This window comes from Seriola aureovittata, chromosome 8 (assembly GCF_021018895.1).
Source record: "Seriola aureovittata isolate HTS-2021-v1 ecotype China chromosome 8, ASM2101889v1, whole genome shotgun sequence".
Taxonomy (NCBI): Eukaryota; Metazoa; Chordata; class Actinopteri; order Carangiformes; family Carangidae; genus Seriola; species Seriola aureovittata.
This window is the reverse complement of record NC_079371.1, coordinates 17,636,609-17,768,548: the sequence shown is the minus strand read 5'-3', so window position 1 is coordinate 17,768,548 and position 131,940 is coordinate 17,636,609. Positions and strand designations below refer to the sequence as shown.

General features: G+C 41.3%; 4 protein-coding genes and 1 long non-coding RNA gene across 6 annotated transcripts; 1 reads left to right on the top strand and 4 right to left on the bottom strand.

Moving 5' to 3' along the window:
- The first annotated feature begins 37,413 nt into the window (after positions 1 to 37,413).
- On the top strand, positions 37,414 to 44,022 carry fgf16 (fibroblast growth factor 16). Its single transcript, XM_056382103.1, has 3 exons — positions 37,414 to 38,437; positions 40,141 to 40,244; positions 42,406 to 44,022. Exons 1-3 carry the CDS (start codon positions 38,134 to 38,136, stop codon positions 42,649 to 42,651), a joined length of 654 nt encoding a protein of 217 aa, XP_056238078.1. The 5' UTR covers positions 37,414 to 38,133; the 3' UTR covers positions 42,652 to 44,022.
- Positions 44,023 to 46,107: 2,085 nt separating this feature from the next.
- Positions 46,108 to 76,599, bottom strand: atrx (ATRX chromatin remodeler). The gene is made up of 34 exons (XM_056382467.1): positions 76,015 to 76,599; positions 74,348 to 74,409; positions 74,139 to 74,188; positions 73,904 to 74,025; positions 73,725 to 73,805; positions 73,441 to 73,550; positions 73,245 to 73,312; positions 70,863 to 72,847; positions 70,513 to 70,576; positions 69,599 to 69,750; positions 69,326 to 69,496; positions 69,079 to 69,193; positions 68,872 to 68,971; positions 68,410 to 68,586; positions 66,825 to 66,966; positions 66,583 to 66,692; positions 65,770 to 65,916; positions 65,412 to 65,589; positions 65,032 to 65,169; positions 64,747 to 64,922; positions 64,533 to 64,650; positions 63,265 to 63,395; positions 62,904 to 62,998; positions 62,625 to 62,764; positions 61,713 to 61,869; positions 61,486 to 61,586; positions 60,556 to 60,664; positions 60,217 to 60,394; positions 59,528 to 59,719; positions 52,120 to 52,269; positions 50,195 to 50,308; positions 49,131 to 49,226; positions 48,823 to 48,951; positions 46,108 to 47,753 (listed from the first exon to the last, which is right to left on the bottom strand). The coding sequence occupies exons 2-34, from the start codon at positions 74,402 to 74,404 to the stop codon at positions 47,529 to 47,531; spliced, it is 6,078 nt and encodes a 2,025-aa protein (XP_056238442.1). The 5' UTR covers positions 74,405 to 74,409; positions 76,015 to 76,599; the 3' UTR covers positions 46,108 to 47,528.
- A 3,621-nt stretch (positions 76,600 to 80,220) lies between these two features.
- LOC130174091 (uncharacterized) lies at positions 80,221 to 84,030 on the bottom strand. Its single transcript, XR_008828541.1, has 4 exons — positions 83,743 to 84,030; positions 82,622 to 82,690; positions 82,398 to 82,528; positions 80,221 to 81,384 (listed from the first exon to the last, which is right to left on the bottom strand). It is a non-coding gene; the product is annotated as an uncharacterized LOC130174091 (long non-coding RNA).
- Positions 84,031 to 88,131: 4,101 nt separating this feature from the next.
- kif3a (kinesin family member 3A) lies at positions 88,132 to 101,197 on the bottom strand. 2 transcript variants are annotated; one of them, XM_056383109.1, is made up of 18 exons: positions 101,032 to 101,197; positions 100,215 to 100,497; positions 99,838 to 99,982; positions 99,373 to 99,457; positions 98,263 to 98,368; positions 97,792 to 97,931; positions 97,453 to 97,650; positions 97,078 to 97,252; positions 96,157 to 96,255; positions 95,378 to 95,461; positions 92,600 to 92,756; positions 92,223 to 92,403; positions 91,734 to 91,844; positions 91,323 to 91,448; positions 90,724 to 90,777; positions 90,533 to 90,601; positions 90,309 to 90,439; positions 88,132 to 89,295 (listed from the first exon to the last, which is right to left on the bottom strand). In XM_056383109.1, exons 1-18 carry the CDS (start codon positions 101,035 to 101,037, stop codon positions 89,247 to 89,249), a joined length of 2,199 nt encoding a protein of 732 aa, XP_056239084.1. In that variant the 5' UTR covers positions 101,038 to 101,197; the 3' UTR covers positions 88,132 to 89,246. The 2 variants fall into 2 exon arrangements, with proteins under 2 accessions (XP_056239084.1, XP_056239083.1); XM_056383108.1 differs by lacking the exon at positions 95,378 to 95,461.
- Positions 101,198 to 102,661: 1,464 nt separating this feature from the next.
- On the bottom strand, positions 102,662 to 119,160 carry sh3rf2 (SH3 domain containing ring finger 2). The gene is made up of 11 exons (XM_056383494.1): positions 118,882 to 119,160; positions 118,128 to 118,560; positions 114,886 to 115,182; positions 113,493 to 113,588; positions 111,980 to 112,381; positions 105,080 to 105,201; positions 104,736 to 104,906; positions 104,225 to 104,499; positions 103,824 to 104,128; positions 103,400 to 103,704; positions 102,662 to 103,280 (listed from the first exon to the last, which is right to left on the bottom strand). Exons 2-11 carry the CDS (start codon positions 118,557 to 118,559, stop codon positions 103,100 to 103,102), a joined length of 2,586 nt encoding a protein of 861 aa, XP_056239469.1. The 5' UTR covers position 118,560; positions 118,882 to 119,160; the 3' UTR covers positions 102,662 to 103,099.
- Positions 119,161 to 131,940: the final 12,780 nt, after the last annotated feature.

Here is a 131,940-nt window from a genome sequence, read left to right as displayed (position 1 = left end):
AGAAATATATAAAGATATATAATTTTAAAAAAGCTACATAGACGACATATTCTAAGAGAAGACACTCAATATATGAGGTATTTTCCACACGAGATTTTCGCATGTCACAGAAGATAAAGCACAAGATAAAGCACGTGCAAATCATAAGAAGATCAATAATGCTCACTACTCATTAATCTTATTTATGACTTATTACTATTCATAACTCGTAAAAGGAGACTTATTGTAAAGTGTAAAACCAATCATCATTTATTAATGAGTTACTAGTATTTATAACTGGTAAAAGGGAGTCTTATAGTGGCACACTTTACAATAGGGCTCCCTTTTAGCATTTATGAATGGTAGTAAGTCATTAGTAAGATTAATGAGTAGTAAGCATGAAACTTGATCTTGCCAAATAGTATCAATGTATGAAAACCATGTTATAACTTGTTTATAATTGTTTATTTATTATTTATAAAGTGTTAACAACTGAATTTATAACCTAATTATAAACCATTTATAAATCCTTTATAAGGGTTGTCTAATTGTTAAATTCCCAGATTAATGATGGTTGGATTCAGTTTGCTGGCACTTAAATAGAACAGAGCCATCTTTAATGTTTTTAGGAACACCAGTGCTTTTCCTTCTATGGTAAATCAAATTGAAAGTCAAATACAGTGTACTAAATTATCTACATTCTCTGTGGCTCTATTTTTTAATCATCAACATAGGGTGTGTCTTCGTTACAGGAGGCAGTTCATTGTGCTGCATCGCACTAGCATCCAGAAAAGAAACTTTACACATAGTCCCTAATCTGTGTTTGCTTCATTAGTTCTGGTATTACTTTCTTTAAACCATGAGGAAGGTTGTTGGTAGGTCTTCCATGTAAAATCCTATCAACCATTTTTTGAATGTTTGTACAATACACTTGTTGGGCTTACTCTTTTTTCCACAAAACATCTTTAATTTTATTTTCATAAATCCAAACATAGTTCACTTGGGAGCGATTATGGGTCTAGTGTCGTTTCCAGGACACTTTGCCATGTGGACAGGGAGGAGCTGGGATTGAACCACAAACCCAACCTACAATTAACCGCCAACATGCTGATGAACATGAGTCCTGCAGGGTCTAGCCCATAGGTGCACAACTGCACTACAACTGTCACCACTTAGTTTTCCATGACTTAAAGGTTTTATTTCAAGGTCTCATTAGAGCCCCACACCATGAGCTAACACATGGTTTATTCCACTACTGTAGCCCAGTATCGACATTTGACAGTCAGACAAGAATCAGACAACAATATATAATATCAAATAAGTGACCAATGCATGTACTGTACTAAGCTAAGATATTTTACAGTTGAAAAACAAACTTATAACTTCTCTCTGATGGACAAAATGCAACTCCAACAGTGTTTCTAAATCCCCATAAGCATATCTTTGGAATGTCTATACTGCAGTTTCTTGTTAATTATTCTCTGGCACGTAAAGTTACACCTATAAAATTTGTCAGGCTCTATGATATCAGAATCTCAGAGTGGGGACATTCTTTTCTTTAGGAGATAGTGGACAGTAGACAGCTGACAATAAATGAGAGCAACATGGGTTGCCAATTAGATCTGAACCAGGGATTGATTTAACTTTAACACAGTACTTTTTCAATTAAGTGCTCTTGTTTACTCCTGTGTGCTTGATTTATAGGTTACACGACCAGCTGGATTTCTCTCTGCAAAGCCTCTGCAGGCCGCACGCACAAGAAATCGCCTAATTGTTTTGACCTCCCAAGTTTCCCAAATTGGATCAGAATTCTTTGAAAGTGAGTCCCGAATTCTCCTGCAGTTAATAAGCTTTTTTAACATAAAGAATCATGTTCACCCTCTCGCTCAGTGAATTACATCATCTCGGGTTGTTTTGTATTTAAGCTTAATGTGATAATTTTGCACTGACTTTCATCGCGGCCCTCTCCAGTTTACACAGCAAGCTGGCAAAACTTTCAGATTTGAGTGGATTCAATTCAACTTTAATGATACAATGGGGTCATTATAGTGTAGGCATTGCTGCAACAAACTAATTTGATACATGAGAGGAAAATATAATGAAAGAAAGAGAAAATAATTGCTACACAATAGAAAAATCCAGTACTTGGACATGTAATGTACAGTACATTATGTGGATAATCTGTATTCCAGTAAAGATATGTAAAACAACAGCAGTAGTGTCACTGACAGCAAGATGAAGACAAATGCAGTGACATTTGTCGATTATTAAAGAAGAGTTGTTTAACACTAATGTATTGGTGAAAAGAAAAAAAAAAGGAAATGTCTGCTGCACAATATTTTACATTAATAGGTGACCAGGTGCCACACGCTGTATATGAAGGAGAGTCTTATCCTGCAGTAGATTCCAAAGCATAGGTTGCTGGCTTTGTGTCAGCGGTATCAGTATGCTGTTTCAGCTTTCCCTGGCTGCCTCAGTTTGAGGCCATTTGGTCAGAAAGTACCAAAGCTGTGATTGATATTTGCACAATGGCTTCTTATCACACCTTTGAGGTCCGAGGTGGAACCTGTAGGTGCTTCATGCATTAGCTCATTACAGGGAAGGTAACAGAATGTGTGTATTACTGTCTCCGGGGTGTCAGGTTCAGCCCTGTAACATCCAGCCTTTTCAAAAGTCTGTTTATCCTGTTGGCCTCTCGCCTGTCTTCATGCTGCCTCCTCTGAACAACAAACTTAATGATGCTCAAGGAACAATTGATGACAATGTGCTGCTGCATACTGAAAAGCCCGAGACTCACAGAGAAGAACAGTTTACTGTGTTTTCTTGCTGCTCGGTGCCTCTGTGTTAACATTTTACGTACAAGAGTGTGGTGACTCCAGATGCTCACTCAGTCAGCTCTCTCACTCTGCTGGAGATGAACAGCCTCTTCTTCTTACTGAGCTGCAGATGATTCTCCTTTCTCTAGTTGCAATTCTCTGCTGAATACTTGCAATCAGTCCAGGGCACATACTTTTATTGGTGACAGGACTTACTGTTGAAACTGAACTGGTGGGAGTGAGAAAGAAGGTGCTCACGGATGGTTTCAGGCGAGCTGGCTTGTGGTCCCTGAACTCTCATCCCACTCCACACCTCTCAAATAATAATTTTAACTCTAATAACATGACACAACATTTGATTATTTCGTTTGGATCATATAGTGACAAACTTACCTCACCTGCCATAGACTGTTTCTGTGTTCACTTAAAATGAACTATAAGGCATTTTGTATGCACTGAGCAGGAGTCACCAATGGGAGGTGCTGTGAGACTGTTTTAATACCAGTGACTTTCAGCCCTTCTACCACAGACACTTTCATCTGAGCAGCTTACAAGGGATTGCTCTCTAAACAATTTCAAATTTGAACATGAATATGGTTCAAGTAAACTTTTAGCTGTATGCCAACAAATTAGCAGTGTTCATCCCACTATGTAGGTTTGCATATCTGCATCAAAGGAAACTGAGGGTACATGGCAGTTTGTTTCAACACCATTGTATCCAATTAGACTTCTAATTAGATTTGTCTGAACATAGACTTGTGTTTTTATGGCTCACAGTTATCGTTGTAAGACATAAAAAAACTGAGAAAGCGATCTTATTCCGGGAAGACAAACATAGCTGATGTCACTATCAGCACTGATTTCTGGTTAAGAACTCTCATCTTTAATATACCACATTAATTTCTCCTCCAACCCTTCAGAGAGATGCTGCTCCCCCAGTTTACTCCTTTTGTTCTGAAGATTTATGGCATGCCGTCATCCTCTGACGTGGCCGTCCAACACAATGCGTAGAAACTAGTGTAATAGTCTCCCCATTACTGAATGCTGTGAAACTTTTCATCATGTCATGGGACCCCAGAGTCACTGGAGCATTTAACCGTGGACTCTAACAGCCCAACAGGACTGTTGATCACAGGCTGCGTAGGGAGGCTTTGTGTGCTTCATAGTACCACCTGCCCCCCACCCCCCCCCCCCCCCACCCCCCCACCCCCCCCCACCCCCCCCCACCCCCCCCCCCACCCCCTTCTCCCTCCATTTACGTAATGCAGACTCCCTATCTGCAGCGCCCTCTGGGATAGGGGTGTGAGGTGAGCTGCACCCAATACTGACCTCCTCTCTTCCATCACACATGTTCTCTCCCCTCTCTCTGTAGGCCTACTCATTTCCCTGACATCTTCTCCCACTTCCACACATTGTCTGTCACTTGCTCTCCATCCAAATCCTACTCTCTTTGCCGCCCCCCCGCCTTCCTCTCTCTTCAGGCAACAGTGTCGGCAGCCGGGTGATGACAGCTCCTCTCTCATTCAACCGCTCACTGGAGGCAGGGAGCGGCCGTCCGTCCATCAGCACGGCCGCAAACCCCTCCACTACAAAGCCATTGTGACTAGCAAAATAGTAACGGCCTTTTAATCAAAACATTTAGCCCCGTGTAAAAGTAAAACACAAACAGCCCATATCAGCAGGTTGAGGCAGACTCCTCGTCTCAGAGATGTGTGTGAGCGGAGTGTGTTGGAGGTGCATTCCATGCCGCCCTGGTGGTAGTCTACATAAACAGACAGTAGGGGCAGGAGGAGAGCCCGTTTGGGGAGAAGTCATGCGTGGCTGCAGAAAAGTGCAAAAAGGGTCTGGGCTTACAATGTACCACCATGCAAGCTTTTTCAACTGGCGAGAGGAGCACAATGGCTGACACAATCCGGCATTATTTGAGTTTGCACTTGAGCTGCTGCTCACTGTTATGCCTTGAAGATGAAGTGGCACTTTGAGTGTGCATTTCATTTGACCCCTGAGACTCTCATGTCATGCAGTTGTGCTCTGCAGTCATGGCTGATTCAGGGAATGCTGATGATGCTAAGCACTTGGGAGGGTGATTCATTTGGGAGGCGTGTGTGTGTGTGTGTGTGTGTGTGTGTGTGTGTGTGTGTGTGTGTGTGTGTGTGTGTGTATGTGAGCAACAGGGTTCATATGTGTTATGTGTGTGAGGAAGGGGAAGGTATTACTTGTTTTGCGTGTTTGTAGACTGTATGTCTGTCTCTATGTTTTTTTGTAACACTGCAAGATGATGCAGTATTGAGTTTGATAGGATTTCCATTTCATTCCCTGCATGCTTCAGTGTCTGGACAGGGAATTCATCATGTGTACATCCGTTTGAAGTCAATATGGAGCACATATTGGAAAGTCTGCATTCGTCGTAACATATTGTCATTGGTGTGTGTCCAGGTGATCAAAGAGTCACTGTACTGAGTTGCCCGCTTTTAGAGAAAAGGTATGTGTGCAAAAATCAGACATGAGCACAGCAGTAATTAGAGAGACAGACCAGCACAAGAAAACACAGCTATGACTTCACAGAACATAGTCACACACGCCATTTGCAATTTAGCTTAACACAACACAGAAAAAGACTTAATGCATTCTACCATTAACCTATTAACACCAATGCATTGCACTGAGAAATGTCTAGAAACTTGTTTTGGTGCATTATGCATGTATGAATAAGTGATGTTGGAGCCAGGGAGAATAATGCATGTCATTTCTGGATTTTTACGTCATACCGCCAAATGTTAAGCCTCGAGGTCTGGTTCTCACCCCAACGATGGACACGTCGGACTGCAGACGTCTGGAGAGCTGTTGAGTTAGTGTGACATCAGCAAACGGCACTCAGTGGAGCAGGAGAAGTCCTTAAACAAGACTATATATTTCTGCCTGGCTTCTGCTCATATTCACACTTAACAGCAGAACAAACAATGACAGGGTGGGGAGGAATTGCAGACACCTCACCCAGCATGTGTGAAAATAAATCTGCTCAAGGGTGGAGACCTGTGTGTCTTCAACAATCATGGAATTTTTTTTAATAAAGGCATTTCATTACACCGTGTGCGTGTCATGCACTTGTGGGCGATTTCTGTATCATAAGCTCCCTTGAAAACCTGCACAGAGCTACTTTCATTGCCATGATACCGACAGGATCTGAACTGAAAACGTGTTTCATCGCTATCATTGTTCTTGATCTCTGTGCTTGTCATCAAACAGATTAATTGCTTTTCGCCAAGTGATAAAGTACTACATTGTGTCTAACCGCATGATAATATTTGGTGCAGAACATCAAAGGGCAATTGTAGCAGCTTTGTCGCCTTCAAGAGCCCCTTTGAAAGCTGAAACACTGCCTGTGCTCTGTCTAAACTTAACCACCTCTCTGCCACTGAAAATACCTTATGGAAAATCGGATCTGGAGATAACCCTTTTCTAATCAGAGACAGTGAGAACAAAAAGGCAATCCTCTCACTTAAACTCATTTTCATCACCCCAGGTTAACTTTCCACAAATACGATTGGCTGTATCAATATGTTTTTTTTGACTGAGTGAAAAGGAAGTGGTTGTTAAGTGCCGCTGGTGAGACACAAACAGAGGCTGGGTAAAAGAAAGACTGGACACAGATGGCAGCTGGAAAGTCTATCATCTCTCAGGTTTAGATGCTGTTTGCTTTGTATTGTACTACAGCCCCCAGTGTCCCCCAAGGACGCTCATCTGTGGCGGTATACTCTTTCCATGAAACACAGACACAACATACATAACACCATAAACAAGGAAAATGCACCGATGAGTACAACCCCCCTGTAGGATGTTTTGCTGCAGGTTATGAATTCAAGTAGGTGAAGGAAAAGAAGTAAAAATACCCCCCCCCCCCCCCCCCCCCGCTTGTATCAAACTCTGTCAAGATAGAGAAGGCAGCGAGAACACATAACAGCAATAACCAGAGCACAAATATGTGAACATCCCTTTTTCCCATACTGCCTCAGAAAACAGAGTACTCAATGATGGCGCAGCGGGGAATAGACTGAGGTAGACAATGGAAGGCCTCATTGGGTTCTGATGATCCAGTCCTACTGACGCAACCACGTCTGCTTCACATGGGACCAAATCAGTCTTCTTCTGCTGTGGGTGTCTGTCACTCATCCTCATGAATACAAACCACTGTGCCTATATACACACACATAATGACTTCTATATATCAGTCAGTTGCTCTCAGGATTAATGATGTGAAACTATTTAAGCATAAATAAACTTTAAAGACTTATCGCCTACTGTATGAAAGGCAATAATGAAAAATCCAGGTGGCATTTGGTAATATTCAACAAATCTTATTCTCTACCTGTTCTTTAATTTGCCATGTTGCGGAGTTCACGCCCACCTGGGGACATGGCCATGGCTGGTGAGAAGACAGAGATAAACTCAAGTGTCGGCAATAAAAAACTCTGTGACCACATGTGTGTAACTCTATCAGAGCCAGATCATGCAAAGAACCAAGCTTTGACAGAGCAGTAATGTGGCATAAAGAAAATCTGGGTGACAACAGCTCATCTGTCTCCTGCTACGGCAGCTTACAGTAATTTATGAGCACCCCATTTGAACCATACACAAATGAATGCTTTCCAAGATTACATGCTCATAAATATTCTGACGAATACCTTGAGTGAAGAGGTGACACCATCAATGACAATAATTTACATTTCAAAGGTTTAAAAAACACTTTAATGGCTTGTTTTTTTCTTTCCCCCTCTGAAAATTTCAAGTTTGGGTTGACTGCTTTCCCAGTTCTGCATGGAAAGGGTCTGGAGTTATCATCGTGGAGGAGATTCCAGAGCAGGTACTTAAGGGAATCTGTTTCCATGCTCCAGTTTAACACACAGGGGCAGAGAGTCAGAGAGGCAGACTGCGAGAGTGGAATAAATAGAACAGAGAGAGATGAATGTGGGCGGGAGGAAGATGGTGAAAAAGACGAGATGGCTCATGAGAGCGAGGAGAACACAGGAGGGTAAACAAAGCATAGGTAAAGGAGATTAAGAAGATATGTGAGTGTGTGTGTGTGTGTGGGGGGGGGGGGTGCTTTGCTGACAAAGAAAGATTCAGGCTTAAGTAGTAAATTGAAAGTGTATATAAGAAAAGGGGCTTATTGAGTTAATAATACACTCAGAGCTCCCAGCACAGTGAGAGAAGGCAGCCAAAGGTGGCACAGTCACCGAGTTGTAAACCACATTAAAGAATCCCAACCTTTGCATTTAAAGCCCCCTGATGTAGGCACTAATGTGTTTTCATGCTCCGGGTTACCAAAACAAACGGGGTGACAGGGTTTCGTTCTGTTTTGCGAGGAATGTAACAGATGCAGTCTGGAGCCGCAGGGGGCTGGTTGGTAGTCATAGCACATGTTGTTGACCTTGTCTGCACCCCCAAGAAACCTGGACCGGTCGCTGTAGCTGATACATACATGCCTTTGAAGTGCAGGCAGACAGGCAGACAGGCAGGCAGGCAGGCAGGCAACCGTACAAACAGGGCACATGTGCCATTTCAAATCATTGCCTATGCCAGTAGAAGCACTTCATTAGCTGACATTGCTTATAGAAATAGAAAATGATACATAAACCATGTGTCTTGCAAGTTGTTACTTATATTGTAAAGAAATGTCATCCTAATTTGTACAATAATGCCTCGCGCCTGAGGGTTGACATGGTGTAATCAGTTGTGATAATACAAATTAATACTAACAAAAACCTGTCTGTTGCCAATGTAAACAGCAACGTGGTTAGTTTCTGAATTCTGAGACTTTTTTCTTCTCTGGAAAAAAGAGTGCACTCAGGTAGATGGGTAGGGAAAAAGTAAGAGGTGGAGAAATCAAACAAAACTAAGAGGATAAAGCCATGCTAACAGCTCTGTGAGGCTTTACTTAGACTTCAGTGCTTTGAGCTACTGTAAATGCTAACATCAACATGCTCATGCTGGTGTAATATTTACCATGTTCATGAACATGGTAAATATTAACATGCATTCCTAAACTAGCTAACATGCTAGTTAAGTGTGTTAGCATGCTAAAATTTGGTAATTTTAGGTAACACTAAACACAAAGTACAACTTAATCTGGTTTGTAGTTTTGCAGTGGTTGGTCATGATAAAAGGTTATTACAATTACAATTATTACAATTCACCCAGAGGGAAATTAATTTTGTGGTAAATCATTTGGGGGTAGTGCCTTTAGGATTCATCATCCAGGAACCTAATATCTGGACAACATTTTGTGCCATCTCATTTCCTGGATGCTCAAATGTCTCACTTGATAAGTCAAAATGTATTCGTGCTGATGGCAATGATGAAAAATCAGCGAATCAGCAAAATCAGCGAGATTCATCCTGCGCACCATGAATTACATGACAATCTATCAAATAGTTGTTGAGATATGTCAGTCAAGATGGAAGTGATGGACCAAGCTATATTGCCAGACCGCTATAGCTAAAAAATGTGTAAAGATGAAAGAGTTTCATTGTTTGTTTGATTGTTATTGTTACAATTAATTTAATGTAATTCCTAATGGAAACTTGACATTAGTTGTCTCTAATTGACTGACGTTGGCTCAGAGATGCTATAAATTAATGAGTAATTTGGTTAATCCCATTTGTGTAAGATTTTTTTTTCAAAAGCTTCTTTTATCAGTAGGGGAAAGCTGGTTTCATTGAAGGTCTTTCCACTGATGTATTTTAAACACTCCATCTTTCCATTGGCAGTGTCACGTAAACCCTGGCAGATGACTTTGTCTCCCCTGCGTTGGATCCAGTGTTACAGTCCCACTGCTGTCAGGAGCCACCGGCAAGGCTGACAGCTGCCTGGAAAGAGATCTCATGGGTCCAAACAGAACCTTAGTTGGGGTCCTTTGGGTCTCAGAATGACTGTAAATCCTCATCCAGTCTATGATATCCCAAATGTTCCCTGTGCACAAAGATACATTCACTCCCACAGACTGCAGACTACACCTGCAGACCCCAACGCCTACTATGGCATGCCTTTCCAGCGACTATTATAAATTTGACAACATAAGTAATCACTGTCGAGAGAGTGCAAACACAAATACTTCTTAATATGTGTGTGATTCATTGATGGGAAACAGCAACTGAACGGGTAGAAACATGTTTCTCTTGGATAGTCATGTAAAGTTAATATTATGAGCAACTGTTGTACGTCTGTCTTGGATTGAATTCAGGCTAATAAGAATGGTACTACTGTTGTTTTGCTTCAGTTAATCTTCAACAGATTTTTGTCATTAGTTATAGTCTTAGAGATAAGTTACCTGATGTAGAATTCATGCATTTGTGCAAAATACATGCTGCAAGAGCTTTGTGAATGTAAAATTACACCGCCAGTGGATGTTGTTCTGCAAACAGATATAGTTATGCATTGTATATATAGCAGTGTTTCTGTCTCCATGACAACAAATTCAACTTGCCCACATGTCATCAGGTGGCTGATAATGGACACGTCTTGTAGTGATGATGTCACTACCTCCATACAAAGGAGACCTCGAGCATTAAATAGAGTGTGGAAGAGACTTCTCATTCGCAAAAGAGCTCTGTGTTGAGTTAGGGATTAGAGGGGAATTAGAGTGCCAGTGTCACCTCTAAATAGTTCCTCCATCTTTTAAAGTCATATAAAACGTTAAATCTATGCACTTGGGCAGCAACAAGAACTTTGTTACATTGTATTTTCCATTTGGTTTCAATAGCCAAGAAAAATATGGCATAACCAGCAGTGCTACATCAAAGTCAGAGACTGCAAAGGGAGGAGAGGGAAAGAGAACGCGACTAAGAGGGAGGAGGGGTATAGTTCATACTGCTCCTGTGTACCTCACTCACTCTTCCCGCCCTCTGGCAAGTAACAGGCACGCACTGCCTCAGTGCACCAGTGCTGAAGCTATGAGGTGGGACTGCAGCCTAACTATTTATCCTCCGCAGCCATACACCCTTCATGCTTGACACTACTCCCTGCAGTCCCTCAACACATTAGCATAACAAACTTTCCACTTGCGGTAGTTTTCTCATAGGTCTCTTTGGTTTAGCGGGGTCTTTGAGGAACGTCTGTTTTCCAGTAAATGGATGGCCACTGATGGGACAGTCACTATGGTCCATAGAGTACGTGTCACTGGAGCCCAGGCTTTCTTTCTGGTCAGAAGGGTTCTCATAAAATCCCAACTGCTTGTGAAAGGGCCTTTCATGTTACCTGGCTCAGAGCAGTGCTCAGTGGAGCTGTCATATTCATGACTCTTGCTTTTTTCACAGCCTTGCCATGCTCTAATACAAGACCTTGTATTTCGTTATATAGAATCTTGGTTAATCAGAAATAATTATTCCCAATACAATCGATAATTGTAAAATTTAAATATATCGCATGACTTCTTGCATGTCAAAGGTATTGCTCCCAGTGACAAAACCACAGAGAATCATCGCCCTGCAGTTCCACTCAGCTCTACTTCTTAGCATCTTTCAGCTCATTGTTTTGGTTTTCCGCTCCACAACTTTACTGTTTAAGTTCACTCTCACTGCTATAATAGCATGTTTTTCACTCGCAGCGAGCAACTGTTCTCAATGAGCTCTGATGAACACATTGTTCATTAGCTTACCTGCCCAGAACCAGACAACGGACAGAGCTGGTGAACATAGTGGAAGTTTTAGCAGCTTAAATGTGAGATATTTATTTCAGGAGCTGGTCTAATGTTGCTGTGTCACTAGATGTTAAAAAAGACAACCGTCCCAGATTTGTCATCTAAATTTACAGGTGATAATATCAATGTTGTGTCTGCCCAGAAGTAGCCTGAAAATCAGCAAGTGACTAAATGTAATATTTAAAAAAAAAAAAAACATATTATAAAAGAATAAGACAACAATGATAGCTGTCCAGACATCCTTGCTCAAAGGAAGGATGACAATGCATGTTTTGAGTCTGATAGACATTCATATCGTCTGCCCTTCAAAGACAGCACTTCTGCTGTGTCTAAAGCATAAGAGGGCACATGCATACACAGACCTCGTCCTGATACATACAAAAAAATCGCATGTCATACCCGTCTGTTATGCAAGCTCCCTTACTGGTGTCCTCAGTTTTGTGGTGGCACCTGCAGGTGTGTGTTGTATCATCCACTGTAACCTTGACAGATAGAGATGAGGCTGTGTTGGTTTGTTTTTCAGAGGTGCTGTGAACTCTGCTGCACACTCCGCAGTGAACTTTTGTGTCTGGTCATGCCGAGGACAGCTGGGGTCATAGCACCGGCCAGATAATCCCCATCCCTGCGCACGTCTAACGTCTGTGTTCAGCCCCTAATAGAAAACAGACACCATTAATAGCAGATTCCTGCCCATGATTAATGATATTGATTCAGTTTTCCAAGCCTGTGTTTTTCTCCTTCTCTCCTTCTGAAATGTTTCATCAGTGTTGCCATGGCCAATTAGTCTGATTGCTCTGCGCTGGCATCAAAGACCGACTGGGAGAACGAGCCTGATGGGTCCTGGGCAGAATGTTCAACATGCACAAGAAGGACTGGAAAACAAGCCTGATGTCTCTCATTAGAACCTTTCTCACGTAATCAAACAAGACTTGTGTCAGCTATTTCAGCTATGCTTTTACGTCTGCTTGCATAAATGGTTACAAGGACTAAAATCTGCCCTAAACAGCCACCAGGGGGTTGAGATAGGCGAGATCTCCCAGATGGAGAGGTGCAGCAGTAGAAGGATGAGAGGACAGTTAATGCAGGTGTCCTCACAAATCACCTTTTATTATGCAAATTCAAATCTACTATGGTTGATTGGGAGGCATTATCACATGGCTGGAGAGATTAAAATGGAAAATGGAAATCTTTTCATAATTAAATCACTTATGAGGAAATGCCATTCAAAAAGCAAATGTCAATTCAACAGGGGATTTACAGATGCTGCATCAAAAGGCCAAGTGGAAACTGTCAGTGTCTGAACCAGGAAAAGACTGATCAACGGACCACAAACACCTAGAGCGTTCTTCTTCTTCTCTCAGTGTTCGCACTGTGCTGAGCCACTGAACCGGCTGCGCATTAGGACACCTGATACAGGTACACCGTCTCTTCCATGCATCATTTTCCCGTCACAATCAGTTCAAAGTGCATCATAGACATGAACGTTATAAGAACAATATTCCACAAGGTGGAAAGACCTAACATGATTTGATACCCCGATTCTGCCATGATAACTGTTTTTATGATCATATAGATTCTTTACCTGTTTGTGCAAAATTAGGGATCCAGCCTTTTCCCTCCTAACAGCTAATCCAATACTAACACTCACTTGTAGAAAGCGAGTACCAATCAAATATTGGTGCTCTCTTTTTTCCAAATTTGATATCTGTATACCACACACTGCATGGACGTGGGCAGCCTGCCATGACTGGATGAAAGTAAGTGCATCTCTATGAAATATGAGGCAGGTAATGGTCTGGTATGGACTTAACTAACGTCTTGTAGTGCGTTGGGGTTCTCGCAGGCCAGGGCAGCGTAGAGCAGAGCGGGTTAACAAAACAAATCAGAATTTTTTTTTCATGTACTTCAGTTAAGTCTAGGGTTACCAAATCTTTCCTACTCTGACATGATTATATTTGTCACATTTCACGGAAAAGTGCATTTCAATCTCACTGTCACTTGTTATGCTGTGACCACATATTCTTTCTTCTTTTGATCACTTCGCTTTCTTTCTCCCTTGCTAATATTTTGTTTACTGATCTCTGTTGCTTCCCATTACTTGATACGACTTCACAGAGACTCTCATCAGAGATTTTGCTTCTGTAATGTGCAACCAATTAAGCTGAATTACCTTAGCACACGAGCTGCAGCACATGGCTCATGAGCTGTTTCTATTGGCTTTGTTGAATCAGACTGGGGAACATGTTTGGTGTGTGAACACAGGGGAGGTGGGGACTAAATGAAGGGAATAGTTTCTGTGGATTTTTAAAGACGATTCAGGTTTGTGTTTTTTTGTCCATTTTTTTATTTTCACATTTTTATGTGTTAATGTACATGCACATAATAAGTAAAGGTATTAAATTAGTTTTGAATGGCAGTGAAAATCAGTCACAAACATGTAAGAGCATCCACTACGTTCAGGATATAGCGTCTCTTTCATCTCGCAGCTAGCAAAATGCTGGAGACGACCAAATCTGCTGCTTCCTGCCAGAATGATCTGTGCTTTACAGTCCGAGTAGCAACAGAGAGCACTTTAATGGTGCTGAAATTTGTGCAACATGTGGTTCACAAGTAACATACCAGAAACAGGAGCGGGGGTGGGGTGGAGGGGAGAGACTTACTAAAAGCAAAATGGTGCACCGTCATGGTACAGCGGCTCCCTCTGAACACACTGTCTGCATCCTACTGAGCCCTAGAGTCGAGTGTTTGTTGCACACCGTGAGCCCTAACATGCTAACAAGGCTTTATCGATTCAGTAATGACATTCCCGTCCACTCTATCTCCACAGGGTGCCCCACCCTAACTCAATCCAGATGAGCTCCATCATGTCATACTTGGAGGGGACCCAATCTTACATGACAGAAGTGGGTGGGTATTTCTATACTTCTGATAAAAAGGAGGAGAGTAGGAAAAACATTTCTAAGGGGACACTCTATTAAAGAAAAGGCATGAGGCCTTTTCCACAGATGTTTTGCACATTGGCCTGAGTCAAGCGGCGCGGCCGGTAATGGAGTGATAGGCAGTGTGGAGGCTCGCTCCACTGAGGGCCATTTTACGCTTTTCAGGGTGTTGAAGAAGTACACTAGCAGGACCGCACACACGCAGTTTTTTCTGTTTGTTTCTCACACAAACACAGACACCGTCCAAACTCCTAAGGAATCAAAGACGGCAAAGAACTGATGCTAGACACTTGGCATTACAAAATTCACCATTAAAGTGTAACTCAGCACCTCCTCCAGTGGATTGGTTTTTCACCTTCCTGCAGTGATGCACAGGTGTACTTTGGGGCACGCTGACATCACTGCTGGGTGTGGTTACAGGTAAGGCAATGCACAGTTCTGACCACACCCACCCATACCGGACGGTGAGGTCAGAGGTGAAACACTTTAAACTTTAAAAACTGATTTTCAGCCTGGAGTTAAGTTACTCCCATGTGGTGCTCATGGCGGTAGCGGAAAACAAGCTGTAAACACAACTTGATTTCAAACAGTTGTCTATTTACACATCCCACAGACACATATAGCAACATCAGCATTCATCTGTAGTTGTTTACGTATGTCCAATATTCTTCTTTTAGCTCTCTAGTTGCTCACTTTACTTTTTGCTGTTCAGTGCTGGGCAGGTGTTGCACTGTGACTTTTTTGGAGCTTTTTTTTTGATGAATTAGCTCCCTGCTGTGGCTGGAAATGAGGTGAAACATGGAACTGTAGAGTCAGGTGATAATTCGTTGGGGCTTCATCCCTGTGAGCAGTTCCTTTCACATGACACATAATCATACAATCCATTGTTAATGTAAAAATATTGATTGGCCTTTAAAAGAAACTTTTTCCTCCTAATGTCTGAGAGATGAACTTTTAAATTTAAAGACTACAACAAGCACAACATATTTTTATCAATTTCCAGTTGAGAATGAGGAACATCATTGTTCAGGGAACCGACGGTGCCGACAGTTATCACTGTTCAGAGATCAGTTTCTTCTCCATGACTCCTCTAGTGCCGGTCCATACAGCAGCAGTTAGGTCCGGGCAGCAGCAGTGCTCTAACAGCTCGGCCTGCAAACACCTCAGACAGCTTGATAGGCCGCGTGGACTCACTCTGTGCACCGGTTCCCACAATTTAACTGCCTGGCGTGCAAGAAAACTCATTACACAAATGTGCACTTCAAAGTTCCTTTGGATTCCTGAGCTTCACGCACGTTGGTTGCCTCACTCATACATTAGAGTCATGAGCAATACTAAAACAGGCTGTAAAATTACAATGTTACTGTGATGTTTAATGCAGTTTCTGGTGTTTGCTGTGCTGCACAAGACTTAATGTTTCCTTTCCCCACAGCCAAGCGTTATTTCAGTGCATGCTCCAGTGATCACTTTGCATTTACGCTCAGCAGTGCTTTGTTCCGAACACAGACACACATCCAGAATTATCTGTGTCATAAGGGAGTCTGTGTGCAGATGGATGCAGCAGAGGTAGACGGGGAGGAAAGCAGTGATGTGGGAAGATCATCAAGTCAACAACAACATCAAACAAAAGGACCCAGGTTAAAGCAGCAGAGAGCTGTTGGATGGCCCAAACTTTCTATCTCAAAGATGTCAACTTGTTAGGAAATACAAAAATAGTATACCACTTTCTAATAAGGAATTATAAAGGGTTTATAAATTGTTATTAATGGCTTTATTAATAGTAAATAAACCATTTACAATTTTTTTTATTACAGAGTAGAGTATTAGAGTTGTTTTAGCTATCTCCTTATTTCATAAAGAAGATGACTTACATTGACTTAATATAGTGAGTAAATAAGTTGATCTGAGGGGGCTTTCTGATGGAGTTATTAAGTGTCATGCTGAAAATTTTCCACAACCTGGCAACCCAGAAGCTGTTCTTGGATATGGATTAAAACTGATGTGTAACGCAATACTGAATGATTTATTAACCATTAATAAAGTCATTAGTTACAGTGTATAAAGCCCTTATAAAGGGTTCCCTGTTAGAAAGTGGTACTAGAAAACACTGTGGTTTTTGTTAATGGCAATACAGGTAGTAAACTATCCAAAGTTTTTTTTTAAGTGGTTGGAAATTGGTCCCGTCCCTTTGAGAGCCATGAAATCTTTCAACTAAATCTAAAGTGTGAAAACCATACCAACTAGATATACAAGGTTTTCATAGTCACACACCAATTCTTTCTTTCTGCCTGTCTTACTATCTCTGTCTTCCTTTCACGCTCACACACACACAAACCCACAAGGAAAATAGCATCATTCTGCGGTTTATTATTTTTGTCTCATTGTATTCACCTTATGATGGAGGATTTATGCAACTGTGGCTATTTCGTTTGACTTTATGGTGCCTATGGGAGCACTCAAAGTCAATTAATATACTGAACAATAAACAGCTTCACACAGGCATTTAAAAGAAGACTACGCCAGTGACCTTCATCGGTCCAGCACATAAAACACCTAAACAGTAGGATTCATAAACCACTCTGACTTCTCCTGTGTAAAAGCAAAATAACAGACAATTATCTGCTAAGGTTTGTCAAGGTCCAAGGATTCACTTCCAGTTTTCTCTGCTGCCAGACACTAAGACTCTATTAGTTCACACCTTGTAGTGCAATGAAACATGCTTGTGCTAGTTTTACGGGTTTTGGCCAATGGTGCTCTGTATCCACACTGACCAGTAAAAACCTCCGAGTGCACAGTGGAAAGTCAAGGTAGTTGGCCCCAGTGTGCAATCAGACAAAGACAGTCAGGATGGGAGAGATACAGGCCCTCGCAGCTCACCAGGCACACAATAATGTCACAGAGCAGAGAAATGAATCCATGGAAAAGACACATAATCCTCATTACAAAGGGTTTGGCCTCTCATTTTATGACACATGTGACTGGCGAACAATTATGTATTCTCTAATCCCATCAACCAGTCAGCAGCCAGTCTTCTGGAGGCTTAACCTTTACAGTTATAATGGAATCTCCCGATCAAAACAGGAACATGTCAGGTTCCTCTCCCTCTCCCGCTCACACTCTTTTCACACTCGCTGTCCTTATTACATTACATCAAACAACAGTCTGACAAATTAGCACATGCATAGACCAGTATGTGGAGAGCAATTCATGTGTCTCATCTGAATGCACTTGAACAGGATAATAGTTGGGAAATAGCTTTTGTTTGATGTTGTCTTGCAGGGTTCAATTTTTTTCACAGCCTTTTGCTTTTATTATTTTTTTTGGTTTCTATGGTCACAGATTATTCTAGACATTTCTTGTCAGAGTAATGGGGCTATCAGAGAGTGTGTTGCTTTGTTTTAAGGTGGAGTGAAGAGGACAGAAAGAAGTGGAGAAGCTGGCAGCAATGGTGGAAAGAAGACACAGTAAACAAAAAACCACTGATGAGCCTCTGCACAAGATGAAGATATGTACTGTAAGTGTGCACCATCTCATGTGTGCATCTGATAAACTGCATCAAAATGCACGCAGGAGCGCGTGCACGTGTATAAGGTGCATGTGTGTATTGTCTTCCAGAGTTGTAGAGGATGGGGTTCGCTCAGTGACCCCGTGCAGGGCTCCTCCAGCAGCTTGTCAGGGTTGGCGGCTCCTTCCCTGGGACCTCTGGCTCTCTTATCCAAATTGCAGTCAAGCTTCAAAAATAAAGAGCCCCTGAGACCCATTCGCCTGAGCAGGCGAACCCCGCACCGACAATGCGTCACAAACTCCACATTGACACTTTCATGGCCGATTCTTTTTTCTTTTTCTTCATTTTTCTCTTTTTTTATATACATTTTTTTTACCACTGCTTTGACCTTTGAAGAATTTTCACAATTGTTTCCTGCCTCACTCCCTGTTTTCTTCTTCTACATTTTCCCCCATTATAGTTTTTTTTTTTCTCCTCCTTGTCTGTTGTTTTGTTTTTCTGTTTCTTGCTCTTGATTTCTATGGTGACAGTGCATTTCCCAGGAATAATGGAGGCTGGGGGATTAGAAGGCGTGAAGGCAGATGGATGGCTTTCTCATAAATAGGTAGGAAACTCCTGGAGCTGGGTGGATGGGATCAGCAGATGTGTGACATGGACTCAGGCTCTAATTGGAGACTTTTCTATCACTCAGAGGTACAGGGAACGTTTGCACAGGAGAAACACCGACACCCACTTGTACAGACCCTCCTATCATCTCATCTGAACTGAGGGGCCACTCTGAAACACCACTTAATCCCTGTTATGACCACATTTAAGGAGTACGCACACCACATGCACATATGCAGGTGCACACACACATAAAATCACTGACATCTCCTTAGCCCCTACAGGCACTGGCATCATCCGATGCCACTTGCAGGCTCCCTCACAGCCAGGATCCACACTGACAGGATCCCATCCACTGTGGCTCCAAATGGCATGGGAACCACACACACCGCAAAAGCCTCAAGTCAAAACACATCAAAACACTCACAGGCAGCAGAGGGGAGGTCGGACAGAAACAAGCTCCGTGTGTTTATAGTCGGATTTGACTTGTTTGGAAGATAAGTTTGGGCGATTGGTGGGCTCGCAGGGATGTTTCTCTCCAGTGTGCAGTAATTCTAACACGGTGTAATGAAGGATTTGGATTTCGACAAGTGGTTTTGTCAAAGGAAATGCCAACCTCTGTGGTGCAGTGCTCCTGGCCTTTAGACAGAGTCAGAGAAAGTGTAGTTGCAGAGTGTGTATTTCTTAGAGAGCATTTGTGTGTTTGAGAGTCTAAAACATTCAGTGGCTGCTGTGCTCCATACTTGCCTGACCGCGGTAACCACAGGCGAGCCACAGCTAAGCCTCCAAAGCCAATTAAAATGTTATGAAGTGGAGTTCCCTTTATTTATTTATTTATTCCTCCAGGCGGGGAATAGCCAGACAGTTACTGTAACTACACAAAACTGGCTGCGAGCGTCAGGCCTCCTCCTCCTCCTCCTCCTCCTCATGCTGCTGCTGCTGCCTGTGGGAAACGTGTGAGTGGAGGGTCCCTCTGCGGCCTGGCGGGGCAGATCAAACCTCCAGATTTTAGAACAAGCCCTCTGACAGTCTGACAGCAGAGAGGAGAAGGCCTACGAGCCTGGCTGCCACGAAGCAGACATCAGACAGAGGCTACAGGAAAGGCCCCGCCGCTGCACTGAGACCGACCTACGCGCCACATACCGAACATATTGCGCAGTGACGCATGGTGCACTGACCACGTAACCCTGCGCCGTCAGAGCTAAAGCCTGTAAGCACCTGTGTGTGTGTATGTGTGCGCATTGTGCAGGAGGGGATCGCCTCCCTTGTAAAAACATCCTGCAGGTCCAGCTGAACACACACCGGAGTCCCCAGCAGCCCACAGCTCCACACACTGGGCTGCATGGCAAACACCCCAGGAACACACACTTCTTCAGGCCTCACACACATCCCCACCCTTGTCCCCCCAACTTCCCCAAGGGAGCCACAACCATGCTTTTCCCAGGCTTTGCTCATATCGTGTGTCACAGGTGTTTAAGTACAGAAACAGCGGCGAGGCTTCGGAAATACTCCCGCTGCCAGTCGCAGGCGTGAGGGAACATGCTTGATATTGCCTTGACAACATGTTTATTTCTTTGCTGTTTTGCCTTTGCCTCGACAAAATGCCTCTCCCCGGAGTTCGCAGCGTAAGTCCATTTACAACACCAACACCCTGCAGATGACAAGGCATCACCTGTAGTAATACCCAAGTCCTGATGTAATTCACCTGGCCTCGCTCTGAAGCACAAGTGTGTGTGTGTGAGTGTGTGAGTGTGTGTGTGTGTGTGTGCGTGTATGTGTGTGCATGGAGGGATTACTGCTGATTGTGTCCACCGTCTTGTCAGGGAAAACCTGCTGTGAAATGACTCCTTTGTCTTTCTCTACTCTCTCATACTCATACACACACACACACACACACACACAATCACACAATCCTTCAGGGCACCTCCACCTCCTGACTGAGGAATGTTTTTCTCGCTCACCCATCAACACAGGGGGAAATTGTTTGTGCACGTGTGTGTGTGTGTGTGTGTGTGTCTGTGTGTGTGTGTCTGTGTGCAGGCTCAGAAGAGACAGCTAGAATACCTGTGAGTTGGAAGACAATATCTCATGTCTTAGCAGGTTGAGGAGACAAAGTAAACAGCGAGTAAGCACAGCAGGAACAAGACAACCTGTTCCTTGATCAGACGGAAAGTTCCACCGCACACACATCGTTTTCCATCAATTAATCTAGATTTTGCTTTCAGAAAAGATCAGATTTTCAGTCATTACCACTCCCCTTGATATGGAAGATGCACAGCATGGAAAAATCGGCTGCAAGCTGAATTACAATGAATTGGAACACTTTTTTTCCACATGTAATTGCTGAAAAAATATGCAGCTTGTTTCACCTTTTCAGTCACATATCAAATTGTGTTTTCTGGTAACCACTAGAGGCCGTAGTTTGCCCTGAAGTACAATTTATCAAATACCACACGCCAAAGGACAAGGTTACGAGAGGGATGCTCTGAAAGCAATGAAGGAATTCAGATTGCACGTTCAGCGAGAGAAATCCAGCTTGAGCAAGATGCTTTGCGCTCTGCCTGGTGAGGAATGACGATGTTAACGATGCTCTTGTGGGATGATGGATGTATGAAGAGTTGTGTTTCTCCAGAGCCCAAGAGGTGTGCTTCGTCACTCTCCAAATCCTCCCCAGCCCTTTGATATCATGTCTTCCCTGCAGCATGTTCGACCCTGGCAAGAAGACCAACACTTATCCTCCCTTCTGGAAGAAGTGGGAATACTTGTATTTGTCAAAATGGTGGAAACATGGAAGCCAGAGCGCAAGAATGATTCCCACAGATCTGAGGCGCAACCTTGATGAAACACTCCTTCAACAGCTAAAACCAGAGAGGAGGACTGAGCTGTATGAACACGTGTATATTCGTGAGTCAATAAAGATACCACAGATGAAAAACAGTTAGTGTCTGAGGAAAAGTCAGAACAAATCCTGATGGATTGTAAAAGTGTCTAAGGAAGGAGGGAGTTCTTTGGGCTTTGGGAGGAATTAAAAGGGAATCATGTCCTCCAAAAACAGCTAACTGTATGATCCAGGAAATACCGCAAAGACATGACGCTGTGTGAGGAGCTGAGAGGACTTCATGTATAATTTGGTCTGCCTGTCCATGTTTCACTTTTGATTTAAAGTGCTTGGATATGTACGGAATCTGAAACAGCAAGCAGCTTCTTCTTCTTTTTTTTTATCTGAATATAGAGCTAAACCTTACGTCTGAACTTTGACTTTTTTCACAGACATAAAGACTGATAACCATGGCAAAGCAGATATAACAGCTCTTTTGTTTTTTTTTTTACAATTATCAAAGGGCGCTGCAGACTGCACCAAGGGAATGGGAGGTGTAATTTGTTTCCAAGCAGTGCATGCAGACCATCTCATATCACAAAACCTCTTTGATGTCTTGTGGTAAAAGAGGAGAGGTTTTTCCCTAGCTTGAGAAAACAAACAGTGGCATTCTTTCCAATCGAGTCTACTGTATGTGCAGGCGCATATTTGTTTTCCCTTTTCCCCCTTTTTTTCCCAATCCCAATCAATTCCTGATGGAATTACTGCATTATTCCATGGAAACTGCCTAACATGAGCAGGTGTTTCACTCTCGAGCTGATTGCCAGAGAGAGCAGGCCGGGGTGCAGCTGACTGTTAGCGCTAATGTGAAGTGACAGGGCCTCTGAAGCTCGGGGAAAGAATAGAGTATCGTTCTACTTTCCAGAGCCTCTCTAAGAGTTATCAGGTTAACCACAGGTTAAACATAAATCAGAGAAAACACTTAGATCCAACATTAATTGTTTTTCTACTTGACAAGTTCAACTGCGCTTGATTAAATGGTAGTGCTCCTTTCATTATTATTATTATATAATAGACATTAGACCTCTAAGATGAAAGCAAATCATTTTGTCTTTAATGCACAATGTCTCAGTTGTATTATATTGTTCACTTTATACAGACTTAACACTTGACGTAGTGCTAAATCTCAAGGAGATAAAAGTACAACATTCTTGGATAAGGCTGCCATAATAAAGCAACAACATCAGTGATATTTCATCTCTGAGTACACTCTTTTGAAGAAAGTATAATTTGTCAAGATAATACTTTTTATAGGGCATAAATTAATGATGAATGCCGCTCCTCCTTCAGGTATAATGTATCATCTGTGCCACATGTTTTTCTGTTTTATGAGCATTACAAAATATTCACAAACTGCATGTCAACCAAAAGAATTTTTTTCGTTTTCCATCTTTGACAGTATTTATTTTTCACTTTGGCTCTCCTTTGCACAGCAATGTTGAAGACGTGAGAGTATCAACTTTGATTTGACATCCGCCCCGGCGCAGCAGGTGTTTTGAAAGCGGAGGGACACTCCATAAATCCAATGAAGAACATGTTCACAGGCAAACAAAATGTCATCAATCCGACCATCTACCAGGTTTTCGATCGAAAGCAGAAACCAGCAGGAATCTCGCTCACATCTGTTTCTTGTGACGCCAATGGACAAAAGTCATGAAATCACTCACTAGAGAGGCGGGGAGGGATGGAGGGAGAGAGTCAAGGTGGTTCCAATTAGAGAGCTATAGATAACCCTTCATTTATTTGAGGCTTGGCCTCAAAGAACGAACGTAAAATTCACACCCATGGCTAATAGAGTCTTCCTTAATGAAAGCAGATACCTCTATCAGTCCTGGACATCATCAGCCGCTGGCTGTTTCTAGCCAGTGTACAGCCATGCTGACGGGATAAGGGGTAAACACTGAGGAGGGCACACGCTAGGCCCAAACCTGTATTCCCTGTACTGAACCTCTGACAGAGAATAACTGAACGACTGCCATGGCAGCCTGGACGAGGAACAGAGAGACGGCCACATCTGTTAGGCTCATGACTGGGCCGATCCACACCGAGTCTGTGCCCCTATACTGGAGTAGCGAAGACTGAGCAAAGCAAAAGTCAGAGCCACCTTCAGACTTCTTCCACACCTCGCCCACTCATCCCAGCCCATCCAGTTCAAATAATCCTGTATTCATCCCCCCAAAACATGATATCCCCCAATAAAGACCATGCTGTTTTTAAATCTTACTGACTGGTCGCCCTGTCCGGACAATAGCACCTAATACTCCACTAGACAGAGCAGTCTACTAAAAGACGACAGCACCACTCAGTTTAACTTTTTGTCAGCGCTTTAATATTCCAAGGCGGAGGACGTATGAGTGAAACCTTATGGGCCAGGTGCATCCGCAGAGCAGCGTCAGAGTCTCTGATTGAGACACAGAGAGAGGAGGTAGACAATAGACGGGCTTTGTGAGGACAATGAAAAAGCCATGTGTCCACGTGGGCATTTCCAGACCCCGGGGTCAAAGATGTAAAGTTTCATAATGCAGTGATCACTCGGCAAAACCTAAACAAGCCTGTGATTTTAACATCGCTGCTCTCCACCTTCTCTGGAAAATGGCTTATGTCTGGACTTCTGGAATGTGTTTATGGGCGGCTGTCCACCTGACAAAACCATCGCCAGATATATGAACTACTGTCACAAGTCACTTCAAAGGTTATGCTCATATCTTCCGAAGAAGCTGCCACTGTGTGTGTTCTGTCTCCATCATCCTAATACTGAATTCAACAGAAGGAAATGTACTTATTACCACAGAGACCACCAGGCCTATTTTCTCCATTTCCCACAACATGTTAAAGTCACCCACTATCAGTACGTCTCCTTAGTACAGTGGTTCTCTATGGCATGCACCCCCCCACCCCCACCCCCACCCCCACCCCCACCCCCACCCCCACCCCCACCCCCCATCAGTTTGAGAGCCACTGCCATAGCGCAAACTGGAACCCCTGCGCTGAACAGTGATTGTCCAATGTTAGCTTAGCAACTGCAACTGGGCACGGCAGGGCTGTCAAGCTTTATGTTTCTCCACACGCTGACACTGTGTCCGCTCATCTAAAGAGTTTGGAGGATCACAACCAGCATATCCACAGTAGTATTTCCCCACTGTGTGGATGCTGGTGGTTTAGAGTTTAGGCTAACATCCTGCTCTTTATTGGGTTTACAGATGTTTTTACTCCAGTAACCTCAGCAAATGTTACCTGAGATAGCGCTACGTTTGCCAAACACAATGGTTAGTTCAACTAAGCTAAGCAGCCAAACAGGGTTAACAAAATAAAAGTCCTATCTTAGCTTATAGTCATACTTACAATACAAGGACAAACTCTTCACTGCACGTATATCGCAGCTTCAGCCTCGGCCGTTAAAGTGATGGTTAGGGTTATTTGACGTGGGGTTGTGTGAGGTACTTGGGTTCTGCTTGGTAGAGGTGTTATGCACAATGGATATTTTAAGAGAGATAAATAAACATTAACGAAACAGGTGCATCAACAGTGAATTTGCTTTTCTTTCGCTCACTTCAGCTGAAGTGAGCTCTGATGAAATGGCAGTTTGTGAGAAACACATCACTCCGAAGCACAAAGGTCTATTTCTGTCCGTCTCTTGCCTGCAAGTCCTCTATGAAATGCAGCTGTTGCCTTTACTAGAGCTGAGAGACCATGATAATTAATAACCTCACTTGTGCCTCACACGCAAAAGCCAATAAGAGTATAAAGTCAAAATACACACAATACCATGACAAATAGTTCCATATTTCTACCATGAAGTTGCTGTTTTGGTCAGCGATGGCCAGCAGAGTCACATGTCCATTATGGTGTGGCTGGCAGCAAGTTGATGTTGTGTACGCTGTGATATTGGTTTGTTCGAACTTTTGGAAATGTAAAATGTAGTTGATGATATCAGAGGATGTTTTAAGTGGGATGTTGTCAGACTTTTAGAACATGAAAAGGGCGGCGAGAGATCAAAGCACATGAGGACTTGCGTGTCCTTTTCAAGTTTGGAAAAACAAATATGCACATACACACGCAAGCACACGAAAAGCAGAAAACTTACACATGTACCTCATCTCTATTCCTTAGATTAGAGTGTGACTGTTCAAAGAAACTGGCTGCTGTCTTTTCCCACTGACAGAACTGAACCCGCACCCCCTGAAACCACATGGGGCAGTCAGAGTGATGGTTTGACTCCAACCCTGTAAAACAGGCATCCATCACTAAACAGTCCTAGATATTTGCCCGCTAGAATCACACATCTGTGAGGTCACACTTCAATAGTTCAACATTTTGGGAAATACTGAGCATTTGCTGAGTAGATCGTACCGGTAATTAACACATGTATAGCTCGATTGTGTAATTCGTTCAAAAACGAAGTGTCAAATCTACACATCCAGCTTATACCCTGCTGTAAAACCTGCTAAGCAAGCTAAACTAAATGAATCGTCTCCTGGCTGTTCATATTTAACAGACAGATATTAAACGGGTTTCAATCAAGCAAAGCAAGCAAACAAGCGTATTTGAGAAATTTCCAAAATATGGAGTTATTCCTTTAATGCTTGACTCGATGAGTGACTGATGCCTGCTAAAGCTACACTTCAGTGGTGCACAATCTGTTGGTAGCTCAGTTTATTCATGTGAAATAATTATACTTAAGATACAAAATCTTCTCCCCAGCAGAATATACAAAAGAATAATAGAAATGTACTACTGCAATGTGAAATGTGATGCAAAAAATGGACTAAGCTAAAATTTTTAACTTCTTTTGAACTCCATTACAAGTCCTCTTGAACTATCAACCAACCTGGAGGTGCAACATAAAGACATTGTTCAAAGCAAAATGGAAAAATCGGAACATAACCAGCAGGTAACCAAAGAGCCTTTTGTTCCACCACAGTGTGTCTGATAACTACTTTTATCTTTGCCCACATTTTTCCTCCTTCTAATCCCCTGCATGTCGACTCAAACAAGGAAATTAAAACTTCTGTTTGATTCCATAAATCCATTTGGCACATAAACAAAGCCTCCTCTCAGTGTGTTATCCCAAAGAGAGGCAGCGCCTCATCAAATTACCACAGCTATTCATATCTGCCTCCCCTCTACTGGAAAGATTTAGGTAGAAACCAATCCCATCTTTCCTCAGCAATCTTCAGTCTCTCTTAATTGTCCACTGTTTAACTACTGGATTAAATAGCATCAGACATACAGCCAGCAGGAGTGAAATTAGCTTCCCTTAATGTGAACTAATTCATAAAAATAACATAAAATGCAAAATTCTAAGATCTCTTCATTTTCTTTTTACTTTTCTCTAAAGGAACAACTTCATGCTTCATACTTTTAAGTTTTGTCCCACACATTTTGTCTCTTTGTCTTAATCTCTTTATTCCCATTGCTTGTTTGGTTGTACCAGCCAGAAGGGGGGAAAACAGATTTGGACCTGAGTGCACAAAGTTTAATTGTGGATTACAAACCCCTGTTTATTGAGATAAATGTCCCTAATGGAGGTAGAAGAAAGAAGCTCTTAATGCAAACTTAATCGCAGTTGTTTCCAAACCACACAATTTTCCAACAGTTTGAACAAATTATAGATCTGCAATGCTCAACAAACTTTTACAAGATGCTGTAAACTGATGGTGGAATTGCAATTTGTATGTACTGTTATATTTTAAAACCAAACAATGTCAAATTTGGGTTCAGTTGGTTGTCAAATTGTTGAATAAAAACTGTATTTCTGGTCTCCATGAGCTGACGACGCCTATCGCCGCTCCCCAGAGAAGAAACACAATCAACCAGCGTTGCCCAAAGATAATCAATGAAATTACTTTGCATGTCATTTCTCATAACAAGTAAGAGGTAAGAGGGACAAGTAGCCATGAACCGAGCTTTACAGTGTCTCCGCAATAGCAACAAGCAAACATCATTTCAGCTTAATTTTGCTTTCTGACTCACTTTGTTTCAAGGAAAAAGAAACCTTGGTTGTGACAAAATCATTTCTGGTGAACATGGGGTCAAATGGGTCTTTTCAGCAGGAATCAGTGGGTGCTTTTCTTTTTCTTTTTTTTGACACAGGCTCGGCTTGTTCATCATGGCCTACAAGGCTTTTGGATGAGTCCTTTTCTGTAGGAGTTGCACAAATTTCCTGTGAGTTTCAGGACAGTGAGTACTAGCGGTGTCCTGCAGAGCTGAAGTTTCCTCTTGCTCAGAAAATTTATTACCTTACTAAAAGCCACCTACAGCTTAGCACTGCATTACTGTCTCATTCATGTTGCTGACTGACAGTAAATGGAAAATCAAATCTGGTTCAAACATTTTGACAACACTGCAAAGCCTGATGTTAAAAATTGTGCGTAATCAGTGTTTTGGCGTCCGGTTGCTCCAACTGGGAAAACAAAGTGCAAAACACAAACATGTACAGTTTTTTTTAAAGACATGAAACTTAACAAAACTGAATACTAGATGGCATTTGTGTTTGTTTGGCTGCAAACACCTAGATTGATTAAGCCTTTGTAAGAGAGTCGAACAACAGGTGTCTTTGTGCATGTAAGGCTGCAGCAGGCAGAGAGTGGCCAGCGCTTAGGGTTTCACTCTTTGAAACTGATATGGGTGAGCTGCTTTTCTCAGGCCTAACCCCAAATCTGCCGTTGATGGACAGACCACCCAACTCTCAGCTCTTATGGGCGCACAGTGGGGCCGCTTGCTGCAAAGGCAGCCCCCCTGTCATTCTCCTTTGGGAAAGAAATGGATCAGCCGACTGTTTGTCAAGTACACTGTCAGGGTCTCCTTCACAATCAAGCAGCCAGCATTACACTAATGGATACCACTGGAATACATGCAGTGCTTTACAAACTCTTACATCAGTCTCTCAAAATGGCTGAAAATGTGACAGCAGTAGCACTGACAGAAAAAAGTTAAACGCTTGCTCTTTGTTGAAGTACAGAAAGGTATCTTGTAGGAAAAATAGGAGTGTGATCAGTAAAAGTAGAATCCCCCAAGATAAATGACACTTTTATGGTGATCTGTCCCCTTCGCCTCTCCAGCGCAGTTCACCGTGTCTCTGTTTAACTTTATTGTGAGACTTTATAGGAGGTTTCTGCCCTGTATTCTGATCAGAATAAAGATTCCCCCAGGATCTCACAGTGCCAAAGCAGAGGATGCCAGAGCCATTGGTCAGAGGGCTGGGGGTTAGCCTTGCCGGGCCGCTCAACTGACAGTGTGTCATGGCCAAGAGTGGACTCAGACTGAGACAAAAGATTCACACCCATCCTCTTCTCTCCAGAAGGATCCCTTCCTCGAAGTCTTCCTGATCAGTCACGGGGCAAACAAAGCCACCAAGTAGACGGTCTGTGTCATGTTTATTGTGCTTACATAAAATAATCGCATATTTGGGAGCAAGAAATATTAGGATGGATGTAGGAATTTAGCTCTGATGCCCCACTCTTCGTACCCTCAATAACTAGAGGAAAAAACTCAAGAAAACCCCACATCTTGAGCTAAAACAAGCTGCTTTACCTCGTATCTTGGCACATCAGACCCACTATCTTCTCACATTTGGACACCACCCCTCCATCTACCTTTCTCCCAGATCTTTTTTGCTACAGACTCGCACTGTGCACCCAGTTAGCAAAGGGATACAAGTTGTGTTTGGTTGGTGATGGGGGCAACCCTGTGTAAGTCCAAATCCTAAACATATGTTTCCCCCTCACTGGATGAGATCTGAGATACTGATAATTGCTTTCATGGCTTTTCTGGGGAGAGCTCTTATGAGGGAACCCCTCCCCAATTAAACTGGGGCCCCATGTGTCTCTCCAATCAATAAAATGGGAACAGGATCGAATAGCTCGGCCAACAAACAACACTATGCGAGCCACACAAATTAAAACCCTCCAGAGGAAAAAAAACAATAGTTGGTCTCTAATTAATGTGGTTTATTTCAAAATAAGTATATCATCCGTATGCTTATGTAAGTGTGAAATGCTGCAAATATTTCAGAGCTTGTGTTGGTGACTTTCCTACAGTAATCCAGAATCTCTGCCCTGAAATAAATCAATCCATTGCCACATAAATCATACAGCGTATTAAACAATGGGGTTAAGAAGAAATTAAGCCCATGATTAATTTTTCTCTGGACATTTTTGTCAAAACGCTTACTTCATCCTACACTTTGTTCATTACTCGAACACATCTGGCTGACAGGTGCCCCGTCTGCTAAACGTTGAGTAATTTAATTCCAGCAAAGAGGAGCAAATGGAGAGGAGTGGAGGATAAGGTACTCTATCTTCTATCTGTGATGACATCAGGGCTCCGAGAGCTTGTTAGAGATGGAGAGTTAGAGCGGCGTTGCTCGGTTTCTACAGACAGTAATCCAGCCCACCGCTGTCAGTGCCCTTTCAAAGCACTGATTATTCCATTTCCAAGGGCCTAATCTCTGTAAACAATCTCTGTTTTCATTATCTTTTAAACTGATTAGCCCTATGAATATAACTTTCCAGCGCTGGACTAGACAGAAAAAAAAGCCCTGCCATATTGATGCCAGCTGTAGCTGCATGACCTTACAAGAGAAATAAAGCTGTGATACAAACACAGATAGAGGAGCGGACTGGGGAAGAACATATGTGACTAAGACGTGCTTGAAAAGTATGACAGACGTTGGATAAAAAAAGATTTCCTGAGGGAAAATCCTTAACCTGCTTGTGGTTTTGCACAATTTGCAGCTGGATATTATAGTCAAAACCCGGGAATAAACAAAGTCTCGACCATTTTCCCTCAGCCTAGATTGACAGTTAAAGCACAAAGTACATAAAGAGGCTTTTCTGCTTACTCTTCCTACTATATATCATCATCAACTGTAATGCTTGGACATGCAAATATTAAAAATGAATAACTCCTCTTCCTCTGTTATCTTTCTCCTTCTTTCTACCTCAATGTCTGTCGTGCCATTGGAAATTAAATTTTGCTTTCCAGCCCATCCTTTTTCTCTCCCCTCTTTCTGGACAAAGTGAGGTAACGTTTGCCAGCACATGTCTCCATCTGTTAACAAACACTTCCAATATGTTGAGAACAACATCTTGGCCCTCGGTCTCCTCCATCAGGATGTGATGAACGCGGTGCACCTGTCTCAGCCTCCAGCCTTGTTTCTGGCAGCGGAGAGACTGTCTCAACCTAACAACTATTCACCCCCATAACATCAAAGGGGGAGAAGTTGAAGACCTCAGATGAAAACAGTGGGTTTCTGTGCTTTCTTTTCCATTTTAACCTCCCACTACAAGTCATCAACAATGAACCCCCTGGCCCCATTAGTTCGTTTGGCGTTTTCTCATTTGCCAAAAATCACTGTAAGTCATTTAAAACGTCTCTGGTAGAGGAGCTGTTTAACGTCAGTGAGCACACGAAAGAGACGACTTCTGTTAATCCTATTTGGTAAACAAACTTTAAGCATTCTCATGCACAAGCCCACACAATCACCCCAAACTGTAAATCACTCTGGACAGTAAATTACCTTCACTAATATACCAGATCTGAGTGTTCACTTAAGTCAACAACAGAGGGGAGAATAACAGCAAAACTACGTCAGAAGCTGAAGCGGCCTTGATTGCAGAAACTGAGAAAGAACTCATCCAATCACGCCAGGAGAGTCAGCGAGTTGGACTCAGCTCTGCTTTTGCATCGTGACACGGTGGAATGTTTAAGAATGAAAGCAAAAAAAGGACAACCTGCGTCACCCCGCTTTGAACTCCTCACTTTAATTAACTAATGTATCTCCATTTGTCATAGCGTGACATTGCATGATTCTGAGGCAATCTGAGATGCTGGCTGGGCTCTGAAAGGGGAAAACATCAGCACCTCTACTGACGAGCCGGCCAGCTTCAGGGCCCCAGCGGACTTTGATTTCATTTCCTTTCATTTACATGAAGGTTGTTTGTCTAATTATCATCTTATGATAATGCTGCCACTGATCTGCCTGCTAATGAGGACCAGATCCATCCTCTGAGCTAGAAAACTCTCTGCTCTGTTTTGCATCATTTAACTCATTGTGACTTTTATTAAACCTTAAGAATTATGACAATGATAATAATGAAGCTAAGTGTTGGAGCCACAGAAGGGCTTCACACTGAGGAGTTGCTTCTAAATAAGTAGATTCAATAAGTCTGTCCAAACTTTCACAACAAGTTGGCTCCTGTTCTTAGGGGCTGTACAATTACTAGCTAATCACTAATTTTATCTCATCCCAGATTTATTTTTTTATCTTATTGTATTCTTTCCTTGTCAGATTCAGATTTCAAATGAAAAAGAAAAACACACATTAGTATGTTTTTATGTGTGCCACATACCATACACAGTGGGGTCTCAGACTTTTGTCCCCACTGACAACACTTCTTTCATAAATTTAGAAAGTGGAAGCTATATTGAAAAATTAAGGTTTAATCGAGTTACACCATCTTAAATTCCTAGTTATTTAAGATGCTATGTGTAAATTTTCTCTGCCACTGAACGTGGTTTCTTGCGGGGAGCAGGTAGTGGTGGTGGGGGTGATAGTGGTCACTTGCCAAGTGTGTCAGCCATCGTTGTGTTTACAAGACAGAGGTTAGAATATATCCTCTGACCAGCAGTACAATCCTCTCCTACTGAACTGAGGGCAAACTGGACGCTACATTGATTCACTATTACAAAATAGTATGACGAGATGGAGCTAGCTGGTTAGCATGCTAACTTCATTAGAAGGATAGAAAAGATAGAAACAGAAGCGAAACAAAAGTTAAAATTAGAGTTGCTTTCCACCACTTAAGACAGCTCTCGGTGAGCAAAGGAATGAAGTTTGATGCTGAACCAGCAATTTTTCCTCGAGACTAGTAAGTAAACAGCTGTTAATGTTTGGCTATGTAGCGGTAGCAAAAACTTACATATAGCACCTTTAAAGGATAAATAACTATGCCATTTTTGTGCTGTCATGTTTGCAAAGTTAGTTGCTATTTTTTTCGTACTCAAGGGAGGGTCCAAAGAAATATTTAATAACACTGGCGTGGGCTTTTCTTTTTTTAAGAGAACAACAAGATTCAGTCTCTACTCCAATAATTTGTGTACCATCCCTTAAGTGCTCTGAACTTGATGGATGCCTCGGATAAAATTAAATAACTCAATTTACAAATGACTTTACTCTTGTTATGCACCTATCAAATGCCATACTAGCTAAAATAGAAGTGCAAGGCATTTTATATCACCTCACAAGATTAGTGAGAAAGCAAATATAAACTCTGATTCCAGGAACAGTTACCATTATAAATCCTTCCCTCCCACATCTGCCTGGACTAAAGGGGACAATAAGTCAGAGTAGCAGGTAGAACTTTTCCGATAAATTTGGCTCTTCTGTGAAAGGGAATGACTAAATAAAGTGTGGGGTAAAGGTTTGCGTCAGCACAGAGATATTCTCAGTAACGGGATGCCTGGCCTTTTTCATGTCGGTGTAACTGAACCTGCATCAGTATGTCACTGTCTCCTCAGCTAAACAAATTAGTATGTTTGATTGATCAAAGTTTATATGCGAGCGGTATTTGATTTCAAACAGTGAAGGGAGAAAAGGGGGGAGGTCGAGAAAGAGAGGGAATGTAAATGTATAGATACAGGCAGAGTGAGAGGCAAAAGCAGGGGAGTGGTGAAAGAAAGAAGGAGAGGAAGAAAAAGAGAGAGACTGAGCAGCTGGATTGCCATGTAAATAGCTGTGCAGATAGGTAGGGTTGGGCTCGGTGCCAAAGGCTCTACAAAGGGCTCCTAACATCTGTTTGAGGGTAGATTCCTGCTCTGTGTTGTAGTAAGAATAATAGTCTCGCTCTGAGGGCCTGTTCCCTCATCAGACAGGATCATGATCACGCATATACACTCTCTAACGACAGACCACAGCCCTGCACAGCAAGTCGAGCTGTTATTGCTGTTATTACACTGCCCCTCAGTCATCAGCATGGATGGACAGGTGGAACATTGCTCAGATATTGAGGGCTCATTCATGAAGCAGGGGCAGATTAATGTGAGACTGCAATTAATTAGAATTATTACCCTGAAACTATCCATTCGATGATGAATCTGTGACCGTATCAATGACCAGAAGAATCACGGAAGTTTTTTTAAAAAGTTTAAGAACCCTACTTATATCATGGATAAGTAGGAAGTTTATACCATGAAATACAGCATTTAGTGCTCCAGTTTATATCTAAGTCAGCTGTCTGATGAAAACAGCAAAACCGCAAGTTTGGAGTACGGATAATTAACTGCTAAACCAAAATGTTGGAGACAAAGTTAAAATATTCCTACCAAGGTTTTCCCATTGAGTAAAAAAAAAAATAGTGGGACATCTCTGTTGGTGTGTCATGACAAGGATCTTTTTTCCTCTCCCAAGAACATATGCAAGCAATTTGTACAACAAATGTTGGTTTTAGACTGTGTTCCTTGCATACTAGTGGCTTCTCAAAACCTGGAGGGCTCCATTTGTTAGTGCTTAAAAGCAAACCAAACAAATTAATTAACACTATCTTTACATGGGGTGGCCAAAGAAAACAGGCGCTGAAATGTTACACCATTACCTAAATTCGCATGCATCTGTCTGTGTCGTCCCCCTCACCCCCCCTCTGTGTACCCTCCCACCCCTCCCCAGCGCACACAGCGCCCTTGAACAAGACCGAAGGACCACCTGCGTGAAAGAGGAGACCCTCTCTGTTATGTCTCTGCTAGGGAATGAAATAACACGGAATCCAGCTCTGCAAATAACTCACAGTGAAGATCATTTTCCACATGCTGCTTGACAAAAGGTAAAATAAGAACAGATGATATCCTTTCTCTCCTCTCTCGCTGGGAATTTGAAGCTCTGCTCTGCAGCTACACTTAACAGTCCTTAGACTTTGTTGTGCTGCTTTGCTAGCAGGCAGACGCAGGGGTTTGACCCCTTTAGTGGCCTTGTTAACCTGGTGGTATAAGATACAAGCCCTCATTGCTAATAGCCACTGATATTGAGTCAGCCATTTTTTCATGCCCTCCCTTGGCTGAGGTTAAGAGGGGTTTGAGGAACCTGATCCCAGATCTGATGATGACGTGTGAGCCATCAGGAGCAGCAGGAGGCCTCGTTCAAAACTGGGCATCCATCACAGGCGAGGAAGGCTGCAACTGGCTCCATTATAACCAGTGCTGTTACATACAGAAGATAACGCTCTTTGAGCATCTTGCTGAGTAATTTACACAAACTACATATCCAACAGCATCACAGAACATGTTCATAGGAAATGTTTGTCAAATATGAAGCTATAATAACCAAAGTAAGATGCTTTACTGCAAGACGGAGCCAGCTGCCCCCCTTGTTTCCAGCCTTTATGCAAAGCTAAGCTAACCAGCTGCTGGCTATAGCTTCTTATTTACCATGAGAGAGACATGAGAGAGAAATCTATCTTCTCGTCTAACCGTCAGCAAGAGAGCGTAAACCTCTGAAACCGAACTTTAACACCAACATTGACTCTGCAGAATACAGACAAGCACCTCTATCGTGCTCCATAATCGAATCGAACGCATCCCAGTCTGTACAACATCCCGGTTTAATTTGTCCAAGCGGACCTTTGCTCAGCCCTCTGAAAAGGACACATATGAAGCTTGTCTAATCCAAATAAACAGGTGAGGCACTTATTAGCCCCCAATTCCCACTGCAAGTGTAACTTCATTTTCAATTTCGACTCTCTCGCTGTGACTCATGGGAGAGCAACTTCAAAGCTGCAGCCATGCACTTGAGGTCATTATCTTCATTTCTATATCCTCTGCAGGTTCTCAGCATATGGGAACATTTTAACTCTGGATTTTTTTTTTTTTTTGTCTGCAGCCATAAATCTGCCATGTCAACTATAAAATATGGCTGACCAGCAACAGATGTAGCTGTAATAGCTACCAAAAAAATGAAATAAAAATTTAGCACCTTTAGATTTTTATTCTAGCACTTAATAGCCATTTAGATTGATTTGAGTTTTGAGAGGAGATGAACAGTGAGTGAAAGTCAGAACATGCTCATGAGGAGGGAAGAAAAGGGACGGTGGGTGTTTCCTTTTAATTTTCTATTACTCTGTTTCGCTTGCTCAACCTCTTTCTTTCTCCTCTTCTCTCGTTTCTTTAATCCTTCTCCTTCCACCCTTTAGCTGAGACAAATCCTCCTTTCATCCTCTTCTGCAGCGAGGGCCCTGGTGTCTGTTCGCACAAAGCCTGACCATCCCTGACTCCTCGTCAACCCCTTGCCCAATTCATCAAGCAGAGGCCCATGGGCATTCATCACCCCCACCACCTTTCATATCCCGCACCAGCTGAAAGCCACTGTCCCTCCTCTGACTTCAATGCAGCCATGACACACCCATAAGATTTATAGTGGCATAATTAGTAGCAGTGAAAAAGGCCTGCGTGCTTTGGAGGGTCACTCGTACTGTATCCCAATCAAAGCCAGTCACATCTGCTTCAAAACAGATTGCACTGTCACCACAAAAAGTTGATAAAGTAGCCAAAAAAACAAGAAGCTAAAAAATTCATCAAAGCCAGACAGTGACATCAAGACAATCATACACACTTTGGGTAATTTCAACACACTGTTTGTCACCAATCATTGGAAGCAAGTCACCGACATAAATCCCAGTTCTGTGCATGGAAGCTGCTGCTGCCTGTGATGAGCAGCTCTGAGGTGAGAACTCCCCCTCAGGACGGGGGTTTCCGAAAACAGCTTGAGGGAGGTCTAAAATAACACGCCTAATAGTTAAAGTGTGTTATTGATGTAATCGTGCCCTCCCCTCCCACTTCGCCCCGCTGTCACTGATATCTCAAGAACAGTGAACTAATTAAAACACTCCTGGAGTTTGTTTTCATTTCGATCCTCACACAGAAATAAAGTCTTCACTAAACAGCTGCATGTTGCTTTTTTTCCCCCTGCGAAGCCACAAGTTGGGACCTGTTGGCCCATTGTGCACAGAGGAGATGCAAAATCCCCATTCAATCATAAATTACACTTATTATCATTATTCCCGTTGTGGCTTTCCCTGTGTCTCTTTCATGTGCATGATGGCACAGCTCACAGTGCACCTGAAATTTCAAATGTCTGACATTGGTGGCGGTACCAATCTTTGGTGGAAACATTTACTCACATACAGTTTTGAAGAGCTTGTACTTTACTTGAACATTGTGATGTTATGCCTCTTTATACTTGTTATTGTATAAATGTTATGCCTTTTTTAACTTATTTGACAGCTATAGTTACTCAGATTTTCAGATTATGATTTTGCAAACCAAACATGTGATCATTTTAAAATCACATGAATACATCAATAATAACAATATAAAAATATAATCATATATAATATTTTGCATAATTAGAATTTTTTTCTACTTAAGTCAAATTCTAAATGCAGGACTTTTACTTAAGTAAAGGATCTTCTTCCACCACTGGTGCTAATTCAGAGAGGACCTTTTTTTATGAATGTGTGGTGCTTACTCATGTTTTATGTAGTTACATAATTACTAAGCAGCAGAACATAGCGGTGAAGCTGCAGCTTGTTTGAAACTTTTGCACAAAATTAACACTTTAGAAGATTCATATTGGAGAGGTTTTGAAAAAAAAAAAAATCTAAAACATTTTTTATCAAAGCTCTTCTGGAGTCTCCAAAAGTTCATAAGCCTCTGCACCAGTCAGATTTGATACTACACGTCATCAGCATTTGGATTTTCCTTTTTTTCTCTTCCTTGCCAGTAGTACAAGTGGTTAAGCTGCTGGTTTGCTGGAGCACATTGCAAACGTTGTGCAGAGGGGCGAGGAAGCACCTGCTTCCAACAAGGAGGTGGAGAAAATGCTCTCATGAAAACGTCCAACTGCAGTGGTTGGCACTGACACTTGTGCAGGAGGTCGGTTTGCTCTGAGATTATGCACAGGTTATTTTGATAATCTTGCTGGGGGGGGGGGGGGGGGGGGGGGGACATTTGCCTGATACTTTGCGGTTTTCCTTTTCTTTTCCAGGAGGAGAGGCTATGGTGTGACCATAAACCAGTCAGTGTAAATTATGGATCGCCTTTGTGGTGAAGTGGTTGTTACAGTTTATGATAAATGTAGCTTTTCGGCTTTGTGTCAGCTGCCATTTGCGTTTTAACAATGATGGTCCTTGCTTCTGCATCTGCGTCGCATTTTAATGCACCGCAAACTGTTGCCTGAGTTTCCTGCCCCTGGGTAGGCGATGTGGTTTTATCAGAGAGCCTCGGACCGCGATCAGGAGCGCAGGATCCATGAGAAGAGACTTCTGGACTTGGATTTATTTGGTCGCAAGACAGATACAGCTTTCTAAGAGAGCACTGACAGAGACGTAGCTCAGAGACAGCGGTACCATCAGTAGTAAAAGTTGGACTGAAAGTAGTCTACACATTCAGGAAAGGAAACTGATGCGCGTAAGAAGGGATGCCAGCCAGGCGTGGCTTGTGTTTGAATATCCAATGTGGGAATGCGTGGGGAGTATGTATATAATAGAGTCTCTCCATCTGATAAACAGAGATATCAAACTGATGATTAAAGCAAAGGACGATCAATAAACTGAAAGGACTCCGCTGATTTGGAGGAGCACGGCGCGCTGGGTAGCTACGCTTTGTGCGTGCATGGACCGGACTTGTGTAAACTTTTCTCCCACTTTGAGTCACCGAAACGTTTTTAAATGCCTTCGCTTAATGTGACAGCTGTGCACACAATGGCAGAGGTCGGGAGTTTTTTGGGGACAATCGACTTGGATTTACAAAGCTTTCCTGCACTCGGGAATATGCCCATACCGGAGTCTCCAGTGGGGTTGAATGAGCGGCTGGGGCAGATTGAAGGGAGGCTGCAGCGGGGGTCGCCGACAGATTTCGGGCACCTCAAAGGGATCCTGAGGCGGCGTCAGCTCTACTGCAGGACCGGCTTTCAGCTGGAGATATTCCCCAACGGGACTGTGCATGGGACAAGACAGGATCACAGCAGATTTGGTGAGGGTATTTCTTTAGCATTTGACTTTTTGTTGCTGCTTTAAAAAAATTCAGAATGTCATTTTGTTATATCATCTGCTTCTCAGTTGACAGTAACAGGCCTTTAGTCTGGTTCGACTCATTATAGGCCGACACAATTAGGTCTGAATGAAAAGGGGTGAACTATGGCCTCCGGTAATCCCGAGGAAAGCAATTATCGATATTACAAAATTTAATTACAGTTTTTGGTGATTTACGAGGTTGCTGTTGTGCAATATATCCAGTACTATCAATTTAGACCATCTTCACTCTGAACTCTAGAACTGGGTGAAGTGAGTTTAATTAAGACGCTGTTTCCTGCCACTCATCCCCAGTGAATACCCGTTCGTGCGTCACGGTCACCTGGCGCACAGGAAAGCAGAGCCACACACCTTTCTCTGGCAATCCCCCCTGCGCGTGGGGCGCAGGTGTCTCTCCTCAGCCGCAAACAAGCGACGCGTGCGCGTCTCGCTTTCGCAGCAAACAAACGAGCCCGCTCGCGGCTCTGAGGGTTTACCATTAATGTAAATGGAGCGAGGTGCGGCTCGCGGGAGATAAACAGATGAGGTCAGAGGGCAGACGCGCACATGTCTCGCGCCTCATATCCGTGCGGTCATCTCACAGGTGCGGACCGGCTCGAGAGCGGAATAACTCTAAATTAAAGCATGACCACCGCGGAATTCAGGGGAGGTTTAATGTTCAGACTTCAGCCAAAACAAGCCGGTTTACAGGGATGGGTGGTCCGCGTGTTTGTTTCTGGCTTCACTTAGTTTTAAAAAGCGAGGTCTTTGTCAGAGCTGCAAGGAGGACATGGCTTTGATTAGAGGGATATGAAACACACTCTTCACCCCACAAAAAATTAGAGGGATCTTCTCTGTCATCCTCTGGCATCAGATGAGGTCGAGGAGATGGGGACCAGGTGGCTGTAAGCCGGCCTCTGCCAGTCAGCGCAGCCAGCTGGATCCTCTCTGACTAACCTCTGCATCACAACAGCCAACGGCTTTTAATTTTACCGGTTGTTTCCCTGCCTTTGAAGTACATGTTCACTTTACAGTAACTTCCTGTGAGTCAGCAGTTCACCAAATAACTTTGCCCACATCTCAGCTTCATAAAAGTGACTTCTTCATCTGTATTAGTAACCAGCTGGGAAATCCCAAAGACAGGATGAACACATTTATAGAGACCACAACCCATTATGATAGAGTGGAGTGATGTATGTTACTTCAGCAAAACTAAAAAAGAAAATCAAAGAAATCTTCTACAGGTGCTGCTCTAATCCAGTCCACAGATCTGTCTTTTCTGTCAGCAGTGACAAAATAAGTTATTCAGTGGCCTTCAATCTGTAATTTTTCAATTGAAGCATGGGGTAGCAAGAACAGGTTGGGTTTTCTTTATGCTTCTTAAAAATAATACAAGATCACACAAGATGACTGAACACTTTGCAAAACAGAATCAACAGTGAAAGCAAAAATAACATGGAACATAGTCTGACTGGAAGAGGAGGCCACTTGTTGCTGTAGTACTCCTAGCTGTTTCTTTGGGGGGGGGTTTACAGTGTTTTTGTGTCCTTTATTGACTGGTTTGTGTTGTGTGTGTGTGTGTGCGCGCGCGCGCGTGTGTGTGTGTGTGTGTGTGTGTGTGTGTGTGTGTGTGTGTGTGTGTGTGTGTGTTGTGTTTGACCTCAGGTATCCTGGAGTTCATCAGCCTGGCAGTGGGTCTGGTCAGCATCAGAGGGGTGGACGCTGGACTCTACCTCGGCATGAATGAGAAAGGAGAGCTCTATGGGTCGGTGAGTCAAAAACCCCTCCTTTCATTCACAACCCCGCCTTCGCCATGCAAGCCCAGGGTCTCATTCACAACAAGTCTGGCACTTAATACACATGACATGTTTCCCAGGATGCACTATTTTCAAGCAGTTCTCTGTAAAATGGGAATATATGTCAGTACTGAGTAATCAAAAAAGACGTTTTCAGCAGTAATCGTAGGGTCCATTTGTTATCAAGGTTCCTGTAAGTGGCAGATGAGAAAACCACAGAAAGACAAAACAAGTCGTCTGTGTTTCTCTCACACCGTCTCATGCGTCCTTCTCCTGCTGCTTTCCTTCAAGATGGTGAACACAGAGGTTAATAAAGACAGTAGATTGACTTTTAGACCAAAAACAGCAGCAGCAAAAAAAAGACTTTACACTTGTTTCAAATAGGAAAAGGATTCAAGGAAAAGCGACCGGAAGAGCACAAACTGACCTCTTCATTTAGTTTTGAGATATGCAGAAATATTTACATTTTTTCCCAAAGTGGAGACAGGAACGTTTGGAGTCACTGTGGATGTGTGCTGAGGGCGAGTTTGCTGGAGATTACGTCTCCTTGCACAGCTGTGCTCGAGTTTGGACTGAAGTGTTAAAAATAGAAGAATTATTATACAAATAAATATATATATATATATATATAGTAAATGTAGTTTCTAGAGAACATCTGTTTTTTGGGGGGTTTTTTGGGAGGGGGGGGGTTCATTTTGGCTGACTTTCTCACATGTGGTTGGTATCTGGAGACAGAAAGAGGGGAAATGGAAGAGATAAAGACAATGGAGGGGAAGTATGTGTGGGTTACCTGTATCAGGTGTCCCAGGGCATTACCTGAGGGCCTCTCAGGGCACAGAACTCCGCCTGGCTCTGAACATTTCGAACAGAGGCTACTTTTAAGTACGGCCATTATGTTGAAAAGTGCAGATATTGTTACCGCGTGCTATCAGAGTCTGGCATCCTGGAGCTTTGACCGTGGGGGAGGGGCGGGTGATGGTGGGACACAGTGATTTAGGGGAGTGGGGGGTAATTGCACACCTGACTGAGTCACCTGACTGACAGAGGGAGCGATGTAGACATGTCTGTCTGAATCTGAGAGGCCAGGAGGTGGGGGGTGGGGGGTAACAGGTAGAAGGGTGCTTCCGTCCCACAACCACCAGACCTTGACAAGCTTTTGATCCGATGCAATTTGTGTGTGTGTGTGTGTGGGTGCTAGCCCAGTCATGTGCCCTCAGGGCTGTGTTTACAGACAACAGCTTCACCACACAGCCGCAGCCAAGCAGAGCCTGACAGGCAATCAACAAAATTGCTGCTGGAATAAAAAAACAGACTCTTGCACAAACACTTACAAGAACTACAAAGTGTGCGAAAGGCAGCGATTGACTGATCATGAACATTTATCTTCTTCTCAGCCAAAAAAAAAAGGTCAAGTCCAAGGGAAAGGAGGGAAACTGTTTGGGACACCGTCAGAGTGGTTCATTTTTGGCTGACGGTCCTCAGAGATACCCTTGACTCTCCTGAGGTTCGGCCCAGTTGCAGAGCAGCAGAGACTTGGACTGGACTTGGAAGGAAAGCAGCTCCAACCCTGTATTGTTCTCACACAGTCACTCAGCCAGCACACTCTCACCTGCTGAACCCGCAGCCATCGCTCATGCTGCGCCGTCAGTGAAGGCCGAGGTTTTGAGAGCTGCTGTGTGTGCGTGTGTGTGTGTGTGTGTGTGTGTGAGTGAGAGAGGGAAGACTGTACTCCTGCTTGCTGTTCTTGTTGCATCACAGGGAGGGGAAATAATTCTCCATGCACAATGAGAGGTTAACAGGTCTGAGGAGTGAGTGTGGGGCGTAAACTGAAAAGCCGCTCGTAATGACTTCCCCTCTTTTGTCATAATTAGCACCTGCCTAGATGAGCTTCCTCTGGTTCACTTCAGCTTTCAAGTGCAGTGCAAAAGAGTTAATGACATACATAAACAAGTACACCAGTAACAGTGGAGCATCTGCATGCAAAGCAGCATCATTCATCTCAGTCTCATCTGCATTTTGATGTCTCTTTAATCTTTCTGTTATTGCAAATTGTACTCATTTGTTTCCCTTCTCAGTCAGTGCCGTGCAAGCACGACTTCAGCATGTGACTAATGGGTTGTTTTCTCTCCTGCAGAAGAAGCTGACAGCAGAATGTGTGTTCAGGGAGCAGTTTGAGGAGAACTGGTACAACACCTACGCTTCAACTCTGTACAATCACACAGACACAGGACGCTTCTACTACGTGGCCTTAAACAAGGATGGCTCGCCCAGGGAGGGCGGCAGGACTAAAAAACACCAGAAACTCACCCACTTCTTACCCAGGCCGGTGGAGATTGAAAAGATCCCTCAAGCATACAGGGACTTATTCCAATACAGGTGACCAGCGCTTATACTTGGAGAGCTGGTTACATTGGGAGGAACAGAAATAAAAGAAGAGGAGAGGGGGGGTGTTGTGGATATTTTGGACCTGGTACAGAACTGTTTACCCTCAACCCCCCCTGAGGTCACTGTGTTTGCACCTCAGCCCCACTACCAAGCACGTACAGCACTGACATAAACATTGTGCATGTTCCTGGATGTTGCTTCTTTGCTTCTGTAGTGGACTTGTGACCTCGGAGAGGAGGGAAAGTTGTCTTGTAAAACCACTACGGACATGGACAAAGGAGGCCCACATGACTGCCCAGCTATGGGGTGGTCGGGACAATTACATCAGGTGCCATGTTTTCTCAATAACCACTTTTTAGAGGTAAATGTGTAGACGCTGAAGTGACATGCAACGACAAATGGAGTCGTGGCTCTTGGCAGTTTTGAGTAGCACTAAGCTGGTGGGGAGAAAAAAAGTGAATGGTTGACTATGAGAACAGAGAAGAGACTTTTAGAAGCTCCAAAAGGAAACTGAAAGCACTACAGATGTCACACGGTGCATTTGTCACGCACTATACACAGTCATGGTAACGTTAAATGTGAGAAAGGGCACATTCCACATGCACAGAGATAGATAGACAGAAGGTAAGGGTCAGAAATACACAAACTGTGTGCTACATGCAGGTTAAGTGGCAGGTTTGGATAGTCAGGTACTAAAGAGTCTGTAAGAAGAATGTCTATGAGGCAGAGAATAAACTGTTACATAGGGGAACTGGAGTTTAATTAAATTGTCTTCAAAATCAAAGATGAAAGTGGGGATATAAAATCTTTTTGATGAATATGGGATAGATGAAAGAGCACTTACTGCACACCCCCAGTCCCAACTGTAGGCTCACTTGGTCTCCCATGTAATGACAAGTCTAATGATCAAATTCATATCAAATATCAAGCAGCATCCTGTAGGAGTTGTGTGCAAAACAAGTGATTAAGTTGGGGACAAAAGCACTTCTCTGACTGAGGTTGTAAAGAATAAGGATGGTGACTTGTAATGTTCAGAGTGTCAGGAACATTATTAAAAATGCAAGCAGCTGAGGTGTACATATGGGTGATCCTATTTATGAGATGTACAATATATTTATTTTCTACATATAAAGTATAAATATAAATCTATATATTTATTTATTGCAAAGACTTTATTTTGTAATGAACTTGAAGTTATCTGGACTGTAGATTCTACTGAAATTACACCAAAAAAACAAACAAAAAAATGAAGAACTGCAATGAACATGACAATAAAATTGTCCTGCTATCGAGAACTCATTGTGACAGACTATTTTTGCTTGGATTAAAATCTGATGTACCAATTAAAACCAGATGTAGATATCTATGTGAATGTTGCATTTCTTTCCTTTTGGTTTCAGTCATGCTGGCCGTGTGGCTCTATGAATGGCAATGTGGGTGTGTCACCACTTTGGTCCAGATTGAAATAAATCAACTGTTGGATGGATTGCTAGAAAATCTTATACAGACATTCAAGGTCCCCGGAAGATGGATCCTGCTGACTTAGGTGATCCCCTGACTTTTCACCTAGCGTCACCATGATGTCAAAGTTTTTGTTTTTCACCTGATAATGAATAGACCTTTATTAAAAAGTAGCTTTTCTTAGTCGGATCAAAAACTATTTCGGCTTTGCTGATGTAAGTTAGCACTACTGAAAGACCATTATTATGCACCCTGCTCATTTTTATTAAAATACATCTTATCACATGTAATGTCTTTAAAAACAGTGCTCTTGTGGCACTTTGTCCTGCTCTCCAAAAGACTCAGAGAAAATTGGGTAAAAAGATACAGCAGACTTTTTTTCCCCGCAAAAGAGAACACCCATACAATCCCATGCCAATTTGCCCTCATAAACCCTTTACCAAGTAATGTGCACAGGCCTTCTCTGTCTCCATAAGGTCTTAGTCAGCCTACATCCACCGTACAAAATCAGATTCCTTATGCAACTGGATCCCGACTCCTAATTGGCTTTACACATCAGCATGGATTAAGGGCAGTGATTGGTTGTTCACTGCAGGGGCCTCACAGACTGCACTATAGTGTAGTCTGCAGCGGGTCTTTTCAATGGACAGAAACAGCTGCCTGCTGCACAGAGAACCAGCAGGGATGTGCTGCAAACCTGGAGTGGTGGTAATCTGGGGCTAAGAGGGGATGGGATCAACATTTCAACATCTGCAATAGTTGTAATGTTTCTCCACTGGCAGATATCTGTAAGCTGTGAGAGCAAGCTCCCCTGGGGGGAGGGAATGGAAAAGCCAAAGACATGCAGGGGAAAACCCTGGCAGACTGAGAAATGAAAACAATACCGGGAGAGGGAAAAATAGATGAAAGATTGAAGGGAGAAGAGAGTGGGACAAAAGGCACTTAGTACTGTGGGTGTGAAATAGAGGGACAGTGCATCATGATGTTATCAGTTAGCTGCTTCCTAACTGTTAAGGAGTAGTTCTGTAGATTTCTTGATGACATGGGAAGATAGATACCACTCTCATATCTGAATGGTAAATATGAAGCTGGAACCAGAAGACAGTTAGCTTAGCATAAATACTGAAAGCAGGGAGGAAAAGCTAGCCTGGCTCTGATAAAAGGCAACATAAATATACCCACCTTCATCTAAAAGCTCACTAGTTAGGACATCATAAATTATTTAACCTTGTACATAAACCCAAGTGTAAAAACATAGTGGTGCTTTAACAGGGGGTTATGTAGTTTTTGGTCAGGCTCAGTGGCTTCGCAAAGTCTCTTCAGGTTGTCTGGCAAACCAGGAAGATTTTGTTACCTTTGGACACAGCCAGGCTAGCTGTTTCCCCCTTTCTAGTCATTATGCTAAACTAGGCTAACCAGCTGCTGGCTGAAGCATTTAGCATACAGACACGAGTGGCATAAATCTTTTTATGCAACTCTTGGCAAGAAAGCAAATAAGCATATTTTAGAAAATGTCAAACTATTCCTCAATTTAACATAAACCTGCAGTTTCCCGTTTACTGACTGCATGTTTAAAGCTTGACACGTAACATAAATCGACTGCTACAATACATCAGTAATGGGATACATCCCTGGTTCAAAGCTGGCTGGGGAGCTTTGTCATTCCCCATCTGTCTCAACTGATTTTCTTCTGTCAACTGTCTAATAAAAAGGTACAAAATGCTCTAAAAAAAAAAAAAAAAAAATACTGGCCAATATTTTGTTGTTGATATGCAAGAGTCTTACAAATCGGATATCGATATAAACCTTAACCATTCACCATTAGTCAGGCTTTAGACACGTTATCATGCAGATGTGTAATAAAAAGTTTGTGGAAGACCTACAATACTAAACAAGAATTAACAAATCTCCTACCAACATTCCCCACCATAAATTCAGTCAGTGGAAAGGAATGCAGACTGCTTAACAACAAATAACTCAAACACAGGAGTTGCTCATCCTTTTGGTCACTTTATTAAATGTTATATTAAATACTTATCAAGATAATAGCAGATCAGATTCATGGCAAATCAGGTTGGTGTATTTGCTAACATAAGAACATTCTTAGAGGAGGGCAAAAAAGTTTCTATACACTTATGAAATACACCTTGTGCAAACACAGGAGCCAACTAGAGACAACAGGCGTCTCTTCATGAGAAATGTACATATTCCTCATGTTTAACAGCTACACCAGTTTAAGCATTTAGAAGCAAGAATGTGCCAAAGTAGAATACAGGTAGTCTGGGTGCCTGTCTGGTGAGACTAGTATCCAGGAGGGCAGTTTCTCACAAAGCAGACAACACAAATCAGCCAGATATAATAAAAATTTCCAGTCTTTACTTCCTCCAACCAAGTCCAAGCTGAAACACACATCTCAAACTGTGACAGACGAGTAAAGGGAAACGTTTTGGGCCCTGTGATACGTGGCTGAAGTGGTTTTGCTTTGTGAGACCCAGTCAGTCACCCCAGCTTGGGATCAACACAAGTGGAACATAAACAATGAACAGGACGCACAGTGCTATGCTAGACAACACATGACGATGAGAATGATGTTACAAAAAGGTCATAGGAACGGGCAGGCAGTTTTGAACAACACAAGCATTCCAATACCATGTTCAGTGACAACTAATGTAAACACTTAAAAGCATAATAGAAAAGGTTCTCAACAAATCTCAGAACTTTACAGAGCTTTTTTTTAGGAAACAAATATAAGGCCATAATTTTTTTATGTTTTTTTATGTTTTTGTTGACTTATCAGTTTATTCTATCTCCCAAAAAGAGCAGGACTTTGCAGAATCAACAGCTGTTGGTGATATTGGTGGAGGAATCTACTGGTGCTAATAATCTTGTAGAGCCTTACATCATAGAGTCCTGTCACCAACGACACTGGTCCCACTCAGGTTTAGTTAGGCATTTTAAAACTGTATAAAAAACTGAGTTTAAATAATAAGGAAAACCCTCTTAAGGGGAAACAATACAATGCTCAAAAGCATTGGGGGTAAAACTCGTTTGTCTTTAAATACATGAAAAATGAAGATATAGAACTTGAATAACATTAAGGCGGTATATACATTTTTTTTCCTGTTGAACTTCCTAACAGATCTTTCATACAGTCATTTATACATTATATTCCACCTTCTCTCAGTGAACTACAGAATAAAGGACTGAGAGTCTATCCCACTTGAGGCCCCAGTGGACAGCAACTAGTCTCAAAACTACTCCACCCTCTGCATGGTGCACCGGTTTGCTTTGAGCTCTCAGCGGTCTCACAGTGTGTTGTTACAGGGCCACTCTTGGACTGGGCCACTGGGAGCCAGCTAGCTGATTGGGAAGGGGGTGGGAGGGTGGGGGCTGTGGAAGAGTCCCTCTGACCTACAGGCCCTTGGAAGGCCCAGGATTCTTGCCCATGCCCTGATGGGAGCCCAGGCCGTGGAGCTGTTGGTAAAGCCCCAGCAGGTCCATCTGACTGAGCCCGCCGCCTCCCATCATGCCGTTCTGCATGGCCAGCTGGTTCAGGTAGCTGGCCTGGTTAGCCATGGCCAGCTGCTGTTCTTGCACTTTCCTGTTGGTGATCAGCTTCTGCACGAACATCATCAGCTGGGCAAACACAAACACAAAGAGACAGTTCAAGTAACTACAACTAACTATAAAATTACTACTGTAATTAAGTAACGACCAGTCAGCAGAAGACCTCACATCTCTAAGGCACATGTGAAGATAATGGACAATAAAAACAACATACATCGAAAACTGGCCATATATGACAAAATGACATCACCAAAGTAGAATGTAATGTCTTATTTAATTATCGACCTAAATGGCTATGTACATTGTGTATGCTAAACAATACTTATCTCAAGCTCTCTTCTCAAAATTGGCATCCCAAGTTGGCAAGTTGGCCTCTTTTCCCTATCCACAACCGGATCCACAATCTCCTCCTCCTCTTCTTCCTTGGATTCTTTTCCATACACATAAATTCCACTATTGCAAGAGCTGGATTCTTGCTTAGCTCCATTGTTGATCACTATACCGGCGCAGACGGATGACGCACACTGATGACGTTTTATTCTTGTATAATGACTTGCATCCTAGCCTACAATTCAGGTGTTAATCATTGTACAACATCAAGGTTGATGTATGCAAACTGTACAGTTTATTAAATCGACATTGCACAGTGTGGCCTACAATAAACTTATAAGACTGATGAAATTTCATAGTCTGTGGGCACCTCAAGAGTCTGTAAGGGGACCCGAGACAAAGACAGAAATCAGATACAAGTACTGCCTGTCCAGTTTTAAGCTTGTGCAGGTAAATATATTTAACTAGGACTGGGCAAACATCGTAGCTGATGTGCTGTGTCCTTTTTTATCTAGTAGACTGTATTACATATAGGTCAAACAACTTTCTGAACCTATTAGACTGTTCTTGAAGAGTGAATGAACAAATGCTTCTACATGCTTGGTCGTGATATTCACATTAAACTTTATGGGTACATATCTCCTTTAAGAACCATTAAAATTGTATCATCACCAAAAAGTATTGTAATGTAGAGTTTTGCCAGTATGTCACAGCTCTAAATGCTACAGTTTGTTTTCCATATTTAAATAGCGTAGTTTGCTAGTAAAATGGTGACAACACATATTGTCTTCTAGTAAGCAGTTCTTACCGTCTGCTGCCTGGTGAGAACCTCCCTGTAAATGGCTTCCCTGCGCTTGATCTCCAGCTCCACACTGGCCTGTCGTCCCAGAGCCATAGATTGGACCTGATTCTCCGTGAGTGCCGGATTCTCCTTCCACTGTGGGGGAAGACAACAGCTCACACGTTGACCTCAACCACCATAACAACTATAATCATGCTGCAGTCCAGTGACAGAAAGAGGACTTGTTTAAAATTCTTCTTTTGACAAATAAAGATTCTTGCTCCAACAATAGTTATCAAGATTATATTGACTGAAGACTGATTTAGAAGCCTCACCACTCTAGCGATTGTGTCCTCCAGTGACTCCCGTGATAAAGTCTTAAGTGCATTTGTTGCTTCAATGACTTTCTGTCGTCCCTGGTTTATAAGGTCCTGAAAACAAATGAAGGAGATGGAAAATATGAAACAAGGGACAATAATTTTCACCATAAACGATGGATACATAACTGTGGATGATAACATGGATGATTAAATTTGTATTAATCAATATTTTTGAGATTATCATTAAATCAAACGAGTGATGTCAAGACCATTATTCATAGTCACACTGACGTGTGCAGCTCTACAGAAATTCTTTTAGCTCATTGTTTTGTTTTTAGAACCCACATATTTACAAAGCTGTTCAGTCTCACTACTCCCAGCAAAAAAGCCATAATTGATTAACTCTGCATGGAACCAAATATCAGACAGTTAGCAACTAGCTGGTGGGGAAATTCTCAGGAGTTGGTGAATACAAAGCTAAAAGGGGTGTAAATATTAGATTTGCATTCATCAGGTGACTGGAAACAGGACTCCAGTAAATGCTAATCCTGCTCGGTGTGCGCTGAATGTGAAAATAGGCGACACATTAGTAATACACTGTAGTCAGTCAATATGGTGGTAGCTTTAGCTCCATCAGCATGTTTGATGATTTTAAGCTCCAAAATCTGATATGGTCTCCTTAAGAGGGGGATGCTGCATTGTTGAATCACAAGTCACAAGTTTAGAGAGTCTGTCTGCTTACAAGAAGAGAGCTGAAACAACACAATTTCTTATATATCATAATTATACACCTTTGTTTTACACACATTTGACTTCCTTAATGAAAAATATAAATCGCCTCTCAGGCTTTTTTGTCCTCTGCGTCAGTCAGATGTGACACTGTGTATAAATAGCTGCTGCCCCAGACATGGAGTATTACGAACCGGTGGGTGGAGGACCGGGGCAGAGCTGGGCTCGGTGGCTACTAGACTGTTGTCACAATTAGCAGTGGGGTCTGAGGAATGTGGGGCGCCATGCCGTGGGGGAAGGAGACAGAGGAGTGTGAGGCAGGAGAGGGGCATGTGGAGCTCATTACTTACCTCCAGCTGCTGGTTGGTCATGGAGGCCAGAGCCGCCACGTTGTAGGAGAAGTAGCTGGAGTTGCCCATGTCCATGTGGGAGTATGACTGGTAGTTGGTCCTCATGGACAGACCCTGACAGATGAAAGACAGTACACATCAATTAGGCAGGTGTTAAGAGCCACCAAGGGCATGAAGGGAGAGATTGTGTCACTGTGGTCGATCAGAGACGACAGTTCATGTCGCCTGTCAAGCTCATTCACACAGTGACTGGTAGTTTTCAACTTTTCACACATTCAACTTGTTTCACTCTGCAAAAGCAACAAGTTTCCTGATATCAGCCTGCTCCGCTTGTATTAAACGAACGTGTATGTGTGTGTGTGTGTCTAAGTGAGAGAAAAAGAGAGAGAGAGAGAGAGAGAGAGTAGTGACCTGAGGTAAACAGTCCTGTCCCAGTAAAGGCCAGCAGGATGCCGATGTTTGTGTGTAATTGAGCTGCTGCAGATGGTTTTCCTGTGCCCTGTAATCTGGCCATCCGGTGTGTGTGTGTGTGTGTGTGTGTGTGTGTGTGTGTGTGTGTGTGTGTGTGTGTGTGTGTGTGTGTGTGTGTGTTGGGGGCCAGTTGGGGTCTTTGGACTTGGTCAGAGACAGGTGTGCAGGCCTAAACAGTACAAAACCTCAAAACAACCACAGAGCCACAACACACATGAATGTCTAAGCACACACACTCACACTCTTCACTTTTGGATTTGCCATTAACAAGCAGCAACTCTTGGACTTCGCGTGCATCCTCAGATGCTCTGCAGACCTCAAACATCTTCAGACAGACAGACACAAAATCTAGACTTGACTTCATTTCCAAAACTCAAACATCTGAAATCTAAATTTATGACATGAGCCCTGCTAAGCTCTGAACCAAGCTGAAGTCATCCCAGTGAGGCAGAGTGCTCCTGGGTTCAGTTTAGTTTTGGGCACCTGATCATGTTCTTACAGTTTTTCCCATTTCCTGAGTTGCAAATCTGATATTCATACACTTAGCCTTCCCTGGCCACCATCGGCCAACCCATAAGTTGTGAAGACATTAGCAGAGGCCAGGTTACGTTCCAGTTGTTTCTCCTACAAATCTCAGAGTATACAGCGTGATACTGAACAGCCTATCATGGCTGAAAGTGACTACTTCTGCATCTTTAGTGTATGACAGATTGCAGTGATGCGAACGCAATTGAAATCCTCACATTCGACCTCAGCGCCACTGTTTTTCCTGCGACTGGGAACCCTCTGTTCTCTTGAAAAGAAGAGGAGCTTGGAGGGAAAAGCCGCTTAAGGCACACAGAGGGCAGAGGAGGGAGTGTGTGTTGGACAAATAATCATTAGAGTGAATTAGAATCTAGGATTACACAGGGGGGAGAAGAGACCTGCTCCTGCTCTCTCTTACATCAAGCCCCCCCCCCCCAACTTCTCCAAATAAACCCCACTAATTGCCCATTGATTTGTCCCACAAGAAAGGAGAGGGATGAGGAGGGGACAGTGGGGGAGGAAAAGAGAGAAAAGTAAAGAGTGTAGCACAGACAGAAGGAGTCCCTAACCCTCTGTGGACCCATGTACTTACAGAAGTAGCCCCGACACTGCTTGGACAGCCGCAGTGATTTGTACTGCGGATCACTAGCCTGATGATGGGCCAAAATGACAATCACTGAAGTAAGGGGTGGGGGCTGGGAGGACATCACACATCCTGACAAACAAAACTCGGGCCTCGCTTAGCTCACCTTGCACTTTGATGTCAATGACTTGGAGAATGATGGACACAACGGCTGTGTGTGTGTGTGTGTGTGTGTGTGTGTGTGTGTGTGTGTGTGTGTGTGTGTGTGTGTGTGTCTTTGACTTTGGAATTGGTATATATGCCACTGTGCATCTCTGTCTGTATATGTGTTTTTCTCATCGCCTACCTTTTTCTCTGCTTCATATTCAGCCCAGGCAGCCTTGCGATCCTCCTCGCTCAGGGCCTCCTCCTCCTTGTGGTCCAGCAGGGAGTCGTGTTCATGGTAACATGCAATCTGGTCCTTATTGTTCTGCAGCATCTCAGCCAGGACGGGATCCTACAGCAGGGAAGATGACAAAAAGATGGAAAGGGTCACAGTGGGTTATAAGTCATCACTGCAGCGTTGGGCGTTGGCTCTGGGGAAGCTGAGCAAGGCCTCGCTGGCCTCCTGAGTCGTGAAGGTTACTATACATTTATTCAGACTAGCAGCACAAATTCTTTCTTTTTGGCATATTCAGATTGGAATCAGATTGCTTTTATCAACAGCTATTAATTACAAGAAAAAAACAAACAAAAAAAAACAACAAAGAATGCAGCAAGAACACGGAGGGTTGAACAGAGGTAGGTTTTTTCTCTGAATTAAAACAATGTGTTTCTTAATAAAATGTTCTGAGAGCCGCAAACAGCACACAGAATCTTTTAATCAAATTTTATTTAGATCTCTCGCTCTGTTGGAAGTTTTTTTTCCAAATCATCTTACCCCTCAGACGTTCGAGAGGTCAAACAAACTTCCGAGAGGTTAAACAAACTTCCCCAAATTGAATCCAACCTAACACATTGATTTAAGAAAAAGAGAAAAACATGGATTTGCGTGTTAGAGGATTAAAATGACATGTAAAAAAACAAAATAAATAAATAATTTTTTTTTTTTTTTGGACTCAAGTTTCTATGACTACATTGTTATTGAAAACAATACCTGAGTAAAATTAAGAGAGCTGGGCCAGGCTCCACTCACACAAACATGGTTTAAATTACTCTCTCTGCAGCACGTTTGCTTTTCTTTGTCTCAACTTAGCTTTACATTAAACTGGAACTTTGTAATCTGGAAACAAACGTCATATAGAAGTTGCATCATTAACCTCCACATGGACCAATTCATAGAGGGGCACTGCACTACTCCCATGCTTTTCTCCTTTTCATTTTTAAGTGTGTCAGCGAGTGTGAAGTTGCAAACAAAATTAATCATAGAAGTCATTGGTATTAAGGAGGACAAAATACAAAACAAACAGCACACTATGAAATTAAGCAGTGATTGCAAACCTGTACTGAATGACGGAAAACTAACACCAGGCCAGACGGAGTGAAACTGGATCCCTCAAAGGGGTCGAAGTGGGCAACAAGAAGAAAACTACATAAGAACCTATATTTAGGTTCCTGCAACTCCAGAGTGACAGAAAAGGTGGCTGAAACAGGTAAATGCCAAAGAGCTTCTCACCAACATACCTATCAACCTCCAAAACTTGGGCTCTGGATCTGATTGTGCTCCTCACTGACACATGTTTATGTTTCCCAGCCACCACACTCAATCACGACAAAACCAGGCCACCCCTGAACGACCAGACATTTTGGAGCAGAGGCACAGCCAGCGATTCAGCTGGTCCTTTGCTCTCTAATTAGGACATAAAAGCACAGGAGAGCCTGTTGGCCTGACTTGGATAAAAGGCATCCATCGTGGTTTGTTCTGCCAAAGTAGGTGAGCACAAGGTCAAATAAAGGCCACAGTAGATGCCAGCACAGGCACTTCTGTTGGCACTGGTATATAGACACAACATGCATAGCATGACAAAGTCCAAATCTGACTCAGTCCTGACAATAAGGATTATCCAGTGGCCACTCAGACTTCCATCTGGGCAAGCTGATTTTTCAGTCAAAGTTCCTCATAAAATAATAATAATGTAATAAATAAAAAAAATAATAATGATCTACAAATTCCCACCACTGCTTTGCAACTGGTCTGTTGTCCTATCTGAAGGAGGAGAATGATGGCAGGTACTTCTCACTATGCCGCAAAAAACAAACAAACAAAAGTCTTTTGCATCACGGAATCAGGAATTTCCATTGTTTTAAAAAGGGACAAGTCAACTCCTGCAATACTTTGCACAGCTTGCCGTTGATTCTTAAGTAAGGCAGCTTGAACTGAATTATTTTTAAGTCAACTACAACTACAGCCAACAGGCCCAAATCCACAGAAGAGCTGGCAGCTTCTTGCCCGTTTGCTGTGTAAAAGTCATAGCCTTGTTAAAGGACAAGAGTTGTGAATTTGATTTGATTTTTGGTTAATGCTGTACTTTATTACTTTTAACTACTAAAGTTTAAGCTATGTATGGAAAAAGGTGCAACTTGTTGAGCATGTACAAAGTGTGTGCAGGTTTTATTCAACAGCATGAAAGAGGAGAGCTTCTGACTGTCGACCGGGTAACGGGTCAGTGGAGTTGCAGGTCAAATGACAGTGCAGACTCTCCCACTGTGTATTCCGGGATACCTAAGTAATCCCCATCAGTAATGGCTCTGGGGTGGTCCGGTCCATCTCCCATCCTGCTGCGCTCAGTGTGTTTGTGCGTCCCGAGCCAGCACTAATGATTGTAGGTAACCTGACCTGGGCTATTGTCATCCTTATGGAGCTCCATGGAAAAGCCTATCGCTTTACTCTGGGTGGGCAGATGCTCACAGAGAGAAAGAAGTAAATTACCCTACTCAACTCGATTTGGATTTTTTTCCCTGTCTGAGAAGAAATATGGGAGCAGGATGAGTATTTCTAAAGCATGAAATCTAGAAAGGAATTTTGGTATTTGGCATCACAGTGTGCATGTTTGTTTTCAGATATAATCATGGAGGTGGCAAGCAATGTCTGAGGAAAAGCTGAAGACTGAATGATCTGAACAGATTCGGCCCCAGCGAGGGCCTGGTGATAGCCGTCTTGATTCTCAACTGCACGTTTGTGTAAAAAGTGCCTTTTATTTAGCATCGGGTCAGAAAAAAACTTAGTGTTAGAATTGGTATACTAATCAAACAAGGCATCGAACATGCATGACATGTACCACTGTATGAAGCCCTTTTCTGAGAGAACAATTTATGCCCTTCTTAAGCCAAACCCTTGTACATGTATATATTATGAAAATGGCTACCCTGCCAGCAGTCCATAAATGATGTAAAGCAGTTTTCAAACTCGGCAGCTCTCACATCACAAAGATGAAAACTTGGGAGTCGACATAAGTGGGCCTCATGTAGACTTTACAACTTGGCACAGGCACCCACACGTACTTTACCAATGGACTTTAGGTGACGCTTAACTGTAAAAGGTCTGATGCAATTAAACACCCGCCTGCATTAATAGGTGTGGGTTGTATGCAGGCAGGATTTTTGGCCGTGTTATCAGATACTTTCTCGAGCTGAGAACATTCTCAACCATGTTAACCCCATGTCCCACACCTAAACGGCCACTTACTGAGTTAAGAATGCCTTTACTTTGCCTCTACAGTCACCGTTTCATTTTATTTCTGTCACTGCCATAACAATAAACCTCTACTAAACAGAGAAAAACACCACACAAGAGGCATTAAATGTGCGGAGATGAAAGGTAGTAAGGTTGGAAAGATATAGTGGAAAAATAAACGTTCGATTGGACTGCAACATGAAAGAGTGAAACAGAGGGAGAGAACACGAGACAATAATGGAGAAAAACAAGCCTTAAAGTGGGAAAGTGACAGAGATTCTCAGTTGTCCAACTATAACAACTGCTTTCTCGAGTTGTTCAGGACTTTTTCTAAGTATTCAAAGTGACTGTCTGCCAGAAACTGTTTTTGATGCACAGGTGCGTTAACCATAGCAACAGAGGGGCCAAGACAGGAGAAATGAGAGTGGTTGAGATATTTGTAATATCTAAACATAGCCTGTAAAAACTCTCTCTCCCCCACCTGCACACAAATGATACACAAAACCCTACTGGTGTACTCTAAAACAGTTCCTCTGTAGAAACTATGGGCGCAGTGCTTTATATCAGGAGATCACCCCTGCCCTCAGGACCACGTTGTCTTTACACCCTTCAGGGCCTGCATACAAGTTAGAGGGTTTATCTAGCTGTCAGTCAGCTAGCAAAGAAACAAAATCATGCATGTCACAAAGGGCTAAACAAAGACAATAAACATACCACATTCCTATAAAAACAAGCCTCAGCTAGCAATGGTAGGGGTGTGTGTTTTTACTAAAGCTCACTATAAGGCCCAGCCAACTGGAGCTAGAAGGCCAGGTCAGGAAGGATTCGTGATGAGTCAATTACCCCCTTTCCACCAACGCAATCCTTGTGCTAGTTCTGGGATGATGTTGGTGCCAGTTCAGAGTTCGTTCAACTTGCAAACCTTCTAAGAACAGGTTTGCTTTTCCCAGCTAGAGAGCCACATCATTACGTCACTGTATACGTCTCCGCTCAAGTGAGAAGCAGGATGTGCACTAGCTGTAGTAGTTGGGAGTGTGGGAGTGAGAAGTGTTGCTCAGTTCAAATTGGATGTAAAGGGCTGTTCCCCACAGGGTGAAAAGCCTGTCATCAAAGATGATAGAGAGAGAACGAGAGAGGGGTTGTCATATAAAAAAAGTGACCTAAATATTGTGTAAAGAAAAAAGCCTGATAAGTTATGGCGTGAAGTGGGTGTGAATGCCAGATTGTTGTTTTTTTTTAAGTTACAAAAATGGTCAGATGTTCAGAAAGACATAGCTCCCTCAAGTCTGATGTCAGAAAGGTGTGGAAGAAAGGGGTTTCAGAAGCTGTTCAATCAACCAAATAACATCTCTCAATATGTTCTAGCAATATTTTAGGCGATTACACTAGACTGCTGTACGTCATGTACTACAACACTGTGTAAAAAACAAACATCTCTAGAATTATCTTATTCTGTGTTGTTGTTCAACAACCATACAGAGATAGATCATACAAGAGTCACCAATATCTCCACAGACCGTAGTCCCCACAGACTGAGCACAGCAAACGAGGCCCATGGCTCTCGTATTTTCTCAACCGCACCAATGCGGAGACTTGCTGTTACTGTCATTATAGCTCTCTCCACCTGCAATGCAACAAGCTCAGGCATGTTTCTTGTAGCCGACGAAGAGCATTCTGGGAAGTGTGTGAGAAACCACGTATCCAGGTAGTTTGAGAGTGGGAACACCACACCACTCACAAAATAAGTCCTAGACTCCACTGATCATCACTGACTGATGATATATAATGCTTTAAGAGTGTTCAAGGGGGAATTTTCCTTTAAGGTCATAGTGACTTCCTACCCCTAATGAGACAAACATGGTGTGGCTTATTGCTCCAGTCTGCTCCTGTCTATGCTGTGTTGCCGCAGCCTTTCAGTGTACCTGACAGTGCCTAATGACCACAGCAGCCGTCACCTGCTGAGAGCACACATAGTGAGGTGAGGTATGCCCACAGCCTGACCGACAGTGTTCAATGCAGCAACATTTGCAGAGAACACTGCAGAGAGTTGTATAAAAATTGTCCACAAACTAACCATGCACACTGCCCTTTGTGCTAGTGGCCACATGGCAGATGGAAGATACAAGTATGATGAACAGGAAATAGGTAAGGGTGGGTGGGATGTCAAAATCTCATGTCTGGGTTGCGAGGACCTTCTTTGTCATTAGGGGGAAGTGCGCCTGCTTCCTTTGTCTCCAATTAGTTTCTCTGAAGAGCGGAGAGACATCTTTAAAAGAAGGGGTTTAAATAATGACCCTTCATCACGCAGTGGAAGCCAGAGGGAGAAAAAGAAAAACAACTTTACTGAGCTCGCTTTGAACATTCAGAGGCAGAGTGGCGAGTCAGGGCAACAGATGGTTGTGAGGATGGCTGGGAGAAGCAGGGGTGGGGTAATGGTGGACGTGGGAAGAGAGTGGGGACATAAGAGCGAAAAAGGCTGAGGGGGAGTGGAAATGAAGGCAGGATAGGAGATGAGGGAGGTGCAGTAATGACAGCGGTGGGATATAAGCAAGTAGAGGACATAAAAAGAGGCTTAACAGGAGAAACTGAGTGATTACAGAGAACACAATTCTGTATTGAGTTTTCCCTTCTACACAAGAAACACAAATATCAACCACTGCCTCTGTGGCATGCGCCCCAAGTTTTAAAGCAATATGCCCTCTCTGGCTGAGAAAACAACACTTCCCAGTGTGAAGAGCTAAGGAGAAGAAGTACAAAACTCTTTCTACTGTTGTTCGAATCATTCTCTCCTTCTGTGCAGAGCGTTGTTGGCTGAAAGTGATGGAGGGTGTCTGACTCATCTTCACATCATTCCAGACGGCAAATTCCTTCCGTAATACTGCAGTCCTGCTGCCACATCATAGTTAACCCCCTGGCCAAAACAGGTCGGCTTGTTAAAGAGCTTGTCAGCCTCTCCGTCTTTAATACTGTGTCACATAAATGTCACTGGGCTCATTAAAGATCATACACATCTAACAGGCCGCGGCTCAATGAACACATCTTTCCTCTTCAAATCTCCAACTGTGCACCGCTGAGCTCTAAGTCGGCTACTTGAGCTTAAGAGGAATATAGAAGGTGAGAGCGATGATATCAGCTGGTGGCTGAGTGGATTCACGCAGTGCTCCTACCTGTTAATGCTCATGAAGGGAATAGCGATAAAGATCTTTTGACAGTGTAAATGGGAAACAGATTTTTCATCAAGGTGCACGGAAAGGCCCCTCGACTGTCCAGTGAAAGAGCAACTGGGTTGGATATACAGTGTTTTTTATCCATTCTGTTTACAGAGTAACCCAGGTCAAACCAAAACAAGGAGGGAAAACCACTTAAGATGATGTGGATAAACCCCAAGACCGGCAAAAGGGAAGGAGTAGGAAAGGATGGGAGTAATTCAAAGATCACCAGAGAAGTAAAATACAGCAAGGAATGAATGAAAACAGAAAAAAAAAAGAGGAGTGCAGGTTTATAGCAGGGCAGCGGCAATGTTGCAATAAGAAGACTATTTAGTAAATAGCAGTAAACAGACAAATCTGTGCAGCTGTGCGGGGTTGGATGGCCCATGTAAGGGATGTGTGTTCTTATAAAACCCCAGGGGGCCCAAATAGTGACACAGCACCTGCATTAAGGATAGAAGAGGCGAGTGCAGGATTATGAAAGGAAACGAGAAGAAACAGAAAGATCCCAGAAAGGCCAAGCAGGATACAAGCTGGCATTGGGTCTAAATAACAGTTTATCACTCAAGTGCTAAACTTCAAAAGAAAGAACACACTACTTGGTGCAAGTTTGGAAAAACAAGCTTGGCATTTAAAATGGCATTCTGTGCCATGTTTGTTGAAGGATAAAAGACTATTTTACTACTGTTAATAGGTTTCAGCTTGCTTTTGAGCATTTCCTTTGGGGATTAGTCTAAAGAAAACCATGAAATCTCAGTCAGTGGTTCGTCAAAGACCAATTACACGTCTGATTTATCCTAAATTTAATTCCTAAAAAGATGCCTAGTCCAGTATCAAAACATAATTTTAAAACAGTCTGAACAGCTAAATAGCATACACATATGCATGTTCACCTTAGGGAGCATGGGTGTGGCTTTCTTGCTTTTCTTCTCTGAGGGATCATCCAGCAAGTCCGGCTCAAAGGTGTAGAGCTCGGCCAGTTCGTTCATTGTAAAATGCCTCTCAATCTGCTGCTGGTCCACCACTCGGTATGACAACGACTGTTTGGTTACCTGCCGCTCATAAATCTTCTCCTCCATTGTACCCTGAAAGAAGAGAATGAAATAAGCTGTGAGCCAAAATAAGGTTATTTACTAAGCAGCAAGTGCCCTCTGTATGCACACTTAGAGGTATTGAGATTCAGCACAAATGCACCAGTGGGTGTTTCAGAGATTCCAATTTGTAAATTTATCAGTTTTATTGGTTACCAATCCAAACTCCCGACCACTGCCAAAACATGTTAATTATGTGTCATTGCTCGTTATTATAAATGTTGTTTGTTTCCTCACTTTTTTGCTGATAGCATATGACATACTTGTTTCTATAGAAGCTGTGTAGGATTTAAACTTAGGTGAATTACTGTCAATTGAACTGTTTCTAGATATGGATATTCTTAAATGCACAATGTGTCAAAATCAAGAACTGTAATTCTCAAGCAAAAGAAATGGAGTTTGGCTGATCACAGATGATGTGTTTTAAATATCGGAGTAGTAGCCTGTCACACACATTCATAGATATAAACAAGAGAGCCTGTCAAACTCACCTGGGCAAGGAACCTGTAGACGTAGACAGTCTTAAGCTGGCCAAAGCGGTACACTCTGAAGATACTCTGGACGTCGTAGGAGGGGTTCCAGGATGCATCGAAGATGATGACCCTGTTGGCTGCCACCAGGTTGATGCCGAGAGAGCCAGCTCGTGTTGAGATGAGGAACAAACGACCTCTGGGAAAGTATAAGAGAGTAAGACAAACGGAGAGTTCAGCTGTTCAGCATTTTGCTTTAAGATGTACTTTAAATTTAAGTATTGTTTTTATAGTTTCAAAGGTCTGGGATGTTTGATCTTATTATCGTTCTGAGCCGTTTAATATAATAAGGCACATTACCTTGTGTTACTGGTGTCATTAAACTCTTCAGCCCACTTCTTTCTGGTAGTGGCGTTAGTGGAGCCATCCAAGCGATAGTAGTCAATGTTCCTGAACCACTTGCCTTCACCTTCACAGAAACATTACAGTTACGAAATTTATTTTGACTACTCAACATCTATGCTCCATAAAGCCTTCAAAAACACACACATGTCATCGTCAACTAGGCCTTTTCCTTGTCAAAAGGACTTAGTTTGGGTATTAGCAGACAGCAGATAGATGCCTGTGTTGGTTAGAGGCCAGCCGTGTTTAGCCTTCAAGATGGCCGACCCCCCTACCAGTCTTCATAACCAACATTTCAGTATGTTTCCAATTACAGCACTGTGATCTTTTCATTACAAATTACAAACCCTTGAGCAAACATTTTTTGTGGAATAAAAAGTCAAGGTCTAATCATTTTCAAAATGAAAGTAAAAACAGCTGCTGAAGTTTAATTAGGAACATGACCTTACACCAGCGGCGCTGTGTATGTGTGTGTCTGTGTGTGTTTAAGGATAATAAGCAAACCAGCGATTACAAGAATACATGTTGCATGTGGGCTGTCTTATGAGTGTGAAACATGCATCTCCATATGAAAATACTTCAGCCTTCTCCAAAGCTAAGTTAACATGACAGACTACAGTGTAAAAACCACAAAACTGAACCTCAGGACGGACAGCTGGGCTCCTCGAGCAGCATAAATCAACAGCTGGCTTATAATATTAAACATTGCTTGGTGATTTTAGCACATCATGAAACCAAGCGCAGCATTTCAAATCATAACAGGCAGAGGGAAGCTGATCATAGACAAATGTAAGATCATTCAGGAAAGTAGGATAACATGACAGACACGTTAACTGAGTACAATGAAAATTTCTTGAATAAAAACGTCAGACTGCACTAAAAACAGACCTTTGTATGGAGAGATTTTTTCCTCATCTTTAGCTCTGCATGCCAGTTCAAGGAAATCCTCAATTAGGTCCAGAGAGATGAGAGACTGACTGAACACCAACCTGAGGACACAAGTTACACCAGTATCACTTTACTAGAGCTACATGTCACCCAGTGATTAAGCCAAACACTTTCCAGTCACACTGAGAACCAACAGTATAGCAGAAAAAAAATACAAACAAACATACACTTTTTCGTCCACTTCCTCCGCCATGCGCAGGATCTCAAAGAGGAGCACCATCTTTCCAGAGTGCTCCAGGATCTCAGCGTCAGCCTCAGTGACAAACTCCTTGTGCCAGTCAGCACTAGGACTCCCAGGTGCTGAGCCAGAGGGCCGAGCTGGTTCTGATGCATAAAGTTACAGATTAGTCTGCATGCGGTCAAGTGAAGTCTCAGAACAAGCTGTAACAATGACATCAGGTTTCATCAATACTGAGCTTCACTGTTTTTTTCTGCTAGACTCCAGCTGCAGTGTGTGCAGATGTTGTTACTAAAGCAGGAATGTCATTAAATATTTATTCTGTTTTCCATATGTTTATCTGCTCTATCAAGTTCCTAAAGCTTGCCGTCTTTTTGTGTTTACTTTTGAACTAATCTATTCATGCATTTTAATATGACACCAGCTTTGTAATTTTTCCCAACATTATAAATGTAATAATACAATGACATTTGTAATATAGTGACCTCTAAAGTGAGGCAAAGCCAACTCAAAGGGCATTTACTTGGGTTAGGGGTGTAATCAATGCTTTTCAGCCAACCGGATCACCTTTTACCACTCAGAACCACAAACCTAAATACTACAAAATTAGTATAGTTCAAAATTTAAAACATTATGTTGCTTATTGTTGTAATTTAAAACTAGTCCCTGAAGTCCATAATATGTCCTAAATTTCTGGCTTCCAGCTCAATCAATTCTAAGTGGATATTTTTCAGGAAATCTAGGAAAAAAACGTTGAGCTTGCATCATCAAGGCTGGCTTCTGTGAAGCTACTATCCCTGATACATGGAAATAAGTGGTGAATGGCATCACATGTTTTACAAAGGAAGGTTGCATACGTACAACTCTGGTCCTTAATATGTAGTGAATACACCAGACTTACGTTCCTCGACAGGTTCTGCTCTGTTTCTGCCCTCTCCGTTTCTGCCCCGAGAGCTGGTGTTCCACTCCTTGATGACCTCCACATCATCACTGTCCGAGTCATCAGATCCCTTCTTTTTTCCCTTCCCTTGCTTCTTTTTCCTATTAGAGAAGAGGAACAGTGGAAGAGACGAGGTCAGCGAGAGTAACAGATGAAATAGAGAGGGGCAGTTAAATGAGGTCACCTCCACTTAAATGTAAAAAAAAAAAAAAAAAAAAAAGGAAGTGAATATGATTTTACTTTTTCGTCTTCTCATCCTCGGAGGTCATGCTCATCGAAGATTCTTCTGTTTCTGAGGCAATGAACTCGTCCATACTGTCCTCGTCAAAGAAACCCTGCAAGAGAGTGCACTTGTGTGAGGCTCCACTGTGTGGTGATATAGGTCAAGCAAACACTGAGAGCTGGATTGTGGATAGCAGAAATGATGCATAAGGGAAAAATTCTGCCGCAGTGGCAATGTGTCTGTTGTTCTCCCCTAGTGCATGACCTGTCAGCACTGTGTTTCTATTGTTTCCCCACAGTGTGTGTGATTTGTGCTAATGTATTCCCAGTTTTTGAGTTAGTGTTTAGTGTGGTTTAGTCTCGTCTTCCACAGCCCTACCCTGTTTTCTTTACTGATGTAGTCCAGCTGAAGGCACCAGGGATGGGTCCAGATTCTGCTGAGCATCTGGAAATCCTGGAAGAGTTTGGTCCCCGCACGGCCCCGGCCCCCCTCCAAAGCATTCCCCACACCTGCACACAAGGGAAAGAGTGTGAGGAGGAAGATGGATGTGTGTTTGCATTATGTACTTGACAGCATGCCCTCAATCTCTTCATACATACTGACGAGAGTGGAAAACGTATTGCAACAAAACTCTCTACCCCTAACCACCTGACTATGGACAGATTGGAGTAAAGGGGCAGCTGCTGAAATGATAACATTGTACCTGCTCTGCAAGTTGGTCTGCACTGACCCTGGGGGGTCAGAAGTTATGGTGGGTTTAACATAAGTAGCGGCAAAAGGAGGGAACATTTGAGGCCATTCCCACCCTGTAGACTGACTGGTGGTCTCAGGTCCAAACACACCACTGTGGAGATCCAGAGCCAGAGTCACAACATCAGCACTGTGCCCTGTGGACAACCCAGCCTAATGAGCCACAGCACATACCACCAATGTGCCCCCCCACTCCTCTTCTTACATACCGGCTCTCCTGTTCTTTGTTTTCGCTTTTGGTGTAAAACCTCTGGCCCCGCCTGCCTCAATTTCTTTCCCTTTCCTTTATGCCCCCACCCCCCCTTTTACCCCCCACCCTCTGTTCCCTCTCTCCCAGAGCTCTTCATTAGGGAGACGTGGGAAACTGGGCTTAAACCCTGCCTGCGGCACTCTGCCAGCTGCCACTCTCTCTCTCACACACACACACACACACACACACACACACACACACACACACACACACACACACAGGGCCACATTCAGAGAGAAAAGTCCACTAAACGACTTAACAATACAGTATGAAAAAGTGAGAGACCAGAAAGGCTTTCCATTTATCTAAAAACCGTCTCTGACATCCAGTCAAGAGAGCAATTTTAAGAGAAACAAGACTCCTGCAGTAGGATTTAGCCTCGTCCTAGCCTACGCATGTTTTCCAGTGGAATTTTCAATTGAATTTTGTTTTAGTCTAAGACTAGGCTAAACCCCTGTCTGGGCAATCAGACCTGATTCTGTAAAAGCCCTACTAGCAGCCCCTAGAGGCTGTGCTGCTCCAAACACCCAAAAAGACCAGAATAGTTTGGACCAAGCAATCACATGGCACTGTCTCTCTCAACACCCTTTGCTGCTGTGCATCAAAAACAAACAAAAAGAAAAACATAATAGAGCATGGTTCTCACCTGTGAAGTGCTCCAGATAGTATCTGTAGAGTTTGCACTGGATTGGCGTCACTCTTATTGACAACACATATTCATGTTTTGGAGGCAGGAACTTGGTGAGGGCTGTGTAATCCTTCCTCTGTGGGAAGAAGAAATAAATGAGTTGCATTAGGAGACAAAGAAGAGGCGGTCAAAGAGAACCTGAGGCAATTGTGTCAGACAGTTTTTTTCTTACCTGGACACAGCCGGCCAGCATCTCATAGAGGATGTGAGCCCTCTTCTTCATGATCCGGACATCATGTAGTGTGGAGTCGGCACACTGACCATTCTGGATGGGGTTAATGAAGCGGTTCCTGAACTCCTTAATTGATCCAAGTAGGTTTTCCTTGATAAAGTTCACCATGCAGTGGTCTGGTAAGGAGACAGAGATTACAAGTTTTAGATACATAAAATCATTTAAAGAAAACCACACTATTTGTCTGTCTTTTTTTAATAAGGATTGCGACCAAGGCAGTCTCACATTCAACAAGGTTGTTTTGTAGAGGCGTTCCAGTCAGAACAATCCTCCTCCTCGTCCTGATACTGTTCATTGCTTTGGACACCGCAGATGCCTCATTCTTCAGGATGTGGCCTTCATCACAGATCACCATGTCTGGACCTGGTGTAAGTGAACGAGGAAAAAGAGAAGCTTGAGGACAAGAGAGAGAACAGCTGGAAACACGTTTAAAAATCAATCAAGTCAACAGACATTCATTAGGCCAGCTTATAACAAAGGTGAAAAAGTCAAATCAAATCAGAACTGAATATATCAGATACATTTTTTTTTTCACCGTCTCATTAGAGCTCCTACATACTTTAACATGCAGTTCTAACACATAGCAGCATTACGCAGCACCATACCTGGATCTACCAGTGTCTTTTGAAAGGTCTCTTTGAGTTTCTTGCTCTTGATGTTCCTGCCCTGCGTCAGGTTTCGATACATCTCATAGCCGATGATCATAATGCCGCCCATCTCTTGCCATCGCTGGAGGGCATATGCTCGCTCTTGTGGCCTTTTTACTGTAGCCAGCTCAGTCACCTGTTAAACACAGCAAATATCAATATGTTGTGTAGACATCTTTGAAAAGATAAAAAGGTCATGAATCAGAAAACAAATGCACACGCACATACACATACACACACATAAAAAACAAAAAACAAATACCACACCACTGTCAAATAGGAAGAACCTGAAATTTTACAAAAAGCCATTCTTCACCTCTAAACTCTCATCATCCTTCATTCCTGCTTGCCACTTCTCAAATTCATTGAGCCAATTGAGAACAGTGTTCAGGGGACAAACCACCAGTGCTGTAGTGAAGTCGAGCTTCTCACAAAGCAGCAAAGTATGAAGGAAGGTCACCACCTATAGGACAAAAAGAGAACTTCAGTTAACACAGCTATTCAGATACTGATTCATTCATCAGGGTTTGTTTACCATGTATCTAGATACATATTGAACTGTTTAAGATGGAAAGTTTCCTTCCTTGTTTCATATTGTGCAGCTTTAGGGCTTTTTCACACCTAAAGTTTGTTTGCCCTGGTCCGATTCAGTTGATGAGTTGACTTGTAGCATTTTCCCCTTGGTTCAGTTTGCTTTCACACAGAGAAAACAATCAAGTGAACCAAAATGCACCATTACAAACCATGTGAGAGCGTTCACTCCGCTTATTGATCAGATTGTCTGGCTGGAGCAGGAAAGTAAAAACAGGAAGAAGGTTGCGGGAACCGTCTAGCTCAAACTTGTGAGTTCCCCTGCGCTAGTGGGTTCAGATCAAGTTCAGAACTCTTTCACACCAAAAACAAACTGCTCCAGAGTTCGGACTGGATCAAGACCACCTCCTTGAAAGGGTCTCGTGTGATTGTTTTGGCCCTCACCCGAGTGGGATTACTGTTTCCACACCTGCCCAAAGGAATTGTACCAAGGGGAAAACAAACCAGGGTTTGGTTTAACCGGACTAAAAGGGGCAGGTGTGAAAACACCTTTAGTGTAATTTTCACCTAGAGGAGCATGTTGCTCTTTCTTCCTTACCTGCAGAGTTTTTCCCAGGCCCATACAGTGAGCGAGGATACAGCCGGAGCCAGCAGACTTCTCAACCTTTTTCATAGATTCACAGCAGCAGTCCCACATGAACTGTACCCCTGGAACAAAATACAAATGCAGAGTGGCTTAGATTAGACCAGAACATCCCACTGTTACACACGCAGGCTTGTGTTGGCTAATTTACTGTTCAACACATATGTTTCTAGGGACTGAATTCATTTTGTCCTTACCGTCAACCTGGTGAGGTTTGAGCTTCGTGACAAGGTTCCTGTGTACCTGCACCAGCGGCTCCTTGGTCTCTTCGTCCTCATCCAGCACCAGCTTGGTGGTGATGGGACACGTCACCTGGGAAGACTCCTTCACCACAATCACCTGAAAAAAAGGTCAGAGGCAGGGAGAGGGGAATCACAAGAAAGGTTGTAAGATTTGTTATGAAAGTAGGGTCAATCAACTATTACCTGAAAGTCTGATAGTTCTTTTCATATCCTCAGGATACATGTTTTTTTCTTTTTTTGCCTTTATTCATATAGGGACAGTGAGAGAGTGACAGGAAGTTGGGGGGAGAGAGAGGGGATGACATGCAGCAAAGGGCCATGGGTCGGACTTGAACACATAGCCACTGCGGTAAAGAGTGAGCCTAAGTCATATGCGCTCTACCAGTTGAGCCACCGGGGCGCCCCACCTTTTTTTACATGTCAACATTTCATTATAGTTTAATTAGTGAATAAGTTCTATTTTTGATATTAATTGGCTTTATTCTTCATGGTCTTTGGCTAAAACAGATAACTTTTTTTAATGGAAATGATTTGTAACTACTTAACATGTTGGTGATACTGACCAGAGGTGCATTCAGTTTTGTCGTGTGTGCTCATCTGTCTGTCCAGATGCGTTTATATCTGGATTTAAGGCGAGGAAAGCTAATGAGACTAATTGCTGTTGGCTATTTTAAAACATACAGATACAATTGATGCTCTTCAGTCTCCCTACTGGCAAACACATGACCTTATATGTTGTGACCCAAAGTTACCGACATGCTCCTCTAAAAAAAATGAGATATTTCAGTAGAAAATTTAACAGTTAATTATGTTGTTATTTTACAATCTCATCAAGTTTATACTGACTATAGGTTTCAGACAATGGACTAATCACACAGACTTAAGCCACTCCAGCTGTTTCTCACACTTTGATGAATAAATTCCGGACTTTAAATTGAGTAGATTGGATCCTACGCCGTTTCTCACATACTTCTACAGCAGACATGTCTTTTCCACATATGCTAGGGCTGCAACTAGTGATTTCTTTCATTGCTGATTATTTGTCCAGTTATTTTTCAATTAATAACTTAGTAAAATAGTGGGGGGAAAATAAATAAAAAATAATCAATATTTTTACAATCAAATCAAAATGCTTGTTTTTTTTAACAAAAAATTGCAAAAATATTTAGTTTACTGTAACATAAGAAGAAATAAACAGCAAATCCTCCCATCTGAGAAACTGAAACCATCGATTGACATTTTTGCCTGAAAAAAGGCTTTTCGTGCAATTAATTCGTTATCATAATTAGATCGATTTTCAGTCAATAAATGAATTGTTGCAGCTCTAATCGACACAATACAGTTCTACACATTACCTCCTCTAAGAACTACTTTCCTGGGTGAAATTCCTGAAATTGTATCACAGTACTAAAAGGGGTTTTCAACATTTTTAGCTTGCATGTAGGTTTGACAGATTACTCAACACTAGTGAATTTAACAGTTCGTAGCTTTTAACCTACAGGCTGTGCTTCAGAAGAACAGCAGGACTTCTCATTTTTACCTCTCGTAGTTTCTCCCTGAGTGCCTCTCTCTCAGCTATACGTTTCCTCCTCTCCTCCTCCTCTTTCAGAGCATCTCTCGTCTCCGTCCGCAGCTTGTCGTCCTTCAGGATTTTGCGGATCTTTTTGCGTCCTTTGCGTCCTTCTCCATCTTGGTCCTCATCATCTTCCTCTCCACTCTGCGGAAATGAACATTAAATTCAGCCCTCTGATCTTCAGCCCTTAGGAAGAAAAACTCACTTCCTATGATCAGTGGCCAACCAAGCCTATGATTAATTTGTGCCCTCAATAATCTTCACAACACACTCCAGGGGTAAGTTCAAATAAAATTTTATGTGTCATGCATGACTTGACTAGTAAACACTATTTGGGTCCATCTTCTCCACCTGGCAAAGCCTGTCATGAAAAAAAGGACACTTTGGGACAGCTCGAGACTGCTACCAAGTGTACTGCATTTTAAACACCTTCTCATTGCTGGAAGAGGAATCCTGAACTTTGATCCTGCGTCTCTTCTTCTTCTGCTTGTAACTTCTCTGTTTCTCCTCATCCTTCTTCTTCGAAGATCTAGAAACAAAGCAGAATCTGTCAAAGCTCTGGCAGGAGATCAGTCTAGATCGAGTGGCAGTGAAATAAATAACCAAAAATTATTGGACGGAGTTCTCTCTTCTCACCTCGTCTTTCTGCGCTTCCCGTCGTCATCCGATTCACTAACCTCCTCGCTTATCCCCGACTCTGCACTGGACTCTGACTTCTCAAAGTCGGAGTCTGCAGAGTCATCACTGTCCACTGACAGACCGACAAATAACAGACAGAGAAACAAAAGTCATTTGCTAGTCTCACAAACCTTGGAATACTTTAACCCATATTTTTAGACATGACACAGAGAGCAAATAAAAAAATAAAAAATTCAAAATGAACCTTGCCGCCCCGACTTCTTCTTGCCCCCCTTGCTCTTCTTTTCTTTACTGGAAGTTTTCTCCTCTCCTGATTCACCCTCACTCAGTGAGAGTTTATGACGAAGCAGTTTGTGACGTCGTCCACGCTTCTTCACTTCGACATCAGAACCTGAATCTTCTGAATCTTCGTCATCTTAAAAGGAGAGAGACAAACAACAACAAATTGTTGGAGATGATACGCAATAAAAGAGGGTTATTTGAAAAGAACTGGATATATTTAGCAAATTTTTGCTACCTTGCTGCTCTTCTTCTTCTTCATCCTCATCATCCTCTTTTTTAACTTTGGAGGACTTTTTGTCCTTATCTGCTCCTTCATTATCAGAGGAGCTCTCTGCTCCTGAAGAATAGTTGGATTTTATTTGGGCCAGAAGCATTTTCTTTGCAATCCTTCCGAAGAAAAGAAACAACAAAGACACAGATCAAACACGAGAGGGGTTCACATTAGTCAAAAATAAAAGGCCACAAAGCTGCCTGTACAAAATTTGTTAAATGATGGGAAAAGATAAGTGGTCAGTGGAAACATTTAAAATGTGAGTGTCTAATCTTGAACTTAAACACAAATAATTCCTTTCAACTTGCTAACAAATGAGTTATATCCTTTCTATAACTATAATTGAAAATGTAATATTTACTTAGAGACACCAAGATAGTGCTTTGCTTTCTATACAAAGCAATTTTCTACTGTAATTTATAGAAACATATCATCAATTATTCTTTGGGGCTTGTGAATGGCTAACTGATGGAAACACAGACAGCCTACAGAAATATCATGATACTATGACATGGCTATGGGCACTATCAAGGAAAAATACAGATGCCCTGGGAGAAACCAGAGAGAAATGCTGCTCTCAGGACGTGTTTTGAAGTACAGTATGTAATGAAAACACAACATTCTTCAGTGACGACCAGACTGAGCAGCTGCTCTGTGCTTGGTGAATCAAGTATTGCCACCAGGGCACAGCTAATATATTAGGTTAAAAAGCTCTACCTGTGACAAATCAAATCCTTACATTTTCTGTAAAAAACCAGCACACAGTAAAAGAGATGCTTCCTTGTTGACAATGAATGATACAGATGAAGAACTCCTGATTGACTGTCATTGCCCCCCCAATTGAGGGGAATAATGGCAGTGTGTTGTTAATTAAGTACCTGTTTTCAGGATCGTCATCGTCATCATCTTCACGAGAGACTTCTTTGTCATCTACTTCGTCTCCTGCACAACAGAATAACACACTTATCACTATTAGAAGAGCACGCAAGTCATCAAAGGAACAGTTCAACATTTTATGCTAAGCTAAGTCAACCGGCTGCTAGCCTACATATTTGTAGTACAGACAAGACACTGGTACAATTCTCTATGAACTCTCAGCAAGAAAACAAATAAGCGTAAATAAGCATAACCCCAATATATCAGCCTTTTCCTATATCATATGAAATTAAAGGTCAGGTTCTCTGAGCTTGAGCGCCCCTAACCACTCTGCTCTTCTAGACTAAATTACCTGAGGACTGACGGAAAGGTCCACCCCCTCCCACCACGTTATCCTCCACGATGGGTTTGATCTTTTGCTCATCGCTGTCATCACCGGAGCCACCATCAGCCTGTTGCTCTTCCTCTTCCTCACTGGAGGACGATGACTGCAGCTTGGAGGCAGCTTTGGGGCTGCTTCCCTTGCGCTTCTTTTCATAAGACCTTTTCCGCTCGGCCGCCTTCCTTTCAGGTGAGGTTTTGTCTTCCTCTTTTGCTTCACCTTGTTTCTTCACGCGGCTAGATCTCCTCTTCGCCGGGCCTGCTTTACTCTTCATCTCCTGGTCAGAGTCAGAGTTTGAGGAGTCAGAGCCTTTTTGTTTTTTCTTCTTGGAAGTCTTTTTACTTTTGTTCTCTGCATCTGAACCAGAGCTTTCAGACTTCCTTTTACGTTTGGATGCTTTGTCTGTATCCTGCGTGGACGTGTTGTTTACTTTGAATAAACGCTTTTTAGCACTGGTGCCTCCCTGCTCCTCATCTGTGCTGTGGCCCTCTGCAGCTTTCTCTAGCAGTATGTGAGGGACTTCGTCTGAGTCAGAGTCCTCTGTCTTTTTCCCTGAAGTCTTGGTCTGCTTCTCAACCTCTTTTTTAGTGTTACTGGATTTCTTGGTGGATTTGGCCTTGGCCTTACTATCTTCCTCTGACTCTGACTCGGAGGACTCTTCCTTGCCCTTATTTTCAGCCTGCTTCCTCAAAGGGGTGGTTTTCACTCTACTAGAGCGACGGCTGGGTGGTGGGCTATCTGCCCCATCTACTGTATCAGCAGCAACATCCGTCTCCTCACATTCTTCTTTGCACTTTTTCTGCATCTCTCCATCATTTTCTCTGTTTTTGGACCTGGAGGACCTTGACCCACATGTCGTCACGACTGGTACGGGAGTCAGTTTGACTATGAGGTTCTTCACCTTGGGCTGGGGACGTTGAGAGTCTGTTGAGTTTCCATTTGACTTTGCATCAGTGTCTGTGACCAAATCCGTTTCAGACTGTGATAGCATGGTGGAATCCGCGAGACTCTCCACCATCTGAAAAAGCTCTTCAGGAACTGAAGGTGGCACAGACATGATGTCATGATCTAAGGACATTTCACCAGCTGACACTAGCCCATCGTCACAGACCTCAGATTTAATGGTCTTTTTGGTTACCTCAATTTCTGTTTGGTTGTCTTTCATTTCAGTCTCATTTGAAACTTGATCATTGTCTACATCCTGCTCATTAGGCTGCTGCTCTTGCTCCTCGTGCGGCTCTTCAGCTGCTTCAGCCTCATCACCTGCATCCGCCACAGTATCCATGTGGTCATTTTCTACTGGAGCCACAACACTAATGGTCTTTTTGACATTATGTTGCGCTTCATTACCGTTCTGCAACTCCATGTTTTTGAACTCAGGTTCCAAAGCCTCCTCCAAAGCACTGTGGGCTTTCTTCAAATCGGTAAGCACAGCCTTGAAGGCTTTCAAATGCCGACACCTGATAGATTTATCTCCTTGCTCCTCAGATTCCTGCTGTATGAACTGGATGAATGTATTGTTGAGGCCAGTTGTAGTTTCAACAAGCTTTTTAGCTTTCTTTATGAGTTCTTTGGGTACCTGGAGTTTTCTGTAGGAAAACGTCATGGTCCCTGAGCCTTCGACGTGTTCTTTTCCATTAATAACTGCTTTGTGCTCTTTGACTGCTTTGTTCTTGTGTCTCTTGCTCTCACGTTCCTCTGTTTTATCCGTTTTATCCGTTTTATCTGCTTTCCGTTGCTTGAGTTGGACACGTTCTTGTTTTTCCATGATACGGTGGCATTTGGAGACCAGATCCTGGAGGGGCTCAGACCTGCAGACATAGCAGTGCCACTTTGAGTTCTCATCAGTAATGACTGACAGCTCCTTCCTGCCCAGGTTGCGCAGAATGCATTTTTTGCAGAAGGCATTGTTGCAGTAGTCACAGCAGATGAGTTTGCCTCCTTCAGCACACCACCTGGGGAGGGAGAGTTTTAGGGCATAAAATACATAAGGTCTTTGAAATCTTAAATAGTTAGGACCACTTATACTAAGGTTTCCTAAATTATTGGCACGTGGATAAAAATTGAGCCAAAATCTATAAAAAGATTAAATTTATTTTTAAGAAATGAAAAATTATTAGAAAAGGTCAGAAATAATTTTCAGGTATTTCATTAAATGTTAGTCTCAAAGGGGCATTCCATGTTCCATGTCATTAAAGAACCATCATGATCAAATCAATGTAATGTATTAATGAGATGCCCAGTCAAGCCTACAATGTTAGAATTCATATCTAATTACTTCTATTGCGTACCTTCTTGTTATTATAACAAATAAACCATATCGTTTTGTTGGTCTTGTGTAAAGCTTTGTACCTGCACTGCTCATCCATTCCATCAGAGTCTCTGCTGATGTCATCACTTGTGTAATAGTTGTAGCATGACTAGAGGAAGAGGAAATAATGTGATCACCAAAACATCAAGAATGGAGAGACTGAAAAATGTCAGGGTGGAATTTCGTGGTAATGGCTTCGAACTTGTGTGAAATGTGTGAAATATCGGACTTTCCTACCTTGCAAATAAGTACTTTGAGAGCAGGATGCTCACACACAGAGTTGCGCTGAAACTGGTTTACTTGTTTTCCACAGGCTGTGCAGTTTACCTTCTTCTGCAGGGTGTCATCTGTTATACAGAAAAAAGAAATCAGTCACTTGTTACTTTTTCCCTTTCACTTTTCCTTACTAAATGATTTCTTAAACTACAAAGTTCATTTACATTCAAATTCTATGCATGTTCACTTATGAACATCAACATACCAAAGATATGTATTGCTTCCGAATAATTAAATTAACTTACCTGTATGTTTCTGTTTGAAATCCACTCTGAGCTTCATGGCACCTTTGTTTTCATTCCCAGCTGGCCTCATAACTAAAGTGCCTAGAAAAAGAAATAGCAAAATTGTTTCCCAAAATCAACATCCTATTCAGCATCAACAATGTCTTGACATGACCAACATGTACATCCATAGTTCATACCTTTAGATGCGCTGCCCGTGTTGCTGTCTGAAGGATTGTCAGAAGTGGCACCTTCATTTTCACTCTCGGCTGAGGCGTCGGATTCATTCTGTCCAGTGTGCTTAGCTACAGTAGCGGGCTTCCTAAAATTTGTTAGTACAAAGTTTTATTTTAGCTGTGTGTGTGAGGACTGTTTCGACAGCACGTAACAGCAAACAAAACAATGACTGCCATATTTCAGAAAACTGCTCCTCACCTCTTGTTGCGAGAAGAAGAGGGCTTCATATTTTCTGTTGAGCTTCCAGGCTGATGAGGATTTATTTTAATACCATGGGAATTAAAAACAAACCATATTAAAAAAAAATGTAAAATATATGCCTTTTGGGATTAGTTTATTTTTCTCATACTGTCAATAGACAAAGGTAAAAGCACGTTATTAGACTGCCCAAGAGGTTGAATACTTACCTCCTCTGCTTTTTCTGCCATTTGGTCTAGGTTTGATTCAGAAGAAGCCAGACTCATATTACCTAAGGAGACATTTGAAGAGTTGTTTGATGAACATACTGGTAAATTAAGATGTTGTACCTTAATAATAGGGATAGGATTCAGTAAAAATGACACAGCTACAAGCATTTACTTTTACCATACAAGACCAAAAACAACCATTCTGTGTTTTTACTGTGCATGTACCGAATAATAATTGATACCACAATTCCACTATTTCTGTATAATGAGTGTTTATGTTTGTGTATTTCATTCAATTGAAAAGCAGCTGAACTTTAAAGATCCATTTTAAAAGGTTATTGCCCTGGTACAAAAACCCAGCCTCAACTCCAAGGACAAGAGACAATAACTTAGATATTGTTGAAAAACAGCAAAGTACTGATACAAACAAGAAAGCAGCAAGAGTAGGGAAGATGAAAACCACAAACTTCGGCATTTCTTAAGCATATTCTCAGATATTCAATAATTTTAAATCACCTACCGATTTTGATTTTTTTCACAACAAAGGAAAATATTTTATAAACATCTGGTACATTTATAAAAATGGGTTCAAAATGATGAGTAACTATGATTATATAGACTTATGCCAATAAGGGACAGAATCGACATGCTCTTTCCAGACAGCTGCCAGCAATGTCAAAGATAACAGTCGATGTTTTGTTTTTTCCTTAGTCTTCAAGAAAGACTACGACAATGCTGGCTATAGAGAGAACAGCATATCGTTGGTAAACATTAAAAATCACTGCATTTGATTTGTGTTGTTATACGCCAATCGAGCCGAAACAGTGCGTTACCTACATGGTTTTACGTGCATTTATTTGCAGCACATCACTCTGAGACAGAGGCATCGCTGTTTATTTCGCCGTTTTGCGTCATCATAATGTGCTGATTAGATCGCTATGAGCTGTGCTCAGCCTTCACTCAGTCCTGCCAACAGCAACCAGGCCTGAATTAAATTCCATAATCATGTGTCAGTCGAAAAACAGATACAGAGCCCACTCGCCCAACAAGTACCTCACGCTTCTGCATTTGCAGCTCTTTCTCCTCAGCGCAGCCTTACCCTGTTTCGACAACACAGGAACTCCTGACTCTCGGGGAAGCCAAGTTGAGGCTTGCTAACATTAGCTGATTTAGCTACCGCCGTTAACGCTGAACAACTTCTTCTCAGTGCTCCACGTTGCCCTGGCAACCTTGCAATCTGGGCAGTGCATGCAGGGTCCAGTGCATGGGCATGCACCGAAAAATGCATGCACAGGCCTTTCCTTCCTCCGACGATACCGTGGCTCGAACCAGCGCACTAACCGCAGCCTGGCACTTTTTAGCAGCACCCAAAGTAGCACTGCAACATTTAACTAGCTACAACACAAACCAAGCAATTGCATCCTTACACAGAAGCGCATGTTTTATTCACATTGACAAACATCTTGGAATACGCATGTGTACATTTGAATATGCATGTGTACCAACTTGAATATTGCCGGCTGCGCAGCTAGTAGCCACTACTCGACTAGCCTAGCTTGCTAACTAGCAATGGGTACTCATGGCCCGGCTTGCCGCTAGCGAAAGCAGCACAGTATTCAATGTAAAAAAATACTTGTCCAAACAAACCGATTTAACTGTGCCCCTACCTGCTTTTCGCCGCCGTCATTTCTTGACTGACAGAGATGTGTTGTGTTTTTTGTTACAGACGAACGGTTCAGTCCAGTTTTCAGATTCTCGATGGTTTGGAGGCAAGAATAGCAACTGAATACCGAAACAACTCCGGTCAGGGGAGACAAAGCAAAGAGACCATCTTGCCGGATAGCTGTGGACGCAGTAAAATGGCGCATCTAGCCTAAATCCTCTGAATTCTCCTATTGGCTGAGCGCGTCAGACGCTCTCCCGCTCTGAGTGGCGCAGGTTCACCACAGACCACCGATTCGTCGGTAAACCGAGGGAATCATTTTCTCCGGAAAGGAAACTGGTGCTGGCTGCACTTCAATTTCACTCATTTGTTGATGCAGGGAACGGCGCGCTGTTTTGTTTCTCTAATCAGAGCTGCAATGATACACATTATCTACGCCTGGAGGACATAGTTTAACAGCTGCAGCTTCAGACAACTTTCTTCACATGGTGTAGCAATATTCATATAGGTTATAACAACATGTGGGAAGAGAGTAAAAAAAAAGTCCTGCATTCAAAATCCTTCTTAAGTAAAAGGACACAAGTATTATCAACATAATGTATAATTGTGAAGTATTACAATTAAAAGTCATAATCCAGAAAAATTGCCCCAGTGACTTACATTAGCCTCTTTTAATTTATTGGATTGTTCCATGTGTAACCATCAGTTGCGGCTGCTTGAAATGGGACTACCTTTTAGACACTTATGTAGTTCAATAGATCCTAACATCCTATGGGTGCCATTACACCCTTAGGCGGGTTGTGAGATGAGTCATGCAATAAGAGAGAAGAAACCACAAAGTTTCTCTGAATCATTGGAGTGTTTTACCTCTTTGTGCCTCAAGCAGCTATCTAAATGTAATCACTTGAGCAGTTTGAATATTAAATCATGCTTTTGTTGAAACTTCTAAGGCAACTCTTGGACTCATGAAATCTGGCAACTTGGATCCCCAACCAGACACATACTCTTCAAACTAAACTGAGGGTGAATATTGTGAATCCTGCTAGTTACAAAATATTACCTGAAGATGGAGCTCTTCCTCAAGGTTTGTCCATTGGTGCTGTAACATCAAATTATTCCACAGCAAAATGCAAAATGTGGACATGAGAATGTTTTAAGAGTATGCAAAGATATGAACTTAAGTTCAGCTAAAACTTCAATCATATAAAACAAGTCCAAAGCTGCTTTTCATGTCACCATTCAAACTGAGCCATATGCAAATGCAATATATGTACATACAGTGCTGTGAAAAAGTATTTACCCCCTTACAGATTTCTTTTGTTTTTGCTTTTTTGTCACACTTAAATGTTACAGATCATCAAACAAATTTTAATATCAGACAAAGATGACCTGAGTAAATACAAAAAGCAGTTTTTAAATGATGATTTCATTTATTAAGGGGAAAAAAGCTATCCAAACCAACCTGGCCCTTGTTAAATCATGAATTAACTGTGATTAACCACATTCTTTGGACAGCTGTAAAGAACCTGTCTGACAACATGAAGTAAGCTAAAAGATCTCAAAAAGCAACACATCATGCCCTGATCCAAAGAAATTCAAGAACAGATGAGAAACAAGTCATTGACATCTATCAGTCTGGAAAGGGTTCCAAAGCCATTTCTAAGGCTTTGGGACTCCAGCGAACCACAGTGAGAGCCATTATCCACAAAATTACTCCAAGAGCGCATCGACAACTCATTCAGGAGGTCACAAAAGAACCCGGAACAACATCTAAAGCACTGCAGACCTCACTTGCCTCAGGTAAGGTCAGTGTTCATAATTCAACAATAAGAAAGAGACTGGGCAAAAATGGTTCGTGACCTTAAGCGCAAGTGCACTTGGGTAATGCAGCAAGACAATGATCCGAAGCACACCAGCAAGTCCACCTCTGAATGGCTCAAAAAAAACTAAATGAAAGTTTTGAAGCGGCCTGGTCAAAGTTTGGACTTAAATCCAATCGAGATGCTGTGGCATGACCTTAAACATCAGTTGATGCTCGAAAACCCTCCAATGTGGCTGAAATAAAACAATTCTGCAAAGAAGTGTGGGCCAAAATTCCTCCACAGCAATGTGAAAGACTCATTGCCAGTTTTCGCAAACGCTTGATTGCAGTTGTTGCTGCCAAGGGTGGCACAACCAGTTTTTAGGTTTAGGGGGCAATTTCTTTTTCACATAGGGCCAGGTTGGTTTGGATGGCTTTTAAATGAAATCATCATTTAAAAACTGCATTTTGTATTTTCTCAGGTCATCTTTGTCTGATATTGAAATTGGTTTGATGATCTGAAACATTTACGTGTGACAAAATGCAAAAAAAAAACCATATATCTTCGTATATTCAGAGAAATTCAGAGAAAATTAAAGTGAATTGGATTTTTTGGACATCAGCTACAACTGTGGTTTTTTTGCTGCGACGTCAAAATGTCAGTTGTGTATAAAAAGTCCATAACATTACATTTAACTGAGAACCCAGCTATTAAAAAACTACAGTTAATACAATTTGAATACGAAAGGTTGTCAAAATCAAATTCTATTATATTGTAACATATATAAATTATATTGCAATTATATTATTTGGTCATCCTTGCATATTAGGACAACCTTCATAAGATGTTATCACTAGATGGTAGCTGAATATTCTTGGTGAGAGCTTTGCTGATAAGGAATTAACATATAATTGCTTATCACTGAGAAGTCTATTTAACTAGTGGAACATTTGATAGTAACACATCATCCTTATTTGGTGTGTTCTTCCTCTGACGTGTCTATAGATTGTGGTCTGAGAGTGTCTGAGTGTCAGCATGATGACAATATAAGTAGGAACAGTAAGAAGAGTGTGAAAGGTATTCAACTTTTGTGCTCAACCTGGCAGCACTGTCTCAGTCTCTTTCAAAGAAATGAGGAACTTCAACATTCAAAGTTTTACACTGATGATGATGATGATGGTGATGATTATTGGAATGACCTGTGCAGCACCAAAGCACCACAGGAACAACACCATCAGCAACGACATCATGATGCAGATTTATAAAGAAGCAGAACATCTTAAGCACCAAAAGGTAAGACAACTACGAAACTACAAGTGGTTTGGTTGTATGTTTTGCAATATACTGACAGTTTTCTCTTGTCATTCCAGCTGCCAAATGAATCAGTGCCATTTAAAACAGGACATGTCAAATGCTGGGTATGTTGGAAACCTTTTATAATTATTGTGATTATTGTACAGAGTGGTATTTGGCATCTGTCAGGTTTAGTAGGTGTAATTCCAACATTTTGTATGGAACATGTAAACTACTGAAGATTAAGATGTTTCTGAACCGAACTCCAGCTTGTTGGATACCACTGCTAACTGTGTCCTTCTCTACACAGCTAGAGTTCTTCTGTTTGGCTGGGAAATCTCTGAGTATGAAAAATATAAGGGAAGTAGAAAAACTCACCCGTCTTTTGGATCAGTACAACAAGGTAAAGAGGAACTCATAATGCATTTTACTCCTAAACCAAACCAAAATTCATAAACAAAATTTAAAATGGCTTGCAGTGACTGTGTAGGACATTTGTTCTAAAATTGAATATGCTATTTAGTGTCAAGCATGGTCTGCATTGTTTTAGTTCTGTGCTAGGGTAGATGTTTGTGAACTTAAAATTAAAGTTAACAAAATGATTTTGTTTCAGAATGGGAATGTCAACTGTACGCTGGAAAACAACCTAATCCCTCTACATCAATTAGTGAAGGATATCGAAAAATGTTCCCACGGGAAAATTGAGAAAAATGTAACAGAGGGAGAGGTCATATGTATTATTTAACACATGTAATATACATAAATTATTTCTATTTATTGTAAAATGTAATATCTATTTTCTTACATTTCTTATTTTTGTACCATTTATATTTATGTATCAATAAATTATGACAGCAGTTCATTGTCAAGGTTTCTTATTTTTCTACATGCCTGCTTACAGTGGGTTTTTTTGGTATCGGCAATCCATCCAGTCAACCAACAAGACTTTTCAACATGAGACTATTTTTTAAGAAATCAATTACTCACTGGGTTTACAGAAATGCAATTAAAAATAAGCTGCTTATAGCTGTTACGTGTCATTACAACCTATTTTCGAAGATCCAATAAACAATTAGGAATATCAGTGATTTGACACAAAGAAAGATAAACAAGAATGGGAGGTAAAACATGTAAAATAATTTAATAAATAAAATATCCAGGGGTTTGGTGGGTGTAAACATTTGACATACATTATGATACAAAATAAAAGCCAGTTTGTCTCCACTACCGACATCATGACATTAAATGATCTCCACAAAAACCTCATACCACAGTATTATACTAAGGCATACACTATGCATGATGCATCTCAATATAACACAGAGTGTTCTGACATATAAAAATAAAAAGATGACTTGCTTAAATTAGCAAATGGCACTAACATAAGAGCTGGCTGGCATGCATGCCCCTATGCTTCTGACCTAAAGGAAAAAGTAGAAAACGCACTTTTCAGTTACATACTTGATACTACATACACTCTTCTCCTTGTTCCCCCTACATTAGTGTTTACTTTTGTTTCTCTCCATGTTGATGATTTCATGTATTCAGTGGGAAGAAACATTAAGGCTACAGCTTGTGCACAAAAAGATTAATTTAAGTGAAAATTAATTATTAGAATTGAATTAGAATTCAGTTATAATGTGTTCATATTAGCACAGCCCATTTAATATGAATCAGTTTGTCACATAGTAGGAAATCAGTAAAACAGAGGTTAAGACTTAATCTGTGTGGTATTCATCGCAAAACCCTTGAGTTAAATACACTCAACATAGGAAATATGAATGCTGTTCCTGTGTGCAAATTCTGCTTTCAGCATCCCATCAAATCTGCAGATTCTTTCAGATTGTTGATCGTTTTTTAAACTATTGATGTTGCAAGTGAAATATATTTATGGAATATTTCCTCCTTAAAGTAGTTGTACTTAAATGATTGAACTTATTTAAGATAGAGGCTGCTGCCATTGAAATGCGCCCAAGCAACATTAAAATTCTTACACCATAATACAAATAACACGTCCTCTTGGCCAAAAGGTCTTAATCCTACCATGAGTGCTCTCCAAACAACAGCACAAATTTATTTATATTTCAAATTTGAACCATGTCAGCTATACAGTGCATTAAGATAATCTTTTAAATAATGTTCAGCAATAACTTTTAGACTTGACAAATGACTTCTTTTCATAGGGTAACATGAAAGTTGCAGTCAAACGTAGCCCTCCTCTACGCTGTCTTTACTGCAGAAGGGATTCGATCACAGCGTCTGGCTTAGCAGATCTTTTCCTGTGTGGAGATGAGTGCATGATAAATGTTATCAACAGCTTCAGAGAGCTTTCAGCCATCTCATTTCTCAGAATAACAGAATATCATGATAACAGCAAATAACATGCTAACGTATCATTATCGACATGCTATATATAGACTAATTATACAGTGACCCCAAACATCCACAACCAACAATTCTTCTGTTTACTTAGCAGTATTTGATGTAGTCTCACTTAAGTACAAATGAAAGACTGTTAAAAAGCGTTGCAATGGCGAAGGGCTAATATTTGCAGAGCTATGACTGTGCATAAATTACCAGAATGAAAGTTTTTGCTTTTCAGAAATACCCCATTCACACTTAGTCACTTGTGTTGTCATGTGGCAAAACAGAGAGATTCTATATGAAAAAAGGCTGAGTGAAAAAACTGTTTAAACCACTTTACGAGGTGGTTTGAAAAGGTGCGAATGCATCAGTCTCTCCAAGACACATACAAAATCATTACTCCTCTTAAGTGTAACTATGCTAGTGAATGGTCTGTGGAAGAGATTATTTACAAGAATGCCTTCTGGGATAATGACAGCAGAAGTAACATTGAAATTACACTGAAATCAGCTATCTCACTCCCTGTCACATAATAAGCAGCAGCGGGAGAACAGCTTGTGATTTAAATTAGTATTAATGTTCCCCTGCTGTAGCCTGATGAGTGTAACCCCAGAGTCATGCATGTGTTTGTGTTAATAGATGGATAGTTATTAGCTAGCCTGCTAAACTTTTGTTGTAACTAAACAGTTCCTGGTGCAGACCCACCACCCTGTGGACTAGGCTGACCCAGGTTTGCATGTAACCCAGGAAACCAAGATTGATTCGATCAGATTTATGAATTGATCAACAGAGACATACATATGAATCTCAGTGTTAACCCAAGTGCATTAAATCATATGACATGACCCTGAGAAACTACATGGTGGACTGTTGTATGAGTAATGTTCAACAGGATGTGCAGCTTCAGGCTGTGTAGAAAGTAGATTACCTTCGCCCTGTCTTGGGTCGACCACTCTTGCTACTTTTAGAGGTTCTTGGCCTCTATAGTTTCATCAGTGACTGCCGCATGCTCTCCTCTGTGTAAGCCGGATACACATGGGACAGATCCACCTCAAAAGGCTACGGGAGGCACAGAGAGAAGAGAGAGGTCAAAAATACATTGTAAATGAGGAAAAAGAAAAAATTTGCATCAGCCATTACACAAAAACTCACATCTTTTTCTTTTATGTCTGGAGCAGGGGTCTGTTTTCTCATATTGTTGCCAGTGTATGCCACACATTTCTGAAAGATAAGATACAAAAACACAAAATACTGAGAAGTAGTCCTAAACTCAGTTTGCACTTTTAAGTTGATGTTAATGAACAAGCCTTTCCTTAGTCTTCAAGAAAGACTACGACAATGCTGGCTATAGAGAGAACAGCATATCGTTGGTAAACATTGAAAATCACTGCATTTGATTTGTGTTGTTATACGCCAATCGAGCCGAAACAGTGCGTTACCTACATGGTTTTACGTGCATTTATTTGCAGCACATCACTCTGAGACAGAGGCATCGCTGTTTATTTCGCCGTTTTGCGTCATCATAATGTGCTGATTAGATCGCTATGAGCTGTGCTCAGCCTTCACTCAGTCCTGCCAACAGCAACCAGGCCTGAATTAAATTCCATAATCATGTGTCAGTCGAAAAACAGATACAGAGCCCACTCGCCCAACAAGTACCTCACGCTTCTGCATTTGCAGCTCTTTCTCCTCAGCGCAGCCTTACCCTGTTTCGACAACACAGGAACTCCTGACTCTCGGGGAAGCCAAGTTGAGGCTTGCTAACATTAGCTGATTTAGCTACCGCCGTTAACGCTGAACAACTTCTTCTCAGTGCTCCACGTTGCCCTGGCAACCTTGCAATCTGGGCAGTGCATGCAGGGTCCAGTGCATGGGCATGCACCGAAAAATGCATGCACAGGCCTTTCCTTCCTCCGACGATACCGTGGCTCGAACCAGCGCACTAACCGCAGCCTGGCACTTTTTAGCAGCACCCAAAGTAGCACTGCAACATTTAACTAGCTACAACACAAACCAAGCAATTGCATCCTTACACAGAAGCGCATGTTTTATTCACATTGACAAACATCTTGGAATACGCATGTGTACATTTGAATATGCATGTGTACCAACTTGAATATTGCCGGCTGCGCAGCTAGTAGCCACTACTCGACTAGCCTAGCTTGCTAACTAGCAATGGGTACTCATGGCCCGGCTTGCCGCTAGCGAAAGCAGCACAGTATTCAATGTAAAAAAATACTTGTCCAAACAAACCGATTTAACTGTGCCCCTACCTGCTTTTCGCCGCCGTCATTTCTTGACTGACAGAGATGTGTTGTGTTTTTTGTTACAGACGAACGGTTCAGTCCAGTTTTCAGATTCTCGATGGTTTGGAGGCAAGAATAGCAACTGAATACCGAAACAACTCCGGTCAGGGGAGACAAAGCAAAGAGACCATCTTGCCGGATAGCTGTGGACGCAGTAAAATGGCGCATCTAGCCTAAATCCTCTGAATTCTCCTATTGGCTGAGCGCGTCAGACGCTCTCCCGCTCTGAGTGGCGCAGGTTCACCACAGACCACCGATTCGTCGGTAAACCGAGGGAATCATTTTCTCCGGAAAGGAAACTGGTGCTGGCTGCACTTCAATTTCACTCATTTGTTGATGCAGGGAACGGCGCGCTGTTTTGTTTCTCTAATCAGAGCTGCAATGATACACATTATCTACGCCTGGAGGACATAGTTTAACAGCTGCAGCTTCAGACAACTTTCTTCACATGGTGTAGCAATATTCATATAGGTTATAACAACATGTGGGAAGAGAGTAAAAAAAAAGTCCTGCATTCAAAATCCTTCTTAAGTAAAAGGACACAAGTATTATAAACATAATGTATAATTGTGAAGTATTACAATTAAAAGTCATAATCCAGAAAAATTGCCCCAGTGACTTACATTAGCCTCTTTTAATTTATTGGATTGTTCCATGTGTAACCATCAGTTGCGGCTGCTTGAAATGGGACTACCTTTTAGACACTTATGTAGTTCAATAGATCCTAACATCCTATGGGTGCCATTACACCCTTAGGCGGGTTGTGAGATGAGTCATGCAATAAGAGAGAAGAAACCACAAAGTTTCTCTGAATCATTGGAGTGTTTTACCTCTTTGTGCCTCAAGCAGCTATCTAAATGTAATCACTTGAGCAGTTTGAATATTAAATCATGCTTTTGTTGAAACTTCTAAGGCAACTCTTGGACTCATGAAATGTGGCAACTTGGATCCCCAACCAGACACATACTCTTCAAACTAAACTGAGGGTGAATATTGTGAATCCTGCTAGTTACAAAATATTACCTGAAGATGGAGCTCTTCCTCAAGGTTTGTCCATTGGTGCTGTAACATCAAATTATTCCACAGCAAAATGCAAAATGTGGACATGAGAATGTTTTAAGAGTATGCAAAGATATGAACTTAAGTTCAGCTAAAACTTCAATCATATAAAACAAGTCCAAAGCTGCTTTTCATGTCACCATTCAAACTGAGCCATATGCAAATGCAATATATGTACATACAGTGCTGTGAAAAAGTATTTACCCCCTTACAGATTTCTTTTGTTTTTGCTTTTTTGTCACACTTAAATGTTACAGATCATCAAACAAATTTTAATATCAGACAAAGATGACCTGAGTAAATACAAAAAGCAGTTTTTAAATGATGATTTCATTTATTAAGGGGAAAAAAGCTATCCAAACCAACCTGGCCCTTGTTAAATCATGAATTAACTGTGATTAACCACATTCTTTGGACAGCTGTAAAGAACCTGTCTGACAACATGAAGTAAGCTAAAAGATCTCAAAAAGCAACACATCATGCCCTGATCCAAAGAAATTCAAGAACAGATGAGAAACAAGTCATTGACATCTATCAGTCTGGAAAGGGTTCCAAAGCCATTTCTAAGGCTTTGGGACTCCAGCGAACCACAGTGAGAGCCATTATAACCACAAAATTACTCCAAGAGCGCATCGACAACTCATTCAGGAGGTCACAAAAGAACCCGGAACAACATCTAAAGCACTGCAGACCTCACTTGCCTCAGGTAAGGTCAGTGTTCATAATTCAACAATAAGAAAGAGACTGGGCAAAAATGGTTCGTGACCTTAAGCGCAAGTGCACTTGGGTAATGCAGCAAGACAATGATCCGAAGCACACCAGCAAGTCCACCTCTGAATGGCTCAAAAAAAACTAAATGAAAGTTTTGAAGCGGCCTGGTCAAAGTTTGGACTTAAATCCAATCGAGATGCTGTGGCATGACCTTAAACATCAGTTGATGCTCGAAAACCCTCCAATGTGGCTGAAATAAAACAATTCTGCAAAGAAGTGTGGGCCAAAATTCCTCCACAGCAATGTGAAAGACTCATTGCCAGTTTTCGCAAACGCTTGATTGCAGTTGTTGCCGCCAAGGGTGGCACAACCAGTTTTTAGGTTTAGGGGGCAATTTCTTTTTCACATAGGGCCAGGTTGGTTTGGATGGCTTTTAAATGAAATCATCATTTAAAAACTGCATTTTGTATTTTCTCAGGTCATCTTTGTCTGATATTAAAATTGGTTTGATGATCTGAAACATTTACGTGTGACAAAAAAGCAAAACAAAAACGTATATCTTCATATATTCAGAGGAATTCAGAGAAAATGAAAGTGAATGGGATTTTTCCTCATGTCACATTTTCCTCTTCCTAATGTGTGGGATAAAGCTCTAACTATTTCCTATGTGCCTACACACCACATTCATTTTGACGTGACAGGAAAAGGTATTACTAATGAATACATTAATAATGGCTACATGCTGGCTCACTGTCACACACCGCAATGGAATTGGGGTCATCGTTTATTTCATCAGCTACAACTGTGGTTTTTTGCTGCGACGTCAAAATGTCAGTTGTGTATAAAAAGTCCATAACATTACATTTAACTGAGAATCCAGCCATTAAAAAACTACAGTTAATACAATTTGAATACGACAGGTTGTCAAAATCAAATTCTATTATATTGTAACATATATAAATTATATTGCAATTATATTATTTGGTCATCCTTGCATATTAGGACAACCTTCATAAGATGTTATCACTAGATGGTAGCTGAATATTCTTGGTGAGAGCTTTGCTGATAAGGAATTAACAGGTAATTGCTTATCACTGAGAAGTCTATTTAACTAGTGGAACATTTGATAGTAACACATCATCCTTATTTGGTGTGTTCTTCCTCTGACGTGTCTATAGATTGTGGTCTGAGAGTGTCTGAGTGTCAGCATGATGACAATATAAGTAGGAACAGTAAGAAGAGTGTGAAAGGTATTCAACTTTTGTGCTCAACCTGGCAGCACTGTCTCAGTCTCTTTCAAAGAAATGAGGAACTTCAACATTCAAAGTTTTACACTGATGATGATGATGATGATGGTGATGATTATTGGAATGACCTGTGCAGCACCAAAGCACCACAGGAACAACACCATCAGCAACGACATCATGATGCAGATTTATAAAGAAGCAGAACATCTTAAGCACCAAAAGGTAAGACAACTACGAAACTACAAGTGGTTTGGTTGTATGTTTTGCAATATACTGACAGTTTTCTCTTGTCATTCCAGCTGCCAAATGAATCAGTGCCATTTAAAACAGGACATGTCAAATGCTGGGTATGTTGGAAACCTTTTATAATTATTGTGATTATTGTACAGAGTGGTATTTGGCATCTGTCAGGTTTAGTAGGTGTAATTCCAACATTTTGTATGGAACATGTAAACTACTGAAGATTAAGATGTTTCTGAACCGAACTCCAGCTTGTTGGATACCACTGCTAACTGTGTCCTTCTCTACACAGCTAGAGTTCTTCTGTTTGGCTGGGAAATCTCTGAGTACGAAAAATATAAGGGAAGTAGAAAAACTCACCCGTCTTTTGGATCAGTACAACAAGGTAAAGAGGAACTCATAATGCATTTTACTCCTAAACCAAACCAAAATTCATAAACAAAATTTAAAATGGCTTGCAGTGACTGTGTAGGACATTTGTTCTAAAATTGAATATGCTATTTAGTGTCAAGCATGGTCTGCATTGTTTTAGTTCTGTGCTAGGGTAGATGTTTGTGAACTTAAAATTAAAGTTAACAAAATGATTTTGTTTCAGAATGGGAATGTCAACTGTACGCTGGACAAACGCAACGAAATCACTCTACATCAATTAGTGAAGGATATCGAAAATTGTTCCCACAGGAAAATTGAGAAAATGTAACAGAGGGAGAGGTCATATGTATTATTTAACACATGTAATATACATAAATTATTTCTATTTATTGTAAAATGTAATATCTATTTTCTTACATTTCTTATTTTTGTACCATTTATATTTATGTATCAATAAATTATGACAGCAGTTCATTGTCAAGGTTTCTTATTTTTCTACATGCCTGCTTACAGTGGGTTTTTTTGGTATCGGCAATCCATCCAGTCAACCAACAAGACTTTTCAACATGAGACTATTTTTTAAGAAATCAATTACTCACTGGGTTTACAGAAATGCAATTAAAAATAAGCTGCTTATAGCTGTTACGTGTCATTACAACCTATTTTCGAAGATCCAATAAACAATTAGGAATATCAGTGATTTAACACAAAGAAAGATAAACAAGAATGGGAGGTAAAACATGTAAAATAATTTAATAAATAAAATATCCAGGGGTTTGGTGGGTGTAAACATTTGACATACATTATGATACAAAATAAAAGCCAGTTTGTCTCCACTACCGACATCATGACATTAAATGATCTCCACAAAAACCTCATACCACAGTATTATACTAAGGCATACACTATGCATGATGCATCTCAATATAACACAGAGTGTTCTGACATATAAAAATAAAAAGATGACTTGCTTAAATTAGCAAATGGCACTAACATAAGAGCTGGCTGGCATGCATGCCCCTATGCTTCTGACCTAAAGGAAAAAGTAGAAAGCGCACTTTTCAGTTACATACTTGATACTACATACACTCTTCTCCTTGTTCCCCCTACATTAGTGTTTACTTTTGTTTCTCTCCATGTTGATGATTTCATGTATTCAGTGGGAAGAAACACTAAGGCTACAGCTTGTGCACAAAAAGATTAATTTAAGTGAAAATTAATTATTAGAATTGAATTAGAATTCAGTTATAATGTGTTCATATTAGCACAGCCCATTTAATATGAATCAGTTTGTCACATAGTAGGAAATCAGTAAAACAGAGGTTAAGACTTAATCTGTGTGGTATTCATCGCAAAACCCTTGAGTTAAATACACTCAACATAGGAAATATGAATGCTGTTCCTGTGTGCAAATTCTGCTTTCAGCATCCCATCAAATCTGCAGATTCTTTCAGATTGTTGATCGTTTTCTAAACTATTGATGTTGCAAGTGAAATATATTTATGGAATATTTCCTCCTTAAAGTAGTTGTACTTAAATGATTGAACTTATTTAAGATAGAGGCTGCTGCCATTGAAATGCGCCCAAGCAACATTAAAATTCTTACACCATAATACAAATAACACGTCCTCTTGGCCAAAAGGTCTTAATCCTACCATGAGTGCTCTCCAAACAACAGCACAAATTTATTTATATTTCAAATTTGAACCATGTCAGCTATACAGTGCATTAAGATAATCTTTTAAATAATGTTCAGCAATAACTTTTAGACTTGACAAATGACTTCTTTTCATAGGGTAACATGAAAGTTGCAGTCAAACGTAGCCCTCCTCTACGCTGTCTTTACTGCAGAAGGGATTCGATCACAGCGTCTGGCTTAGCAGATCTTTTCCTGTGTGGAGATGAGTGCATGATAAATGTTATCAACAGCTTCAGAGAGCTTTCAGCCATCTCATTTCTCAGAATAACAGAATATCATGATAACAGCAAATAACATGCTAACGTATCATTATCGACATGCTATATATAGACTAATTATACAGTGACCCCAAACATCCACAACCAACAATTCTTCTGTTTACTTAGCAGTATTTGATGTAGTCTCACTTAAGTACAAATGAAAGACTGTTAAAAAGCGTTGCAATGGCGAGGGGCTAATATTTGCAGAGCTATGACTGTGCATAAATTACCAGAATGAAAGTTTTTGCTTTTCAGAAATACCCCATTCACACTTAGTCACTTGTGTTGTCATGTGGCAAAACAGAGAGATTCTATATGAAAAAAGGCTGAGTGAAAAAACTGTTTAAACCACTTTACGAGGTGGTTTGAAAAGGTGCGAATGCATCAGTCTCTCCAAGACACATACAAAATCATTACTCCTCTTAAGTGTAACTATGCTAGTGAATGGTCTGTGGAAGAGATTATTTACAAGAATGCCTTCTGGGATAATGACAGCAGAAGTAACATTGAAATTACACTGAAATCAGCTATCTCACTCCCTGTCACATAATAAGCAGCAGCGGGAGAACAGCTTGTGATTTAAATTAGTATTAATGTTCCCCTGCTGTAGCCTGATGAGTGTAACCCCAGAGTCATGCATGTGTTTGTGTTAATAGATGGATAGTTATTAGCTAGCCTGCTAAACTTTTGTTGTAACTAAACAGTTCCTGGTGCAGACCCACCACCCTGTGGACTAGGCTGACCCAGGTTTGCATGTAACCCAGGAAACCAAGATTGATTCGATCAGATTTATGAATTGATCAACAGAGACATACATATGAATCTCAGTGTTAACCCAAGTGCATTAAATCATATGACATGACCCTGAGAAACTACATGGTGGACTGTTGTATGAGTAATGTTCAACGGGATGTGCAGCTTCAGGCTGTGTAGAAAGTAGATTACCTTCGCCCTGTCTTGGGTCGACCACTCTTGCTACTTTTAGAGGTTCTTGGCCTCTCTAGTTTCATCAGTGACTGCCGCATGCTCTCCTCTGTGTAAGCCAGATACACATGGGACAGATCCACCTCAAAAGGCTACGGGAGGCACAGACAGAAGAGAGAGGTCAAAAATACATTGTAAATGAGGAAAAAGAAAAAATTTGCATCAGCCATTACACAAAAACTCACATCTTTTTCTTTTTTGTCTGGAGCAGGGGTCTGTTTTCTCATATTGTTGCCAGTGTATGCCACACATTTCTGAAAGATAAGATACAAAAACACAAAATACTGAGAAGTAGTCCTAAACTCAGTTTGCACTTTTAAGTTGATGTTAATGAACAAACCACAGTGTGTGCAAGAGTTATGCCAAGTGATCTTACCAGCTGCCATTCTCCAATGTCTTCATTCCAATGCACGTAATTCTCTATCATCTCCTACACAGGGAAATATGAGAAAATATAAGACTATGAACAAGAATAGATATTGTCATGCATGCAAAGCACCCAAAAAACAGCTTATATCATCCAGCTGCAGAGCTACAGTGTCAGCAAGTTCATTCAATGTGCAACAGCGACAAGAAAAAGAGCTTATTTAATTTGGACACATGTGCCATCTGCAGGAAATGATTGTTAGAAATGTGTTTTTTTATAGCTGCTGTTTATTTTGAGGTTTTAGTAGTTACATTTCAAACCTGTAAATTCTAAAAATGTAATTAATTGAAGCGTATTCTCTATGTACCATCTATTCTGTCCTCCTAGACTGTCCTTCTAAAGGGATGTCCAAACTGGATCTTATTTTAGTACAGAAAAACCGTGATGCTACCAGAGAAAAAGACACTAATGTTTTTATTTAATTTAGTGCCTTTTCTTTGTGTGCACAGATATGAGGAACAACTGAAGTTATAGGTATAAGGTAAAGTATTGAAAATTAGACAGAGCCGCAGTGCTATACATGCAAGTACACAAACAAACACACACACCTGGTATTCCTGGGGAATAAAATTGTCTATAATGAGCATCTGGAGCCGAAGCTCTCGGCTCAGCTGGCGGATGTTCTCCAAGAGACCTTCAATCTCTCTGTGATGCTCTTGCTGTAGATCTGCCATCTAACAGACAAAACAAAACAACCACATTATGGATCATTATCGTCTCTTCACCTGATCAATCAAAACTAACTAGAGACATGGATTGACTTCATAAATTATAGTTAATCTTACAATTACTCTGATTAAAGAAATATATTATTAAATTTTGAATAGGAATTCAGTGTTCCAACAGTCTTGGTGCAAATGACTGTAAATGTCCTGTACTGTATGATTGTCCCTTCATATGACACCACCCTGCTGCCCTGACAGGGGTTTTTAAATGATCACTCTCAGTGTTGTGCTTACTTCTGATTTGGCAGCCATCAGCATGGTCCATACTTTCTTCAGCTTCTTGGTCTTTCCTTGAGCCTCCTCCTGCAGGCTTGTGTATTTCTCTTCTATGTCCAGACGCTCTTGCTGTTTTAAGAGGGAGAGGTTTTCAATGTTTATGCAGAAGGAAGTTCCTGCAAGCAACCTATGGTCTGTGGTTGTGACTTTAAAAAACCTCTATAGATGAAGGGGGCAGATATGAAAAACTTTTCATACATATTATAAATAGTTTTCGAATCCTGATGTTTGCATCTCTTCAAACTGAAAGGAAACCTGCCCCTTGGCTTTTGTAGACTGCAGATGGTGGTTTCTCATGTCATATCCTGTAATCCACTGCAGGTGCTGTTCCCAGCATGACATGACTAATATAAATACTCATTATTAGTTGAGTTTAATTAGCCCTAGGTTGTCAGACAGTTTAAAAAAAAAAAAAAAAAGGTATTGCTAACTGTCATCTACACTTACCTCTTTCTCCTCTAGTTCCTTCCGCAGCTGCTCTGCTCTCCTGCGACGTTCTTCAAGTTCATTGTTGGACTCCTGCAAGAGCTTCTCCTGCTCCTCAGCCTTGGCCAAGAGGTCCACCCCACCCACGATCACCTTCTTCTCTAAAGCCGACAGTTTTTCCAGCAGAAGGTGGTGCTCCTGCCTAAGAGGTAGGGGAAGATCAGGTATTAAATGAGTGATATTACTGATAACTAGGAGGTAGGGTATACAGGACAAACCTTCATACCGCAAGGTCCACAAACAATGAAAGAAAACATTACAAGTTATTTCATTTGCAATACTGTGTATACCACATTCAAGGATTTCATCCAAAAATATGTTTCTTTTAGTGGACTCACTGGGCTTTAAGCAGGTCCTTCTCCCTCTTCTCCAGTTCTGCTCTTGCCTTGTTCCTCTCCTCCTCCTCCATGTCCAACTTGGCCTCCAGAGCCTTTCTTTCCTCTTCAATTTTTGCCTGCATTTCCACCATCTTGTCTGGAGAAACCTTCTTCCTCCCTTAAGAGAGACATACAGGGAACCATAGTGTCTTTAATGCACAGGTTGTTTTAGCTGTACCTTCTGTGTATAGGTTAGAATGATTGGAATGCAGATTCATTCATTTTATACTGTGTTTTTTTAATCAGCATTAGTATTATTTAATCTGTGCAGTTTAGTTCATAAATTTGCACTACAGAAGTCAAATTTATGAGTTTTCGGAAAGAACCTCAGTCCTAACAGTGAGTGCCAGTGAGATCCAGCTGCACAAAGTTCTGACTTGCTAATGCACAGTATTAAATAATTATTGTTAGTGTAAGCAAAATTTAAAATAGAGGCAGCTGTCAAGATTCTCTGAATGACATGGAGGTTAGGAGGATATTTAACATGATACCCATGGCAGTGAGCCTGTCATCAGATTAGTCAGAATGAGTGAAAATTAAAAATTAAAAACACATGGCGGCCATCTGGATAATTTATGCGAGTAGAGACACCATTGCTACCAGACAGGAGGACCATGTAGATTCTCACACCAACCTCTTTCTTCTTGAATTAAGAGGTGTATAGCAAGTCAGACAGGCGGCATTTGCACCAGGAGGAGAAAGAGAGACAACATATTACAGATTAATCTCAAAAGTCTTATGACTCTACAAAGTGGAAAACCACATATAAGAAAGGAGTGGGAAGAGAAATCAAACTATAGAGAGAACTAAAAATGGCAGGAAATAAAAAATAAATCACTTCACATGATGAAACATGATGTAGGTGAATTGTATCTTTGGAGTACAGTAGTTACAGACTACATAATAAAGTCTGGAAGAGGTGTACACTGAAACTGATGAGATTACTGTGCAGAAATAGCCTATGATGCCAAAACTGTCATTTAGGTCATGCGTAAAAAAAGTAAGACAAAATGTACTGTGTCTTATACTGTAGGAAAGTGTCAATCCTTTAGAAGGATTGGCTCAACTGTGCAACAGTCCAATGTGAATTCAGGGATCTGTTCCAAAACATCTTTGCAAGGTTGCAAGCATTTTCGTGTTAATTCTAACAATATGTATTTGGGACATAACAATACAGGAGTTCTGTCGGTAGCGGGGGGTGGGGATTGGGTGGGGGTCTGGACTGTGTCTACAAGAGAGGCATAGGCTTACAAAGGGAAAGTATAAAGCCCCTTTCACACATGCAGTGTAATCCATAAATTCTCAAAGTTCACTTATTTGCCTACCTAGGATGTAGGACAGCTCAAATGTCAATAAAATAATTGACACAATACAGAGAGTACACCTCTCACTCTTCCTAGGCTGCACAACCTTCTTAAATTACAAAATAATAATAATAAAATATGCATGCTCATTTAGATCTGGATCTGACACAGTGACAGACAGGGGGTACATGTAATAAATATGGGAAAAAAGATTTTAAGAAATCCTTTAAAAGGAGAACCCTGGTGGTCTTGTTGTTAAGGCAGTGACCATGACACACAACATCTGACTCGCGTCCAACCCGGGACCTTTGTTTGATGTCATTCCCTATCCCTTTTCTTATATTTCCATTTTGCCATGGCAGCTGCAGTTAGGACTAAGCCTATGTGCGCTCTGTCATTCCCTATCTCTCTCTTCCCTCATCATTCCCTCTCCCTGTGATCTCTCTACTGCTGACTATCTGATCAAGGCTTAAAATAATACATTAAAAAAATTAAATAATATTTAAAATAAATAAAAATAATTAATTTAAAATCATTCAAGATTCTACAACAGGATCTAAGTTAGAACCAAAAAACAATTCCTCCCTTGACCGTATATGTCCCAAAAATGGGTTTTCTGATGTTAGGTAAATCTAAACTTTTCATCCAGGCCTGCAGTATTACGGTATACATCTTTTGATTGTTTGCGCCCTTCTTGAGAGAGCTCTGAAACTTACTTAACATACTATATAATAAACACTAGAGTGAAAAATGATGTCAACCACTTTACAAAGGAAATACTACAAATGACTTAGGTGTTAGACAAAACCAAAGTAATCAGGAAATCCCCCTAAAAACCACCTGCATACACAGTGAAAAACATATCAGTCAAGTTGCTCTTGATTTTCAACTTTCATTCATTTCAACTGTTTACACAAAATAAACTGAAAAATTGTTTAGTTACAAAAGCTACAGACAGCATGCAAGCAAATCAGGAGATGAAGAGAGAAAAAACAAACTGACAGACTATGTCATATTTAATTTTTGATAAAATTGACAAGGGGAGCTACAGGGTGTTTTGACAACTATTGGGAATGCTAAAGTGGGGGCAAGCCTAACAAAGCACTATCAGTGCTCAACAACTAAGGCATGAAGATAAACAGCCCATGAATTGCAAGACATCCTCTCTAATCATTTAGACAGCCTGTGCAATATGAGAACTGATACATTCTTAATCTGTGGTGGTATTTTTTGCAGCCTGATATCCTCCAACAGTGACAGAACTGATAACAACACTCAACATTGTATTTTCCTGTACAGAAGAGCTCAGTGTATACACCAAAAACACTGCCCTGTGTTCATATTTAAAACCAGCAGTTATGTGGCTTCCATGTGTGAAAGGGGCTTAAGTTTGTGGGCAGGTGGGTTGGTAGAGCAGATTGCTGCTCCAACTCACTATTCTGAGGTTTGTTCTCAGTGGGTGGTGACACTGAGGAGGAGCAGGCAAATTCTGACCTATTGCTGCTGCTGCTGCTGCTGTCTGGAAAAAAGCATAGGAAGCACCATGCCCACCAACTCCACAGTGAGAAACAGTTTGACATATAGATGGAGAGCTAAATGTAGGTGCTTATGTAGGTCTAACAAATCAGGCAGCTGTGGGTACACACATGCAAATTAAAGATTCAGTACTGCACACCATACTCACAGAAGCTGAATGATTTGGTTATTATTAATTCAGAATAACCCAATACTAAAGTACTGGAAAGAATAACAATGACAAATAAAGAGAGACCAGTATAACCAACCTGTAACATAACCTGTCAGCATTGCAACACAATGTGATGACTTAATTATGGTTGTTCATCTCTATTAAACCATTTCCACTTATAAAAGAGTACAGGGTAAGCATATAAGGGGAACTCCTAAATGAGAAAAGGGTTATGTTTATGACAGCCTGTTAACCATGAGTAGAGGTTAACCACTGACCTAAAAAGCAACTTAAGCTTGATAATTATCACATGAACTTAATGCTGACTCATATTACAATTAACATTCTGATAAGAGACGAAACTAGATTTTACAGATATATATCCAACCATTTATCAAAACCGCATATAAATCCATAGCATGAAAAAACACTCCTCACAGGCGTACAAGATCGTGTCATTAGATTTTCAGTCACTTGCTCCAACTCACTGCACCCTTGAATCTTTCGTGCAGTACTAAAATTCTTACCTCTTCTTCTTCTGCGGCTCTCTCCTGCCTCCCCTCCGTCATCATCACCTTCATCCATCTCTTCTGATCCACTGCCCTCTGAGCCAGAGATCTCTTCACCTAGAATCGTACAAAACAACATTTTAAAATACTATGGCAGTCTTCAAAGTCCTTGAGGAAATATCAGAAATGCTGCTTTTTGTCCCAGCCGGCTGGAGGGGTATGTCAGTGTTTGATTGACAGCAGGTGGCAAGCTAGTGCCAGTGGAGAAAAAGTAACAAAGTAAACAAACCTGCACTGTAGCTACAAGTCATGGGCGGACAGTGTGCTGTTAGCAGTGATTTTAAAGAGAAAGAACCACACCAGCATGTAACCAGACCGAAGCGATATTTTCAGGTGCGTTTAAATGCTCTCTAATGGAGCTAACCAGCTGCAACCAACCAGCTCATTAGCTATCTAGTCATTAAACTGAGGTTAGCTGTGCACTTTTTCCCAATGAATATTTGTTTGGTCGCTCTTTCAACGTGATAAGGTGGAGGATCAGATGTGTGTTCTACTTACAAGAAGGAGAATTGAGCAGGAGAGCTAATCTGGGTTATTATTAAGAGCTTTTGTGTTGGGTAACTGACTGATTGAGCATTACCGTCTACTCAACCTATGATAGAAACCTGATGTTACTGCTTTATGCAAGAGTTGGTTGTACTGAAATAAGATTCCCATCGACGTAGATGTCCATCAAAATAATGCAAAACCAAGGGGCGCCATCACAAAATCTAAAATCTAAATTTCTCCCTCCATAATGGTTTGATTTTTTTTCTCAAAGGAGAACTCTGGACAAGTGATTTATAGAGCAGATATGTGTGCTGTAAATTTGCAAAGCTTTAAAAAAAAATCCCTGTAATCCATACTACATAATTATTGTTATACTGTTGAGCTCATTACCTTCCTCCAGTTTCTTCTTCAGCTCCTCAATCTCCTTCTGAAACTGGCGCAGCAGAGCATCCTTGGGATCCTCATTGATCCTGGCTTTGTTCTTGATGTTTTTAGCCCTATTGGCATAGCGGAGGGTACTGATGGTCTCGTCGTAGTTATAGTCTGCAGGGCCTATATTTGCACACTGGTGGGAAGAAAAAATAATTTAAATGTGAGACAAAAACAGTAATGTCAATGTCGAGTATGGCAAAATGGTTTGAATTTACACATTGACGCATTAAATTTGCACATTTATTGGTCTCTGAAATTTGTTGCTTAGAAGACCAGAGTTTTTGTGCAACTCTAGTACACGTTTCTAGTGCTGTTTTGAAACTTTCACTGTACCATCATGGTTTTAGAGTTTCCTCCGAGTGAATCCTGCAGCAGACGGGTTAGTTTGGAGTTCCTGTAAGGGACGTGTGTGCTCTTGCCATCCACCAAGGCAGAGATGACATTACCCAGTGTGGAGAGAGAGAGATTGATTTTTGTTGCTTCCTTTAAACGCTGACCTGTGGCTCCAGTCTTGCCTTGTCTTTCTGAACCCTGTAGGAGGGGGAGGGTGTTAGATTCATTGGTGCTGGCTAGGTAAATCATGGGCGACAAGACACATATTGTATTTACATCAGTCTCATCTATTTTTCTAGGAAGTAGTTTATTTTCTGAAATTTCTGCCCAGATACATACTGCCAGGTCAACCAGATGAAGTTTTCCCATGCGCACATGCTGGTTTCCGTCCACACCCTTCTCACTACACTCGATAGTGATGGTGAAGATAGCATGAGAGCGAGAGCTGTGTTCATTCATGTTTGTGGCACCAACAGACCCTAAACATAGTGAAATAAACGATTGTGAACTTTCAAATGTGAGATGAAATGATTATTTTTTTTTTATCATTATCTTAATTTCATCAAATTTCTGTTCAAGCAGTTTCTGACTTTTAACAGCATCTTAAGTATTTTTACACATAAGCACATAGCTTAACAGTTTCTATGTATTATATTTTAAATGCCACACAATATCATATATAATGAAAGATTACATTATGTGATTTGTGATTTTACCACATATGCCATAGGTAAATATCTAAATTAAAAATTGATATTTGATTTTGTCGGCATCCATTTCTGTCTTAATGCAATAAGTCGTTCTACTTACGGTTTTTGTGCCCCAGTGTCATAATCCTGTCCATGTCATCAGCATTGTTCACAACGTAACCAGAGAGGTCTTTGATGTACACACCAACATCTGGCCTTTCTTTAACCTTAAATGAAAAAATAGAACTTTATCATGGAAAACTGTACAATAATACGAGAAATCTGTTCAGCTACCTTTACAAGTGTTCACATTTGGGAAAAATGACTGCAGTGTTACAACCTCCATGACAGTTTTGTTATTAATCATTGAACTCTACATTATAAAAAGTTCAAAAGTTTTCGCAACACCTATATTTTTACAGTTGTTACTGAAATCTACATTGTGCAATGTCTCAGTGTTTCTGAAATTAAAGCACAGAAGAAATAAATATAAAGATTTTTAAAACAAAAAAAGAAATAAAAATTCTAAATTTGATCAAAATTTTTGACTCATCAAGCAGCTGAACACCCTAATGCTGTTACTTCTACAATGGAAATGAATCATGTCTGGAAAGTTCTTTCCTACACTGTTGCAAAAGTTCCCACAGATGTGTTGCACTCGCAGTTTGCTTTGCCTTCAGCTTCGGTCCAGTTCATCTAAACCAGCTCAATGGGGTTTAAGTCTGGAGACTGTGCTGCTCTTCAATCATGTGAAGCCACCGTCTAGTTCTCTTTTTGTAATATTTTGGGTGATTTTCTTGCTGTAGAATGAACCTCTGACCAACCAGTCTGCCTTCCTTTTTTACTTGTCTTTCCTCACCATTATGATAGCAATATACAGTACTACTTCCTGCAGTACAGTATTGTATAATGCATCAGAAGGTGTAGTAAGACAGTTTGTTCCAACACTGCCTTTGTATAGACAGGGGGTTTCTAAGTCATCACCTATAGGGAAGTGTTTGCACTAACTTTCAAGGCTTCATTTACTTCCATTGCTGTAAGTTAACCAAGATTTTTCAGTTTTTGGTGACCTAGACCTTTTTTTTTTTTTTTTTTACCTTAGGTAGTTTACTGCTTACCTTTGTACCATTTAAGGTTATTCACTGTACTTCAACTGCTTGCAATAAAAAGTGGAAACTAAGGTGTTATAAACCTTGTGTTTGTCATGGTCTCAAATTTAAATATCCTTTACCTCTAGCCTCTGCATCTGATCCTTGCCCAACAAGTCCCGCACTTCCTCATTGTAAATCTCCAGGTATGAAACACGAACCAAAAACCTGTGAATGTTAAATGTGTATAAAAAGTCAGATAAATGTAAAACTACAAATGAAAAAACGAAAATGAAAAATGTTTTACTCATCACACTTGTTTACAGTGTTTATATGGGGCATTTTATTCTGGTAATCGCATTCCATAACAAAGTTTTAGTAGAAAAACAGGGCAGTATAATAGTAGTAAGTGCCATGCTGAGTGCTTTACTTCAAATGTTGCTTATGGTGGAGTGTGCATATTAGAAATATAAACACAACACCAAAGCCTTCATTTTATTTCGCAATCAAGTAAACACTTAAGTGGTAATTGTTGGCTGGACTGAGGGGGGAAGCTAACTTCTGTGTGGACAAAATTGTTTTTGTTAACTGACTGATTACTCTCTTACCTGGTGTCTCCCTCTGCCTTGGCAATGTGACCAAAAATATGTGCAAAGGAGTTCGGGATAATCCCTCTGAGTTCTGGCACTGCTCTCACACCCTCCATGGTGAATGTTTTTCCTGTGCCAGTTTGTCCATATGCAAAAATGGTGCCTGAAATGGACAGCAGAGTGTAAAATCACACCACTGGTGCCAGTATGGAAAATGGAAATGAAGATTTAAAAAAAACAATAGCAATTATTATATTATCCCTATTATCTAATTAAGATTACACTTAAAAGAGGCTATGAAATGTATGTCTGTGTCAGTGTCCAACACTGAGGATTCTGATTTTACAGCAATGATTTATTGATAAAAATGAATGGCAATGTCACATTAAATGTACCATTGTAACCCTCTAATACTGAGTTGATGATGGGGCGGGCTGTGAGGTTGTAGACATCAAGCTGTTTGCTGTCTGGTCCAAACACAGTGTCAAAGGTGAAGGTCTTGGGAGGCTCCTGAGGAGTCTCCAGCTTGTTAACTGTTATGGTCCCACGGATTTCGTCCACAATGACGGCCTGTTTGTGGCCCATCATCTTCTCTTTCTGGTTGAGGGGACGACATCTCACCACCACCTTGACATTATCACTGACTTCCTGCTTGTCAGGTTTCTCAAGCTTATTGCTCTGTAAAAAAAACGGAACGCAATAAGAGATAGTCATATCATGAGATGTAAGATAATGTGTAGTGACAACTAACTATTAAAACTACAATCTCAGTTAACCCACATGGGCACATAGCATAGTTGGCAAACTGTTGTAGGTAAAAATAATTTTAAAAACTCCTAGCTGTGTGTGTGCTGGTAGATTGTTAAGTGAGACGGACAAAACATCAAACGAGAAGCTAGCTAACAGTCACTTGAACGTTATCAGCTTTACCGTTTGCTAGGTTGCTAGGCAATCGCTTATGTTAAAACCGCTGACCACAGACAGCTAATTTAAGAAATTCCAGTCAAAACTCCTTGTGGTTAAAAATTCGTGCTAAATGGTTTGTGGTGACTGGCAAAAGCCAGCGCTGTGAACGGTGTAAAATGTCCTTATAAGAACGGCAGCTGGTAAGCTAACGGTGCTAACCGGTTAGCATCACATCAGTGAGGTCGGAGGAAGGGTGGAACCCCTTTCCAAACAAAACAAAAAATGCAAAGAGGCCTGGTGACTTACCGGCATAGTGTGATTGCAGAAGGGAGATTATAATATGTGAATAGTGATAATAAAACGTTTGTAAGGCTTCGTTCGTATGACGCTAGGTTATCCAAGGAATTTAAATGTCAGCGTTGTGCCCATATCATCAGAATCAGAGGCTCACATCCGATAGCTTGTTGTCAGGTCTGTCAGGCTGCGCATGCGTGAAGGGCTTCAGCTGGCTGCTCACAGCACCTGCTGCAGTAAACAATACTAAAACTTTTATATTTCATGTATCAGGGACACATACATATAGGCAGGGTTTGGAAGTATGAACACGTTGATTTTCTAAATATTCACACCCCTTCCTTTTTTTTTTTATTATGTTATAGATTTAATTTTAAGTTGATAAAATTACCAACGACAGTTTCATTAGGTCACAAAGCACCCAGAAAAAAAGCTGATTAATCGATGATTGATAGAATATTATTAAGACATTTTGTTATTAATCATTGTAGTCTTTTTTTCAGACAAAAACGTCATAAAATTCACTGGTATCAGCTTCTCAAATGTGAATATTTGCTAGCTCCCCTTCATTTTCTTTGAAGGTAAACTAACTAATTTCTCACAAATTTGTTGTAAATGAAATTATGTGGTCCCACATAATGTGGAGGAAACCTGGAGGTCTGTGGCCCCTGGGCAGTCAGCGCAGTCAGCCTTGAGTATAGGGCAGTGGAATAAAGAACAATACTCCCCTCCATGTACATCCACCTGATGACCATGCCCCCAGGGAAAAAATAAATAGCTGGGCCCCCACACAGAGACTCACTCTGACACTCAGTGACTTCCTATTATAAAATAGGCCTTATATGCATATTGACTTAGCACACAAACTGTATGTGCACAACACTGAAATATTGAAGGTTTTAAAAGTAGACTGTGACTAGTGTTAGGCTACTAAGTAAGCCGATAATAAAATCAGCCAGACCGATATTTGCTTTGTCTGCAGATAAGTATCAACATAAATCCCAAAAATGCTTGAGTTTATTTAGAAACAGTGTCTTCATTCCATACTTCATAGTTCAACAAAAACATTTGTTTATATACGTTCATGTAAAAAAAAAAAAAAGTTATACATGGTAATGACATTTTTTAAATTGGCCAATACTGACATTGGTATTGGCCTCAAAAGTCAGGCTGTAATATTGGGTAGGGACCCTCTTCAAGACAAAAAGACAACAGGACCCATCTTAATTATACTCGTCTCTTATATTCCCAATTATCTTTTTAAGCATTTGAATTACCATCAATTAATACACAGTGAACTAGTGGGGCCCTTAGCATTGAAGATAATCCAGCCTTGCTGTGGAGACAGGGTACAGAATAAAGTTTAACATGTAGATTGTAGGGCAACTCCTAAACATAATATGGAGTTGTTAACTCAGCTGCAGTACTGAAATACTATAGGTCCTGCGTGACTATTTTAACATGCTACAAGAAATCATAGGCTCACTTTCACATTTAACACACATTTTGCTGCTATTACGTATATTCAATATAGTTTCAAATGCAGGACTTTTGCATTTAAACAAGGATTTCTCTATTATGATACAGTATAGAAGTTAGTCAAAGGATGACACTGTACACCTTAAGTAAGACACCACATTGCTAATGTTCTGCAAGTACAGTTTATTACCACATAAGCAGTACAGATAATTTACATCATAATTTGTCTAAATATATTTAAATATAGTTTGTTTTCTTTGTGTGTTTTGACAAAGGCACTCACCAATGCGTGTAACATGGGTATTAAACAAGGAACAGTCATTAGGTGGGTTTTTGTGCAAAATCTTATAAGTATAGTACATGGTATGTGTGTCACAAACATGCACACACATTGAAGGACACAAAATATATCTCTGGAGAATTTAACCACACTCTCATATGTAGTCAGGACAAAAATAAACACCTCCTTCATAGGATTGTCATTTGGCAGTATTAACCTTTGGACCTCAACACACATTTGGCTTTTCAGCAGGTCAGTCAAGTCATTTGGCAGTTTGAACACATGAAATTTAGAAATATACACTACACCAGTACCACACAGTCAGCTGAGCCTCTCGAGGGCTTGAAGAACACTGCTGTGGAATAAGCCTGTCTGCCCACTGCTCTCCTGAGTAACCAGAACCCGTCCGTCAGGTCGAAGTCTGTGGACGAGGACAAGCTCTCCTTGAAGCAGACTGAGTTCGGAGTCCTTTTGGGCTAAATGCGTTGTGGTCACTCTGTGTCTGAAAAAAAAGAAAAAAATGCCTGAGGTTTTTGTCTAGTCCATCAAATCAATAACATTTTTTCAAGTCTACCTCATCTGTCTGTTATTTTAAAGGGCAAACACACAGATCCAGCAAACCTGCTTGGGCTGAACTGAGCTGATACAGCTGGTAGCAACAGCTGTGATGGCATCGTTTTTTGTGGCTTAGAATTTAGGTCTGAGATGGCTGTTTCGATGCCTTTCCTGAGAATAGGAGCTTTTCCTTCTTTGAGAATGATTCCTGGTCCATCTCTTCCCAGGGTGAGCGATGGGGCCCAAACTTCTAACGGAGGGGGACCTGGTCGGCAGTTGGAGGGAACCTGATTTCCTGAGGACCAGGAGGAGGTCCGAGGCCTTGGAGGAGGGGAGTCTTCTTCTGTGAGGAACCGTACTGACTTTGCAGGCTAGGAATGTAAAACATTTACTGTAAGGCACATGCAACTGTCATCAAAGGAAGAGTTTGAGTTTAAGTACAATGCATACACAGTACATAACACACAAGAAACCATCAGTATGCTATTACCTTGTCTGTATTGTTCTTGTGTGAGTCAGGTCTGACTAGAATTGAGTGAGGCCCATTGGTAGGCTGTCTGTCATGCTGAAATGTTGCTTCACGTGAAGCAGTGAAGTCCCTGTCCTTCAGGACTGCAGCAGCAGAGGGTGCTGCTCGCTCAGTCATCCAGCCTAGTGGTCTGCCAGAGTTGGACAGGATGCTGCTGTTTTTCTTTCTCTGCATGGCAGGTGAGTAGCCAGACGCCTGAACTTGTGCAAAGTGCTGTGAGTTGGATGGGACGTTCAAAGTGGACGTATAGGAGAAATGGTTCGAGCCTGAAAAAAACGTTTAAAAGACATTCTTTAAGAACCAGGTGACATCTCTAATTGAATCAAGATATTAGAAGACAACTGTGGTTGTTTAACACTCACCTCTATGAGGATTAAAGATACGCCTCACAGTGTCCCAACCTTGTGAACCCCCATAGAAGGACGGTTTTCCAGTGCCAGCGGATGATGTGGCATGCTGTGCTCCATTTGGTACAGAGGGGACCTGTCCTGTTGAGTATATTGCTCCATCAGCATTCACCCTATCAAGAGCGAGGACCACAGCAGGATTCTTAGCAGCAGTAGGTTTCTTTCCAGCTACTGTGTTGTACTGTGAGGAAGCATTAGCTGCTTTGGTCTCCAGGAGTCTGGCTGAGGTTCTGCAGTGAGGCAGTGAGACACATTAGTAAAAACTTAAGTACCTACATTATGTTCATCACACTGTGAAAAACGTGATTTGTGATTCACCAAGAGTGAGCCTCAGTTACATAGTGTTATATTCCTCTTTCATGAATAACTGAAATGTGACATATCATTCTGCCCACATTAAATTACTGTCTGAATCCAAATGTCATTTTGCTCCCACTTCCTGCAGTCATGGATCACAGCCTCTCACCTGAGTACAGGCGTGATGTAGTTGCTGGGCAAAATACCCACTTTGCCCGTTCTGAGCGATAGCCCACGCAGCCAGCCTTCTTTGAACTTTCCATACACGCCCACCATCTCTCCTTTCCTCAGCTCCAGCTCCTCTGGCTGTCGTGGTTTGTAAGAGTACAGGACAGCACACCTGAGGAGTCACACAGTGGGTTTGTATATGTTACTGCCACACTATAATATATATCCAGATTATGCTGCCTTTTTTGTGGGTATTTGAGTGTTTGTTTCTTTTTCTATTCATATCTTGCAACTGTGACCCTACATTATCATACCATTAATATAATGTTTAAAACAGTGACTCACACACTGATGGAAAGCTGCTGCGTGGAGGAGTTTTTGCTGTCTGCGGAGGCAGACGACATTTGGGGGTTCACCAGAGCCATAGAGATCGTGGGTGGAGTCTCGCTGGTCATCTTCTTCTCACTCTGTAATGGGATGGATTCAAAATGATCAACATATGGAATGCATGGCACATTATTTAAGAACACAATATGAAAACAAAAAAAGGTTGAGGCTGTAATTTGGTACAACCATGCTTTAAGCTAAATATTATCATTGGCATGCTAACTCTTTGATATTTAGCAGGTAGGTTGTAATGTTTAGAATGTTCACTGTTATTGTTTAGCATCTTAGCATGCTAGCAGTTTCTAATTCACTCTAAATACAAAGTACAGCTGAAGCTGTTGTGAATGTAAATAGTTTTTAAGGTAATTGACTACAACCCAAAGTATTGGAGAAATTTAAATTTTGACCTGATGATGCCACTAGATTAAAAGTCAGGATGTAAATTAATGTGTGCACAAAAATGTCAATTCATCCAACATAAACCAAATATCCAAGATACTTCATTAAAAGCCAAAACTGTCAAACCGCTGCTTTCTCTAGAGGAAGAGGGGATCACCAAAGTCATTTTAACTAAATTTAAACTTTGGAATACAACTTCGCACAGTGTGAGGACTGTGCAGTTTGTCCCCATCACATCAGGAAGGGATCTCTCCAGTGTGAACAGGAGGAATAATTACAGTGAGCAAAGATTGTTTGAAATGGAATGTGTGTATTGTTTTAAGACAGATGTGTGAAAATTTGGGACCTATCCTTTAATATCTCCTTTCTCATGATGCCAGCTGAACAGAATATTCCCCCGTTTGGTGTTTTTATGATGGTGATGGAGAGCCCTGCCCAACACAAACGTTAGATTACTCATCAAACCATTCACTGGACCTTTGTGTCTTTTATGGAAACTCTCTATGTTTCTCTGTTCATTTATTCAATTTTTTTTACTTTGATATTTCTGAAATGCTGTATGGAAATCATAATGCATACATTTTCAGCCATGTAAAATACACTAACAGTAAAAGTATATATAATGGCATGACAAAGTTCTGCTTCTCTTTTTAAAGCTGAGAGCTAAGAAACTCTGACAGGCTTGAAATCAGCAGACTGTGAGTCAGACCTGGTACAGCCAGCGATTAGCAGGGAGTGACACTGAGGTGTGTCTCACAAACATTAATGGCACAGTATGAAGCCTAATCCCTACCTACTTTATTCCTAAACGATCTCACTGAAAGAGGGTCTTTTAGTGAGATCTTTATTATATTTCTATTTTCTCTTCTGACCAAACAAACCATACACACATAATCGTTTCTTATCGTTATCATTATAAGAGAGGAGGAAATAACTTTCCCAGTGTCTATTATCTCCTATGTGACATTTACTGATGCTTACTGCTATTTACAGCACTACCACTCAACTTGTACTTAAAGCATGAATGCTGGTCTGAGAGCCCGGGGTTTCCTCTATACAGTGTTGTTTGTCTCTGGATCCAACAGCTCTCCCACCATTAAACTGCACTGCATTCACACTATAACTCAGAAGAACACAAAGAGAGTCATAATTAGGATGCAGCCTATGCTTTAAGCACAGTCTCTCTTGTCAAAGGCAGTGCTATGAGGCAGAAGTAAAAAGAGATAAAGTTAGGATGCAGTTAGTATGTCCTGAAGACAAAACAGCCTTATGTCATACAGGAGAGTGGAGGGATGAGCATAACTGTCATATATCACCAGTAGATGGTAAGAATTTTCTGTCCTTGCAGTGATTTTTCCAAATCAATTTTAGTATAGAGTTGGGGGAAAGGTGAGAAAGTAGTAAACACCTTTATTAATCACTATCTTTTAATAGAAAGCACTGCCATTTATTGAAAAATGTTGTGTAACACAACAAGAAAAAAGCCAAATAACTATTTTTCTTATGTATTAAATTATTCAGTTCTTTCCGTTACTTTGTGTCCTTTTTCTATTCTTGGTTTGTGTTTTATCAGATACAAAGAGACGACTTCAGTTCTGCTGCAGTCACGCAATGGCCAGGTGCAATGACCCAGCAGCAGCAGTGGCTATATTTATGGAGAGAGCAACTCCACTATTGCTCATGTAGTGAATACAGTCTTATTTTGTATAAACTGTTCCTGTAGTCAATCCCTGCTGCCATAAATAATCCACTTAAAAGAATATTAATGTTGCATAAAAATAAAAAAACCCAAAGTGTTCAAAATTAAATAAATAAATAAGTCATAATGAAATAAATAATCACGAGTAAATTAAGAACAAATTATTATACATCGAGAAGTTTTTGAAATAATCCAATATTTTAAAAACTCTTCTCATCATTATGAAATTTTACTTCATCCCATTTTTTTTCACAGTATAAACATTCATTGCAGGACATTCTTATTTTATTCAAGCATTTTTTACTTCCTTTTTCCAAAAACTTTTCTATGTCACAACAGTATTTTTCCCAATGACTACTTTATTTTATACTGTCACTACAATCTGTCTGTCAATCAAGGCAGACAGTGCAGAGCCAGCTATGTGACTGGATGTTCATTAAGACTGAGCAAACAGCCAATTACTCTCTTTGGTCTGTATGCAATAAACTGCAATAAAATAACATTTCATACTAATGAAACAATCATTCATTATCATCCATCAGTCGATGATTGAATCATCATTCAATCATCAACTCATAGTTTTGTATACATTTCATTTGTTTTTATTCCAATGATTGTTTATTCCATGTTGTTTATTTATTTAATTTTGAACTTTTTGAGTCTCCGTAGATTGCTAAATTATGTCTTTCAATTTATCAGTCAATAACCAGGTTTCTTAGTCATCACTTTAAGAACTAAATTCCCTTTGCATAGCAAAGATCTTAACTGTATACAGAACTCAGAGCTCTAGCTTTCAACATTGGCACCTTCAGCAAAAAACTAAACACCCCCTAAAATCAGAAATCTGTAGCCACTATTTATTTATAATCATCTTGTCACAAAGAAAAAGACAGCAGCATGTCTTTCTAATGTGTGTTAAAGTGACACTCAAAAACAGTTTCAGAAATAAATAAATTGTGGTTTTGGACACACAGGACAGGCAACATTATTGTTGCAAGATGAACACAGCGAAAATGTGCCAGAATTACTGATGTGAAGACCCTGCACACCCACACAGGTGTTTTCAATTACTCTGGCTAATTAGGCCTCTAGTCAGGGTGAAGTTGGCTGGAGCTCTGCTGGAAATTACATAATGCCACCCATCTCTATTAGACAGTAGCATTAGGCTCAGTTTGAGACTAGCCAGGTCTGCACTAATTCATCTGCCAGCAATCAACACACAGCAGGACAGTTTCCCTCAGATTTCTGTCCCACTTGATCCCGACATACAGTGCCATCAAGCTGACAACAATTACCTCACAAGATTAAGGCAGCTGCAGTTTTGCGTAGTTCTCCAACGGATACCAAGACCAGATATCAATGCCTGGCTGTTCCCTGATCTAAGAGCTCACTTGCTGGATTTTTATTAGTCACATTTTGCACTTTGAGAGGTTATTTTTTAAATACAATAAATTTTCTGTGGGCTAAGATTCAACTTTTGTGAGCCCAGTGAGGCTGAACAAATGAATTCCAAATATTCAAAAATACAAAAAAAGAAGCGTATTGGTTTGTAATAGCTGTAAAGGAACAGGCGTAAAGTGAAGAAATAACATCTGGTGCAAACTAATGTCAAGCCACAACAGTCTAATTATGCCATATGACATTATAAATGATGCATCCTGTATTCCTGCTTTTCCTCACTCTGTTACTCTAACTGTTCTCAATATTTTGACTATTAATTGGTGTTTTGAATATCTATATTTCAGGATAATAATAATCTATTAAATACTGAGGCTTACGTATAAACGCTACCATGTCATTATCACTTATATACTGCAATTTTATACCTTACCCTGCAGGGCATGATTTCAACAACACTGATCGGTTAAATGGGTAAAAGCTGAATAGATTGGTCTTATAAATAACTTTTCATTCAATCAAGATATTGTCTAACTTTCTATAATGTGTACTCTAGACAACCTAATGGAAATCTCTCAACTTGATGCAGTGGCAGCTCTTGTTCACTTTCCAGGTGAGTTGAACTTGATCTCAAATGCTTATTGATAATGGTGTAATGTGTCCACTCTAAGCGATGCAACAAAGCCAGATGTCAGTCTGCACATACCCACACAGGATTAAGGAGGTCAACATAAGTGACAACACCCATGTGGGTGCACAATGAGGGTTTAGAGAGGGTATGGAGGGTATGCAGAGTTTGTTGCATGTTAGGGATGCAACTAAGACCCAATGATTTTTACATTACTATCGCGTAAGAAAAAGGAAAGTTGCAAATCCTACAATCTGAAAAGCAAGAGAATGATTGCTTGCAAAAGTACTAAAAATTTTTATTTCATGTCTTGAGTGTTGTAACTCCCTCTGCACCTGCCTCAGCAAAACATCCCTAAACAAATGGCTCCAAAATGCTGCAGTTAAGTTCACAACAATGCAGGTTCTCTAACATGTCTTGTGTCACAAACCGATTTCTCTTCACTGACTCCAGAGCAAATTCAGAGTTCAATTCAAGATTCTTATTATCACTTTTTGAGCTCTGCCTCGCCAGGCACCTTAGTACATTACAGACATGCTGCAGCCCTGTGTCACCAGTACGTCTCTAAGGTCCTCTAATCAGGGTTTGTTGGGGTTTTTTTTCTCGCTACAGTCTTAAAATTTAAGAGTTTTTGAGGGCGTGGCTTCTCTCCTGTTAGGGTTAGGGTCGAAGATTAGTGGACATTGTGGACATGTTTAAAAAGATGCCAAGACCCACCTGTTTAGACTTGCCTTATTTTCAAATATTTATGTTGTCTTTTTAAATGTATATTTTGTATTCATATGCTGTATGTGTTAATTTCCTTTTGATCAACTATTCAATAAAAGCACTGATCGTTTCACCTCTCTGATATAGTCAATTCACAGGCTTCAGTCATTACTGATTAAAACTAAGCTTTCTGTAACAATGCTAACTAGTATCTTGATGCACCAGTGAATTGGGAACTGAAGTTTTATATGTTGCATTTGAAGATGTTTTTGCTTTTGGCTCATGTCCATGCTAAATTTTGCTCTTACATAACTATACCAATATTCACACTAATTCATGCATTATTTCATCCACAGTTGGTGGGAAGCTGCACCTCTCTGTAAAACAGCCAAACCACAGGTGAGAGCTGATAGGCTGCAACATTAAGAATAGCACACATGCTGGCTCGGTCAGTGGGGAGCTCAGCCTCGGGTTTGGGACAGAGCCCTCTGCTCCTTTAAAAATGGAAGTGCGTGGCTTGTCTCCTATTACTGACCCACTGATGTGAAAGTGAGTGTTACCTGCTTAGTGAAGAGGAAGGAGTTTGAAGGCAGGGGAGAGAGAGGGGTCTGTTATGTAACCAGCTTCACCAGTGACTCATCATCATCAGCATGAGAGAGATAAGCAGACACACTGAGGGACTCTCCAAGCCTCCCACTCTCTCTATCCATCTCATTTTGTCTCCTCCTTCTTCTCGCTTCTTGTCTTTTGCCTTTTTGCAGCTAACAAATTGTGTTTTCTGTTTCTCTTCCCAAATCTACGCCATATTTGTTTTCAATATTTCCTCTCACCCTTTCCTCTTCCTGTCATATCTCTCCCATTTCCTACTTTTTATCGTGTTATCAAGTCTCCTCAACCTTCCTCTCGTGGTTTTTCTCCAACTTGCATGAGTTTAGGATTTTTATGCTCTGACAAGTATAATTGCAGGATAGAGCAGTGCAATTTGAACTGAATCAAAGGAAATCATTATCTCAGGAGGCAGGGCACTTGGCAGCAGGTTATATTATTAAACCTTGCAGAGGCTTTTACGATCACACTGTACTCAGGCACTAGGTGGCTATGACTTGTTGCGGTTTTCACAGTATTTTGCTACACTGCTTCTACAGTAACTGGATGGCAACATGTCCAGCTTTACGCATAAAACTGTTGACAGTGTTGTGCTCATTAAAACCTTTAAGCTGAGGTGGTCAGAATTAAATAAGTTAATATTCCCATTAATATTTTTACAGCATCCTCAGTTACAGTTTTTTGGTCCTACAGCTTCTCCATAGTCATCTAAACATATTTGGAAAAATTGAAAAGCCCAGTGTTACTACTATTTTACTACTATTTTAGCACCTGTAAACAGTTGGCTGTAGACTGAAGCAGTGGAGTTTCACTCAATATAAGAATAATGGACAAAATTGTCTCATGGAGACATCATCTTGTGGATGATCCAGATGATGATAGGTTGGACAAAATCTATCTCCTTGAGAGAACAAAAAAAAAAAAACAAGGACACACACCCTGTTAGACTCCTATTCATCTCTGATGGGAAACCCTGGCTTATGTCCCAGGACTCATGATTAAGGACCTTTAAAAGTTTCGGTCCACTCACCTCCAGTCCTCAGTCTTTTCATATTCAGCCCTATTCCACATCTGTGTTGTCTTAATGAGAAGCACTTAATCATGTAGCGGCCAACACAAGGGCGATGCCTCTCTTGCATTCATTCCTTAAGCTTTGTGTCATGGTTCCCTCCCTGTGCCCCTGAGAACAACTTGATCCCCTAGAGGCTCAAATCAAAAAACATCTATTATCTCACAGAAAACCGCTGTGCCTTATGCCAACCACATGTTTTCTGTTAAAACAAATCACTACAAACAAAACAAAGCCAAACCCAGTTCAGCTCAAATATTATGAAAGAGGAATCTAATAGGGTTAAAACTAAGAGACTTTATCACATCAGTATTCCATGCATTCAGAAAGATATGTTTGCACGTGACTCGCCTGTAACAGGTGTCTGTGCGTAGTGTCAGAGTGGCGTCTACTTCGATGAGAATTCACTCGGGAGGGGTGAGAGTGGCCCTGGGCGGCAGAGTGCACAGAGAGGCGGTGTGGCTGACCCTGATGGCTGAAGCTGTTGATGGTGCTGATGTGGGTTGTTTCTCCTTTGGTCGTCTGATAAAAGTTGCTGCTGCTGGCTGCGGGCTGTTTCCGCTGGCTGGAGAGGGGCAAAGCATTGATCATGGGTGTCTTAGCTGGGACTTTAGGGACTCCGTAATGGGTGGTCCTATTGGATGCGTCAGTGGCCTTGTCTTTGCCCCCGCTCCCAGTCCGATGGTGAAATTCTGCTGAGTCACTCACCCTCCGACTCTTTCCCTCTAGCAGTTTGGCAGCCACTGTGTTTGGCTGAAAGAGATGAATACATAAAGAGAAACCACAGTGAAAATCAGGATAAATCCTAACACAGAAAATAGCCAATCCCCAGTCAAGAAAATCCTCTCCAACTCGCTCCTACCTGCTACTAGCGCCTGTCAACCTCTGCTCCTGCTGATCAGCGAAACGGCTGCCTAAATACACCCACTTATCACTACTCCACTCACCCCTACAACTTGTTGGACAGGCAGGCAGGGAGGCAGGCAGACAGGAGGATAAGTACCAGCCAGTAAGCCAGGAAGGGTTGACTGGTGCTGAGAGAGGAGCTGCACAGACAGGCAGGCAGAAAGACAGGCATGGCAGGGTTAATGCTTTCACTCCCCACAGTGATGTGCTGTTATGCCACCCAAGCAGAGAAAGCATTACTGTGTCTTCACGCCTGGCTGCACGACACGAGGAGAGGCAGGCTCAGAAAGGAGAGGGAAGAGGAGGAAAGTAGAGGATGAAAGAATAGAGTACAGAGGTAGAAAAAGATGAAGAGCAGCACTGAGGCGGGGCTCTAAGAGAAGACATGGGTGAGCAGGAGATGAAAGGAGGCGTAAGAGGAGGAGAAGACTAATAATAGGAGGGGAAATATTTGGGAAAAACTATAGCAAAACAGATGACAAGTGAGGGAAGTGAGCAAGAAGTGAATGAGGCACCACATTAACCCCACTGTAGGAACACATACAATTTTCCTCAGCACGGATGAAGTTAATTCCTAGAGGCAGAAAGTACAGAGGAAAACAAATGACAGCCAGATAGCTAAGCAAGCTCTGCAAACCTGAGTAAGCCACATAGTCACAGACTAATGAGCAGCTGCAGACACAGCAGGGCTTCACGGATTAGCTCTCTGCCTCAGCACTTTGCAGTGTAGGAGTGACATTTACGGATGAATCAAAGATTTGAATGAAAATCAAGGTAGTGCCCTGGCAGTGACCTGGAATTAATGACACCCAGCAACGACATCTATGGTTCAATTCATTACAAGAGCTGCACTATCAGAACAAAGTGCCAAACGGCAAGTGTCAACCTTGATCACACTGAAAAGGCCACAACCCACATTCAAACAATGAACGAAGGAAGAAAGAAAAGCAGAACTCACCTCTGTAAACTGCTGAGGGCAAATTCCAACTTTGTCTCCTAGCTTGGCTTCAATCCAGTGGTCATCCACCCGTCTGATGACAGTGAGGACGTCTCCCTGTAAACCAGAAACAAGTAACGGACACAGGAAGAACTCAACTTAGAGAAAGTGATGAAAAGGTGAGAAGCAGAGAAACCATGGGGGAAAATAAAAAATATTGCCAGGTGGTTATGGCAGAGTGTGCTCGCCCTGCAGACTGAGCACTCAGCTCAGAAACTCTCCGAGCCCTGTGTTTCTCCTGCAGCATGTGACACATCAACTCTCTTTGTGACTGCAGGCCTAGTCCTTTCTGCAGCCAGCCTCGCTCTAAGAACCATTTGACCATCTGCATTAAAAAAAAAAGGCGAGCTCAAGTGTACTTTAATGGAGAGCACACAAGTGCTGGAGCCCTTATATAACTTCCTTAGAAATCCTTCAGGGTAAGTAACAACAACTGCAGCAGAGGTCAGAGCCTCCAGCTCCTCAAGTCTCTCAAAACAGTCAAAAGAACAAAAAGCAATCACCATTATGCAGTACTACTACTGGTAACTTCCTGTGCAATAAATAATCACACACTACTACAAGTTCCTGTCCAAAAAAGACACACCAGGTTGATGGTGAATGTGTTAAGTTTTCACTTTTCTAACATCTGACCAGCAGCCAGGAAATTATAGTTTATTATGATATTAACCAGAGGAGTCAAGCAAACTTTATAGCTCATGAAACTGCAGCAAGTAACTATTTTAGAGTTGCAACAATTAGTCGATCAATTAATTGAGTGAAACTTATAATAATCATTGTTTAAGTCATTGTTAGGCAAAAATGGCAAAACTTCACCCTACCCAAGTTCACGTTTTTTTTTTATTTTCTTACTCTTCGAGTTTCTGACTGTTAGTCAAACAAAACCAGACATTTGGCAGATAGCCCTGGGAACTTTAACAATAGTAGCAAATCGTAAATAAGTGGTAAATTAATTGATAATGACAATAACATTTAGTTGCAACCCTAAAATCTTTGGTATTTTTTCTATCTGTACATAAATGAAATGATTTATCACATGAAATTTTAGCACTAGAACCTGCCCTAAATGTTAGCCACAGTTTCCCCAGGAAATTGGTGGTCAGCCGCGCAGCTCCTGTTGCATCTTTCTCAAGATCAGTTTAAGTAAACAATAGCAACACAGTTTTCTTTGCTCCTGAAGGTTAATATACTATTATTCCCTGAAGGTTTTGTTAAGTATATCAATTTTCTTTGTGCACTAACTAAAGAGTAGAAAACCCTGGTAGTCATTTAAAAGATAAAATGTACACATCCACTGACTAAGCTCAATAAAAGCTTTTCCTGCTGCATTAAGTCAGTAGTTTGAGAGTCAGACCTTGAGGAAGCTGAGACAATATTTACTGTCTTCGAGATTCATTTCTTCTGGATTAAAGTTGTACAGCGCCCTGCAGAGAGCCAGCGGCTGGGACTGCTGGAGGGGCTGCAGCTGAGGCATCTGGCTGACAGCCTGCAGCGCGCTGGCAGTGACAGACACACTGCTGCTGTCACAGGCATTTCCTTGGTGCCAGTTTTCATCCGTTTTGTGTTTCGAGGTGATACTGTTACCAGGCATGAGGACCGGCTCTCCTGATGTATCACCTCGTTGCTTTCGCATCGAAGCTCTGCCAGCAAGCTGAGGAACAGAAAAAAAAAAAAAATCACTGCATGTCCAGTGAAATGGTGAATTTATTTTGGTTGAATTATATATCTGAAGATGGAGAAATCAGTCTCTTTTGTGATTTTGGGATGTAAAGGCCCTCTAGGCTGCACTCTCATTTGAAGGTGATAAAATATTGTCTTGTCAATACTTTACTTTATTTTGTCTTTTACTTCAATTGTGGCGAACTGTGAGCAGGTACACTGCAGAGGTCATGAGGAAACAAGAGAGACAACAGGCCAAAACATCTGCAAAAGGCTCAAACACATCACAGATTTCAGTCAGGATGAGTGACAGCCAGTGTGTCTCATTTGGTTCAAGACACTTTGGTGTGAGTTTTCAGGAGATCTGCTGGTAAGATACAAGACGCTGCATGCTCTAAGTTTTATGTTCTTATCTAGATATGCAGAGTCTAATCAGAAACATCCTTTTTCCACTTTAAGATGATATCAAGTATTGACATAGGCTTTACAATCAGTCTTCTTTTTAGTTCCACTTTTACAGTGAGATTGAGGAAAACAGCACAAGAACACTAAATAATTTTCTGTAAAAGTAATAAAGAATGTCTTATAACTTGTATAATAACAAATTAGTCTGCGCTTCATCTCACACTTAAAGGATACCAATAAAACACACATATTATATTTATATCTTTGGGTTCAACTAATAATACCAATGGAAAATCATTTTAAAAGTAATGAAGTTGTTTTATATAATTCCCTTGAAGGGAGGTTTTCAGGAATTCCAACCCATCTGCAAATAAAAACACAGCTCACATCGACACACTTTTGCCTATTACTATCAGGCTGATCTTATATTTAATCTGGCTCGTCATTCTACATATTATTATATTATTACTCTGCATATCTACAAGTTAATGTTAATTTTAAGATGGACACACTAAAATCAACTGTTTTGATATGTGGCCTTAAGTGAAAAGATGATGGTGAAACAAATTCTACCACATTATTCTGACCTGCAGGTATCTGAAGTGTGAGTCTAAATGGCAGAATCATCACAAACTCCGCCTCATGAACTTGGCTGAGATGTTTGAACTGTGTATGAACTCAAGCTATGTATTAACAAGAAAGCTCTTGAACGCTCTGAACAGTTTATAAAAAGAAGTGTAGAGAAACCAGCTCTCATCACCTCGGAGAATAAAACATCAGAATCAAATGAATTCTGAGTGAGGATTGACTGACTCTGAAGTACCATCATGATCCTCAGATCTCTGTTGAGTTTAATTCAGTGCATAGTGTCAAGTGCGATGCACAGACCTGTATTATATGGATAAATGATTTTTAAACATGCACCAAAAAACACTCACTCCTTTCTATCTTGTCATTTTCTTTGGAGATCTGCATGCTGAATTGATCTATGGTCTATAGGAGAAGTGTCCTGACTATAATATAAACTTGGAAAAGAGTGATATTGAGGAGTAATAAGCAGCTTCAGTTTGAGTTATCACACTGACTTCTTTAGTCCAGTGACAAGCAAACAGAAACATAACCATTTCGTTTCTCTTTGTCATATATTTTGGTCTTGTCCTTCATTAGTTAATTAGTTAACTTTTGGTCTTTAACGTTTGAATCTTTCCCTGTGTTAATGGACACACTACACTGCCCTCAGATATCAATGTATCTGACTCACTCCAACTTTTAACTAGGATCACTTTTAATTTTTCTTTTAATTTTAATTTAATCTTGCCCTGTACAGTGGCTGTTTGAAGTTATAGCACAGCTCTCCTCAGTAGCTTCTTGTTTCTGAGGAAAAGGAGAGGACTCAGGAGTACTTGTGTTTCCTATATTCTCTATGATGTGAGAAGCAATCCACCCTCAGACTTAAGTACATCTGTAAAATAATGATTTTTTTAATTTGGATTGGTACAGAGACAGGAAGGTCGGGGGGGGAATGCAGCAAAGGGCCACGGGTCAGAGTCGAACCCTGGCCACTGCGGGTAGGACTAAGCCTTTGTGGTATGTGCTCCACCAGGCACCCCATAATTACAGTAAGTCTGGTGAACATATAGTGGTGAGTAAGTGATTCAATAGGTCTGAGATAAGACATATCCCCTATTGCACAGATCGCAAAGGATTAAATCAATGACACATCACAAGGGTGGGCGAGATGACAATCAACGCCATGGTAATATAAATTTGTAAACCGCCAAAGATTTTTCCTAGATAGCTTTCCCTCTAACATGTGTGGGTGCAGTAGGACATTGTGAGCAGTCTTACAAATCAATGAGCAGGTCTGCTTTATGACAATACTGGATTTTTTTAAATGATTTTTTTGGCATCAATATGTTAAAGTGCTCTGATTTGTCAGGTATGTAATTTGTTAGATTAGCCAAAATCCTTCTTGTGTAGTTATATCAGCCAAAACTGTTTCCCAGTTGATTTTCCAGAAAAATTTTTGCAACATACATCAGTATTACAATGTAAAATTATTCTGTATCTGCCATGATACAGGATTTTATCCATATTCCACAGCCCTAGAACATCATGTTTAACATCCAAAAAAAGTGTATGTGAATGTTGATTAAAACCATGAATTCACGTTTTAAAAAATAATTGTTAGGCTTTTGAAATGGGTCTATATTTACTGTAACCTGTCTAAATGTTGATATTTCACCACTGAACAGAAGTTTTGTGTAAGAGAGAAGATCCTTCGGTTGCACAGTGTAGTGTGTCGATTTTTGATGATATTCTTACATGTTTTTATAACAGTGCAAATTCAAATAAGGTTATAGTTATGTATACTTTTTGTAATACCTCCTGTTTTGAGGAAACATGTAACCACCTCATTTGGAAGAATAAACACACTAATAACAAATGCCCCCTGGGGCAGAGTCAGAGTTGTTCTAAGTCATATTACTTCACATAGATATGTAGAGAATTAGGCCGGGGTCGTGCACTGACCTCATTATGGCCTTGCGTCTCTCTGTGTTGACTCTGCTGCTGCTGCTGCCCCTCCTTGACTGTCACGCTGCCCCACGACAAGGGCACTGCATAGCGGCCTATGTGTCTGTTGCTGCTGGGCCCCACGGAGCCCTGGAGCCCCTCCAGAAGCCGCACTAGCAGGAGGTTTGTAGGAAGTTCCTCCACTGTCCTGGCTGAGACAGGGGCACAACATTGTGGACAGAGCAGCTGGGAGTGGGCTGCCTTCTGCCTCTGCAGGCAGGTCATACAGAAAGTGTGCTGGCAGGGCAGGACCTTGGCTGACACATCCAGCTGCTCCAAACACAGAGGACACTCCAGCAGTGCCATTAGAGACAGCTCCTCCATTTTAAAAGGGCCACCTCTCTTTGAGACTACGGCCGCTGGTACCTCTGAAACACTGTCATCCACCATACTGAAAAAGAAAACAATGAAAAGCTAGTTCATTGACAGAAGTTAATGTCAGTAATTCTACAGCAAAAACCTTAAAACATTACTACGGACCAAATCCCTCTATAAAACTGGTTTATAAAACATTAAACTTCACAGACTTCGAGGTGGTGGACTCACTAAGATAAGACACTTTGTAGTAAACACTACACGCTACGTGCTAACAGGTGTCGTGTCAGCTCACCTGGCTGCACAGGTAAGACGGCAACAGGAAATATCCGCACAAGACGAGATATTCCCACATTTGTCTCAGTTAACACTCAGTTCAGAAACATTTCGTACTTACACATGATTCCGTTGCCTGTCAGAGTGACATATTCACACAAAGTCCGATTAAGAAATGCGTAAGTTCTTCCTCGGCGCTGTCGCCATGACGCAGTGAGGACAGGACGAGGCAGGACAGGACAGGGCAGGCGCGCGAGACACCAACTTCACTCGTTCCGACAATTATGACGACATGAAACCTAGCTACCTGTAGAAATCCCAGTTTAACCATACAGGTAACTATGTCTCAACCACAGCCGGGCTAATTCATTAGCAACTGTGTCGGATTTCAGTGTCGTGCGACTCAGTTTAACCCTTAACAGCTGATCAGCTGTTGGTTTGACATCATCATTAACTTTAATTTCGGGGAATACGGAAATGTAATAAAAAATGTACATAAGTAAAGCAATTATGAAAAATATGACTCATTTAAGAAAAACGCTTTAATAAAAATGATCAGTTATGGATTAAATATTAAAGCTTGGCGTGCTATTTAGCATCACGTTAATGCAGAAATTATTCAATTTTACTCCTTAATGTAATCTAATAGGACACGTATTTCTTCATTCCTACAGTTAGTTGTCTGAGTAGCACCACTTCTACTGATTAAACTGTGAAAGAAGAGGAGAAATAAGAAGACAGCAGAGTTCACAGTACTGTAATGTGACATGGTCTCCCTCTGCTGGTGCATTCACTGACCAGCTCTGCAGCTTTTTTCCCATCACCTCAAAGTGCCAGCACAGTCCACGTCAATCCTACTTAAGTGAATGAAAGATAAAATCACATAAACTCGACCGGAAACCCCTTATCTTCCATCACTCTGCTACACATGTTTGAGAGTATCAGCCTTTCCTGTTCATGCAAACCAGCCACAGTTAATACTGGAGACTATGATGATGATGGTGCACAAGCCATAATCCATGTTTTCATCCGTTTTTGTTATTGTTGTTTGGATTTAATTTGCTCAGCCCAAACCCCAAATTCCCTTTCTTGCATCCCAAGGTTAAATAATTTATCCACACTGGCTATGTACCGAAAGTTCAGGACATCCGTTTGAATCTTTTAAACAAGCATGAATCTTTCATTTCTTTCTTCACGTCAGCAGAACTCGGGAATTCTAAAAATGTACATATGGCTTTTACAGAGAGAGTGAGAGCAACAGGGAAAAAAAGAAGAGAGAGAGAGATTAGCCATGACTTATTTACATGTTCATATCAATGCTGATACAGGCCCTTCCTCTCAAGCCTCCCTCACTCAGTTTAATGGGTCTGGAAGGGTAAAGTGGAGCCCAAACAGGACTTCATTTTAGTTTTTTCTTTTTTTCTGAATGGAAATTTAACTGCCTGATGACTGTAGTGCTCCCGTCTGCAAGTAATGGATCTTCTGTCATCCAATCAACTTTACATAGGAGGGAGTGCGGTTGTTTTGCAGTTCAGACAAAGTTGGTACATATGTGCTTATCAGTTCCCCACAGCCCGATGGTCAGTCTGGCCTCCACTTGGCGGAGCCTTGGATGTTGTGGGATGAGGGACCATGTTTGATGGATCTGATATATAGTCTATCTGATGGAGAGGGAAGGGTCTCCCGGGGGATAGCTCTGAGCTTGGTGTGCTGTCTCTCAGAATATCATGGCTTGTCACAAGTTGCTGTATAAGGAGGAGTGCCTTCTTCTCCAGCTTTCATGTTTTATTTAAAATGCTGTCTTGCTCAGAGAGTGCTGCTAACTCATTGAATGTGATCTGTCTCAGCGTTGCCTTTCCCTCTTTTCTCAGGTCTCATACTCCCCCTGTGTTTGTGGCTGTGTCTGATCATTTGGCTATGTGCTTCCGAGTGTATGAGGATGTGTCTCAGCAGTTTAATTCGAACAAGGTGTCAGTCAAAATGTATAATCCTTGTGCAGCAGTTTGATGAGGATTAACCGCCAATCGAACAGCACTTTAGGTGCATCAAAGCCCCGTAATTAGCTTCTCCCTTTCAGAAGGAACTAATCCTCCACCCAAAACTTAGTCTCTGTCATAGCTGCAGCAGTTCCCAGGTGCTCATGAGGTGACTCATTTTTGTTGTCTCTCTTTCTTTTCTGAAAGACATATTGACTACCTTCAATAAAAGCCAGCTTTCTCTCACAAAGCCATCATGTGAGGTTAGGCTGCAGTCTGTGTTTTAGTTGAGAAACACAGCAGTCCAGTCAAACTGGCTGAACCAGAACATCTGCAGGTTTTGCTTCTTATGTGCTTGTGTGTATATGCAGACACCTCAGCTTTTTATGCAGGTGAGGTGTCCACTTACATTGTCAGATACACACACACACACACACACACACACACACACACACACACACACAGTCCTGCTGACAACAGAGTGATACTTTAATGGCCTGCAGTGTGTTGTCACTCTGGCTCAGCCGACTCAGTCATGACTGCCTGAAAGCCTGGGAATGTAATTTAGGACAAAAATGTATGCAGAGCAGCAGGCAGCCCTCCGCCAGATGCTTTTTTTAACATCCATCCATAAAGCAACTTTGCGATTCTTCCACCCACAGTTTGTTCTGCCTGGTCGTCCTCTGCCAGCAGATTGAATCCTATAAATATTTCACATTTGATAAATAAATGAAACAACCTCTTTTCTTACTTCTGGGTAGTGCACTAAGTTGCTCCCCTACCTACGTATGCAGGAGCTTATTGTGGCAGCTCTGACATTGTTTCAGTCATTGCCTAAATGAGGTTTGGCTCAGGGACTTTTCATTTATTTTTCAAATGTGCATCAAATGCATCCATTTCACTGCTAACAACAGAAATGTTTTTTCAGTAGTTGGCGCTCCTGTTCAGTTTGGAGCCATTATTGAGGTAGATTTTAAGATTTCCTAAAGCATTTCATGAATTAAATATTTTCATAACCATAACAGTGTGGAAGTGTCTCTGTGTTTCTTTAGGAAAACAATAAATATATCATTCTCTTTTTTTCTCAGCAGCCTGTGGGAGAAGATACATATTTCTGCCTTTCTAGAAGATACCAGAGTGGCTTCTTAGCTCATCGTGTCATTAATGATCTTCTTTGACATGCTCTCTCAGCCTGTTGTGTCCCTCCATACATTACTCACATGGGACATAGGCTATTTACAGCTGACTTACTTGTCAGGCTGTAGGCCGTGTACATCAGCAGCACTCTGGGTCATGTGACTTTACGCTATGCCTCACCTTTGTGCTCAAGTGTAAAAGTAACTCAGCCTAACTAAAAACACAACCTGAGGGAAGTGAGGGGCAGGACTTTTGCTTTAAGCCAATTACAACGGAAACACCTGAGCTTTCCTATAGCGTGGAATTTTTTTTTTTTCACGGAGGGAACGATGGTGCTGAAGTCTTTTGGTGTGCAAATGCTCCAGCAGCTGTTTGAGTTGGAGATGTGCATGAGGGAAACTAAAAATAGGATGCGCACACCTCTGAGCCAGCTGCCTCTTCACTGCCTTTGGGACTGCCTTTGCATCTCCCCTCTCTCCTCTTTCAGTCCTCTTGCTCTCCTTCTTCTCTCAGACTAGCTGTTGTTACCCGTCTCTTACAATTTCCCTACTTTTCTTGGTCCACGAATCAGGCCTAATGTGTCTGGTTAGTCCTGTGCTGGCGTGATAGACCTGAAACGGGACACCGCTTCTCCTCACTCTGGTCTATTATCCAGCCTGATGGGAAACTCGAACGCTGTGGCTCAGTTCCGAGAATGTGAAGTCTCTGTCCCATTAGTCTTGGATCCAATTATTTGAGAAGCACACTGAAGTTTTATATCCCTTCCAAATAAAGAAAATCTGGTGATAAAAAGGATATTGATATTAGCAAATGTGTGTTTGAAATGGATCCTCCAAAAATGCCAAACATTTTTGTATTCCAAGTTGGCGGGACATCAAGCAGGGCTTGGTGCAGTTGGAGCTGAGTCTTTATACTCGTTTCCTGTTTAATAATAAAACAACCTTCCATCTCAACACAAACTTCTCATCTGACATCTGACAATGGTCACTTTAGCATTTTCCATTTTCTAAGTGATGTTTTTGCACAACAGTGTGAAAGAAAAAATCCTGGCAATGCTGTGCTTGTTTTTAATTCCTAACAAAGCCTACGGAAATACCAAGACCAACAATGAATTGATCTGACTATCAAGTATTACCTGTTTAGCTAAAGCCTGAGCTTATTCCACTTTTGTCCAAAAACTACTCCCCTTTGCCACAACATTGAACCGGTGACATGACCCCTTCCACCTGACAAGAACGTATTGCACAGTTCTGCAAAACCCTGGAGTCTATTCAATGCCAACCTTTTAAAATTCTTGCTTCCGGCTGCAGCTAGTGATTATTTTCATCATTGATCTATCTGCCAAGTATTTTCACGATCAATCAGTTAATTGTCAGTCAAATGTCAGAAATAGTGAAAAAAAAATACAACATTGCAACTTCAGAGTGATCAAGCTCACTGTCCAAGAGCCAAAGATATTCAGTTTACACTGATATATGACAAACATATGACAACATTTTACACTTTTTGTGCTTGAAAAATGATTGAAATTATTCATTTATTATCAAAATAGTTGAAGATCCTTTTTCTGACTAATCAATTAATCAACTAATTTCATCTCTTCTTTCTGTTACATCTACCATAGGATGTGCTTTAAGTTAAAGAAAGATTGTGATTATGGCAAATGAAATATGTTTAGGATTAGCAATTTAAACTCCATGTTTAAGTAAAAACACAAACCTTAAGTGCAAAGTGATGTTTACAAAAACATTTTAAAAACCCAATTGTTCTAGGAAATCACAAAAATTTAATTTCTTTCAATGAAACTACACATTTGTGACCCATTTTGAAAGATTAATGTCAGGAGGAACAAATGGCTTTGGGCTGAGAGCCACAGTCTTAAAGTATTTAGAGTTACACTAACGCATTATTGGTTTTTGTCTTTTCATAAGATTTGTTGACAGGGAGAAAAATATAGAATAATGCCATCCTTATCCTTTAAGTAGAGCAGCAAATGGCTTTTGTGCTTGTATTTTGCAGCACATCAATTCAAAGGTGAAGCAGCATTAGAGACAAAAATGTTGCTCTTTTTCCATGAAGGACAAAAAACAAGCAGGCCTGAATGCATGTATACTGGATGGCCAATGAATAAGACAAGAAGCGGCCTCTATTTACCGTCCCTCAAGACTCTGTGAACAGGAAAATTCTCTTTCACAAAGTAAACACAGTAACATGATTATTATGGCCTGCTGTATGCGTGCAGATGATGAAAGTAATTCACATCTGAAATGACTGGCTGAGTTTCTTTCACTCATCTCCTGTGGAACAAACCCCCTCAATCATACCCTTTGATGTGCTTTTGTGTGTGTCTAATTTCCATTCAGTAGGCAGATACATGTGCCACACTGTTTGCTTGGTATCAATTTTGGAGAAAGACTCGGCGCATTCAGAATAGGGTTATGCAACCTCTTCCTTTTTCTCTCTGCCTCATCGTTATTCATGCACATCCATTAGAAACACACATCTGTCATGCAGTGCACCAATTAAGTTACTGGTCAGATAAATTACCTGTTGAGACAAAATGCAATGGATAAGATAAAAAAAAATAAAGGTGGAAGAGACAAAAAAAAGGTGAATATTTACATGAAAATGTTGAAATTTGAAGTTAAAAAATATTAAAATACATGTCAGGCTTCACTCCCCGTGACATTCTTCAATAGGTGGTGGATGCGGTCATGGCAGTGATGAAGAGTGTGTCAGAGGTGATTAAGGTGACATTGAATGCCATCTAGAGGCCAGATCATGACTTGTGTTAAACTGTGGATATAATCTGTATGGTGCACAGAATTGAGAAATGTCACCAGTCCCTCAGAGGGGTTTATGCATTTGCTCAAGGCTTTCTCTCTCTCTCTCTCTCTCTCACACACACACACACACACACACACACACACACACACACACACACACTTCTTCACACAGCAGGAGTGCCACAATACTGTTTTGTTTTGTTCACTTCACGGTTTGAGTGTTTTCTCTTTGTGTTTTAGCAACAATTATGCAAAGTAGTCTACCACAAGACTGAAACATGGATTTTTTTCATACTCTATGTGTGTTTTTTTATTATCTTGAGATCAGCTGAGGTAGTGCAAGGTGTTCATCCTGTATGTAAGTCTCGTCTCTATTTCCTCGAGGAGCTCTAATCCTGCTTGGCCAGGTCTCTATACTCCTTTATCTAAAGTTAATCACACCGCAGACCTGTTTCTGACTCTTGGCCGGCACCCAAACTGTATATTTATCACACACACACACATATACTATACTATACATACACACACACACACAGACACACACACACACACACACACACACACACACACACACACACATAGACACACACACACAGACACACACACACACACACACTCGTAGGGCAGCTCAGCCGCACCAACAGCCTGCACCCTGCCTTTAACACATTCATCTTTCCCCCACTTTCACCTTCACGGGCGTCTTCTAACTTAAAAAAAACAACTGTCCAGATGCTGATATTTCACCCAGCAAAATGAGTCTTACAACAAATGAGTGACAGAGCCGAAGTACAGATTTAATCAGTGTTGCTGCTCAGGCTAAGCTTTGGTTCAGCTGTGTAAGAAGCTTGTAGGTTAAAACCACACAAGTAAGCTCTTTGATTGTGGACTGTGATAGACTAGACCGCAGGCCGTCTTCATGAGGGTGACTAATTAACAGCGCACTAATTTGAAAATCAGTCATTCTTTGGTTCATAAGCAGGCTGTGATTTAATACCACAATCCAAATCAAACCCAATCACCCAGCCTTTCAGGGTCTGCAGGATTATTTTTGAGTTTGTTGCCATGGCAATCAAGTCCATCCCATCATGGCGTTTTCACAGTGTAATGAAGGATTAGATGGTGATGTCAGACATCTGTGTCAAATCCTTCCCCAGCTCATTTCGGCCGTTTGTCATGTTCTTGGATGACAGATGACAGCCTGACACTCGCAGAGGAGGTGAATGTGCTTCATATCCATGATTAGTTTCAAGTTTATACCCCACTTCCTTTTTCCCGTCTCTTGGCTTTCTAGCTTCCTGTCCCTCCCCCCTGAGGTAATATGGCCTTTGAGGTAAATACCATTTGTTTTGTAGCTTTCCTATGATGGCTGAATAATGGCTTGAAGTATGTGGCTAAATGAGAGTCTGAGGCCTGGGATGGGAGTAATCTCGCCTTTCTCTCTGAGCGGTGACACAAGCCAATAGAGATTAATGAGAGTGCAGGGGTCTTAACACTTTCTGGAGAGAACCAGCTTTGACTCGGCTTTGTGTTGTTTACACTTTTACACCCACCAACTGCCACTTACTGGCCCTACATTGTTGCTCTGTATTAGCATCCGGTGGGGAAATATGCCTCCTGAATCCTCTCTTTTTTTGTTGGCCCTTTCATGGCCTCAAATGTAAACAAATTAAAAATCTAAATACTGGAATTAGTCTGTAAAATACCCATATGTATGTTTCAACTGTGGAATGGTAATTAAAACTTTCACCCCCCCAAAAAAACAACAAAAAACAAAAAAAAACAAACCATCAAAAAAACAAAGGACATGACATCAGTGTAGCAGTGTCTGCTAGTGCAGAATATAGTCGGCTAACAAGACTGAAAGTCTAGAGCCAGGTTAGCAGCTAGCAGGCACAGCAGTGATTTGAGCTAAATGCTAACATCAGCATGCTAACAGGCTCACAATGGTGATTCTAAGGTACTGATGTTTAGCAGATGCAATGTTTACCATGTTCAGCATATTAGCATGCTAGCTTTTGTTAACACAAAACAGAAAATACAACTGAGTCTGATGTCATTAGTCAGACAAACAAACATTTTGACTTGATGATAAATCTATATGAAAAGCGGCCAAGGAATCACAGTTCATCCTATGTGAACCTAAAGGCCTGCACCAAATGTCATGACAATCCATAGTTGTTGAGACAGTTCACTAAAAGCAAATGGGAAACTGGTGGAGTGACTACAGGAAAAGTCATCAGGTTTCATCTGCTAGACACCAAGGATATCTGAACCTAATTTCATGGCAGTACATCAAATTGTTGTCAAGTAATTTCACAAAAAACTACAAACATATCAAACTGGGTGTGGCAATTGGGTAAAAGTCAAGGGATCACCGAAGTCAGTAGGATTAATCATTTGAACCTAAATCTAAACAAATGCCTGTACAAAATTTCACACAACCAATAGTTTTTAAGATATTTCAGTCTGGAATAAAGTAGCAGACAGACTGACTGACCAACAATGCTATCTCTAGAGCCATGCTGCTAGCATGGTTAAAAATTGGTTGTTTGCAATTCTGCTCTATGTTTAAAACTATGTTTTTCTTTCTTTCCATAGGATTTATTTTTCAGAAAAGCACTGTATCATTATTGTCTGTGTTCATTCATGTTATTGATCTTGAACATGAACATGAACTGACCAGCAAAACCTTCGAGCTTTATTCCAGCTCACCACTGAAAACACTTGAATATTCATGTGCAGAGTTTATTACCAGATCTGGTATGCTTTTAAATGATCTTGCATTTATGTTTAGTACACTGGTGATAATCAGAGAGAGATGGTAGCAGGTCAGCCGATGTGGATGCGACATATCCACCATCTGTGTACAACATTTAATCTGGAAGGATTAATCTGGTTCTCCATGGGTAATATGAGGGGTTCTTAAATGGATAATACACTCTGCTTTGTAGGAATACTGCAAAATAATCCTAAAAACTACATCCTGCAGACCTGGTCTGGTAGGTGACAGTGAGATAATTACTTCTCCAGAGAAAAGAATGCTGTTGGGAAATAATGCATTTGGCATTAATATGGCTCGTCTGTTGTGAAGTGCTGTATCCCCATTCCTTTAAAAACAACAGATTACCACTGAAAATAGACTGGATTACATTCAAAGAATGGTGACAGACTGGGAGTGAGTCTTCCTCACTGTGGGTGCTGTGGGTTTGTGTGCCACTTGATAGTCACCTCCCAGTCATGATGACTGATTTGCTCTAACTGAAACTGATTTCAATTAAAGAAAACTCAGCAGATTTGCGTGAAAAGACAACTCAACCAACAATCACTTTTGTTCCATCAGTGAGTTTAAACTCACATCACACAAGTCGTGTGAAGGATTTGTTTTAATTAAACCTGAACCCCCCCCCCCCCCCCCCCCCCCCCCCCCATCGCCTTGGAGTCAAATTGAATGCTCAAATTTAATACTGAGATTATTTTCCTTATACAGTAATAGCTCTGTAATGCATTCAGAGCAGGGTTTGTCCCTGGGCTCTCGTTAAAAGGCATGAAAGAAATTAACAGCCAACAGAGTCTTTATCTCGCTTTTACACTAATAAGGGTTACACATAAGGAAAAGTGCTCTGAAGCTATTTGAGGATGTTTTATAAAGCAACGACACCTCAAGGTATGGTTCGGGCATGCAATTCTAATTGCACAGCACTGGGAAAATGTCGGGAGGAATTAAGACAATGTTCCCCTACTGATTATTTAATAGGCCGACACATTAGCTGAGTGCAGCACATTTTGACTGTGCAAAATCTGGCTCAACAGAAAAGTGAAATCTTCAGTCTTCACTAACATCCTAACAAACCCCATCACTAAAGTCCAAGTATAAAAGGTTCAGACTGGCTGTATATAAGAAGGAGAATAAGTCCTTGTCTATTCTCCCATAGCATCATAACTGTTTACCTGTCCTGCTGTATTCACTGTATGATTATTTTCCAGATTTATGACACGGTGCCTTACAGTATTTTATCCCCTGCAATATACTCTGCACTCTTCCTTTGATTAATAATAGCTGCTGCCCTGCTCAGCAGCACACACCACTGTAAGCTCTTTACGCTGTAGTGTAGCAGCGCTGATCAGTGGCCCTTGGAGGTGATTTATGAGCAATGGGATTTCCGGTCAGAACAGCTTAATTGAGCCTGTATATTCTCCAGACCAGTCCTTGAGAAAGGGATAAGGTAATGAGGGAGAAAATGACGAGTGGAAGACACTTCAGCTGTAAATCAGCCTCCTTACAGCTGCCAAAAGAAAACGTTAAAAAAAACACTTAAGTACACCTGCACAAATGATATGGAGCTTCAAGTTCACCTGACTGACCTCATAACAAGGCAGAGGAGTGGCTTCTCTATTGCACCTTCCTTTTCGTCACCCACTGGTGGACCTCTTTGTCCCAGGGGAGCCCAGGGGAGCGTGGGTATGCAGATTATGTGGCTGGCTTTCCTCCACTCTCTTCCTCTTGTCGCTAGGGACCCCTGGATATCTTTCCTCATTAGGAGCTTTGCAACTGGATTCAGAACCTTGATTTTGTGCAGGAGGCTGAATGGATCCCAGGGGGAGTTTGGAGAACATCCAAGAATGTGTGGGGCCGCACAGGTAATGCAGATAACTAACTGTAATGCTGACAGTGGTTGTCTGAGGAGGCGAATGATCATGTGTTTGTCGTGATATCTCAGTGCTGGCGCCAGAGCAGCAAGCTGAGGGAGGAGAGCGGGCGCCAAAGAAGTGCAAAAGCATACTCACAGTGGACTCAATGCCTGCTGAAGTCAGCACTACTGACTGACACCTGTCACTGAAATCCAGTGTACTTGTTTGCGTGTATGTGTGTGTGTGTGTGTGTGTGTGTGTGTGTGTGTGTGTGTGTGTGTGTGTGTGTGTGTGTAACAGAACTACTGACGAACCACGGTCTAAGTTGAACTTAGGCTCTTAAACTTTTTGGCCCTCATGGGTATTTTCATAAATAAATAATTACACTGCCAGGCCTGCTATAAATCCTATCGTCTTGGTGTTGCTTATTTGGTTTACCGTCGTTCATATAAGTGAGGTGGACGAAATATTAGAAACACCTTTACACACATTAAAGCACAAGACAATCCAATCGCAACACAAACTGCAGCCTCCACAGTGTCTAGAGTTTTGAATTAGCATCAACAGTTTCAATGAAAACTAAACATTATAAGCTTAATGGAGGTGAGATGTATTTCAGGACAGTTTTATTAGATTGCATTAGTGTTAACTTATTAGTGTACATTAACATTTTGCAGTGTGGTTTTACTTGCCCAGTTTTTGAGATATTTGCACCACTTCCATACAGTGGAGGGGAGTGGTGTTTTGTTTGTGGCACTGTGAAAACTAAAAATCAACATCACACATCTCTTGTTCTAGAGGTCAGTTCCTATCCTGAATAATTGACAGACCTTCAGTAAGTCAACAGTTTTTACGGGGACTATTTCTTCAGTCGAAAGTAGTTCCAAAGAAACCTGTTCACAGCAGAGTCTGTCAGTTTCCCAGAGTAACTGGGACACTGTTTTTGGAGAGAGAGATGGTGCTGTTGCATTTTTGAATATAATTTATTTGTGCTTTAAACAACACAAACAAAAGTCTACTCACCTTTGTTGTAGATGTTTGTTGTTGACGCAGAAATCCTGGAGACAGATATTTCACTGTCAAATTAAATCTTTAAAAGTCAAAATTTCCAGAGGGAATGTGTGGATGTGTATTTCACTTAATGTGTGGCCCAAAGACCTGATATGCATGTTTGTACTTCCCTGTAAGCCTGTGTTGTGCCCACACGTGTGCTTGTGTCTTCCTCTCTAGCTGGGAAGCCCCACCGCACTGAGTAACGCTCCCAGTTTTCTGCAGGGAGTGATGGTGGTGACATTCACCATGATTTTGTCATTTCTTCCCCTGGATTCATTTGTAATCTGTTCCACTGGTATTTCCACACATTGGACTTGGCAGAATCAGGCCAGAGTAAGACCCCAAATGTACTCTGAGGCTGTAAATTGGCTCCCATTTCTCTAACTACCTCCCTGCAGGCTCCCCAACGAAAGAGCACACAGTATGTAGGTTTAATATAATCACAGCTCTGAGCACAATGCGGCTGAAAAGGGAAAACTGACCCTGTTAACATCATAAAAGTTGAAACATATACAGATGAAGTGAAGCTAAAAGGAAAACTGGGCCCCGATGTTGTGACAATAGCATGTAAATGTTTTGTTTTTCGTGAGATCATTATCCGTCTTTTTTCTTGAAAATTCAGAGTGCATGGTGGCATAATCCAGGGAATACGCTTTTTTGGCATCATGATGAACAAATATGCAAATAACAATGATGTGAACCTCAGGGGAAAGATCTTCAGTCTCCCAGTTAGTCACCCACATTTCCATCCACTTCTCCAGTGTTTATAAAACTCTGAGATGTCAGTCATCTAAAATTAGATGAGTGAGCAGAAAAACATGTTGGTCTTGGATATTTATGGAGATGCGCTGCAGGCAACAAGACCTCTCCCAGTAAGAGTTTGGGGTTTTTTTCAGAGCAAAGAGATAAATTGAATTTTCAGCTTTCTATTCCTGATGTCACGCTCGGTATAAATTATCCTGTGCCTGTATAGCTCCAGACTTCTTCCATGTGTTGCAACAATAAAACCAGTTATCACCTTGGATTTATATCATAAGAGGAAAGTGAATTACAGTTTCCTCATATACCTCATATAATACAGAATCGAATCCTTACCTGAAAAATAAAATCCTGTTCACTTGATTTTTACATCATGCCTCTTTTATTCCATGTGTGAATAACAGTCTTTTCTGGTCGCCTAATATCTGATAAACAGGGTAATTTTCCCACTCTTGTATCCACTCAGGCTTTGCAGTAATTTTCTAATACAAGGGCTGTAATCACGCTGTCAGACCTGTCCCCTGCTAAAGAAAGCTGTTGTGGGAAATGCGAGCCCTGCAGGCAACCCTGCTGGATAATTGAGGGCGGTTAGTGGTGGCAGTGATGTTTTTTGATTGAAGATTTAATGTTACTTTGCATCCTAGAGGAGGATGTTGGTTATCGACCGCCTGTAAAGACTAGAAGGCCAAGGCCAGGATCTGAGGCTATTGATCTGTAACGAAAGCAGAGTGGCAACAGCTTTGTTCAGGTGGTTCTGTGGGATAGGCCAGCAAGGTCATCTGGGTCAGGCCAGGCCAGGCCAGGCTACTCTGTGACACTGTGTATATTTGATATGCAAAA

Bases quoted from the DNA above. Each gene is read 5' to 3' on its own strand.
- fgf16 (XM_056382103.1), top strand. From the start codon at position 38,134: ATGCCTTCGCTTAATGTGACAGCTGTGCACACAATGGCAGAGGTCGGG. The intron at 38,438-40,140 runs GTGAGGGTATTT...GTTTGACCTCAG, and splicing joins ACAGGATCACAGCAGATTTG to GTATCCTGGAGTTCATCAGC. The intron at 40,245-42,405 runs GTGAGTCAAAAA...TCTCTCCTGCAG, and splicing joins AAGGAGAGCTCTATGGGTCG to AAGAAGCTGACAGCAGAATG.
- atrx (XM_056382467.1), bottom strand. From the start codon at position 74,404: ATGAGTCTGGCTTCTTCTGAATCAAACCTAGACCAAATGGCAGAAAAA. The intron at 69,497-69,598 runs GTAGCAAAAATT...TCTCCTTTTAAG, and splicing joins AGAAGAAGAAGAGCAGCAAG to ATGACGAAGATTCAGAAGAT. The intron at 52,270-59,527 runs GTGAACATGCAT...TCCCTGCTGTAG, and splicing joins CCACACCCATGCTCCCTAAG to GATCCCGTCCTGGCTGAGAT.
- kif3a (XM_056383109.1), bottom strand. The intron at 99,458-99,837 runs GTAAGAGAGTAA...TAACATTCACAG, and splicing joins AAGGCAGAGGGAGACACCAG to GTTTTTGGTTCGTGTTTCAT. The intron at 92,404-92,599 runs GTGAGTCCACTA...CCTACCTCTTAG, and splicing joins AAGGACCTGCTTAAAGCCCA to GCAGGAGCACCACCTTCTGC.
- sh3rf2 (XM_056383494.1), bottom strand. From the start codon at position 118,559: ATGGTGGATGACAGTGTTTCAGAGGTACCAGCGGCCGTAGTCTCAAAG. The intron at 112,382-113,492 runs GTGAGTTCTGCT...CATCTCTTTCAG, and splicing joins GCCCTCAGCAGTTTACAGAG to CCAAACACAGTGGCTGCCAA. The intron at 103,705-103,823 runs GTAATAGCATAC...TTACATTCCTAG, and splicing joins ACAAGAACAATACAGACAAG to CCTGCAAAGTCAGTACGGTT.